We start from the raw sequence: 133937 nt of genomic DNA, 5'->3' as shown, positions 1-133937 counted from the left end.
TGTCTGCTCTGCATTCATTCACAGAGTATGCCTTGCTTGTCACACACCCAGCCTGTTCTGCCTAGCAAGCAAGCTAGCATCTAATTTGGTGACCCAGGGGGGCATGTAGCTGCCAGTCAGTGTAGTCCTCTACCACTTCTACAACATGAACATCACCCCTGTTTGTCAGAGCAGAGGTCTACAAGCTAAACACCACCATACATAATAGCAATGTATTATTACTGTCATTAACAGGGAGGCTGATGGGAGATAAGGAAAAATCCCAGAGGGAATACATGGTAATACTGCCATTCAGGGCTTAGGGATATAGGCCTACCTATGTTAAAGAATACTATCATTTATACCCTACAGGTTGTACGTACCTACAGGGGAAACAATGGGAAAGCTTAGTCCTTTGTCTAGCTTATTATCATATTTAGTGACACAGTCTTAACCTGTCCTCAGGGGGAATCAACAGTGAGTCTAGGTTGTGGAAGAGTTCAGTGCTGTCTGTAAAATATTTGTCTATTCATCCTGTTCAGTGATAGTCGTTATACTAAGGTTATAATACTTTTGTAAAGTACCTGAATCTTTGGGGCCTGAGGGATTAAGCAGTGAGTCAAAGTTATGGAAGAGTTCTGTGATATTGATAAATTGTCTGTTTATTTTGTATTCATTTAACCTGTATTTAACTAGGCAAGTCAGTTAAGAACAAATTCTTGGGCCTGTGGTCAAATTCCTGGCGCACTGGTCTAAGGCATCGCAGTGCTAGCTGTGCCACTAGAGATTCTGTGTTTGAGTCCAGGCTCTGTCGCAGACGGCCGCGACCGGGAGAGCCATGGGGCGGCGCACAATTGGCTCAGCGTCGTCCGGATTAGGGGAAGTTTGACTGCCAGGGATGTCCATGTCCCATCGCGCACTAGCAACTCCTGTGGCGGGCCAGGTGCAGTGCACGCTGACATGGTCGGCAGGTGAATGGTGTTTCGTCTGACACATTGGTGTAGCTGGCTTCCGGGTTAAGTGGGCATTGTGTCAAGAAGCAGTGCGGCTTGGTTGGGTTGTGTTTCGGAGGACGCACGGCTCTCGACCTTCGCCTCTCCTGAGTCCGTACAGCAGTTTCAAAACAAGAAAATCAAGTCACCATTTTGAGCATAGCAGAAGTTCTTTGAAAATGCGTCACAGCTTCCTTAGTTTTTGTTCAACCTTCGTTGGTGCACTGATTAGATTCCAATATCCGAAATGCATCGTTTCCACTATTGGAAATTAATACAACAAGATTGCTTTCTAAATACTCCTACCAGTACCGTGGATAGGAGTTCTGCCTGAAAGGAAGCGGTAAAGAGAGAGGAATAACTGGGTTTAAAAGTTTTCTCCAGCAGGTGCCGTTTTTTTCACTCTCCACGCGAGGAGTTTTGGTTTGGAGGTTAATGAGTGTCGAATTTGGTTAACAAAAAATGTGTGGTTTATTTTCTACATGTGGCTTATTTGATTGAATATAAATTTAGCAATGATTATGTTGTTATGAGTGTACTTTGTACCTTTGAGAAAAAACACTTTTTTCGGAGTAGTGCCTGTTGTTCACACATGCATCTGCCCACTCATTGGATAGAATGGTCCACTCTGATCTTGCCTCCTCCCGACTGCCTTCCATTTTTGAAGACATTTATTTAAATTGTTAGAGCCGCCACTTGAGTATCTGGTCTATCTGGTCTAACCTCTAGCTCATTCTGCATGTTTCCATGGAAACATTAGCAATCCGTTATCCCTTTCTGTGTTTACATACATTGCTGCACGAAGGAGAGACGTAAGTAGGTGGCAGAACATGTGGAAGTTCTTATAGAATGGCAGCAAAATAAATGTTGCTTATGAGAGAAATTCACAATACTTTTGGATTATAATCAGATTTTAAGGCTCGTTATGAATGAATGTCCTACTTAATATAATATCTGTGTCATAATCGCAAATCAACTGCATTATCCTTAAAAAAACACTTAAACTTCAACCAGTAAATGTCTCTTTGGCTAGCTTTTTTCTACAGCCTATATCAATGAGCATTTGTATTCTAGCTAACAAATGCTGCAGCCAAAATAGTTATTGTGCAAAGATCACAACCAAATATAATATTAGTAATTGTTCATGCTAGAATCAAAACATCATGGGAACCCAAAACAGTTATTTTGTTTAGAAGTAATAAAAAGCTATATTATGTTAAATGGGGGCAAATGGCGATAGCTTTCTAACTGCCGCCAAGAGTCGCGCACATCTGTGGGTGACATCAGTGTGTCGCGTACTGGAAAGGGGTCTATATGATGGATAATCTGTGGTTGTGTTTCACTATATTGGATCACTCTGCGGAGGATACACCTGTGTCACGGCTGGGGTCCGCCCCTATATATAGACCCCATGGCCGCGACACACGTTCTATTTCATTGTCTCGGCGGACGTCTGTATGGTTTGAGGAACACATTTTCTGAAGTTCGCTTGGTAAGTCACTGGTAAGTGTAATATCTTGCATGGAAGTATACTCACTCGCTGTTTGCTGTCTAGAGCAGCTGGGCACATCGCCAGCCCCTCCTCTTGAGTGCTCCACTCACTGGAGCACTCAGTTGATCTGTATCTTCCGCCCATGGTTTATCGTACTTGTGTTTCGTTAGTGTTACCCTACGACTCCGTGTGCATCCACTAGTATGTTGGCTCTTGCTGCCACAAATTTGTATTTACCTTACACAACTTGCCGACTGGCTTGTTCTATGTGTGTGTTGTGAATTGCTTTAACATGCTGCTCCCTGCGTTGGGTTCTGCTAATTACCCTGCGGGTTTTTGTCTTGTTCTTTCCCCTGCAGAGTGTAAGAGTATCAAGGTGGGCTTTCCACTACATTGAGACATTAACTTTGGAGTTCCTGAACGGAGTTACTCCATCAAATGGTGCTGTTTTTACTGCTTGGATATTCAACCAGGTAATATTGCATTTTGCATAAAACATAAAAACAAATAAATCAAATCCATTACCTGGTTGCCGTTTTTTGTCTGCCTGTTGTCCCACACGGGTCTTCGCCATTTTTTACATAGGTACTGGGTAATTATCCCTCACCGGGTTCCTATTCCTTCAAGTGAGTCATGACATAAGCTCTCCCAGGGCATCAGACCCCTGCTCCGTGGCCTTGTAGGCTGGGCTGAGCTTATGGCTTCCCTTTGTGACAGGTGTGATTTTGGCATCCCCCCTGGGGATCCGGATACCTTGTGTATGCACTGCCTGGGTTTGAGCCATGTGGAGAGGGCGGTGGAGCACCCTACTGGATGCCTGTTTTGTGTGGTGGTCTCAGAACGCCTTTGCCTGGCGCAAATGAAGGTCATGCGCGATTGGGTCGGCCAGGTTCGGCCTCAGGCGTCAGCGAGCTGTTAGTCCCACTACTGGGCCCAGTACCCCTCCAGGAAGCATGGCCGGAGCAACCGCAGGCAGAGCCCATCTGATGCAAGTCCTGGATGGGGGCAGGAGTCAGACCTCTGGGACCACCTTGAACGGAGGGTGCATGCCCTGCATTAGGAAGTTGATAGCTTTGATGGTGATGACAGCTGTTACCTGTTGGCTGTTCCTAGTGGACGATGCTGCTCCTCAGGCCCTGTGTCCAAGGCAGACAAACTGTCGCAACCTACCTGCACCCGAACGACAGTGGGGTCCTTCTCCTGCCATCGCCTCATGCTATGGGATGACAGTGGGGAGCGTGCGGTGGAGCAACAACCTGTCAACCATCACAGGGATGTGCCTGGAGGACCCAGGTGCTCGGGGCACCAGAGGAGTGGTGGGCCCCGGCAGGACCCCTGACACACCTTTCCCTGGCCTCGGCCGGTTCTCCCGGTCTCAAAGGGCAAAGTGAGAGGAGGGTATGGAGTCCGCCTGGGTGTTGTCCACAATGCTCGAGGGGTACCAACTCCAATTACGGTGCCGGCCCCCGTCCTTCAGGGGCCATCGTGTCACCACGGTGGACCACCCCCTGAAGAAAACCCTGCGGCTGGAGATCTCCTCACTCCTGGACAAGGGTGCCATCCACAGGATCGAGACATCAGAACGACTAGGTGGGTTCTACTCCCCTTATTTTGTGGTCCCCAAAAGAGACAGAGGGTTTCGACCAATTATGGACCTCCGCAACCTCAATGGGTACTTGAAGGTACTGAGGTTCCACATGCTGTCCCCAGCCCCCGTGTTGCAGGCCATTCCAGGGACCACAGGTTTGTGTTACCAAGGGCAGGTCGGCCAGCGGCTGTTGGCTACCAACTTGGAGCAGAAGGCACATCAATACACTAGAGCTCCGAGCTCTACTGCTGGCCCTGCAGCCTTTTCTTCCACATCTGAAGGGAAGACATGTCCTGGTGAGAACGGACAACACCACAGTTGGTGGCTTACATCAACCATCAGGGTGGACTGAGGTCACACCGCCTCCATCTTATGGCAAGGGAGCTCCTTCTTTGGGCTCAGGGTTGTCTAGTGTCTCTACGCGTGGCGCACATACCTGGCATCCTGAATGTGGCAGCGGATATGGTCTCGGGGGAGGGCCCGCCACCTTGGGATTGGAGCCTACATCCCCAGGTGGTGTAGCACCTGTGGTACACAGGGCACAGATGGACCCGTTTGCCTCCCTGGACAATGGACACTGCCCCCTGTGGTACTCCATGTTGGAGCCACCAAGACCTCTGGCTCATGATTGGTCAGGGCTGGAGCTTTACGCATTCCCCCCTTTTCCCCTTGATCCAGGCTGTGCTGGACAGGACCAGGATGGCGGAGCATCGTTTGCTATTGGTGGCCCCATACTGGCCCAAACGACCCTGGTTCAGCCTTCTTCTGTCACTGTTGTCTGGGAGACCTTGAACAGCACCAATGGTCCATGTTAGGACTACAGGAGGGTGTAATGTACACCATTCAGAGTGCAAGGGCACTGGCTACAACCACGGAATACCAGTTGCGCTGGCGGTTGTTCTGCTCTTGGTGCACTGGTATTGAGGTTGTGCCGGAGTAATGCGGGGTGTAGTATGTCCTCGAATACCTGCAGTCTCACTTGGATGAGGGCTTGGCAGCCTCTACACTGAGAGGGTATTTTGGCCGCTACGTCTGCCTGCCATGTGGGATGGATGGACAGGCCAGTGGGCCGCCATCCCTTGGTCTCCAGGTTTATGAAGGGGGTTCGTTGCATGCGTCCAGCTACTGTAGGACCCACTCAATGGCGGGCTAGGATCTGGATGTGGTCTTGGCAGCTTTGGCAAAGCCGCCTTTCGAAACATTGGAGTCTGCCTCCCTGAAACACCTCTCTATGAAGGTGGCTTTCTTGGTAGTGATTACTTCCATGAAGAGGATGGGTGAACTCCATGCTCTTTCTGTAAGTTCTGAGTGCTACCGGATGGTGGGAGGAGTATATTTCTCTGTCCCAACCCTTCATTCCTCCCAAAGGTTCTGTCAGGCAGGCATGACAACATCCCTTTTATCCTGTCTGCTTACGACCCCCCGGCAGTGGCGGGGGAGTCTGGGTCTCCCCCCGGCATGCTGTGCCCTGTGCGGGCACTGGCTGCCTATGTGGAGCGGACACAGTGAGAACAACAGACCAGCTCTTTGTCTGCTTTGGTGAGAGAGTCCTGGGGGCTGGGCTATCTAAGCAGAGGCTCTCTCACTGGATCGTGGACACGATTACGACAGCAAACCACCTGGCTGGCAGGCCAGTGCTGGGATCTGTGGTGGCCCATTCAACACAAGGTGTGGCTGCGTCCTTGACTCTACAGGAGTGCCCCTCTCTGATATCTCCGCTGCGGCCAGCTGAGCTTCCTCTTGCACCTTTGCTAGGTACTATCGGGTAAATGTGGCACCTCCTCTGTGGTTGGTTCAGCGGTCTTGGGCATCGCCTCCTCTTCCAGGGACAGTGCCAGAACCCCGCTTTCACATTGATGGCCTCTGTGACTCGGTCCCACACTGGGACTTCGCTGCTGGCTGGCCAAGTCCCTCTAGCACCGACTAAATCTGGTACGAGTATACCAATATCTTGGAGTGACCCAATATAGTGAAACATAATAAAGGTTACGTATGTATCACTCCAATCCTCTATGGTGCTAGAGGCGCTTCTAAAATGATGTAGAGAACGTGTGTCACGGCCATGGGGTCTATATATAGGGGCGGGCCCAAGCTGTGACAAAGGTGTACACAGGAGTAAATCTGTAAATCCTCACCTTGGATGTATCCCTCTGCCACGGAGTGATACCAATATATTGGAGTGATCCATATAGCTCACATAACCTTGGTTACATCCGTAACCTTACTTCTGCAAATCTTTGGTCCACTACCTACTGTGTTGTTTCTCCTGCCAAAGCGTCAGGGAGGGGGGTGTCCGTGCTGTAACTGCGTAACCCCACCTTGCAATTCTTTGTTTTCTTTTTCTTCTTTGGTATTATGGCGGTCTGCAAACAAATGTTAAATGTACATGCCGCCACCTACTGTATTGGATGTGTATCAGCCTACTATTCTGTAGATTGAATTCATTACACTTTGTGAAAAAATGTCCCTACCAACTAACCCAGGGTACAATAAAACCTCACCGCTATTCCACTACTTTGGCCCTATCTGATCCTACCACAAACCAGCAGCCTGGGAGGGCAGGACACTATCATTTAAAACATCATGTAACTATTTCTCAGTAAAATCTTGTACAACCAAGTATTTCTCTGCAGCTGCCACCACAACATATTTCCTCTGTGATTTCTGTTCCATTCCTGCAGTACAATTGACAACCAGTTTACACACACAACTTTTTCCACCGAATCTACACATTGCTTTGTCTCATGTCCTCCTGCACACTTCTCACATCCAGGAATCTCCCTCCTACAGACTGCTGCCACATGCCCATAAACTTGACACCTAAAACACCGTAATGGAGCCGGGACAATAGCTCTGATGGGATAACTGACACATCTTAACTTGACCTTGTCAGGCAAAGGCTCTGCACCAAAATTCAGCAGGACAGACTTAACGCAACCCCGTTATCACTCCTTTCAATGGTGCCCTGCTCCGGAGAGCAAAGCAAGTCAGAGCTCTTGTCCCTATTTGCGTGGTCTAGAGCGCCTGCTCCCTCTGGACAGAAGAAACTCTAAAAATCAACAGTCCCCAACCTCTTCTCCCACCCTCCAACTCTCTCATCAGCATCATTGAAAGGGGAGAGTTATTAGTGAAAGAAGATAGGAATCCCATTAGCCAATGAATGGAGAAAGTATAACACCTCAACATTTTCCCACCAGAGATGCTTTCATCAAATTGACATGTTGTGGATAAAAGGCTGTGCCTGATGTACTGCACACAATTTACTTTTTCACAAAAGTTTTCATGTACCAAATAAAAATCTAAAGTTCAATGTGTTTCCATCCCATTTTTAACTCTACCGATAGTTGGGTCACAAAAACTGTTGCGTTTAAAAAGCAAATATCCCTACAATGGTTTTGGCAGATGCTTATAACCAGCCGCTTGCAGATAGAGTGCAGGTAGGCTAGTCTACATGAAGAGATTATTATGGATAAGAGTGAGAATATTTTTATTTGTCAAGCGGCAGTCAAGCCTCGATTATCATGTCACCTGGATAAGACCCTCGATATTTATAGAAAATTAGCATCAAGATCACTGTGAACTGTGAAGTTCATCATTAATTATTTTATCTGTAGTCTAATAAACGGAATGGTTTCCAGAGTCTAGTGGGAGGACCACACAGTATATCATTGCGTGACTCCCAAGTTTACTTCGATATGATTATTATTATATCAATATTTGCGCATAAAGGCGTTTCCACCGACATTCATAACACATATTTTATCCACACAAAAAGATCCCACCTTGTCGACCTAACAAATTATCTGTCGGCATTTAAAATCGTAGGCCTATCGAAACTTCCTGTTGCCAACACAGCTGATCGTAATTTGTTTTATTTATACTGTGATTTTACTCACATAAAACTGTGGATGGAAACATGGTTAGTGTCTAATAGGAATGTAGTGGATGAAGTGTTTCCATGACTCATTTAGGAAAATTGCGCATGAATAAATTGCCGACAGCCTGTATGCCCTCCCACCTATCTGTTTCATGTCTCAGGTTGCCCGCGAAAGCCAGCATTGATAAAATGCAATAATTGACTAATATTTCCCATATTCTAATCATTCTAATGTGCCAATGTATCGCCATGGTCTGTGCCATGGTGAACCTTGCACTCCTGTAGATCTTAAATAATTGGATGGTGAAACTTGCATCCAGCCAACCAGAAAAGCAAGGCGAAGCAATTCAGTAATTCTTGAAAGTCAGGTCAATGCCTGTCCTGCAAAGAAACATTATTTGTATAGTTTTATTTTGGAAGCAGTAAGCATTACTATCATGTAATACGGTGTATAAAATAACCATGTACAGTGGCAAGAAAAAGTATGTTAACCCTTTGGAAATAACTAGATTTCTGCATAAATTGGTCATCAAATTTGATCTGACCTTCATCTAGGTCACAACAATAGACAAACAGTCTGCTTAAACTAATAACACACAAAGAATTAAACGTTTTCATGTCTTTATTGAACACACCGTGTAAACATTGCTGCCAAAGTAGGGTCAACAAGTCAACAACTCTGGGCACACTTTTTATCCAAATGTGAAAATGCTGCCCCCTATCAAACTATAGTTTTGACAAGCCGGTTAGGACATCTACTTTGTGCATGACACAAGTAATTTTTCCAACAATAGTTTACAGACAGATTATTTCACTTATAATTCACTGCATCACAATTCCAGTGGGTCAGAAGTTTACATGCACTAAGTTTACTGTGCCTTTAAACAGCTAGGAAATTCAGAACAATTATGCCATGGCTTTAGAAGCTTCTGATAGGCTAATTGACATAAATTGAGTCAATTGGAGGTGTACCTGTGGATGTATTTCATGGCCTACCTTCAAACTCAGTGCCTCTTTGATTGACATCATGGGAAAATCAAAAGAAATCAGCCAAGACCTCAGAAAAAGAAATTGTAGATATCCACAAGTCTGGTTCATCCTTGGGATGAACAATTTCCAAACACCTGAAGGTACCACGTTCATCTGTACAAACAATAGTACGCAAGTATAAACACCTTGGGACCACACAGCCGTCGTACCGCTCAGGAAGGAGACGCGTTCTGTCACCTAGAGATGAACGTACTTTGGTGCAAAAAGTGTAAATCAATCCCAGAACAACAGCAAAGGACCTTGTAAAGATACTGGAGGAAACAGGTACAGAAGTATCTATATCGGTCACGACTTCCACCAAAGTCGGTTCCTCTCCTTGTTCGGGTGGTGTCCGGCGGTCGGCGTCACCTGTCTTCTAGCCATCCAGATTTCAGTTTCCATTTGTTTTGTCTTGTTTTCCTACACACCTGGTTCTCTGTTCCCTCATTAAATGTTGTGTATTTAACCCTCTGTTCCCTCCCATGTCTTTGTGTGGTATTGTTTGTTGTAAGTGCTTGTGCACATACTGTAGTTACTGGTGCACGTCGGGTTTTGTACCCATGTTTGTATTTTCTTTATGCCTTTGGTTTTGATATTAAACTGCTCTGGCAATTACCTAGTTCTGCTCTCCTGCGTCTGACTTCACTGCCACCAGTGACGCACCCCTTACAATATCCACAGTAAAACGAGTCCTATATCGACATAACCTGAAAGGCTGCTCAGCAAGGAAGAAGCCATAAATCCAAAACCGGCATAAAAAAGACAGACTTCGGTTTGCAACTGCACATGGGGACAAATATCGTACTTTTTGGAGAAATGTCCTCTGGTCTGATGAAACAAAAATAGAACTGTTTGACCATAATGACCATTGTTACGTTTTTTATTAAAAAGCACGGGTTGGCAGCATCATGTCGTGGGGGTGCTTTTCTGCAGGAGGGACTGGTGCACTTCACAAAATAGATGGCATCATGAGGTAGGAAAATTATGTGGATATGTTGATGCAACATCTCAAGACATCAGTCAGGAAATTGAAGCTTGGTCGCAAATGGGTCTTCCAAGTGGACAATGACCCCATGCATACTTCCAACATTGTGGAAAATGGCTTAAGGACAACAAAGTCAAGCTATTGGAGTGGCCATCACAAAGCCCTGACCTCATCCTATAGACAATTTGTGGGCAGAACTGAAAAAAACATGTGCGAGCAAGGAGGCCTACAAACCTGCCTCAGTTACACCAGCTCTGTCAGGAGGAATGGGCCAAAATGCACCCAACTTACTGTGCGAAGCTTGTGGAAGGCTACCTGAAACGTTTGACCCAAGTCATACAATTTGAAGGCAATGCTACCAAATACCCAAATACTAATTGAGTGTATGTAAACTTCTGACCCACTGGGAATGTGATGAAAGAAATAAAAGCTTAAATATATAATTCTCTCTACTATTATTCTTAAAGTTCACATTCTTAAAATAAAGTGGTGATCCTGACTGACTTAAGACAGGGCATTTTTACTCTGATTACATGTCTGGAATTGACTCCAACTGTACATGTGTCAGTGTCTCTCTGTTTTCTCCCTACGTCCACTACGCAGCTGAGATGTCTGTGCCACTAAGCCTAGCATCACTGAGACCAGAGCACCACACTGGTCCCAGCAACCTCCTAGGGTAACAATCCATAATAAAACATTTAAAAGGCATTTATAAGGCATTTACAAACCGTTTGGTGACCATTTATTAATCATTACTCACACATTTGTAAATGTTACTTAGCTAATTACTCACACGTATAAATATTTCCTTTAAACATCCTGTGTTGTGTGCTTGTTCTTTTAGGTACAGCAGGAATGGCTACCAATGACATGCCCTTCTTTTAGTGAGAAATTACACTGGTCACTCAAAACATTTATGAAGTGTTTATAAAGAATAAATAGCACTCAGTTTAGATTATGGACTGAAAAAATACCTTACTAATGACTAATAAATGGTTTATGAGGGACCCTTAAAATAAAGTGTAACTCCAAAGTTATTATATAATGGCATTTATTAAGTGATTTTCTTCATCTAATATATGTGTTTATTCATTAACAACTATACCCGATGGGTGGTACTACATATGTCAAATTAGTGCATTTCAAGTTTTCCCCTGCCCACTTCAGATAAGTGCTTAAATAATAGTATACATATAATTCAATTGAGGAAAACAGATAGAGCCAAGGAGAGAGAGAGACTGCCAGTTCCTTAATGTTTTGGCTGTAGCCAATGGCTACATTAAATACGTCTCTGTTTTCTTCTATTGAATTCAATATACGTAATGTGTTGGTCAAAGGAAGATGCTGGGACTAGTTTACGTAGATGTGGATAGATTTCCAGCATTGTGCTTCGTCTGGGCATGCCACGCGCGTGTGCGTATCTTTCTGCCAAGAAGTGACGGGACTATCAGCGAATGAAATAAACGGGATAGGCAGGATTTACCTAATCCAACACCTGAGTTACTTGTTACTACAGCTCATAAACTCACTCACTGGGCTGAAGAGATTCAGAAACGAATAAACATTGATTAAACAATTAAAATACACAGACAGTCCCCGAATTGACCTTTATTGTAATATATGATGATTGTGTTTAGTAAAAAGCACTGTATAAATGTCTAGCAGATGGCTATTGCCTTACCTATGTGTTATAAAAGCCAATCTAACGGCTTGTTAGGCTATATTGCAAGTAGCCTAGTGTCTAAATGTTCTCCCGAATCCCCCCTTTCTTAATTAGCCTACTATAGAAGGCATTAAAAATATATTTCATACAATATAGTCTACAGCCAAAATATCAAACCTAACTGGCAGTAAGTAGTAAGCTACATCACTGGTTCTCAACTGGTTTTGCTTTGAGACCCAAATTGAACCAGGTTGTCTCAGTCGCCACAAAATTTTTGCAGCGAAAAGAATGTACAATCTGGAGAACGAATGTAATGCTATATTGATCGTAAATGTAGCAATTATGACAAGGGAACAACATTCCCACCTCCTTCATTGTTGACAATTAAATGTTGCCAATATTCTTGATGAAGAATGTTAATAAACTCACTGGCTTGGGCCCACACAATCAAACAAAATAGAGCTCTTTATTGAAAATACTGTGATTAGCCTCCCGGGTGGCGCAGCTGGCGCTGTACTGCAGCGCTGTGCCATCAGAGTCCCTGGGTTCGCGCCCAGGCTCTGTCGTAACCGACCGGGAGGTCCGTGGGGCGACGCATAATTGGCCTGGCGTCGTCCGGGTTAGGGAGGGCTTGGTCGGTAGGGATGTCCTTGTCTCATCGCGCACCAGCGTCCTGTGGCGGGCCGGGCGCAGTGCGCGCTAACCAAGGTTGCCAGGTGCACGGTCCAACCCGGGTTGGATGCGCGCTGTGTTACACAACCCAACGGTTCTTCTCTCCCGAGTCCGTGCGGGAGTTGTAGCGATGAGACAGAGATTCTACTGTTCAGAGATGTAATTTTTTAAATTAAATTATTAAAGTTTGTCGCTCAAGGAGACAAGGGAATTCTTTGCACCAGACAAAAAAGCAAGAACCTGTTCAAGAACTGCATCAAACATGAGAAGCATATTTTTTTGTTATTATGATTTTATGGTTGTCATGATGATTGTTGATCGGTTAACGATTTGTGTTGTATTGGAACCTAACATAAAAGTTAGCTTGCTAACATCAGCTAACGGCATCTTGACAGGGTTATTTGCTAGTTGCTATTATAGCTATAAATACAATGTCTGATAAGATAATTGTGAGGATAATATGTATTGAGTGACAATTGAAATGCTGTCAATAAGGCAACATAGTAGGTGGCACGACTGGCGGGGCTTAGTTAGCTAGCTATCTAACGTTAGAGTTCACGTGAATCAAGGTGAAATAAGCTATCTAACTGGAATCCACGTGGATCAATTTCAGCTAGATATCTGCCTAGAAGTGAGATCGCAAGCTCACTAACAAGCTAAATGTGACAGACCTAATGTGACTCCAAGTCAGCCTGGCTATAACTAATGTTAGCTGGCTCCTTTATCCTCCCAAATAAAATGTATTTTCAAACTATGCTAGTAGCTATCTTGGTTAGCACCCATTTGAATAACATTAATGGAGGATAGCAAGCTAGTGAGCATTAAACAACTTTCACAAACACTTGTTTCTATAGCTGACTAGGTAAACACCATTACTATCCTGCTATCTAGCTCATACATGTTAAGTCAAACTTGGTCCAGGTGTAATTACATTGATCATTGTGTCTACATTACTTGACAGCAAAGTTATTTTAGAAGATTCAGATGAAAGGGTGGTCTTCAAAAGCAGTCACAATGCCCCAGGGAAAGATGAAGAAATACAGTAGGTACAGAGGTACGTGGCAATGTTGATCATGCGAAAGCATCTGCTGCACATGATCACACTGTGTAAGTAACATCGTTGAGGCACTTGATGCAGATGTTGATCACAGTGATATCACTGGTGCTGGATATGCATGATCACACCAGTTGTATGTCAGATGTAGCCCTACATCACAATGATATAGCTGTGATAGTGAATGAAAGTGTGGCGTCAGAGGTCCATAATACTGGGGTTAATGATAATGTTTATGTCGTTGAGGACACCCCTTGTGTTCCTGAACACAACTACAGGAGGCTGCTTATGTTACCAGGTGATGTTTCCACACCTCAGCTGAGCAGAGAGGATCCAAATCCAATACCCACAAACCTACTCTCTCTATCCCAGTTTGCCCGCAAATGTTTTCCATACTTCTTTATTGGCGTGAGTGCCATTTACCATTTGTTTTCACATGCCACTTACCTGAAGCCCTCTGTGTGTTCCAGCTAACGTTGTTAATCTCATTTTATCCAATTTCACTTGTGTGTTCCAAGCCAGCCGCTGTTGATTCCTTGCCTCTACCAGAGAGCTACCTGACTGACTACAATGGACCTGGAGGCTGCTGACGTCACTAGGCAATGTTCCCACCCCTCATTTAGCCAATTTGACAAACCATGCAGTAGATCCTCAATGGTACAGTAGTTCAGCGTTTTGGTTGAATACAAAGATTCTCTTTTATATTCTACTCAACATTTGGATTGACAATGGTGCTTGTGTGCATCTAAGATGTTTTATGAGCTTTGATGAGAGGCATAACCATATGGCTTTAGAAGTGTGACACAGAAACTGTTGATAATGCTATCCATAAATCTTACAAACTAGTTTGTTGGTCTCTTTCCTACAGAAAATAATCAGACTCGTAACTCTGATTTGAACTGCCGGTTTCTGTCAAAACACCCACACAGTGATGAAAGTGACCTTGTGGAAAGCCTAGATATATCATCAGTCTTTGGGCAAATCCTGATGAGGTTAAATCATGTCCTCTGTCACTTCCATCCTGTGTCTCTACTCTACAGCACGTGGGCATAGTGGATGTATGCATGTGTTATATATTTCTAGTTGTGCAAATAAGTATCTGATTTACAATGACGTAGTCTGCTCACTAGAATTCCCATTTAATATATTTTGTCACCCAGTAACGCCTCCGACATCAGGCTGATGATATCCGTGCCCTGTTGATGGACAATATGCCCCCAGATGCAGAAAAGAGGGACCACCAGTTCGACTCATCAAACTGTCCAATCTCTGGAGGTGACAACAGACATTGCTCAATCAGCGCTTGATTTGGCTGATTTGCTAGCCAGCTGAACGGATTAACGTTTTAATGCACAAATCCTTTAGCTATTGTATTTTAACATTTTGTGTGTATTTCTTACAAGCTGGCAGGATATTGGGGGGCTGTTCTGAGGTTCAAACAGTTTCATTGTTTAATATCTGCTCATAAATATACTGAGCAATTACAAAATATAAACTCAACATGGAACAATTTCAAAGATTTTACTGAATTACAGTTCATAGAAGGAAATCAGTCAATTGAAATAAAGAAATTAGGCCCTAACCTTTGGATTTCACATGACTGGGCAGGGGCGCAGCCATGGGTGGGCCTGGGAGGGCATAGGCCCACCCACCGAGGAGCCAGTTCCAGCCAATCAGAATATGTTTTTCCCCACAAAAGGGCTTTATTATTACAGACAGAAAGTCTTGATGGTATTTGTGTAGAACAAGAAAGTAAACAAGTAGGTTGCCAGTAGAAGAAGACCAATTTATTTGACTATTTACAGATAACATTTAAGTGATAATGCCCAAGAAGCTGGGGTTTGGAGGATATTTTGGCACGGGTGTTATACAACGGGTTACTAACATATTCAAATAATGATTGACATATTTTCATGAAAAAAATATATTGTCCCGATACAAATCTAGGGTTGCTACCCAAGCCGAATGGCCGTTCGTTCGTTCTATTGGTTCAGTAGCCAGAGACGCGACCCAGTCATTCAGTATTTTTGTTCTGTATCTACATACAGGCTGGCAACATTCTTATACCTTGCTTGTTAGCTAGCCAACTAGGGCTAACTTACAGTCACATCAAACAGTGCAGCCAGAATAGTAGTTTATTAGTAGCTTTTTTAAGCTGTTTGCTAGTGACATTAATTTGGATACATCCATAACAATGAGCTAATGATGTGCGATTCTGCCTGGTGTAGAAACTGTGCTCTCTCGTCAGGACACTTGTTCAGAGGAGCTAGCCAACACAATCACTTCAGACTGAAGCTGGAAAAGACGGCAAACTAGCTGCACTTTGTTTTGTTTTCTATTGATAGTTCTTTGTATATATCCATAAACATGATGCTGATTCATAATTTCGACAGGCTGACAAAAGCTGCCTGTCTGTCTGTCTCATCCCGACTCGTTCATTACTATGGGATATTTGGAGATTGAATTTGAATATTGAAACAGTGTTGCAAATGTCGGAGAGACAGACAGCCAGGTTTATACAAATCTCTGCTGTTGAAAACTGAATGTCTAAAAGAAAATGTGAGATCATGTCTAGATGCTTTTTTAGTGGAGATCAAGTTTATAAATTCCTTGGCTGGGCTGATAGGACAGTGGATTGCGCAATCAGATGGAACAGAGTAAATAGGCATTTTAATGTCATAGATCTAGCCGGTGGTAACTTGTGGAATACACTGGCCGGAATGCGGTTTTAACCAATCAGCATTCAAGATTAGATCATGTTGTATAAATTCTAAATATTACACATAAATAGGAGCAAATTAACATATAGTTTACATCAGGATGAACAATCTTCCACTTCTGTAAGGGGTTCTTATCTTGTCGTTCTTACTCTGATGCAGCACTTGATTGTTTTTGAATAGCAGGACAGACTTAAAGTACCTTATGCTGCACTTATGTTGAAAAGACAGGTCAAAGAGATCTCTTGGCAGGGGTTAAAGGGTGGACCCCCTAATGTCACAGCAAACAGTACAGTGCATTCGGAAAGCATTCAGACCCCTGGACTTTTTCTACATCTTCTTACGTTACAGCCTTATTCTAAAATTGATTAAATAGTTATTTTTCCTCATCAATCTACACACAATAGCACATAATGACAAAGTAAAAACAGTTTCATTTTTTTTGTGTGCAAATGTATATAAATAAAAAAAAATGTGTAAGTATTCAGACCCTTTACTCAGTACTTTGTTGAAGCACCTTTGGCAGCGATTACAGCCTTCTTGGGTATGACGCTACAAGCTTGGCACACCTGTATTTGGGGAGTTTCTCCCATTTTTCTCTGCAGATCCTCTCAAGCTCTGCCAGGTTGGATCGGGAGGGTCGCTGCACAGCTATTTTCAGTTCACTCCAGAGATGTTCGATTGGGTTCAAGCCCGGGCTGGGCCACTCAAGTATATTCAGAGACTTGTCCTAAAGCTACTGATGTGTTGTCTTGGCTGTGTGCTTAGGGTTGTTGTCCTGTTGGAAGGTGAACCTACACCCCAGTCTGAGCAGGTTTTTCATCAAGGATCTCTGTACTTTGCTCCATTCATCATTCCATCGATCCTGACTAGTCTTCCCGTCCCTGCTGCTGAAAAACATACCCACAGCATGATGCTGCCACCACCATGTTTCACCATAGAGATGGTGGAATGTTTCCTCCAGACGTGACGCTTGGCATTCAGGCCAAATAGTTCAATCTTGGTTTCAGACCAGAGAATCTTGTTTCTCATGGTCGGAGTCCTTTAGGTGCCTTTTGTCAAACTCCAAGCAGGCTCTAATGTGCCTTTTACTGAGGATTGGCTTCCATCTGGCCACTCTACCATAAAGGCCTGATTGATGGAGTGCTGCAGAGATGGTTGTCCTTCTGGAAGGTTCTCCCATCGCAAGAGAGGAATTATGAAGCTCTGTCAGAGTAACCATTGGGTTCTTGGTCAGCTCCCTGACCAAGGCCCTTCTAGCCCGGATTAAAATCGTGTCAAATGTTATTTGTCACATGCGCCAAATACAACGGGTGAAATGCTAATTTACAAGTCTTAACCATAAATGCATTTTGAATTAAAATAAATAAGAATAATAAATAAAGTAACAAAAGAGCAGCAGTAAATACAATAGTAATAACAAGAGTGAGGCTATATACAGGGGGTACCAGTACAGATTATTCAGTTTAGCAAGGTGGCCAGCTCTAGGAAGAGTCTTGGTGGTTCCAAACTTCTTCCACTGTGTTCTTCGGGACCTTCAATGCTGCAGACTTTTTTTGGTACCCTTCCCCAGTTCTGTACCTCGTCCTAAACCTGTCTCGGGATCTATGGACAATTCCTTCGACCTCATGGATTGTTTTTTGCTCTGGCATGCACTGTCAACTGTGGGATCTTTTAAAAAGACAGGTGTGTGCCTTTCCAAATCATGTCCAATAAATCAAATTGAACACATATGGACTCCAATCAAGTTGTAGAAACATCTCAAGGATGTTCAATGTTAACAGGCTACACCTGAGCTCAATTTCGAGTCTCATAGCAAAGGGTCTGAATACTTATGTAAATTGTAAATTTGTTTTCTTTTTAATATATTTGGGGAAAAAAGTCTAAAAACCTGTTTTCACATTGTCATTTTAGGTATTGTGTGTCGATTAATGGGGAAAACATTTATTTAATCAATTTTAGAATAAGGCTGTAATGTAACAAAATGTGTTTAAAAAGTAAAGGGATCTGAATACTTCTGAATGCACTGTCTCTGTCATCACTCCTAATACTGGTTGGACATAACTCACAATATCAGTGGCTCTGTAAATACATAATGTTGTGAGGGTCTAATAGAATCCTTGAGTTTGTATATTATATTACTTGTATATAAAGCTTTTGTCAAATAATACAAGGCCATTTTACTGATGAATTGACTGAATCATTGGGACACCGGTTGAATTATGAACAGGCAAATCATAACTGTATAGTGGTATGTATTGTGTTGAATAGAAAATATACAACTGCTAGGTCTCCAGAGGTGCACATGTAGAGCTAGCAAGAGCATGTATGATTTAGTCCTCGATAAATTACTTACATACACAAAATTGCCTTTCATGTTTAGAGTGGTTGTGGGAACTGTGGTGCCTGCAGATTTCCCCTCCACCCAACTTGTCGCAGCCATGCTGATCGACGTTCCAAGCTACTCTGGCAGAATGCCCAAAACCTTCCTGAGTTTATGCTTGTGATGACATTGCTGCTCGTGCTCATTCTCACGCTGCTCCGGTGGAGTAGTCCCAAAATGGCAGCAGCCACGACAGCGTTTGCGAACGTGAGTAGATTACAGTGCGTTGAAAACAATGGTCGTCCATCTCCAGTTCGTTATACCTCAGTTGGCCAATGTTCCGGTTTCGAAAAATGGTTTCGACTGCTACAGTTTTGATTTGGTAGTGCAGTTTAACTGAAGCCCGGCCCAGAAAGACAATTTCCATAGACGGCCACATAGAGAAGTCAGATTTGAAAATTCCTAATAAGATACTTTAGTCATCACCTTTGTGTACAAAACATCCGTTGAATTATTCAAACAATTGTCGCTGAGATGGATTATTTTCCATCGCTCACAGGCAAAGATAGTAACATTTATAAAGGACCAACATCACATGCGCGCTAGTACACAGTGTGAGCAGCGATGACATCTAAAAACATGGCAGACAGTACCCATTACATTAGAAAAACTTTAAATAAACACATGAGTATGGTGGGCTGAATTTTCTGGACTTTACTACCTTAAATAATACTTTTAAGATCAATTGGATAAAACAATTCCTGAGAAGATCCACTTCCATGTGGAATTGTATTCCTCATCATGTCCTCTACTTTTGGTGGCCTTAACTTCATGTTGGTTTGCAATTATAATATTGACAAGGTTCCAGTGAAACCTACTGATGAAAAGCAGAACGTTTTCTTATCATGGTCCTTAATTTGTAAGCATAATTTTCTCCGCACAGATATTATATATGGAATTATCGGGACATATTGTATAAAAATACTTTTCTTTTTAGAATATTGGTTCCGAAATAATATCCTATTGGTGAGCCAACTGGTAAATGCAGAGTGTCTTTTACATAGTTGTAAAGGAATTCTTATCAATTTACAAGGTCCCTGTAACACCTAAAGATTTTGCAATTGTTTTAAACGCCATTCCCTCAAGTGTTGCTTTATTATTCAGGAACGTGTCAAGACCTGACCCTTAGAGCCTACCTTCCATTGACCCTGTTGACTCAACAGTAGGAAATATTTTCTCTTTTGGTCCATTCAACAACAGAGAGATACGAACCTTGTTTCAGCAGGATGTTGTGCCTTATTGGAATGGATCTATTGATAATATCTGTTGGAAAAAAGTTTGGATGTTGCCACACATACCTACTTGTTAACAAAATTAAGTAAGTTTACTTTAAAATTATTCATAAATATTATTCTGCCAACTACTATATGAAGAAGTTTAAGGAAAACATCAACTCAAATTGTACCTTTTGTAATGACCACCCAGAAACAGTGCTGCATCTTTTTTGGCATTGTATTCGTGTAAGAAAACTGTGGCAAGACTACAGTAGATTCATAATTGAACACATTTATGAAGATTTTACACTGTGGAGTGATGTACTGCTTGGATTCTTTACCTACGATATAAATAAGCTGAAACAATTTTATGTAATTCATTTCATCATTCTTTAGGCCAAATTTCACATGCACATATGTAAATTTACAAACAAAACACCACATTCTCTTACCTTACAAAAATAAATGTAACTGTATTTTAAGACAATTAAATACTCTACTAACACAAAAGCTGTTAGAATAATAAGTGTAGTTAGGTCCTTGTGTAATGTGATATTGTGCCCCCTAGCCCAATTGTCTTTTGTATATTATTTATATATACTTGTGTTCCCACAAAAACGAATAAGCATAGTATTAGTACATTTGGATAGAAAACACTCTGAAGTTTCTAAAACGGTTTGAATGATGTCTGTGATTATAACAGAACTCATATGGCAGGCGAAAACCTGAGAAAAATCCAACCAGGAAGTGGGAAATCTGAGGTTTGTAGTTTTTCAACTCATTGCCTATCCAATATACAGTGTCTATGGGGGCATATTGCACTTCCTAAGGCTTCCACTAGATGTCAACAGTCTTTAGAACCACCTTGTGGTGGCATGAGCTGATCACGCGCGCTCACGTGAGAGTTAGCTTGCGTTCCATTGCATTTCTAAAGACAAATTAATTCTCCGGTTGGTACATTATTGAAGATTTATGATAAAAACATCCTAAAGATTGATTCTATACTTCGTTTGACATGTTTCTACGAATATGACTTTTCTTCTGAACTTTCGCCTGGACGCCTCGTGAGTTTGGATTTGTGAACTGAACGCGCCAACAAAAGGAGGTATTTGGACATAAATGATGGACTTTATTGAACAAATCAAACATTTAATGTGGAACTGGGATTCCTGGGAGTGCATTCTGATGAAGATCATCAAAGGTAAGTGAATATTTATAGCGATATTTCTGACTTCTGTTGACTCCACAATATGGCGGATATCTGTATGGCTTGTTTTGTTGTCTGAGCGCTGTACTCAGATTATTGCATGGTTTGCTTTTTCCGTAAAGTTTTTTTGAAATCTGACACAGCGGTTGCATCAAGGAGAAGTATATCTCTAATTCTGTGCATAACACTTGTATCTTATATTAAAGTTTATGATGACTATTTCTGTAAACTGATGTGGCTCTCTGCAAATTCGCCGGATGTTTTCGAGGCACAACATTACTGAACAATAACGCGCCAATGTAAACTGAGATTTTTGGATATTAATATGAACTTTATCAAACAAAACATACATGTATTGTGTAACATGAAGTCCTATGAGTGCCATCTGATGAAGATCATCAAAGGTTAGTGATTCATTTTATCTCTATTTCTGCTTTTTGTGACTCCTCTCTTTGGCTGGAAAATAGCTGTGTGTGTTTATGTGACTAGGCTCTGACCTAACATAATCATATATTGTGCTATCGCTGTAAAGCCTTTTTGAAATCGGACACGATGGGTAGATTAACAAGAAGTTAAGCTTTAATTTGGTGTATTGCACTTGTGAATGTATGAAAGTTACATATTTCACAAAAATATTTTTGAATTTCACGCTCTGCCTTTTCAGCGGAATGTTGTCGAAGGGTTCTGCTAGCGGAACACCTAGCCATAAGAAGTTTTAATAAGAAATTTGTGGAGTGGTTGAAAAAAACGAGTTTTAATGACTCCAACATAAGTGTATGTAAACTTCCGACTTCAACTGTACTGTCAGTTTGTTGATATTTATATTATATATTTAATAGTATTCAACCCTTACTGTTAATTATGATGATGTGAGCTACTGTGGTTGAAATGCCAGGGTGTCATTTTTGTCCCAGTCTGCCCCTGCATTTAGCAAATGTTCCCACTCTTTTCTGCTGCAAAGAGAGTGGGAGAAGTGGGAGAAGCTGTATAACATAAGTCACAGCACACACAGGCAGAGAAGCAAGAGGGGAGGGGATGTGAAGGGGGAAAATGGGGAAAAAATTATGTGGGGATCGCAGCCCTGCTGCAGCAAGGCAATTTGGTGATGTGACGTCTAGTGACAAGTCAAGGAGCCAATTGCGGATCTCACTGAAAAATTGTTGGCAACACAGCATAGCCTGTCCCCATAGAAAGCAAATGTAGGCTAGGCCTATGCACGCCTATAGACAGGTTTGTTGTTTAGCCACAAAACAGACAAGTGCGTAACAATGGGGCGAAACAGACGAGGCTGGCTTAGATTGTTGACAACACGCAAACCATATTTCCTTTCCAATGTTTATTGAAAACATAAATACATTTGCACAATGAGCACTTGTCTCTCAAATACATTGTTACAGTTGTTGGTTCGCTAACGGATTTGAGCCATATTAGCATATACAGTGGGGAAAACAAGTATTTGATACACTGCCGATTTTGCAGGTTTTCCTACTTACAAAGCATGTAGAGGTCTGTAATTTTTTATCATAGGTACACTTCAATTGTGAGAGACGGAATCTAAAACAAAAATCCAGAAAATCACATTGTATGATTTTTAAGTAATTAATAACCTGCTAAATTCAAATCAAATCAAATTTTTATTTGTCACATACACATGGTTAGCAGATGTTAATGCGAGTGTAGCGAAATGCTTGTGCTTCTAGTTCCGACAATGCAGTAATAACCAACAAGTAATCTAGCTAACAATTCCAAAACTACTACCTTATAGACACAAGTGTAAGGGGATAAAGAATATGTACATAAAGATATATGAATGAGTGATGGTACAGAGCGGCATAGGCAAGATACAGTAGATGGTATTGAGTGCAGTATATACATACAGTGCCTTGCGAAAGTATTCGGCCCCCTTGAACTTTGCGACCTTTTGCCACATTTCAGGCTTCAAACATAAAGATATAAAACTGTATTTTTTTGTGAAGAATCAACAACAAGTGGGACACAATCATGAAGTGGAACGACATTTATTGGATATTTCAAACTTTTTTAACAAATCAAAAACTGAAAAATTGGGCGTGCAAAATTATTCAGCCCCTTTACTTTCAGTGCAGCAAACTCTCTCCAGAAGTTCAGTGAGGATCTCTGAATGATCCAATGTTGACCTAAATGACTAAGGATGATAAATACAATCCACCTGTGTGTAATCAAGTCTCCGTATAAATGCACCTGCACTGTGATAGTCTCAGAGGTCCGTTAAAAGCGCAGAGAGCATCATGAAGAACAAGGAACACACCAGGCAGGTCCGAGATACTGTTGTGAAGAAGTTTAAAGCCGGATTTGGATACAAAAAGATTTCCCAAGCTTTAAACATCCCAAGGAGCACTGTGCAAGCGATAATATTGAAATGGAAGGAGTATCAGACCACTGCAAATCTACCAAGACCTGGCCGTCCCTCTAAACTTTTAGCTCATACAAGGAGAAGACTGATCAGAGATGCAGCCAAGAGGCCCATGATCACTCTGGATGAACTGCAGAGATCTACAGCTGAGGTGGGAGACTCTGTCCATAGGACAACAATCAGTCGTATATTGCACAAATCTGGCCTTTATGGAAGAGTGGCAAGAAGAAAGACATTTCTTAAAGATATCCATAAAAAGTGTCGTTTAAAGTTTGCCACAAGCCACCTGGGAGACACACCAAACATGTGGAAGAAGGTGCTCTGGTCAGATGAAACCAAAATTGAACTTTTTGGCAACAATGCAAAACGTTATGTTTGGCGTAAAAGCAACACAGCTGAACACACCATCCCCACTGTCAAACATGGTGGTGGCAGCATCATGGTTTGGGCCTGCTTTTCTTCAGCAGGGACAGGGAAGATGGTTAAAATTGATGGGAAGATGGATGGAGCCAAATACAGGACCATTCTGGAAGAAAACCTGATGGAGTCTGCAAAAGACCTGAGACTGGGACGGAGATTTGTCTTCCAACAAGACAATGATCCAAAACATAAAGCAAAATCTACAATGGAATGGTTCAAAAATAAACATATCCAGGTGTTAGAATGGCCAAGTCAAAGTCCAGACCTGAATCCAATCGAGAATCTGTGGAAAGAACTGAAAACTGCTGTTCACAAATGCTCTCCATCCAACCTCACTGAGCTCGAGCTGTTTTGCAAGGAGGAAAGGGAAAAAATTTCAGTCTCTCGATGTGCAAAACTGATAGAGACATACCCCAAGCGACTTACAGCTGTAATCGCAGCAAAAGATGGTGCTACAAAGTATTAACTTAAGGGGGCTGAATCATTTTGCACGCCCAATTTTTCAGTTTTTGATTTGTTAAAAAAGTTTTAAATATCCAATAAATGTAGTTCCACTTCATGATTGTGTCCCACTTGTTGTTGATTCTTCACAAAAAAATACAGTTTTATATCTTTATGTTTGAAGCCTGAAATGTGGCAAAAGGTCGCAAAGTTCAAGGGGGCCGAATACTTTCACAAGGCACTGTATGAGATGAGTATGTAAACAAAGTGTCATAGTTAAAGTGGCTAGTGATACATGTATTACATAAAGATGCAGTAGATGATATAGAGTACAGTATATATGCATGTGAGATGAATAATGTAGGGTATGTAAACATTATATTAGGTAGCATTGTTTAAAGTGGCTAGTGATATATTTTACATCATTTCCCATCAATTCCCATTATTAAAGTGGCTGGAGTTGAGTCAGTGTGTTGGCAGCAGCCACTCAATGTTAGTGGTGGCTGTTTAACAGTCTGATGGCCTTGAGATAGAAGCTGTTTTTCAGTCTCTCGGTCCCAGCTTTGATGCACCTGTACTGACCTCGCCTTCTGGATGATAGCGGGGTGAACAGGCTGTGGCTCGGGTGGTTGTTGTCCTTGATGATCTTTATGGCCTGTGACATCGGGTGGTGTAGGTGTCCTGGAGGGCAGGTAGTTTGCCCCCGGTGATGCGTTGTGCAGACCTCACTACCCTCTGGAGAGCCTTACGGTTGTGGGCGGAGCAGTTGCCGTACCAGGCATTGATTCAGCCCGACAGGATGCTCTCGATTGTGCATCTGTAGAAGTTTGTGAGTGCTTTTGGTGACAAGCCAAATTTCTTCCGCCTCCTGAGGTTGAAGAGGCGCTGCTGCGCCTTCTTCGCGATGCTGTCTGTGTGGGTGGACCAATTCAGTTTGTCTGTGATGTGTACGCCGAGGAACTTAAAACTTACTACCCTCTCCACTACTGTTCCATCGATGTGGATAGGGGGGTGTTCCCTCTGCTGTTTCCTGAAGTCCACAATCATCTCCTTAGTTTTGTTGACGTTGAGTGTGAGGTTATTTTCCTGACACCACACTCTGAGGGCCCTCACCTCCTCCCTGTAGGCCGTCTCGTCGTTGTTGGTAATCAAGCCTACCACTGTTGTGTCGTCCGCAAACTTGATGATTGAGTTGGAGGCGTGCGTGGCCAGGCAGTCGTGGGTGAACAGGGAGTACAGGAGAGGGCTCAGAACGCACCCTTGTGGGGCCCCACATAGGTATTCCTCTTGTCCAGATGGGTTAGGGCAGTGTGCAGTGTGGTTGAGATTGCATCGTCTGTGGACCTATTTGGGCGGTAAGCAAATTGGAGTGGGTCTAGGGTGTCAGGTAGGGTGGAGGTGATATGGTCCTTGACTAGTCTCTCAAAGCACTTCATGATGACGGAAGTCGTTTAGCTCAGTTACCTTAGCTTACTTGGGAACAGGAACAATTGTGGCCCTCTTGAAGCATGTGGGAACAACAGACTGGGATAGGGATTGATTGAATATGTCCGTAAACACACCAGCCAGCTGGTCTGCGCATGCTCTGAGGGCGCGGCTGGGGATGTGAGTTTCACCAATTGGCAGTGTATCAAATACATGTTCTCCCCACTGTACGTGACATCATTTATTTTTCATAGCATGAATGGACAATGAATTATGATGAAGGTAGCTAACAACAATCTTTAGGAGGAGGGTCATTTTCTTGCACATGGTGAAATGCAATAGATAGGGCCTAGTGGATAAAGTCATGTTTCACGACGCACTGTTATAATAAGCAACACTGTGTGTGCTATCATATAATAGCTTTATTAAATGTAAAAAATAAGTTCAGTACATTCATATCCATGTGGATCTGTGCATTAGGAAGAAAGTGAACAATAAAATATTGAGATATGTCATTAGAGGAAGTGTTAAGGATGCCAAAAAGTTTGGTATTGACTTTTACCTCAATAGCCGTAATTATAATATTGTCACCATAAGTATGAGAACCTCTACAGATATACTAGGTAGTAGGCTACATTTAAAATATATAATTCTAACCAATGGGCCAAATCAATAGAATTGAAACAACAAAAGATGAGAGTTTCACCAATGGAATACAGAGTGATAAAAGTGGAGAATGCTTGTCTTTCTAAGGTTACAACTATTGCTAAAGAGCAGTGACTCCACCACAGTACTCAGATTTGCAATGGTAATAACATGACAATACAATGTATTTGATCTTAAGGCACGATTTCCATTAATATATATTTTGTTCATGACAAGTAAACAGATAATTGCACTTTTGTTCATTGGTTATAACCTACAAGTGAGGAAGGAAGGCCATTACATTTTTTGGATTTTGACACAATAGTGAAGAAACATGATAGAAGCATGTTCACATCTCTATGAATCTCATTACCTGATGAAACAAAAAGAGACACACCCTGTTCAATTTAACAGTCCTAAGTGGCAACAAAGTGACTTCGTAAGTTACCTTCATACGGTATAAAAGTGAAACTGAGAAGAGTACCAAAGCAAAATTACAAGATTAAAATTAAGTAAAGTGATTGCAGGTTGATTTACATTTTACATTATTATTAAAACTTAGATCCGTTTATTAATTTCTATCTAGTGCGAATTGTTGCTCTTCTTCCTTCACAGTTTGTGACTTCAAATAGATGCATTGTGAACAAGATGGCCGCCAAAGCTATGTATCTGAAGCCGCGATGGATTCGAGGCTGATGCTGTCTGCTTCGGAATATTCGTCGCTGTGGATTGGGATAGTCTCGATGCCAACCTTCCCCATTGCAAAGTTGATGAAGACCTGGAGGGGAATGAATGATTCAACAGGATCAGTGACTGGGTTGGTTGTTCTGACTGCTTTACATACTTTTCACAGAGAGTTCTACATGGAACCCAAAATTATTCTACCTGGATCCAAAAAGGGGACAACCAAAGAACCCTTTTAGAACCTGTTTTTCTAAGAGTGTTGGTTGTACCCTCTGTCAGTTACTCTGAATAGGTTTCAAAACCTCTTTTTGCACCTTGATTTCTGAAGTGTGAAGACATAATGGTCTTTTAAGTCTGTTAGGTCTCTCTCTCCCTCCAACAGACTCCCCCCCTCGGTTTCTCTCTCTTTCTTTTTCTCTCTCATTCTCACACCCCATCACTCACTCTCTCCATCTGCCTTTCTCTCCATGTCCCTCTCTCTCCCTTCCACCCCACACCATCCTTCCCTCACTCTTTCGGACCATCCCTCTCTCTCTCACCTCATCCAGGGTAGTCTGGCTGACAGAGAAGTGCTTGATCTGCAGAGTGGCCTTGTTAGACTCCAGCTGGTCAAAGATGTCTGCCACACCTCCAGGTGCCACAGGCACATGATACTCCACCATGGAAGAGTGCTGGTCCTGGGAGGAGGAGACATTAGGGCACATCTCAAATAATCAGGTGCCACATGTCATAAACTGTGCTGTTCTACAGTACAAAGGCAAACCGCATGAACTACATTTTTTGTTACTGCTAAATCTGACTTCAAAGTATTTTTCTATCTTGACAGACAACCATTTCTGATCAACTGGCTTGTTCTTGTGTCAGGAAATTAAATACAACATTAATCAGATAATATACCTGACCGTAACAACAGATCAAAGATTTTTGACCAAATTCATAGTTACTGCGTTTTGCCATTATAGTGCAGTGTGTGTGAATGTGCTTTGTGGGAATTTTATAGTAATGTATTTTATACTGGCACAAATCAGATTTCCCCTCTGGGGATCAGTACAGTTCATTCATTCAGTCCTCCAGACCAGACTGTCCCAGGTATCTTACCTTGAGGTACGTGCTGGGGAAGTGGCACTGCATGAAATTGGTGATGACCTCCACGTCACAGGAAGACACAGCCAGGTACATCTTCACCGTGAAGCCGCTGCCAAACCTGAGAGAAACACACATCATCACGAAGAAATGTTGACTATTTTATTACCAATCAGTTATTGTCTATTGTTCTACGACTTCAGAGAAGGCCTAAGGATTTCTAACATATTTGTTGTAGTTTTAAAATATACATTTACTTTTCATTTCTATTTAATCTTGTCAATAATATTTCAATTATATTCTAACTATATTCCTATTTTCAATTATATTCTGATTTAATCTCTTCAGTTTGTGTTGGAAAGGAAAGGGTTAACCCCGAAGAGAAAAAAATCCAATCAGAATTTTTCTTTGGTGGTCTCTAGGGACATAAATCTGCCATTAGTTAAGTCAGCCATTGGCTAGGCCCTCAGAAACCTGCCATACAACTGTATTAGGGCAGAATTTTGGAGTGACAGTGGAATCAACTAATCACATTAAGGGGTGGGACATTTTTACAAAAATGTATGGAAACTTCCGTCTTCTCGAAGGTCAATATGTCACTGCGCAATAGCGAGCAGTAGTTTTCCCACGGTCTAGATAGCTAAACTCAGCAAAAAACGAAACGTCCTCTCACCGTCAACTGCGTTTATTTTCAGCAATCTTAACAAGATTCAACAACTGAGACATAAACTGAACAATTTCCACAGACCTGACTAACAGAAATGTAATAATGTGTCCCTGAACAAAGGGGGGGTCAAAATCAAAAGTAACAGTCAGTACTGCAGTGCATCTCCTCCTCATGGACTGCACCAGATTTACCAGTTCGCTGTGAGATGTTACCCCACTCTTCCACCAAGGCATCTGCAAGTTCATGGACATTTCTGGGGGGAATGGCCCTAGCCCTCAACCTTCGATCCAATAGGTCCCAGACGTGCACAATGGGATTGAGATCCGGACTCTTCGCTGGCCGTGGCAGAACACTGACATTCCTGTCTTGCAGGAAATCACGCACAGAACGAGCAGTATGGCTGGTGGCATTGTCATGCTGGAGGGTCATGTCAGGATGAGCCAGCAGAATGGGTACCAAATGAGGGAGGAGGATATCTTCCCTGTAATACACAGAGTTGAGATTGCCTGCAATGACAACAAGTTCAGTCTGATGATGCTGTGACACACCGCCCCAGACCATGACAGACCCTCCACCTCCAAATTGATCCCACTCCAGAGTACAGGCCTCGGTGTAACGCTCATTCCTTCGACGATATACGCGAATCTGACCATCACCCCTGGTTAGACAAAACCACGACTCGTCAGTGAAGAGCACCTTTTACCAGTCCTGTCTGGTCCAGTGATGATGGGTTTGTGCCCATAGGCGACGTTGTTGCTGGTGATGTCTGGTGAGGACCTGCCTTACAACAGGCCTACAAGCCCTCAGTCCAGCCTCTCTCAGCCTATTGCGGACAGTCTGAACACTGATGGAGGGATTGTGCATTCCTGGTGTAACTCGGGCAGTTAATGTTGCCATCCTGTACCTGTTCCACAGGTGTGATGTTCGGATGTACCGATCCTGTGCAGGTGTTATTACACGCGGTCTGCCATTGCAAGGATGATCAGCTGTCCGTCCTGTCTCCTTGTAGCGCTGTCTTAGGCGTCTCACAGTATGGACATTGCAATTTATTGCCCTGGCCACATCTGCAGTCCTCATGCCTCCTTGCAGCATGCCTAAGGCACATTCACGCAGATGAGCAGGGACCCTGGGCATCTTTCTTTTGGTGTTTTTCAGAGTCAGTAGAAAGGCCTTTTTAGTGTCCTAAGTTTTCATAACTGTGACCTTAATTACCTACCGTCTGTAAGCTGTTAGTGTCTTAACGACCGTTCCACAGGTGCATGTTCATGAATTGTTTATGGTTCATTGAACAAGCATGGGAAACCGTGTTTAAACCCTTTACAATAAAGATCTGTGAAGTTATTTGGATTATTACAAATGATCTTTTAAAGACAGGGTCCTGAAAAAGGGACGTTTCTTTTTTTGCTGAGTTTAGCTTTTGTTGTAGGATAGTGTGCAGCAGCTGCAGCAGGTGTTATTGAAGAGGATGTTGTTGCTAATTTGTTAGCTTCGCCCTTTTCAAGATTAACTTTCAACAAGAAGTTAAAGACGTCCTCCAGAGATCTTTTAACTTTTACTGTTGAAAATCTGTATCCAAATTATAAATACAGCAAAGTACATACACTAAAGGGTAAAACATATATATATATTGCTAAATAGTGTTTAGACACAACTGCAAACTTCAAGGAGTAGAGTATTCGAGCAGTTAGTCTGATGAGAATCTGTGATGTCAGAAAACTGTCTCTGAGCCTGTTGGTATCAGACCTCATGTTCTGATACCGTCTGCCCGATGGTAAGGGAGTGAACAGCTTGTGGTTGGAGTGTGTGGGCTCCTTGATGATTCTTTAAGATAACTGGTTACTTTGTGTACTGAATGTGAAAAAAATGTTTTCAATGAGAAATAAGACTTGTACATTTTGACTGGGAAATGCTTAGCCTAATGGTTGGGTTTTTGTTTTATGATTGAGACCTACTGGCTTATTATGTCTGAGTGAATGTACTGCTTATTCTTTAACATCATGCTATGTGTGACTGCTGTCTTTCTATCAGCCTTAGCAATGTATTTTACAAAAAGTACAGTCACTGTCCTTACAGCATCACCAGCCTGTCACACTCACATTCTTTGATATGTCACTGTTGTCGCTTTTGGTGATAGTATGATAGCGATAGCATTAGGCTACCATAGGTTGTGTAAGCAGTTAGGTTGTTGTTGCTAGTAGCATTATCCATGCTGGAACTGTCTGTGTGAGTGGCATCCCGAAACGTGGCTCAGCCTCAGGCCTGTTTGATTCAGTTGGGTGCATTAAGTGCTGCTATGTTTCTGTTACTTCCTTGATTTTTGAGTTTGGTACAATGTGTTGGAAGATTTTTTACCCCCACCGAAGGCCTAGGTCCAATAGTCACGGTTCAACACTAATATGTGTCTACAAGCTACAGCCTAGCATACAGTTAGCCTGGTCCCAGATCTGTTTGAGTTATCATTGTGCAGTAGTTGGCTATACAACACAAACAGATCTGGGAACAAGCTAGCCTAGAGTACAGGAAACAAACGTCAGATCAGTCAGAGAACAATGGGAATAGCCTGGTCCTAGATCTGTTTGCACTGTCTTGCCAACTCCTATGGCCATTTTCATGCCAAACAATGATCATATGAGTTGGCAAGGCAGCACAAGCAGATCTGGGACCAGGCTAGGTGTACGATACAGGGAATAAATGATGAGTCAGAGAACAACAGGAATATGTGGATCCCAAATCTCCTTTGGCTGTTGTAATGCCAAACAATTACTGTTATAGGAGTTAGCAAGGCAACACAAAAAAAACCTGCAACCAGCCCAGCATAGGCTCTGGTACAGAGAACAACAGATCAGTGAGAAAACAATAGGAGGAGAGCAGCAGAGGACCAGAGGTGACTAATGACTAGCTGAGAGAGGAAGGAGAGGTGGAGGAGAGGGAAGGACGAGAGGCCACTGACCTGTTCTTGATGTGCTGCAGGGAGCCCAGACACCTGAACTGACCCTTCACCATGATGGCCAGACGGGTGCAAAGAGCCTCGCACTCCTCCATACTGGAACACACACAAACACAGTAGAAGTTAGAGGGAAAATTAACCATTATCTATCAGAATATACAACATATACTACAACAAGCACACACACATTTGAGTTTAGTTGACCGTTTTAAAACACACATAAAAAACACATACAATCACTGAGGATGCAACAAGGAAGTCAGAGACGTATTTCCATTGTTGTCCTTATGATGGGAGATTAATTATTATTATTATAAACTGGGTGGTTCAAACCCTGAACGCCGATTGGCTGAAAGCTGTGGTATATCAGACCATATACCACAGGTATGACAAAACATGTATTTTTACTTTTCTAATTACAATGGTAACCAGTTTATAATAGCAATATGTCACCTCGGGGGTTTGTGATATATGGCAAATATACCACAGCTAAGGGTTGTATCCAGGAACTCTGCATTGTGTCGTGCATAAGAACAGCCCTTTGCTGTGGTATATTGACCATATACCACACCCCCTCGGGCCTTACTGCTTAATTATATAACTCATACAGTATACTGCGTAGCTTCACAGAAACCCAGTACCTTCCCTAATTTTATGATCACTCCTGGGCTATTACTTAAAGAAACTTTCTAAAAAATGTTGTGTAAAAGACAGGCTATAGTACAGTATCTTAAAAAAAAGGTAATGCAATTGTAATGCGACATCTCAAAATAGGGCTACTATAATTATAGTCAATGAACTAATCACTGATCATAATCTTGATGTGATTGGCCTGACTGAAACATGGCTTAAGCCTGATGAATTTACTGTGTTAAATGAGGCCTCACCTCCTGGCTACACTAGTGACCATATCCCCCGTGCATCCCGCAAAGGCGGAGGTGTTGCTAACATTTACGATAGCAAATTTCAATTTACAAAAAAAAAAAAATGATGACGTTTTCGTCTTTTGAGCTTCTAGTCATGAAATCTATGTAGCCTACTCAGTCACTTTTTATAGCTACTGTTTACAGGCCTCCTGGGCCATATACAGCGTTCCTCACTGAGTTCCCTGAATTCCTATCGGACCTTGTAGTCATAGCAGATAATATTCTAATCTTTGGTGACTTTAATATTCACATGGAAAAGTCCACAGACCCACTCCAAAAGGCTTTCGGAGCCATCATCGACTCAGTGGGTTTTGTCCAACATGTCTCTGGACCCACTCACTGTCACAGTCATACGCTGGACCTAGTTCTGTCCCATGGAATAAATGTTGTGGATCTTAATATTTTTCCTCATAATCCTGGACTAACGGACCACCATTTTATTACGTTTGCAATTGCAACAAATAATCTGCTCAGACCCCAACCAAGGATCATCAAAAGTCGTGCTATAAATTCACAGACAACACAAAGATTCCTTGATGTCCTTCCAGATTCCCTCTGTCTACCCAAGGACGCCAGAGGACACAAATCAGTTAACCACCTAACTGAGGAACTCAATTTAACCTTGCGCAATACCCTAGATGCAGTTGCACCCCTAAAAACTAAAAACATTTCTCATAAGAAACTAGCTCCCTGGTACACAGAAAATACCCGATCTCTGAAGCAAGCTTCCAGAAAATTGGAACGGAAATGGCGCCACACCAAACTGGAAGTCTTCCAACTAGCTTGGAAAGACAGTACTGTGCAGTACCGAAGAGCCCTCACTGCTGCTCGATCATCCTATTTTTCTAACTTAATTGAGGAAAATAAGAACAATCCGAAATTCCTTTTTGATACTGTCGCAAAGCTAACTAAAAAGCAGCATTCCCCAAGAGAGGATGACTTTCACTTTAGCAGTGATAAATTCATGAACTTCTTTGAGGAAAATATTATAATTATTAGAAAGCAAATTACGGACTCCTCCTTAAATCTGCGTATTCCTTCAAAGCTCAGTTGTCCTGAGTCTGCACAACTCTGCCAGGACCTAGAATCAAGAGAGACGCTCAAGTGTTTTAGTACTATATCTCTTGACACAATGATGAAAATAATCATGGCCTCTAAACCTTCAAGCTGCATACTGGACCCTATTCCAACTAAACTACTGAAAGAGCTGCTTCCTGTGCTTGGCCCTCCTATGTTGAACATAATAAACGGCTCTCTATCCACCGGATGTGTACCAAACTCACTAAAAGTGGCAGTAATAAAGCCTCTCTTGAAAAAGCCAAACCTTGACCCTGAAAATATAAAAAACTATCGGCCTATATCGAATCTTCCATTCCTCTCAAAAATTTTAGAAAAGGCGCAACAACTCACTGCCTTCCTGAAGACAAACAATGTATACGAAATGCTTCAGTCTGGTTTTAGACCCCATCATAGCTCTGAGACGGCACTTGTGAAGGTGGTAAATTACATTTTAATGGCATCGGACCGAGGCTCTGCATCTGTCCTCGTGCTCCTAGACCTTAGTGCTGCTTTTGATACCATCGATCACCACATTCTTTTGGAGAGACTGGAAACCCAAATTGGTCTACACGGACAAGTTCTGGCCTGGTTTAGATCTTATCTGTCGGAAAGATATCAGTTTGTCTCTGTGAATGGTTTGTCCTCTGACAAATCAACTGTAAATTTCGGTGTTCCTCAAGGTTCCGTTTTAGGACCACTATTGTTTTCACTATATATTTTACCTCTTGGGGATGTTATTCGAAAACATAATGTTAACTTTCACTGCTATGCGGATGACACACAGCTATACATTTCAATGAAACATGGTGAAGCCCCAAAATTGCCCTTGCTAGAAGCATGTGTTTCAGACATAAGGAAGTGGATGGCTGCAAACTTTCTACTTTTAAACTCAGACAAAACAGAGATGCTTGTTCTAGGTCCCAAGAAACAAAGAGATCTTCTGTTGAATCTGACAATTAATCTTAATGGTTGTACAGTCGTCTCAAATAAAACTGTGAAGGACCTCGGCGTTACTCTGGACCCTGATCTCTCTTTTGAAGAACATATCAAGACTATTTCAAGGACAGCTTTTTTCCATCTACGTAACATTGCAAAAATCAGAAACTTTCTGTCCAAAAATGATGCAGAAAAATTAATCCATGCTTTTGTCACTTCTAGGTTAGACTACTGCAATGCTCTACTTTCCGGCTACCCGGATAAAGCACTAAATAAACTTCAGTTAGTGCTAAATACGGCTGCTAGAATCCTGACTAGAACCAAAAAATTTGATCATATTACTCCAGTGCTAGCCTCTCTACACTGGCTTCCTGTCAAAGCAAGGGCTGATTTCAAGGTTTTACTGCTAACCTACAAAGCATTACATGGGCTTGCTCCTACCTATCTCTCTGATTTGGTCCTGGTGTACATACCTACACGTACGCTACGGTCACAAGACGCAGGCCTCCTAATTGTCCCTAGAATTTCTAAGCAAACAGCTGGAGGCAGGGCTTTCCCCTATAGAGCTCAATTTTTATGGAACGGTCTGCCTACCCATGTCAGAGACGCAAACTCGGTCTCAACCTTCAAGTCTCTACTGAAGACTCATCTCTTCAGTGGGTCATATGATTGAGTGTAGTCTGGCCCAGGAGTGGGAAGGTGAACGGAAAGGCTCTGGAGCAACGAACCGCCCTTGCTGTCTCTGCCTGGCCGGTTCCCCTCTTTCCACTGGGATTCTCTGCCTCTAACCCTATTACAGGGGCTGAGTCACTGGCTTACTGGGGCTCTCTCATGCCGTCCCTGGAGGGGGTGCGTCACCTGAGTGGGTTGATTCACCGATGTGGTCATCCTGTCTGGGTTGGCGCCCCCCCCCCCCCCCCCTTGGGTTGTGCCGTGGCGGAGGTCTTTGTGGGCTATACTCAGCCTTGTCTCAGGATGGTAAGTTGGTGGTTGAAGATATCCCTCTAGTGGTGTGGGGGCTGTGCTTTGGCAAAGTGGGTGGGGTTATATCCTTCCTGTTTGGCCCTGTCCGGGGGTGTCCTCGGATGGGGCCACAGTGTCTCCGATGGGGCCACAGTGTCTCCTGACCCATCCTGTCTCAGCCTCCAGTATTTATGCTGCAGTAGTTTATGTGTCGGGGGGCTAGGGTCAGTTTGTTATATCTGGAGTACTTCTCCTGTCCTATTCGGTGTCCTGTGTGAATCTAAGTGTGCATTCTCTAATTCTCTCCTTCTCTCTTTCTTTCTCTCTCTCGGAGGACCTGAGCCCTAGGACCATGCCCCAGGAATATCTGACATGATGACTCCTTGCTGTCCCCAGTCCACCTGGCCGTGCTGCTGCTCCAATTTCAACTGTTCTGCCTTATTATTATTCGACCATGCTGGTCATTTATGAACATTTGAACATCTTGGCCATGTTCTGTTATAATCTCCACCCGGCACAGCCAGAAGAGGACTGGCCACCCCATATAGCCTGGTTCCTCTCTAGGTTTCTTCCTAGGTTTTGGCCTTTCTAGGGAGTTTTTCCTAGCCACCGTGCTTCTACACCTGCATTGCTTGCTGTTTGGTGTTTTAGGCTGGGTTTCTGTACAGCACTTTGAGATATCAGCTGATGTACGAAGGGCTATATAAATACATTTGATTTGATTTGATTAGAGGCGTTGGAGAGGTAGGGACGTTTACCTGTGAGAGGTGAGAACTACAGCACACTTCCCCTTGACTTCCTCTGAGATGATCTTCCACAGGTGACGTTTGGAGCGAGGGTCCATACCTGAGGTAGGCTCGTCCTGAGGAGAGAGGGACAGAGGAAAAGAGGAGAGAGGTGAGTTCAAGTGAGATGGAATAGGGAGGAGTGAATGCCTGGTGCTTGACCCGTGTAGTGGTCAAACTTGACTTATGTAAAGGTGAGGTAAGACACTGATGTCTGTCTGAAGATGTCCTAATATGGACACCATATACTGTATAGGACTGAGATAAGGCTTTCACCGGAGGAGCAGCAGCAATATGTTTGCTTCAGTATGAGGCCTAAGCCACAGGAAATAGGGGTGCAGAGGGTGCTGCAGCACCCCCTGAAATAAAAAATATGAATAAAAAATGTAATAAACACATTTCTGAGGATTTCCTAAAATGGACACCATAGAGGATGAGATGAGTATCTGCAACATTGTGTTAGCAGTAGGTATGATGATGTCACACTGTTAATTTGACAGATTGATGAATGGGTGTTGCTCTCGGATGGGTCCTCAGACTGCTCACCAGCAGCCTTATCTGTGTGTGTGTGTGTGTGTGTGTGTGTGTGTGTGTGTGTACACATGTCCTCACCAGCAGCAGTATATTTGGGTGTCCTATGAGTGCCAGGGCAGTGGAGAGCTTCCTACGGGTTCCACAGCTGTAACTGTCACTGATGGTGTGTCTATGGTACCCCAGCTCCAGCTTCTTCAGTAGGTAATTGACCACCTGGGAGGGGAAAACGACAAGAGAAACCAGTTTGGGTTAAAAAAGAAAAAGTCCAGTTACGTATATACCTATTATGGAGGAAAGAAGAATACATACTTTATTTTCCATTTTGTGAGAAACTGACATTTTTCTAAAGATGATTTTGGGTTAAAAACAGAGACCAGTTACGTACTGTAAAACTTCAAATGCAATCTCAAATAGCCTCCTGTACCTTTTTTGCAAGCTGAGCATCAGCACACATTTCAGCAAATAAATGTTTCAAATAAACCTGTGCCTAAATGAATTGTTTCGGAGTGAACTTCAGTGAGTACTGTAAATACTGTGCAAAAGAAGATAAAGGAAAGCAACATCATGGCCATGGATGACACAGCAGTGTGGTTGGACATGGACGGCTCAACTACGTGGGATACAAGGCTCAACGAGTCAGAGAATGATGCTTAAGTGCAAAATCGGGGGGTGTATGATAGGCAGCCTAGTCTTTGCAAGTCTGATCTGCAATTGATTAGTTATTATAATGTTTATACTGGCCATATTGGTCACAATTAACAGTGTGGTATTCTTTTGAACATTTTATTGAGAAAAACCTGTGTGCATTGAGGAAATAAATTTGCCTTGTCTCAGGATGGTAAGTTGGTGGTTGAAGATATCCCTCTAGTGGTGTGGGGGCTGTGCTTTGGCAAAGTGGGTGAGGTTATATCCTTCCTGTTTGGCCCTGTCCGGGGGTGTCCTCGGATGGGGCCACAGTGTCTCCTGACCCATCCTGTCTCAGCCTCCAGTATTTATGCTGCAGTAGTTTATGTGTCGGGGGGCTAGGGTCAGTTTGTTATATCTGGAGTACTTCTCCTGTCCTATTCGGTGTCCTGTGTGAATCTAAGTGTGCGTTCTCTAATTCTCTCCTTCTTTCTCTCTCTCGGAGGACCTGAGCCCTAGGACCATGCCCCAGGACTACCTGACATGATGACTCCTTGCTGTCCCCAGTCCATCTGGCCGTGCTGCTGCTCCAGTTTCAACTGTTCTGCCTTATTATTATTATTCGACCATGCTGGTCATTTATGAACATTTGAACATCTTGGCCATGTTCTGTTATAATCTCCACCCGGCACAGCCAGAAGAGGACTGGCCATCCCACATATGCTCTTTCTATTTCTCTTTCTTTCTCTCTCTCGGAGGACCTGAGCCCTAGGACCATGCCCCAGGAATACCTGACATGATGACTCCTTGCTGTCCCCAGTCCACCTGACTGTGCTGCTGCTCCAGTTCCAACTGTTCTGCCTTATTATTATTCGACCATGCTGGTCATTTATGAACATTTGAACATCTTGTCCATGTTCTGTTATAATCTCCACCCGGCACAGCCAGAAGAGGACTGGCCACCCCATTTAGCCTGGTTCCTATATAAAAACCTGTGTGCATTGAGGAAATAAATGCCTGGCTCAAATAGAAGCCTCTTTCTACTAAGCACTGGTTGTTTTCAGTGATTGAAGCAAATAAACTCCTGGGCTATTACTTGAAGACTTACAGATATACTGTAAACCTATTATGGAGAAATGTTAAGAAGAATAGGATACTTTACTTTTTGGTTAGAAATGTAAACGTGTCTTCTGCCTAGTTAAAGAAACCATTTTGGGTTAAAAAGCAGTTAAATACCTATTACCCAGATGAATATCTAGTTTGAATTTTCCGCCATGCATATTTAATGACATTTGGCAATCAAGGGTGGGTTTGGTTGTTTTGTGTGCTATATTACCTGTCTTCTCTACCTATGTACATTTGCAAGCTTAAACCAGTCTGAGGAAGAACATAGTCTGCTTGCAGTTTACCAATTTAAACCAAACAAGCTAGAAGCTCGAGTTGACTAATAAGAAATTGACATTGACTGAGAGCAACAACACATTGAATTGTCTGTGTGCATCAAAGACATTAACAACAGTATGCTAGACTTTTTGTTGCATTTAAAATAATCCATATTACATGCACCATAAAAACCCTAGACAGTGGAGCTGCTCTAAATGCAACTGTTTTATATTCATTCTACACTAAGGCTCCTTTACAGCAATCTTAAGCATGAGCTATTTTCCCATAGGTCGACAACATTTACACATGATTGTCTTTTGTATTCCTGGTTAATAGTCCTGAGCAAAGATATAGAACGCCTCCACACTCTTTAGGTCCTGAAAAATCTCTGGTCCGCCCCAGGTATACTTCGATTAACTTCGTATAATAAACAGCTTTATAACATGTGTTCCATGGATAAAGACACAACAAATGTGAATTTTGAATGATTATCTAGCTAAAACGTTGATAAGAAAATATCTAACAGTTAGTTCAAAAGTATGTTCGGTCTCCTAGATTGTACTAACAGTAAGTGTACTAACATTTAGTTTAAAAGTGCTATTTTATTCTCTCTTCAGGTGGCCTTTAAAACCGAGCTATAATGTTTCCCCTAAATAAATAGTGGCTAAACCATGTAAATATGAAACAACCCCATTAAGGCATTAGGCCTTGGTCTAATTACCTCAAGTTATGACTGTCTGATGAAGAGCATTACAGAGGAGGGAGGCTATATATAAACCAACCTTTCCCTGTGAATTATCTTAAGACTATAACCACTGTTGTTATGGTCATTAAAGCCATTGTTGTCTCTCTCGCTTTCTCTCCCTCCCCCCTCTACCTATTTGTGTGAATTACCTAAGACTAGCAGCCACTGTTGTTGTGGACATTAAAGCCATTTTTGTCATCACCCTGAACGGAACAGAGAATGGTAACGACGGCAGTAATGGCCAGAGCCCTTGTAAGGCTCTGGTATAATGGAGATTATGGCGAGTCATCCGCATCATTTCTGTGTCTGATTGGCTGTTTGTATCTATTGGTGACATCATTGAGGTTGTCAGAGCATATCAGTGTAATGGGGCTGATGTGTCCAAAATGAAAGGATGGAGAGGGAGGAGGGGAGAGGAGATGGAGGTTGAGCGAGCGAGAGCGTGGGGAGGAAGGGGAGAGAGAGGGTGGTAGAGGGAGCCCTTGATAGATGCTAGACATCCTCAAAAACCCACACAGTCAAAGGATGCTAGCTTTCTGCCTTTGTAAGCAGATCTGGGTCATCATGTATATGTATTATTCTCTGTAAATATGATTCAGTTTCTTTGAAAATGCTTTGAATGTGCTCACATGTGACTTGTAGCCTCTTGTGACATGTCAGATAGAAAAAAGAAAATCTAAAATCTCATTATCTTTGACTGTTCTCCGTGCAGACTTCATCAGTATTGCAGCGAGAGAGAAAACATCAGAAACACTCACTCTCCATAATAATCCTTGGAGAATGAATGCACAGATTGATTACCTTTCTGAGTGATGAATTAGGTGGAGCAGTGCCTGCGGTGAACTGTCAAACATGATCCTCTCATCATAGCATGATCTCTCTGCTAGGAAGAAAAATCCATCTGGATCCATTGATACATCCACTACAGTCTGCCTTAATTGGAAAACAGAGGTAACCAAGCTCAGCTCTGTCTAAACTACATTCAACTTTATACCAGCCCGGTGTACTGTATCTTTAAGGGTTCTTCACTAGGTTTCTCGGTCTTACTCATAGTGAGTGTGCCAGCATTTAGTACTACAATAGCTAGTGATGGAACTTTTATCCTTTCTGATTCTAAAGTCGATCTGTTGATGTTGTTCTCTGTGTTTCGATGGACAGCAAAGGACAGAAGGAGTACAGTGTCAAGCTAGATGTCAATCTTAACTTTTTTTATTTTGTTATTCTGTTATGTTGATGTTCTCCATGCTTTGATGAGAGCAAAGTAGGAAGGAGTACCTCAGTACCTAGCTAGATTTCAATATTTTATTTTCAGATTCTGAAGTTCTTCTGTTGATGTTGCTCTCCGTGCTTTGATGTAAAGCAAAGAAGAAAGGAGTACAGTACCTAGCTAGATATGGATCTTTTATTTTCAGATTTTAACGTTGTTCTGCAATGGTTCTCTGTGCTTTGGTGAAAGATAAGTATTGTTGTGGGTGTAAGGGAGGGCCATATCTTAATGGGGAGAAACACAGTTACCCAGATCCTAGGTGACATAATCCACCCTCTACACGGTCACAAAGAAAACAGTCCTCTATGGACTGTGGGAGGTCTTACCCGGTCTATCTCGCTCTTGGAGATGCCTCGGATGCGGGCATAGAAGTACATGTGCTCCTCCCCTGTCAGCAGGTCATCCAGAGCGTCCACTTGGGGACAGTAACCGATGTTGATGCCCTCGTTACGGCAGTCAATGATGTCAACCATCCTCCTGAAAGCACGTACGCAGATAGAGATTTAAAAGAGTGTAAGAGGTTAAAAGGTTCCTATGCTCTCAGGATATGGTTCTGAATAATACAGGCAGGCGACATGAGAAAAGTATACTTCACTTTTAAAAAATGTATCTCACGAGCATAATTGCAGGGGATAATCAAATGGATCATGTGCTCAAATCCATTAATGAATGGATATTTGTAAAATACAGTGCATTCAGGAAAGTATTCAGTAGCGATTACAGCCTTGTGTCTTCTTGGGTATGATGCGACAAGCTTGGCACACCTGTATTAGGGAAGTTTCTCCAATTCTTCTCTGCATATCCTCTCAAGCTCTGTCAGGTTAGATGGGGCACATCGCTGCACAGCTATTTCCAGGTCTCTCTAGAGATGTTCATTCAGGTTCAAGTCCGGGCTCTGGCTGGGCCACTCAAGGACATTCAGAGACTTGTCCCGAATCCACTCCTACGCTGTCTTGGCTGTGTGCTTAGGGTCATTGTCCTGTTGGAAGGTTAAACTTTGCCTCAGTATGAGGTTCTGAGCTCTCTGGAGCAGGTTTTCATCAAGGATCTCTCTGTACTTTTCTCTGTTCATTTTTCCCTCGATCCTGACTAGTCTTCCAGTCCCTGCCTCTGAAAAACATCCCCACAGCATGAAGCTGCCACCACCATGCTTCACCATAGGGATGGTGCCAGGTTTCCTCCATATGTGACGCTTGGTATTCAGGCCAAGTAGTTCCATCTTGGTTTCATCAGACCAGATAATCTTTTTTCTCATGGTCTGAGAGTCCTTTAGGTGCCCTTTGGCAAACTCCAAACGTGCTGTCATATGCCTTTTATTGAGGAGTATCTTCCGTCTGGCCACTCTACCGTAAAGGCCTGATTGGTGGAGTGCTTTAGAGATGGTTGTCCTTCTGGAAGGATCTTCCATCGCCACAGAGGAACTCTGGAGCTCTGTCAGAGTGACCATAGGGTTCTTGGTCACCTCCCTGACCAAGGCCCTTCTCCCCCAATTGCTCAGTTTGGCCGGCGGCCAGGTCAAGGAAGAGTCTTGGTGGTTCCAAACTTCTTCCATTTAACAGTGATGGGGCCACTGTGTTCTTGGGGACCTTCAATGCTGCAGAAATGCTTTGGTACCCTTCCTCAGATCTGTGCCTCGACACAATCCTATCTCGGAGCTCTACGGACAACTCCTTTGACCTCATGGCTTGGTTTTTGCTCTGACATGCACTGTCAACTGTGGAACCTTATTTAAACAAGTATGTGCCTTTCCAAATCATGTCCAACCAATTGAATTTACCACAGGTAGACTCCAATCAAGTTGTAGAAACATCTCAAGGATGCCAGACCCACTGGCTCCAGGTCATCTATAAGTCTATGCTAGGTTTTTGCTTTGTCATTATAGGGTATTGTGTGTAGGTTGGTGAGTAAAAACAATTATTTCATACATTTTAGAATAAGGCTGTAGCGTAACAAAATGTGGCAAGAGTGAAACGTTCTGAATACTTTCCGAGTGTACTGTATAAGGTAACGTAACACATATTACACCATAGCCTTACCCATCCCAGTCCTTGATCTGTGCTGTCCCTTCAGTAGGGCTGATGTCTCCAGTCAGCATCTTAAAAGTGGTGGTCTTCCCTGCACCGTTCACCCCCAGTAGACCAAAGCACTGCACAGCACAACCACACAACCACACTCATGTCAAGGACCAAAACAGCCGCTGTACCAAACTCAGAACGAGACTTAATTTAGACTCATCCTCAAAGACTTAACTTAAGACTTGGACTTGCCTAAAGTGACCTATTGGCAAATCTTATAGTGACTTCATAAACCTTGTAAAGTATGTGATTGCTGCAGAATCAGATGAAGCCTGAGGTTACCTCTCCAGCAGGAATGCCCACAGACAGCCTCTTGACGGCCTGGACCTTCTTGGCCAGGTGATGGTAAACCTTGGTCAGCTGGTTGACCTGCAGCAGGTCAGTAACAGCCGCTCCGCTGGTCACACGTTGGCACTCTGCCACAACATCCTCATCCTCGTCCTGGCTACCTGTCTGAGGCACTGCCTTCTTGGGGAAGATCAGGTTCCTATGGAGGAGAGGGATGGAGGGATGAGGAAGGGATAAATAAATATTTTTTATTGTCACATACAACAGATAGGTGCAATTAAATGTTTTACAGAGTCCGCCATAGTAGTACCATGCCCCTGGAGCAAATTAGGGTTAAGTGGCTTGCTCGAAGAGGGAGAAAGAATGTGAGAAAAGATGCATATGAGGGTAACAGTAACAGAAGAACTCAGCAACATATGGGGACCAGGAATTTACGCTTTTCCACCATTGACCCTCTAGCCTGATAATGACTCATATGTTCGTTGCCATGCCATAGGAGTTGGTAAGACAGCAAAAACAGATCTAGGACCAGTTTAATTGTGCCCTACATGCCCACCATGCCTCCCACATCCATATATCATCATTGCCCATTCCAATCTGCTATAGTTCTCTATCACCACAGCAGACTCACCTGACTTTACGTATGAGCCACTTGTTGAGCAGCAGACGTAGGGTGAAGCCAATGAAGCCTTGGAGGAAGAGGGAGACGAACATCCAGCCCAGCATGTCCATGGTGAAGGGGTTCTTATAGGCGTCCACTCCATACACACTGAGGATCTGAACCTGCATATCAACCCTGGCCAGCTCCATCAGGCCGTTCCCAAAACTAAACTGGGGGAAGATCAGGAACACATAGGACAGGATTCTGTACACCTCGTGTATCCTCTGTGGAAAGAGAGAAAGAGAAATAGATAGGGGGAGAGAGAGAAGGGGTGCTCAGTCCATGGGATGTCAACTAGGTAAACAAAGAATTAGTTAAATTATTTAACAATATTGACAGGAAGTTCAAAACCCCTCCAATGCTTTATCAAACATAAAGAGTAATGGACTCAGAAACCCCTTCGATATAAAAAGGCAATCAGAACAAACGTCTGAACTACATATTTTTTCAGGGTAACATCTTTTCAACATGGCTCCAGTTATAAAATGTCTCCTTCAGTCATCTCTACATTGTGCTGCTCACTTCATCATTCTCATTGAGCTGTCCCAGGAAGAAGACGATGGAGGTGGAGATGATGGTGTTGGTGCTGATGAAGAGGTTGATGCACACGTAGCTGATGAAGGCCATCTCTGCATCCTTAAAGACCCCTGACAGCAGGTACATCCAAGGGAATGTGGCAAACCTGAAAACCAGATGACAACATGACACTTGTCAGCCTTTACATTATAACATGTTATTTAATGTTCAATGCACGAGACATTTAGTCTCTCTAATAACAGACTGTTAAACATAGCAAGCTAGCACACGTGATATTTGGTTCTGGGTTATGATATTATGATTACAACTTTCAGCCTTTAACTTGCAACTAATCTCTCGTGAAAGACTCTGTGGAGGTGGTGCTTGATGTGAAGGCAGGGATTTTTACCAGAACATGTGGGTGGTTCTGTAGTGGGGAGGAGTTGAATCTGATGTTTCCACTAGCTCAGACTTCAACACTTTGGCCCCCACAACTAGATGGAATAGAGCTAGCGCTCATACATTTGTATTTTCTGGGTTCTGAGATTCACTTGCAACAGATGATGAATGCATGATTTGCTTAATCTCATTGTAATTGACTCGGTGGAATGACTATATGAAACAAGAGACCAAGCCAGAGAACTTTGCAAAATAAAGAAAAAATAAAAGAAACTTTAACTCCATTTTCAAGGAGAGTAAACACTTAAACCACAAAAGCTAAAAGAGAAGAAGATAAATGAGTTCCTTTATATATTCCCCCATGGTGAGGCCCTATCCTCTCTCTTACTCTAAATGATCTGCCTTTTTCTTTTGATTGGGGTGCCTGGGTCAAGGGAGAGTGTGTGCAGAGGGAAGTGAGTGGAAGAGAGGAGAGGGGGAGAGAGAAATAGAGGGGGGGGGGGTGAATGAGAGAGATGAGGGTGGAGGAGGAGGCTGTGGGGCAGTCAGACTGACTAAATAGGAGAGACCATCTGCTCCAAGCCAAGCTGCCACACAGAAGCAGAGAAACAAGTCCAGAGTATGTACAGTGGGGAGAACAAGTATTTGATACACTGCCGATTTTGCAGGTTTTCCTACTGTAATTTTTATCATAGGTACACTTCAACTGTGAGAGACGGAATCTAAAACAAAAATCCAGAAAATCACATTGTATGATTTTTAAGTAATTCATTTGCATTTTATTGCATGACATAAGTATTTGATACATCAGAAAAGCAGAACTTAATATTTGGTACAGAAACCTTTGTTTGCAATTACAGAGATCATACGTTTCCTGTAGTTCTTGACCAGGTTTGCACACACTGCAGCAGGGATTTTGGCCCACTCCTCCATACAGACCTTCTCCAGATCCTTCAGGTTTCGGGGCTGTCGCTGGGAAATACGGACTTTCAGCTCCCTCCAAAGATCTTCTATTGGTTGGGATGGTGTTCTTGGGGTTGTACTCATCCTTCTTCTTCCTCCAAACACGGCGAGTGGAGTTTAGACCAAAAAGCTCTATTTTTGTCTCATCAGACCACATGACCGTCTCCCATTACTCCTCATTGATCAGGTCCTGCCGTGTAGTTCTGGGCTGATCCCTCACCTTCCTCATGATCATTGATGCCCCACGAGGTGAGATCTTGCATGGAGCCCCAGACCGAGGGTGATTGACCGTCATCTTGAACTTCTTCCTTTTCTAATAATTGCGCCACCAGTTGTTGCCTTCTCACCAAGCTGCTTGCCTATTGTCCTGTAGCCCATCCCAGCCTTGTGCAGGTCTACAATTTTAACCCTGATGTCCTTACACAGCTCTCTGGTCTTGGCCATTGTGGAGAGGTTGGAGTCTGTTTGATTGAGTGTGTGGACAGGTGTCTTTTATACAGGTAACTGAGTTCAAACAGGTGCAGTTAATACAGGTAATGAGTGGAGAACAGGAGGGCTTCTTAAAGAAAAACTAACAGGTCTGTGAGAGCAGGAATTTTTACTGGTTGGTAGGTGATCAAATACTTATGTTATGCAATAAAATGCAAATGAATTACTTAAATATCATACAATGTGATTTTCTGGATTTTTGTTTTAGATTCCGTCTCTCACAGTTTAAGTGTAAATGATAAAAATTACAGACCTCTACATGCTTTGTAAGTAGGAAAACCTGCAAAATCGTCAGTGTATTAAATACTTGTTCTCCCCACTGTATAGGCAGACAGACCGGCAGACAGACAGGCTGCTGTGAAAGAGGAATCACACTGAAGTAGGTTCTGAATTGATGGAATTCTGCTTCACATTCTACCTTGCGTGAAATAGACTGGGGTCTTAAGAAGACATGTTCAGTAGCAAGCAGCCACCCATCACTTAGTGACAAGAAATGGTTTCATCCTTTGATGAAACCTCCCCACCTGCTTGAGTTGATAGTACTGGGGAGCTACTGTGTATATGGTACTCAAGGAAAGGAAGGTGTGATCTTCCAGCAACTGAGATCCTTCACCTCTGACATGGATAAGGGAACCTGTATTGTGTGTGTGTGCAGTCACTATGGTGATACCTACTCACCCAAAGTGTGTGTGTGTGTGTGTGTGTGTCTGCATGTGTTTGTCCGTCTATCTGTGTGTGTGTGTGTGTGTGTACACGTGTGTACACGTGTGTACATGTGTACTTACCCAAACATGACCAGCAGCAGACTCACAGCAGCAAGGTTCTGCCTGTCAGTAAAGGCTGGGAGCTGAAAGGCTGCTATCGTGGCAATTGAGAGAGCGACTGGGACCATGTATAAGGCCTGGAGAAACAGGAACGCTTAACACACCGTAGTACACTGGTCGCTTAAATACATCACATACATCAAACTGTAGAATCACTGGCAACTGCCTCTTTCAATAGTGGAAATCAATCAAGTTCATACCAGTCATATTCATTTAACAGCTAAACATCATCTTCTTGTAGTTTACAATCCCAAAACAAATAAAGAAAAGGTGTGGGCCGTAATGCCGTCATTGACTGTATGAAGGAAGTGCAGGATGAGCAAAATCAAGAATCTCCTGGCTAGCATTTTTAGACAATGCAGCAATGCTAGTGGAAATGTATTATATCAGTTAGCCGTGCATGGTGTTGACATAGTCCTACCATGTCGTAGAAGAAGTTGATAGCCCAGTAGAAGGGTTCTCCTATCCCAGAGATGTGCTGCAGTGTCTTGGAGCCGCTGTGGTGCTCCTGGACCTCGTAGATCGCGAAGCTAGCAGTCATAATGGAGTAGCCAGTCAGGGCACACACAGCCACCAGGATATGGACCAGACCTTGCACTCTGGGGAGACGGAGAGAGGGAGAGAGGGAGAGAAAGAGAAAGAGAAGAGAAAAAGAGAGAGAGAGAGAGGTCACTAAGCTGGGGGATCACACAGCCAAGTGTCCTCTTATAGCCAGAAGAGGATGGAGAACTGCTGATGTAAAAAGGGCTTTATAAATGCATTTGATTGATTGATTGATTGATTGATCACCAGAGCCAAGTGTCCTATGTTAATTAGTCCTCCTATGAACTGTCCTGTGCTTATTTTACAGGCCTGAAAACATTGTTAGTAGGTTTCCATGCCAGCTGAGCCAGTAATTCATTTGAAGGGTTCATTGGAGAAACTCACAACAAACAAGATTTCATTAATAATAAATGGGTCTCTCGTGAAGAGAGATGTTCCAACTCCAGCAGTGACAAGATAATAGCCACAAAGAAGAAATTACTGTTTTACCAACACCACCTGCCAGAGCTCTCCTACAATTTATGAGTCGAACCAGCTGCTTCCTGCTATTGAGACGTCTATGTGATAAAGATATTTTAAGAGGCATTGTTGAGAAGCGTCATGGTTGTCAGATTCATAGCAACTGGCTGGAGCTCTTTAAGATATTACCTACTGTGTCGTTGTCTTTGATGCCTCCCCATTCAAATTCACTCAGCTAGATTCATGCCTCCCCTTTACTTCTTTTGTTTTTGATCGAGCTCCCCTACATGATTGGTGTTCTGCCTCCCTCTTCATTTCATTTTGGCTAGGCTGCAGGAGGCAGGAGGACCACAGACAGAGGACCATGGACAAAGAGAATATGTTGGACGAGGATAGCTGGAAAATGAAAGACAATCACTGGCAGAGGAACAAAGAGACAGGCTGTAGTGTGTCCTGTAACCAGAAGCAAAGACAGTCTTATTATCACTATGACCAACAGGCCATCCCGAACCCCACTAAGGCAGATGCATGAACACCATAGTCAGGACGAGACATCATTTGGGGTCATCTTAAACACGAGTTAGGCCAAAAATGATATTAGACACCACAAATTTTAGCTAGTGATTTTTGATTTGTCATCTGAAGGAACATTTCAGATTGAAGTTAAAAGAAATACAGCAGTTGAGACTCAACTCAACAGATCTTTGATACTAATGAATGTCTTAAGGGAACCCCTTGATCAAAGCAGTGACCTTCTCCCTCAGAACAAAATGACAGGCTTTGGGCTAAAATTGGACCAGTGTGTGTGTGTGTGTGTGTGTGTGTTTAGTCTGGGGGACTGTCACACTGTATAGCCTAGTAAATTAGGTCAATTAGTAACTGTTGACAACAAATATCAGCTATTGATTGTGATTTTTAATCTGATGGAAGAGCAAACGTTAAGAGGTTAAAAAAAACCCAAGAGATCTTTGATAATGATGATGAAAGTATTGGGGAACATCTGTCCGAAAGCAGGGTTCTGTCCTCTGCTCTGTCAAGTCCTCTTAGTCTGAAAAAAACAGAGCTAACCCAGGTTGTGGGTCGGGGAATACTGTCGCGATGAATAGCCAACGACTGAGAAGAGCAATCCCAGGTCCCTAAAATAGCCTGCAGTCAGTGTTAAAAACAGCCACGGTCGGAGAAGTGGGAAGCTCTGTGAATTAATCAAACTCTGCACCACCCTAAATAGTAAATACACAGAGTCCCAAATTGCACCCTATTCCATACAAAGTGCAATATTTTTGACCAGAGCCCTATGGACCCTTTTCAAAAGTATTGTACTATATAGGGAATAGGGTGCCATTTTGCACACATACACATTATATTGGGCCTGCTGACTGTCCCTGATCAATAATGCCAGCTCAGGAAAATCCATTCATCAAATCAGATATGGGTAAATACAGCAAGTCAGATTACATTAGGACTTTAATTTAAATGTCAGGGTTAGTCTCCATATAGTCCTTGTTATCTCAGTCTAGCACTAGACTGGTTTCCTTTTGGAGATATCAACACAGTGTCACTCCCTGACCTGAGTATTCTTTGTTTTCTTTATTGTTTTGGTTAGGTCAGGGTGTGACATGGTTGATGTATGTGTTTTTGTACTGTCTAGGGGTTTTGTAGGTTTATGGGGTTGTTTACCATCTAGGTGTTTTATATGTCTATGGTTGCCTAGATTGGTTCTCAATTAGAGGCAGGTGTTCTGATTGGGAACCATATTTAGGCAGCCATCTTCTTTGGGTATTTCGTGGGTTATTGTCTATGTCTAGTTGCCTGTGTCTGCATGTTCGTAGTATAGCGGCACGTTAGTTTTTGTAGTTTGTTTAGTGTCGGTCTTCATTAAAATATATCATGTATTCAATTCACGCCTTGGTCTTCTCACTACGACGACCGTGACACACAGGTTAATGATAGTAATAAACATTGAAGTATCTTTAGGTATGTCAGGCAGACACCGGATCATCAGGCTTTGGCTCGCCAACCAAAATTGAAACAATCTCACGAGGACCAATGAAAGGCATGGTAACTCCGTTTAGCGAAAAGCGACATACTTTGTAGAGTGAACCAAGAGCAAGAAAGAAAGAGAAAGAGAGAGAAGAAGACAAGGGAGTGTGTGTACTGTGTCCTTACATGGCATCTTCTTCTTGTACTTCACCAGGATAGGGATGACTGGACACAGAGATGGCTGTATAGACACAAAAACAGACAATCAATTTAGCCACATTCATAAGATAAAACCATGACACTGCACAGATATACTGAACCAAGGATAAAACAAATGAGTCAGCCAGAGTAGCGCTAGACACAATCCCTAGATTTCACCTCCCTCTCATACCTCTCCTTCCTCCTCCTTTCTCTCCTCCCTCCTCCTCCTTCCTCTCCTTCCTCCTCCTTGGCCTGTGTGAGTCTACAGATTACATTTGAATGATTGCACTCCTTCCTCCCCTCCTCCTCTACCCTCCCCTCGGCTCGCTTATTGACTGGGCAGACAGTATATTTCAGGTGGTGCTGAAATAAGGTTGAAACGCCAGTCTGCCTGCCTCAGTCCCTGAGTACACCTCTCAACACTCCCTGATTGGTATTCAGCCTGCATAGTGATTGTAGACTGAGGAGAACACACTACTGCCCCCTGGCTCTAAACAATGGAACTGACCTTACTATGACCCAACTGTGAACACTTTCGTGCATGGATTTAACAATGGTGGAAACCCTTCAGTCAACGTTTACACAATCCACTGCTTTTAAATCTATGGCAGGAAGTGTGCAAATGCATACTTCTGGAAAAGGGTGCCAAATTGAGCCTTTCAGCTTATAGAATCCAAAAGGGGTCTCTCTCTGAAAACTATTTTCAGAGGGTGTGTGTGTTTTATTATTATAATTTATTTTATTTTATTTAATCTTTATATAACTAGGCAAGTCAGTTAAGAACAAATTCTTATTTACAATGACGGCCTACACCGACCACCCTATGGGACTCTCTCTGTGTGTGTGTGTGTGTGTGTGTGTGTGTGTGTGTGTGTGTGTGTGTGTGTGTGTGTGTGTGTGTGTCTAAATCCCTTTCAGCAGATTAGCTTGGTTTTAAAACTTGGCTCTGATACATACAATTGGATTTGAAAGTGAAAGTGATTCCAGGTAGTGTGGCTGATCATTGTGAACCCCCTGAGAAGCTAGCTTCAACACACCAAGTTTTTAATACTGTTTATCAAATTACAATTGTTATGCTATCCCTAGAGCTGGTGCATCACAATTATTCAAGGTGCATTTCCAAGCTCTGATTTGATGAATTAGCGGCGCGTGAAACAGGCTCCTGGTGTCTTTAGAGATAAAGCTGCTGTTGTTTTCTTTCACAAAAATAGGCTTCTTGCGCTGCTCACCATAATTCTGTGGGTCCTTGCCGGCTGGAAGGCTGGTACGTAGGATGAAGTTGTTGAGGCTGTTTAGGTATGCAGGCATGGTATGGTGACCCTCAGGGTTGTACCAGACCTAGAAGACAAGAAAACACACACACATGCGCACATGCATAGACACACACACACACACACACACACACACACAAAAGTTCAAGTTCAAGTAAAACTTAAAGTTTGAAGACACAAATTCATGAATATCTCGGGATTGCAGCACATGCTTCTCAACATTTATACTTCTAATTCTCTTATCTCTAATAATACACTTATCTTGAGAAGGTGTCTAAGTCTAAATCGCTAGCATCATTATCCCTCAGGGGCTATTTCAGATTCAGCCAAAACATAATTGATGCGAGTAGCTGCGATTAACAATGTTAACGACGACATTGATGGTGTAATAATCCCGTTCCATCTTGGTACAGTGCTTAGTGCTTCTGTATCATAACGGCTCCAATTAGGAAATCATGGCTAATTTAACCACTATACATCACAACAAGATAGCCTGGTCCTAGATCTGTATGCGCTGTATAGCCAACTGCTACAGTCATTATCAAGCCAAGCAAGACAGCACAAACAGATCTGGGAACAGGCAACCAACAAGAGATATACTAGGACAGAAGAGCAGTTAAGAGGGTTGTTTTCTTGGTGGGGTAAAGACAGGGTTTTATATTCTGTACATAACAGCAGGAGACTGATATAGGTACAGAAGGGTAGATACACTATAGTAACCCATAAACATATATATTCATACATATTCAGTGTTTATATATATATATATATATATATATATATATATATATATATATATATATATATATATATATATAGTTACCTTGGAGAGGGTTCGGTTTGCGGGCACCTCCAAGAGGTCCATCTGGAGACTAGTTGGGAGTGGCTCCCCGAAATCAAAGCCACCATACCTATGATGATTTGTTCATATATATAATCGATTATTATTTACATATTGTACATGTTTGCACACACACACATACATGGCAGAGCTACACCACACGTTTAGATACATGCACCACTTAGTAAAGTTGGATAATAAAGAATATGGAAAGAGGACAGTGGGGAGAGAAATCATAGCCTCCGTACCTATGATGAATTGTTCATATAGGTATCGGTTATTCATTAGAAATAAGTCATTACCCAATGTTACTGTCTTTTTAACTCTGTGATCAAGGCATGAGACTCTTTCCTGAATGAGACCAATAAAGTGAACTGAACAGAACTGAGCTGGAAGAAGATGCATAGTTCAGGATATCAGATTCCCCAGCTCCATTCATTTACTATCCAGCCACTGATCCTTTACATTTCATGTCATTGAAAGCAGTTTTTTCCTATGATTTGTTATGATAGAGAGAGAGGGATATACAGCATAGAGCATATCTAGAAACAGACACATTAGGGTATGCAGGTTGCATTGAAACTGTTTACCTGTTCCTGATGTAGTTGTTGGCTGTAGCCAGGAGATAGTTTTCAACCTTGATGCCAGTCAGGTTATAGACGATCTGGGAGGAGGGGTTCATCTTATGGGGAGGCTGGTATTGGTTATACTGACACACCTGGTTGGAGGAGCAGAAAGGAGAGTAGAGTGGGTGTAGGATACACACACGCAGGGGGGCAGACACACACACACACACACAGAACATCTGCTGATTTTTACTGGTATGTCCTTTAATGAACTCTAACCCACCTGTTGATATTTGTTACATTTGCAGGACTCAAACGGCACTGAACTGTTTCCTTTAGTTTCCCAGCTGGCAGACTTGGTGCTTCTGGTGCAGACCCTTCAAAAAGACAAAAGACAAGGTAAACCACAGGCCCGTTTTAAATGGTAAGATGACTACAATGCATACATGTACTGATTCACAAGGACACTAGCTAACCCACTCAATTTACACTTGTACATACACTCACACACATGCATAAACACCACCACAGTAACACACCAATACCAGTGTTCAATTCATATGGACAGTAAATCAGTATTTATTCTCGAGGTATAAACAGGCATGACATCACTGAGTGGTGGAGAGATATAATCAGTAGTCAGGAAGTGCCATGGCACTCAGCACTCTCCAGTGATTGTCCACAGGGCATCTCTATCTCTCTCACACACACACACACACACACACACACACACACACACACACACACACACACACACACACACACACACACACACACACACACACACACACACACACACACGCCCTGCTGCCTAGCTGCACGTCTAGCTAAATGTCTTTTTTTTTTGGCCGACAATTTTATAGTGCCTCTGAGGTCTGGTTCATGAGTGCCAACATTGATTTGAGTGCCTGCGAGGGGAAATCTATCCTATAAACACAGAGTGTTTATGGAATACCAATGATTCCTCAAACACACACACGTTCAGACACACACGCACCCACACATCAGTGGAGGCTCCCCAGAGGAGGAAGGGGACGACCACCCTCCTCAATGAATTTCATAATCTTTTAAAAAACATTTAAAAAGTTATCATTTTTAGATGAAACTATACTAAATATAATCACGTCACCAAATAATTGATTAAAACACACTGTTTTGCAATGAAGGTCTACAGTAGCCTCACAGCACTCTGTAGGGTAGCACCGTGGTGTAGCCAGAGGACAGCTAGCTTCCATCCTCCTCTAGGTTCATTGACTTCAGTACAAAACCTTGGAGGCTCATGGTTCTCACCCCCTTCCATAGACGTACAGAGTAATTATGACAATTTCCAGTGGAGGTCCTCCAACCTATCAGAGCTCTTGCAGCATGAATTGACATGTTGTCCACCCAATCAAAGAGACTCAGAGAATGACTCTCGTACTGAAAGCTTAAGCTACAGCTAGCTAGCTGGACTAATGATTACAACCTATATCAACTAGATGCAGGCAAGAGTGTGCAAGGCAGTATTGAATGTGTAACTGTCTGTCCATGTGTCACTGTCTGTCACCTCAAATTTTTATCTCGACTTGTGTACACCTACGTTGTAAACTTTCATTCATTGGCTAGGTTGTAGCAACCTCATGATGAGTATAGGGAAAATTAGAGTATCACGTAGCAGCCTAAACCTATCGATGTTACATTGAGCTGGGTGAATGGAATATGAATGACAGTCATCCAATATGCTGTAATAGAAATAAGGCCATGCTCATGAAAAAAGAAAAACCTCCTCCCTCATCTTAAATGGCACTGACCCCCACTGACCCACACACTCGAGCATGTCCAAATACACGCACACATACATACACACAGACGGCAAAGCAGAACTGCTCCAGGCGTTTAGAGACATGCACCATGTAGTAATGCTGAAGAGTACAGAGTATGGCGACAGGATAGTGGGGAGCGGGAGAAGTGGAACAAAGACAGATACTAAAAGGGAATAGATTGACAATGGCATATGAAGGAAAATAGGGTAAGAAGAGAATTCGGAAGTGCTAGATATAGACAAAGTAAGAGTGGTGGAGAGAAAGTCGCCAGACAAGTAAGAAAGTGATTATGTAGAAGTTGGTCAGGTACATACGGTTTATCAGGGCTGTTCAGACACCCATTATCAATCCCAGGGAATGACATCATAGAGTTGACCAGGTTGCTGGAATTTGGATTCTGGTTGCTGTTGACGACATAAAAACAAAAAGTTTCAGGACAAACTTATAACAGAACGCAACATTATGTCTCGTCTAATACTTTCTAGTTAGCCTGGTCCCAGATCTGTTTGTGCTGTCTAGTTTGCCAAGTCCTATGATCATTGTCATTCCATGTTTTTGAAATGTGGCATGTCACTGACCATGACAGTTGGTTATACAGCACAAACAGATCTGGGACCAGGCTATACTTTCAAGGGACTTTGAGCAAATCCTTCAGTACAGTATTAGTAAATGATCCAATTAGGACAGTGGTTTGGAAGGTAATATGAGCCCAACATCAAAAAAGGCTAATTCAATCTCATTTAACCATCAACCAAGGACAGTGAGAGGGCACACAGTGTTTGATGTGTTCCTACCTCAGCGTATCCTCTCCTTTGTATCTCTCTCCATCTCTCCTCTCCTCTCTACCTTCCCTCAGATCAAAGAACTGCTCTTCACAATCAAGACTTTGTCACTTCGACTCTCTCCTTCCTTCTCTCTATACTTTCATCTCACACCTCAGATCACATCATCATAATAATCTCTCTCTCAACATCCCACTCCCTCTATCTCTAAATCTCACTCGCTCTCTCTACCTCTCACTGCCTCCCCCCTCTACCATTTATCTGAGTCACCCTTCAAGAAACTTCTACTCTCTTACCCAAAAAACCTAACTTACAACCTGAAAATGACAAAGATGGCACAGCAATAGACAAACAGTGACCGGACGGGACTGATCTGGGACTGTACAGTGCATTCTGAAAGTATTCAGACCACTTCACTTGTTCCATATTTTGTTACATTACAGCCTTTTTCTAAAAATGTACTTATTTTTTATTCTCTCATCAATTTATACACAATAACCCATACTGACAAAGAAAAAAAAGTTTTTATAATTTTTTTGCATATTTAAAATAAATACCGAAATATTACATTTACAGAAGTATTCAGATCCTTTACTTAGTACTTTGTTGAAGATGCAGTGAATACAGCCTCGAGTCTTTTTGGGCATAACGCTCCACGCTAAGCACACCTGTATTTGGGGAGTGTGTCCCATTCTTCTCGGCAGATCCTCTCAAGCACTGTCAGGTTGGATGGGGAGCGTCACTGCACAGCTATTTTGTGAAAGATGCTGCTTGAAGAGGATGGCTGACATTTTACATTTTTAAACTTATTTTGTACATAATGTTGCTGCTACCGTCTATTATGACCGAAAATAATTTCTGGACATCAGAACAACGATTACTCACAACAAACTGGAAGAAGCTTTTTCCTTTAAAGAGTCCGATGAGAAGGATATACTGCTCTCCTGGGAACAAGCCCAAATTCCAGTCATTTGCATGAAGAAAAGATGGAGGAAATGTCACGACTTCCGCCAATGTTGGTCTCTCTCCCTGTTCGGGCGGTGTTCAGCGGTCGACGTCACCGTTCTTCTAGCCATCGCCGCTCCACCTTTCATTTTTCCATTTGTTTTGTCTTGTTTTCCACACACCTGGTTAGTATCTCCTCATGATTACTATGTGTATTTAGCCCTCTGTTCACTCATCTCTGCTCTCCTGCGCCTGACTTCCATGCACCAGCTACACCCATTGCATGACAGGAAAAGAGGAAGCAGATTGGGCTTCTGAGAATCAACCGGCAAGCGAGTAAACTCCCACTGCCTTCCGCTCTACTTGCTAACATGCAATCATTTGAAAATGAAATTGATGACCTACAATTACGATTATCTTACCAACAGGACATTAAGAACTGCAATATCTTATGTTTCATGAGTCGTGGCTGAATGACGACATGGATCATATTTACCCGGCCGGGATTTTCCATGCACTGGCAGAACAGAGATGCTAAGTCTGGTAAGACAAGGGGTGGGGGTGTGTGTCTTTTTGTCTATAACAGCTGGTGCACGATGTCTAATATTAAAGAAGTCTCGATGTATTGCTCGCCTGAGGTAGAGTACCTTATGATCAGCTGGAGACCACACTATATACCAAGAGAGTTCTCATCTACATTATTCGTAGCCGTCTATTTACCACCACAGACCGATGCTGGCAATAAGACCGCACTCAACCAACTCTATAAGGCCATAAGCAAACAAGAAAATGCTCATCCAGCAGCGGCGCTCCTAGTGGCCAGGGAATTTAATGCAGTCAAACTTAAATCCGTTTTACCAAGTTTTTACCAGCATGTCACATGTGCAACCAGGGGGGGGAAAAATCCTAGACCACCTTTATTCCACACACAGAGATGCATAAAAAGCTCTCCCTGCCCTCCATTTGGCAAATCTGACCATAATTATATCCTCCTGATTCCTGCTTACAGGCAAATACTCAAGCTGGAAGTACCAGTGACTCGCTCAATACGGAAGTGGTAAGATGACGCGGATGCTACTCTACAGAATTGTTTAGCTAGCACAGACTGGAATATATTCCGGTATTCATCCAATGGCATTGAGGAGTTCACCACATCAGTCATCGGCTTCATCAATAAGTGCATCGATGACATCGTCCCCACAGTGACTGTACAGAAACCATGAATTACAGGCAACATCCTCACTGAGCTAAAGGCTCCGGACGCTTATAAGAAATACTGCTATGCCCTCAGACGAAACATCAAACAAGCAAAGTGTCAATACAGGATTAAGATTGAATCCTACTACACCGGCTCTGATGCTCGATGGATGTGGCAGGGCTTGAAAACTATTACGGACTACAAAGGGAAACCCAGACGCGAGCTGCCCAGTGACACGAGCCTACCAGAAGAGCTAAATGCCTTTTATGCTCGCTTTCGAGGCAAGCAACAATGAAGCATGCACGAGAGCACCAGCTGTATTGGATGACTGTGTGATAACGCTCTTGGTAGCCGATGTGATCAAGACTTTTAAACAAGTCAACATTCACAAAGCCGCGGGGCCAGATGGATTACCAGGACGTGTACTCAAAGCATGGACAAACTGGCAAGTGTCTTCACTGACATTTTCAACCTCTCCCTGACTGAGTCTGTAATACCTACTTTTTAAGCAGACTACCATGGTTGTGGTGCCCAACAAAGCAAAGGTAACCTGTCTAAATGATTACCGCCCCGTAGCACTCATGTCGGTAGCCATAAAGTGCTTTGAAAGGCTGGTCATGGCTCACATCAACAGCATCCTCCCGAATTCCCTAGACCCACTCCAATTCGCATACCGCCCCAAAAGATCCACAGATGACGCAATCTCAATCACACTCCACCCTGTCCTTTCCCACCTGGACATAAGGAACACCTATGTGAGAATGCTGTTCATTGACTACAGCTCAGCGTTCATCAACATAGTGCCCACGAAGCTCATCACTAAGCTAAGGACCCTGGGACTAAACACCTCCCTCTGCAACTAGATCCTGGACTTCCTGACGGGCCGCCCACCAGGTGGTAAGGGTAGGCAACAACACATTTGCCACACTGATCCTCAACACTGGGGCCCCTCAGGGATGTGTACTTAGTCCCCTCCGGTACTCCCTGCTCACCCACGACTGCGTGGCCAAACACGACTCTGACGATGCAACAGTGGTAGGCCTGATCACCGACAATGATGAGACAGCCTATGGGGAGGAGGTCAGAGACACTGCTAGGACAACAGCCTCTCCCTCAATGGGAGCAAGGTTAAAGAGCTGATCGTGGAATACAGGAAAAAGGCGGGTCGAACAGACTCCCATTAACTTCAACGGGGCTGTAGTGGAGCGGGACGAGAGCTTCAAGTTCCTTGGTGTCTACATCACCAACGAACAATCATGGTCCAAACACACCAAGACAGTTGTGAAGAGGGCACGACAAAACCTTTTCCCGGTCAGGAGAGTGAAAAGATGTATCATGGGTCCCCAGAACCTCAAAAGGTTCTACAGCTGCACCATTGAGAGCATCCTGACCGGTTCCATCACCGCCTGGTATGGCAACTGCTCGGCATCTGACCGTAAGGCGCTACAGAGTGTAGTGCGCAAGGCCCAGTACATCACTGGGGCCAAGCTTCCTGCCATCCAGGACCTATATAGTAAGCGGTGTCAGAGGAAAGCCCATAAAATTGTCAGAGACTCCAGCTACCCTAGTCATAGACTGTTTTCTCTGCTACCGCACAGCAAGCGGTACTGGAGCACTAAGTCTAGAACCAAAAGGCTCCTTAACAGCTTCTACCTCCAGGCCATAAGACTGCTGAACAATTAATCAAATGGTCACCGGACTATTACATTGACCCCCCCCCCCCCCCCCCCCCTCATCTGTTTTGTACACTGCTGCTACTCACTGTTTATTATCTATGCATAGTCACTTGTACCCCAGCACACTGACTCGGTACCGGTACGCCCTGTATTTAACCTCATTATTGTTATGTTATTCTGTTACTTTTTATTATTTTTTACTTTTGTTTATTTCTGAAATATTTTCTTTACTCTTCTTGAACTGCACAGTTGGTTAAGAGCTTGTAAGTAAGCATTTCACGGTAAGGTCAAGACTTGTGACAAATAAATGTGCATGTGACAAATAAAGTTTGATTTGATTTTCAGGTCTCTCCAGAGATGTTAGATCGGGTTCAAGTCCGGGGTCTGGCTGGGCCACTCAAGGACATTCAAATCAAATCAAATTTTTTTTGTCACATGCACTGGATACAACATGTGTAGACTTTACCGTGAAATGCTTACTTACAAGCCCTTAACCAACAATGCAGTTCAAGAAATAGAGTTAATAAAATATTTACTAAATAAACTAACGTTTTTTTTTTTAAATCTATCAAAAGGTAATACAAGAAATGTACATAACAATCAAATCAAATCACATTTTAACGAGGCTATATACAGGGGGTGCCGGTGCTGAGTCAATGTGCGGGGGTACAGGTTTGTCGAGGTAATTTGTAAAGTGACTATGCATAGATGATAAACAGCGAGAAGCTGCAGTGTAAAAACAAAGACTTGACCTGAAGCCACTCCTGCGTTGTCTTGGGTTGTGTGTTTAGGGTCGTTGTCCTGTTGGAGGGTGAACCTTCTCCCCAGTCTGAGGTCCTGAGCGCTCTGGAGCAGGTTTTCATCAAGGATCGTTCTGTACTTTTCTCTGTTCATCTTTCCCTCGATCCTGACTAGCCTACCAGTTCCTGCTGCTGAAAAACATCCCCACAGCATGATGATTCCACCACCATGCTTCACCGTAGGGATGTGCCATGTTTCCTCCAGACACAATGCTTGGCATTTACTGAGGAGTGGCTTTCGTCTGGCCACTCTACCATAAAGGGCTGATTGGTGGAGTGCCTCAGAGATGGTTGTCCTTCTGGAAGGTTCTCCCATCTCCACAGAGGAACTCTGGAGCTATGTCAGAGTGATCATCGGGTTCTTGGTCCACTCCCTGACCAAGGCCCTTCTCCCCCGATTGCTCAGTTTTGCTGGGCGGCCAGCTCTAGGAAGAGTCTTGGTGGTTCCAAACTTCTTCCATTTAAGTATGATGGGGCCCCTGTATTCTTGGGGACCTTCACTGCTGCAGAAATGTGCCTTTCCAAATCATATCCAATCAATTTAATTTACCACAGGTGGACTCAAAATCAAGTTGTTGGAACATCTCAAGGATGATCAATGGAAACAGGATGCACCTGAGCTCAATTTCGAGTCTCGTAGCAAAGGGTCTGAATACTTATGTAAATAAGGGATTTCTGTATTTAAAAAAAAAAATGTCATTATGGGGTATTGTGTGTAGATTGATGAGAAAAAAATGTATGTAATCAATTTTCAAATAAGGCTGTAACGTAATAAAATAAAATGTGGAAAAGTGAAGGGGTCTGAATGCTTTCCCAATGCACTGTATATCAGATGTCTCAAAGAGTGCTGATCTAGGATCAGGTTCACCAGGTTCATTATGATCTATATGTCACGACTTCTACAGAAGGTAACTCCTCTCCCTGTTCGGGCGGCGCTCGGCGTCGCCAGTTTACTAGCCGCCACCGATCCCTTTTTCCTTTTCGGGTTGTTTTGTCTGTGCTCCTTTTCACACCTGGTTTCATTTGCGTTTATTTCTGTGTGTATATAGGGCACCTGTTGCCTGCCTTAGTTCGTGCGGGATTAAGCTTGTGTGTATTTGCGCTCGATTATCTTTGATGTTTATTGTTTTCACTATTACGCACGTGTAGTTAAGTTTCGGAACTGAGTTTGTTCCTCAGTTCGTTTTCACGAGTTTCTGTATTGTTTTCACTATTTAGGCACGTGTATGTAGGTGTCGGAACTGTGGTTGTTCCTCCGTGTGTTAGCACGAGATTCTGATCCTTCGAGAGCGTCGTTTTGGATTTTCGTCTGTGCCATTTTTGTATTGGTGGACTATATATACATTAAACATGCTTCTCAGAAATCCCTGCTCTCCTGCGACTGACTCCTACACCTCTCACCGAGACGCACCTTATCACACTATAACCTTAATCAGCACTTGATACATACTGCCCCTGATCTCCCATAATGCAGCAGTGCAGTGTGTCCTGTACCTGACCTGAAGAAGGAGGTCCGAGGTGGTAGAGGGTGAGTGTGTGTGTGTTTGTGTGTGTAAGTAAGCAATATGTGTCTATCAGTGTCTCTGACCTGAAGAAGGAGTACTGTGGTCCGAGGTGGTAGAGGGCAGGTGACAGCTCCATCTCTGGGAAGTGTTGCAGGTCGCTCTTGATGGAACCCAGACCCATGGCCAGGATGATGAACACGACAGGTAGAACCACCTGGGAGAAGAGACCCTTCCAGTCCCGTCTGGAGTGATGAACCCTCTTCATCAACATAGCAGTCACCTGCTGCCAGGTCAGGGCCAGGCCGTGCACCGTAGACGAGCCCGTCAGACCTACAGGACAACAAGGGTTGGTGTTATTATTAGTAGAATTAGGCACAATAACGTCTAAGTAAATATGTTTTATTCCTAGGACCAGGAGTTTTTCCTGACTTTTTATTTTTCATTAACTGAATGGGAATAACTGGCCTGTATCAAGGACCCAGAGTTCTTCCTCCTGGTAAGGTACCAGCTAGTCTAGGACGTCAAAGACCAGTGAAGTGGACGTGACTCACTGGCTTTGTCTCCGAAGATGGAGTTGTTCTGGAGGTCCTCTGGTAAGCTGTCTCTGGAGGCAGACAGGTCTGGCATGGATTCAGACACAGAATATGGCTTATCTTCTACAGGCTCTGTATCATCTTGGGTCAGCTGGAGGAACACCTGCACAGACCACAAAAAAACATAAACATGTCAATGGGTGTGAACTGTAATTGCATGTACATTATCTGAGTGTGTCTATCTCTGTATATGAAGTACACTGTATATGCATGAGTGCTGGTGTACTCTGTGAGTGCACACCACATTGATAAGCATCTGTGTATCTCTAACCTCCTCCAAGGTAGTGTCCGAGATGCCGTAGCAGCCCAGCTGTAGAAGGTCCAGGTTAGAGTCCAGGCTGGAGAGCAGGGAGCGGTAGGCCTCAGCATTGGAGGAGCTGAACGGGGGAAGGGAGTAGACCAGGTCTCCCATCTCAGCCTCCTTCAGACGAGCATCTGGCATGTAGGACTGGATGAACGTCTTGACCTCGACACCGTCAAACCTGGCCTGGGAGTCTGGGGCCTGGACCTAACAAGAGACCAGGGTGAGGAAGAAGAGGAGTGCTCATACAGTATGGCCTACATCAGGCCATTTTATTTACTATGTTTATTATGTTATTTATTTGACAGGGACAATACACATCAATTAACATTTCTACACATTTTTTTATCTGTAGTCCCTGTGTTAGTTTTAAAACTTGATATAAGCATGTACAGTAGATGTCTTTTTTTGAATGTCTTATAATAAGGCTCATAAGTACCTTCTTGGTGAGTGTGAGGTTGTATCCCTGGGCCAGCTTATCTTTGAGGTAGAAGGGGGACCCGCAGCACTTGAGGCCTCCTCTCTCCAGGAAGGCTATACGGTCGCTCAACACCTCTGCCTCGTCCAGGTGATGGGTAGACAGGATGATGGTACGGTCTGAGAGAAGGTAAAGAGAGAGGCACAAGGACACACACACACAGGCACACACAGGCAAGGATGCAAGGACGCACACACACACCCGAACATACAGATGAATGCATGCACACACACACACAACAGGAAAAGAAAAGGACAAAGGAACACCAACATACAGATAGAGATACCCCACACCCAGAGACATGTGACAAACAACAGAGACAAAAAGTATGAGCAATCCCTTTCTGAACCTTTTCAGTTTTCCCTTCCCTCCCTGAGCAGCAACTGTCAGTCACATCGACTGAGACAAACCCAACCAAGTAGCAGGCATGTCTGTGTGTGTGTGTGTGTTAAACAGCAGATTCCACACCCACATGACGGATACCGGTCCCTCTGCTCCCCCACTACAGATGCTGTGGGATCTCTTTTTCTCCACAGCTACACACACACACACAATACACACTATACTGCTATGTGCACTTGGAGAAAATCTATTTCTGCTTCATTAACTGTAGAGAGAGAGAGAAGGCGGGGGGGGGGGGGGGGGGGGGGGGGGCATTTGGGCTGTGAGACTCACCCTTCTTGTGCTTGATTACAATGTCCCAGATGGCGCGTCGGGAGCAGGGGTCGACCCCGGTGGTGGGCTCGTCCAGGACCACCAGACGAGAGCCCCCGATAAAGGCGATGGAGATGGACAGTTTCCTCTTCATTCCTCCAGACAGTGTCCCCACTCTCTTGTGTCGGTGGGCATACATGCCAGTCTCCTCCAGGATTCTAGGAAAGACAGTAGAAGGAAAAGACGTGTTACTGTATGTGGGAAACGTCAATTTGACTCAGAGCGTTTCAGTCATTTCAGTCACTACAATCTAAAAACAAATCTATGTGCTAAAGCAGTTCATCTTACATGGTTAATATGATGTAATTTAGAGATTTCTGGGGCGGATATGGATGTGATCTTGGTTCAGATTGTACTTTAGGTTGACTTGCTGTTAGACACAACAGCAGTGCGGTAAGTGACTACTCACTTGCGGACTTGCGCCTTCAGGTCATTCTGTGACCAGTGTGGTGCCTTGATCTGTCCGTATAGTAGCAGGTGCTCCTTGGTGGTCAGATGGTCAAAGTGGACATCATACTGCATGCACACACCCAGCTCCTGGCGAACGTCATCAATGTTAGTCTCCATGTCCTTCCCATACACCTCAATGGTACCAGAGGAGGGGGCGAACAAACCGGTGAGCAGAGACCTGGAAACAGAGACAATAATACATCACATAAACTCATGTTTTTCAATAGAGAAGACATTGTGAAAAAGCAATGAATAAATATATTCAGCAGGCCTAAATCCCTAACTCCAATGACATATTACAATGTGCCTAATAGATTATATCTGATTAAAGAGAAGTAGAGAACAGATAGATCATTGTCAGAACTCACATGGTTGTGGTCTTGCCAGCTCCGTTGTGTCCCAGCAGTGCAGTGACTTGTCCCTCGTAGAATTTGACATTGAGGTTCTCTATGGCTGCTCTGTCCCCATAGGTCTTAGTCAGTCCATGGAGAGCCACGCCCACAGGAAGACCTGAGATCTCCTCTTTCATATGAGAGGGGAAGCCACCCTCAACTGAGAGAGAGAGAGAGAGAGAGAGAGAGAGAGAGAGAGAGAGAGCGATATGGAGGGAGGGAGGCAGGGAGCGAGAGAGGGAGAGAGCGAGAGAGAGAGAGATCAAAACATATTATGACACAGTCACATCTCTTGATCTGTTAGCTGTTCTGCCCCTGAACAGGCAGTTAACCCACTGTTCCCAGGCCGTCATTGAAAATAAGAATTTGTTCTTAACTGACTTGCCTGGTTAAATAAAGGTAAAATAAAATAAAAAAGCTGCAGCAAGCTGCTTTAGGAAGGCTGTTGTGTTGCAGTACTGTACCTTTGCTGTCCTTCTCATTGGGAAAGGCAGAGAGGTTATTCTTCATGATGTTGGAGAAGAGCAGTCCCCTGTTGACATTCTCAGGGCCCTTGCTGCAGCAGCAGAAGAGACCAGTCCAGAATGAGGGCATCACAGGGAAGTACCAGGGTTTTGCAATGCCATACTTTCCTGATGGGCACAAAGTATATGATCAATAGAGGAAAAGCCATACATAATTTGCCATAGGGTTGGGGTCAATTCCATTTCAATTCAGTCAACTTAGGAAGTGAACTGACATGCCATGCAATTCCTCATTGCAGTCAGTTATATTGGCAATTGGAATTTCATTTCACTTCCTGAATTGACTGAATGGAAATGGAGCTGACCCCAACTGTTGAACAGTATTTGACTCTGTCTCCAGTCTAGTCTGGCTTGCTGTGTGTTTTTATTACTTGACGCTGTGTTGTGTGATTACCTGGGAAGACTATGCGAATGTAGGCTCCAATGATGAAGTAGCAAACTGAGTCGATGAGGAGAAGCCAACATAGCCAGCCGAAGGATGACGTGTCACCGGCCATGGGTGAGATATATTGGTTGCTCCACTGGATCCCTAGAGGAAGTAGAAAGTAGGAACATAAAAATGTTTCAGTTAATTTGTTAAATCGCACTCTCTCCTCGTTGCTAGTATAGAGGCTGCTTTCTCCTCATGAGTTTGTTTTTTTAAGCACCTTTGATGGCTTTGTGACACACACACACACACACACCACACATTTACGAGCGTACGCATGCACACACGTACACACACAGACACACACACACGCAGACACATGCCTAGCACGCACACACACACACACACACACAGACAGCCATCTTCCCAGCATGTCGTACCTTCTCCCTGGCTCTCATAGCGAGTGATGTATTGACTGGCATAGCTGAAACAGGTGGGGGCAAACAAACTCTGAGGGAAACAAGAGGCATAACACAGGGACATCAATAAAAAAAATGTCTGTATCAACCCCTCTATCTCTCTCTGTTACTCTTCCTTCTCTTCTCTGTTTCTAGATCGTGATCTGTCTCTCTATCTCTCTTTTCTCCCTCTCCCTCAGCCCCTTCCCTCTCTTCCTCCATCCCCCTCACCAGGGCGCTCTTGGTGGAGAACGATAGCGAACTCTCCAGTGACATCACTATGATGAATGGGAAGAAGCTGATGACGTAGATGAGGGCGCCACTCAACCCAGCGATGTTTGTCTTGTCAAAGAATGAGCTCACCAGGAAACTGATGGCCAGGATGCTGTAGAATATAAGAGAGGAGAGGAGAATATTATGTCACATTTTTCAATAGAAATTGAAAAATGCCCATTCACATACAGACATACACACACACCCAGGTTACCCTGCCACCCTGAGGTAGCCTACCTGAGTCCGTAGTCACTGAGGTAGAGGAAGAGCAGGAAGCCGTCACTGTGGGGCAGGACGCGCCCAGCCTTCAGGATGATGGTGAGGGTGATTATGGTGATGATAAGGAAGCATGCACTCTCTATGAACCAGGCGAAGAAGTGACTGATGGGATTGACCCCCATCATCTTCATGTACTGTGGAGGTCAAAAGGGAGGGGTTATGAAATCAAACAATCAGAACGCATGACTCAAATACAGTATTTAGAATTTAATGAATGAATAGAATAATTTATTAATACATTTTAATGTCTTACCACCCTTGTGATTTGCAAAATATGTGTTTGTTTGAAAGAGACATCGACAGGAAATGACATAATTGCCAGGGGAGATGGTTGGCGGCTACTATACCTCATGAAGTCTGAGCTCTCTCTCGTGAACCAGCTTCTTTACAAAGTTGGCGATGAACAGAACCCAGGCAATCATCAAGACCAGAGGGAATGCAAATGCAATGCTGTTCAGGTACCTTAGGAAGAGACATTACAGCTGTCAATCAATCAATCAATCAATGTCACAGCCTAGCTACCAGCACTGGGACTGAGAAAGAAAAACAACATTTTCACTCACTTGCTAAAAATATGGATTGCAGTCATGCATACACACAATCACTCTCAGATGAACACATCATGATGAGCATGTATATAACACACACACAAACAAAAACAGTTCCCTAGAAAAAACAATAACAACGACAATGTCCTAACCTCATGTAATTCACTCAAAGCTTTTTTCCATAATCAGAGAGGGTATACCCTGATACATGGACCTTGTCAATGTTTATAATAATACAAGTAATATTTCAAAGTGATCGTATCGGGAATAATGTGTTGTTCCCTAATAAATCAATGCACCAGAGCTGCAGGGATCACCATGTCTGCATCCCAAATGGCACCCTATTTCCTTTATAGTACACTATTTTTAACCAGGGCCCATAGGCCCATTCAGTCAAAAATAGTGCACTATATAGGGAATAGGGTGCCATTTGGGGCACAGATTATATCTCACACATGAATGGGAGGCAGCCAGGCAGGGAGAGCAGCTACGCTGCGTTTGCGAGATGAGATATCCATGTTGGCTTCAGAAGCACTCTCAGTAAGATGTAAACATAGACATTATGCTCAGCCATGATTTATGGCGAAGCGTGTACTGTATTGATGCAGGGGACATAGCTAGTAGTTTATGTGTAACTGATCGGAGGCTGGATGAGAGATGAGGTCGTTTTTTATTGTGGGTCTGCTCATCAACAGGAGGGGAGATAATGCGTGTGTGTGCATGTGCATGCTTGTGTATTTGTGTGTGTGTGTGTGTGTGTGTGTGTGTGTGTGTGTGTGTGTGTGTGTGTGTGTGTGTGTGTGTGTGTGTGTGTGTGTGTGTGTGTGTGTGTGTGTGTGTGTGTGTCTGTGAGTGTGTGTGTGTGTGTGTGTGTGTGCGCCTGCATTCACGTGTGCATGTTGGGTCTACTCACTCGTCCTTGAGGAAGCAGGGGTAAGGGAAGGCCTGTAGCTGGACGGCTGGCTCAGTGACCTGCTGTCCTGTCTGGGTCTCTGAGAGATGATGAGATAGACAGTAAAACACCACATCACATAATACGTCATCACATAACACAGAACAGTGTTGTTTTCCTCTTTTCTTAACAGCACTGATTTAGCTGACAGCTGCTTTTTGCATGAATGTTTTTACTATGACTATGATATGGGTTGTGTCTTACCTACCTTACCTACCCTTTGGAACCCTTAAAAAAAAGAGTTCCAAAAGGGTTCTTTGGCTGTCCCCATAGGACTCTTTTTAGTTCCAGATAGAACCATTTTTGGTTTCAGGTAGAACCCTTTTGAGTTCCTCGTTAAACCTTCTGTGGAAAGGGTTCTACAGTACATGGAACTCAAAAGGGTTCAACCTAGAACCAAAAAGCATTCTTCAAAGGGTTCTCCTATGGGGACAGCCGAAGAATCCTTTTAGGTTCTAGATAGGACCATTTTTAAAAAAGAGTTTACCTTGGGTAAAAGCACTGACTGTACTGTAAGTCACTCTGGATCAGAGCATCTGCTAAATCCCCAAAATGTAAATGTAAACATATCATCAACAACATAACGTTACCTATGATGGCCCTGTCGATGCTCTCCTGCAGGTATACAAAGCCTCGGTTGTAGCGCTGGGTCTTCAATGAGGAGATGTAGGGGTCCTTCACCCAGAAAGGGTTGCGGGAGCGGTCGGTCCGCATGGAGTTCTCGATGGACATGCGGATGGTGTAGTCCACCTTGGGAGGCAGCGCGGAGGAGGAGGAGCGTGAGGCGTCTCTCCGCTTCCTGTGTGAGTCGTCATCATCCTTGGGCAGCTTGAAGATGATACCTGCAGAAAGAGAAACAGGAACAGATCACAAACTGCTATTTTATTTTATTTTTGACCACTTGAATATTACATTAAGTAACTGTATTGTTACAGAGAAATGATTTAATATAGGAATCAAGACGGCTGTAGGGCAAAATGTTAAAACACAAGGCATTTATTTTGAAATATAAAGGCTAGACTAACTGGCATAGAGGTCTCTGGTCTGGGTGAGGTGTTCAGCCACGGTGTTGAGGTCCTCAGTAGAGTTGATGCCGTGGAAGCGGTCAAAGTTAATACAGGAGGACAGGTTCATCATCAGGTTGGACAGAGTGGTGATCTGGGTCACAATGTCCTTGTTTTTCTCCAGGAGGGTCGCTGTGCTAGCTAGGGGGAGAACACGGCTCTATTAGATATAATACAAATACAAATAGAAAGATAAAGAAGATCTATAGCTAATAAAGTGGATTACTATCTTAAGACAGATTAAGATATTTAAGTAGTGAGAAGTGGTCAGAGGGTCAGAGGGTCAGGAGGGAAGATGTATATTAAATACAAAGATAACATAAAACTAAAGAAAAAAATATGCACATTATAAAGAATGTATGAATTAATGAAAACATGTATTGCTCTGAAGGGAATTTGAATGTAGAAGATATGTTAAGACACATTTTATTGGAATGTCTTAATTGAAGGCCTTGATATGTTTTATATTTTACATAGAGATAACTAGAGAAGAAGGGATAAGGGTTCTCTTGTATGTACCCATTTTCCAAAGTAAGACCTTCAAATACAAAACTCACAGAAGTTCTTGAGAGTATCCTTCATCTTGCTCACATCAATGTCTGTCTGCATCTCAATGAAATTCTGAACAAAGGAATTGCCCAGGGAATTCTAGGAGGGAGAAAGAAGTTGAGTAAAATAACATCAATATACAGTTGCTGAAACTTTCAGTTGCTGAAAAAATGTTCTAGTATTTTCCTCTACTTTCCTAGATAGATGGAATGTTCACCCTATTTGCTAGAGAGTGCACTACTTTTGAGAAGAACCCTTGTCAAAAGTAGTGCACTATATAAAGAATAGGGTGCCATTTGGGACACCGCCATGGATTTCAGAAAAAAAGCAGATAGTAGCTTATATAAACCCATTGTAGCTTTGAGAATAGCTGGTTCATACCTGGAGCATTGGCAGGGTTTGATTCAGTATCTTGGCTGAGTCCATAATGTAGGAAGAGGACTGGAGCCAATCCTGGGAGTACATCTTCAGGTTGGCAAACTGCTGCAACGTGGCATTGGACTGGAAGACAATACATACAGATGGTGATACAGTGTAGTGTAGTGTGTGTGTGTGCACATGTGTGTGTGTGTGCACGTGCACACATTTGTGTGTATTCATGGTTGTGTGTGTTTGTACCTTTTCTATGATGGCCCTAGTGAGTGGTGTGTCTGGGCTGTACAGGACCTGTCCCAGCAGCATGGGCTTGAGGAAGGCCCAGGCTATGGCTCCTCCAGTGGTGTTCACCATGTCCAGGTAGAAGTTCATACAGAAAGGAGCTGGCCAGGGGAAGAGAAGGTGCAGGTTATAAGATGTGTTCTTATACATTCTTATAGGAAAATGTCCCAATTTTCAACCTCATATTAAATCATACTTAATAATAAAAAACATATATTCATAATCTTGTTGTAATGATGTAATTTCAATTAGCTTTGAACACTGGGTCTATGCTTAAACCAAATAAGCAATGTGTGCTTATGTATGTAAAATGTATGTAACGGCTAGAGCAGCCTATTTTATTTATTCTTTATTTAACTCGGCAAGTCAGTTAAGAACAAATTCTTATTTACAATGACGGCCTAGGAACAGTGGGTTAACTGCCTTGTTCAGGGGCAGAACGACAGAGATTCAGCTAGGGGATTCGATCTAGCAACCTTTTGTTTACTGGCCCAACACTCTAACCATGAGGCTACCTGCCACCCCAGGTAGCATAAAAGCCTACAACTTTTAATTCTCTAATAACTTATATCAATCAACAAATCAATCAACTAATCAACCATCTGCAAAGTGGGTTCCATACTGGCATTGCGAGGGATCTTGAACTTGTTGACCAGCTCTTCCATCCTGTGCTCCTGCTGTGTGGAGGGGTCTGTCTCAGTCATGATGGGCAGCTTGGAGATGCCAAACAGGGACATGATGCCGTGGTTACACATGGCTCTGGACACAGTGGTGAATGTAGCTCTGCTGGACATTGTTCTGGTTTTACCATGCACCATCTGGGGGTGGGAAAAGAAGGGAGTTAGGAGGGATGAATGAGAGAGAGAGAGAGAGAGAGAGAGAGAGAGAGACCCACAGCCAGACAGACCTGCATCCAGAACACAGACTGATAGCAGCAATCCTCTCAGACTCAGCCATTCACTACTATCTCAGTATGAGTATGAGTATGAATACTCCATAGAGTCTCCATAAAGAAACACAATACTACTGTTCTATCTTATTCTGTGTTTGTCTCAGTATGAGCAGAAGAAGAGAAAGAAACAGGAAGACAGAGACAGGTAAACAAACTGCTAGCTACAATCCTCACAGATTGTCGCAGCATCATGCTTCAATACTCACACTGCGGAACTCTGGGTCAGAGACCAAGTTGAGGTCTCGTATGGAGAGCATGTAGTCCTGAAGGTGGGCGATGGCAGGAAGCAGCTTGCCCATCATGTCCGTCAGGAACTTGACTATCTGCAGCACGAACCCCACTATGCTCTGCATCTCACTGGACAGCATCAGCTGTGGAGAGAAATATGGAGGGACATTAGTATCACACATTAGACAGCAGAACCCTCTGTCATTAGGACTAGGCTGTAGACAGCTGAACCCTCTGTCATTAGAACTAGGCTGTAGACAGCTGGACCCTCTGTCATTAGAACTAGGCTGTAGACAGCTGAACCCTCTGTCATTAGAACTAGGCTGTAGACAGCTGGACCCTCTGTCATTAGAACTAGGCCGTAGACAGCTGGACCCTCTGTCATTAGAACTAGGCTGTAGACAGCTGAACCCTCTGTCATTAGAACTAGGCTGTAGACAGCTGAACCCTCTGTCATTAGAACTAGGCTGTAGACAGCTGAACCCTCTGTCATTAGAACTAGGCTGTAGACAGCTGAACCCTCTGTCATTAGAACTAGGCTGTAGACAGCTGGACCCTCTGTCATTAGAACTAGGCTGTAGACAGCTGGACCCTCTGTCATTAGAACTAGGCTGTAGACAGCTGGACCCTCTGTCATTAGAACTAGGCTGTAGACAGCTGAACCCTCTGTCATTAGAACTAGGCTGTAGACAGCTGAACCCTCTGTCATTAGAACTAGGCTGTAGACAGCTGGACCCTCTGTCATTAGAACTAGGCTGTAGACAGCTGGACCCTCTGTCATTAGAACTAGGCTGTAGACAGCTGAACCCTCTGTCATTAGAACTAGGCTGTAGACAGCTGAACCCTCTGTCATTAGAACTAGGCTGTAGACAGCTGAACCCTCTGTCATTAGGACTAGGCTGTAGACAGCTGAACTCTCTGTCGTCTGAGAGCCTGTAGACATAATCCCCTTCGGTCTTACTGTCCTTAATTACATTACATGTCTACCTATCTCAGGGTTTCTTAACCCCGGTCCTGGTGATCCAAAGGGGTGCACATTTTTGTTTTTGCCCTAGCACTACACACCTAGCACTACACACCTAGCACTACAAACCTGATTCCACCAATCAACGCATCATCAAACCTTTGATTAATGGAATCAGACGTGTAGTGCTAGTGATAAAACAAAAACGTGTACCAGTTTGGGTCCCCAGACGCACATATAGTCACAGAGAATCCCGATGTGTAACCTTTACATGACCTGCCCTGACACTGAGACATAACCATTCCTTACCCTGTAGACGACACTCTCCATGTGGACGTAGCAAGCCAACAGCACTATGAAGTTGTACTGTAAAACTGCAGATGGCAGGTTACACACACACACACACATACCCTGTATATCACGTTCTCCATGTGGACGTAGCGAGCCACGATGACTACAAAGTTGTACCACTGGTTTATAGGCAGGTTGCAGAAGACCTGGAAGAGGAGCTGCTCTGTGCTATTCATCTGCAGGCTGGTTGGGTCCCTGCAGTGGTGCATGTTAGCCAGCCACGCTAGGATCTATAGAGGGGAGATAGAGATTGTGTATGGGTCAAATCACTAGATATAGTACTAGCTAGTAGCAAATTAGAAGAGTAAGAACATATGATGGAGAGAAGAGAGAGATATGTTCCACTGCAGTGGTGCATGTTAGCCAGCCAGGCTAGGATCTACAGTAGACAGAGAGGTTGAAGACTGGTCTGACTTTCATGACAACATCTAAAAATGACGATTATATGATTTCTCTCTCTTTTTGAGATAATTGTATTTGGTGTTATTGTTACACATCATATGGGCATCACAGCTGATCTGTGGCTTAGAATAAGCTGAAGTGAGCTCACCTGGAAGTTGCTGTTAGGCATGGTGGTCTCCATCAGCAGGTGGAGGATCTCAGGTGGGATGTCAGTGTAATGATGGACCTCCAGAGCAAACGCTGTCTTGTTCCTCAAGAGCTCCGACATTTTCACCACACCTAGGAAATACAATACAATAGGTGACTGCAGAGAAAATACAGGAGGTTCAACACCTTGACCACACCTGTAGGAAAAAAATGTAACAAGTGACTGAAGAGAAAATGCAGGATCTTGACCACACCTGGTAAACATAAAATATATATTTTACATTATATATTTATACGTTGGCCTCCCGAGTGGCACAGCGGTCTAAGGCACTGCACCACAGTGCTTGAGGCGTCACTAAAGATCAGGGTTTGATCCCAGGTTGTGTTGCAGCCGGCCACAACTGGGAGACCCATGAGGTGGCGCACAATTGGACCAGCGTTGTCTGGGTTAGGGGAGGGTTTGGCCGGTCACATGCACACAGACACGGTTGCAATTGTACGGTGTTTCCTCTGACACATTGGAGCGGCTGGCTTCTGGGTTAAGCGAGCATTGTGTCAAGAAGCAGCGCGGCTTGGCAGGGTCGTGTTTCAGAGGACGCATGGCTCTCGACCTTTGCCTCTACCAAGTCCGTATAGGAGTTGCAGGAATGGGACAAGACTGTAACTACCAATTGAGGAGAAAAAAGGGTAAAAAGTAGAATATATATAAATATATACATATACAGTACCAGTCAAAAGTTTGGACACACCAACTCATTCAAGGGTTTTTCTTTATTTGTACTAGTTTCTACATTGCAGAATAATAGTGAAGACATCAAAACTATGAAATAACAAATATGGAATCATGTGGTAACCAAAAAAGTGTTGAACAAATCCAAATATATTTCATATTTGAGATTCTTCAAAGTAGCCACCCTTTGCCTTGATGACAGCTTTGCACAATCTTGGCATTCTCTCAATCAGCTTCATGAGGTGTCACCTGGAATGCATTTCAATTAACAGGTGTGCTTTGTTAAAATGTAATATGTGGAATTTATTTCCTTCTTAATGTGTTTGAGCCAATCATTTGTGCTGTGACATGGTAGGGTTGGTATACAGAAGATTTGTTAAAAGACCAAGTCCATATTATGGCAAGAACAGCTCAAATAAGCAAAGAGAAGTGACAGTCCATCATTACTTTAAGACATGAAGGTCAGTCAATATTTCAAGAACTTTCTTCAAGTGCAGTCGGAAAACAATCAAGTGCTATGATGAAACTGGCTCTCATGAGTATCGCCACAGGAAAGGAAGACCCAGAGTTACCTCTGCTGCAGAGGATAAGTTCATTAGAGTTACCAGCCCAAATAAATGCTCCACAGAGTTCAAGTAGCAGACACATCTCAACATCAACTGTTCAGAGGAGACTACGTGAATCAGGTCTTCGTGGTCGAATTGCTACAAAGAAATGACTACTAAAGGACACCAATAAGAAGAAAATACTTGCTTGGGCCAAGAAACATGAGCAATGGACATTAGACTGGTGGAAATCTGCCCTTTGGTCTGATGAGTCCAAATTAGAGATTTTTGGTTCCAACCGCCGTGTCTTTGTGAGATGCAGAGTAGGTGAACGGATGATCTCTGCATGTGTGGTTCCCACCGTGAAGCAAGAAGGAGGAGGTGTGATGGTGTGGAAGTTCTATGCCATTGACACTGTCTGTGATTTATTTAGAATTCAAAGCATACTTAACCAGCATGGCTACCACAGCATTCTGCAGTGATATGCCATCCCATCTGGTTTGCGCTTAGTGAGACTATCATTTGTTTTTCAACAGAACAATGACCCAACACACCTCCAGGCTGTGTAAGGGCTATTTGACCAAGAAGGAGAGTGAAGGAGTGCTGCATCAGATGACCTGGCCTCCACAATCACCCGACCTCAACCCAATTGAAGAAGCCAACTAGTGCTCAGCATATGTAGGGAATTCCATCAACTGTTGGAAAAGCATTCCAGGTGAAGCTGGTTGAGAGAATGCCAAGCGTGTGCAAAGCTATCATCAAGGCAAAGAATCTAAAATATATTTTGATTTGTTTAACCCTTTTTTGGTTACTACATGATTCCATATGTGTTATTTCATAGTTTTGATGTCTTCTTCTACAATGTAGAAAATAGTAAAAATAAAGAAAAACCGTTGAATGAGAAGGTGTGTCCAAACTTTTGACTGGTGCTGTATATGTATGTGTTATACACTACCGTTCAAATGTTTGGGGTCACTTAGCAATGTCCTTGTTTTTGAAAGAAAAACATTTTTTGTCCATTAGAATAACATCAAAATGATCAGAAATACAGTGTTGACTTTGCTAATGTTGTAAATGACTATTGTAGCTGGAAACGGCTGTTTTTAATAGAATATCTACATAGGTGTACAGAGGCCCATTATCAGCAACCATCACTCCTGTGTTCCAATGGCACGTTGTGTTAGCTAACCCAAGTTGATCATTTTAAAAGGCTAATTGATTATTAGAAAACCCTTTTGCAATTACGTTAGCACAGCTGAAAACTGTTGTTCTGATTAAAGAAGCAATAAAACTGGCCTTCTTTAGACTAGTTGAGTATCTGGAGCCTCAGCATTTGTGGGTTCGATTACAGGCTCTAAATGGCTAGAAACAAAGAACTTTCTTCTGTAACTCGTCAGTCTATTTTTGTTCTGAGAAATGAAGGCTATTCCATGCGAAAATTTGCCAAGAGACTGAAGATCTTGTACAACGCTGTGTACTACTCACAGAACAGAACAGCGTAGACTGGCTCTAACCAGAATAGAAAGAGGAGTGGGAGGCCCCGGTTCACAACTGAGCAAGAGGACAAGTACATTAGAGTGTCTAGTTTGAGAAACAGACACCTCACAAGTCCTCAACTGGCAGCTTTATTAAATAGTGCCCGCAAAACATCAGTCTCGACGTCAACAGTGAAGAGGCGACTATGGGATGCTGGCCTTCTAGGCAGAGTTGCAAAGAAAATGCCATATCTCAGACTGGCTATAAAAATAAAAGATTAAGTTGGGCCAAAGAACACAGACACTGGACAGAGGAACTCTGCCTAATGCTCCAGATACTCAACTAGTCTAAAGAAGGCCAGTTTTATTGCTTCTTTAATCAGAACAACAGTTTTCAGCTGTGCTAACGTAATTGCAAAAAGGTTTTCTAATAATCAATTATCCTTTTAAAATTATCAACTTGAATTAGCTAACACAACGTGCCATTGGAACACAGGAGTGATGGTTGCTGATAATGGGCCTCTGTACGCCTATGTAGATGATTCTATTAAAAACCAGCCATTTCCAGCTACGATAGTCATTTACAACATTAACAAAGTCTACACTGTATTTCTGATCAATTTGATGTTATTTTAATGGACAAAATTTTTTCATTTTCTTTCAAAAACAAGGACATTGCTAAGTGACCCCAAACTTTTGAACTGTAGTGTATATTTAGGCAATTAAGGTCCGAGAGGGTGTGGTGTATGGCCAATATACCAGGGCTAAGGGCTGTTCTTATGCACAATGCAAACCCCCGAGGTACCTTATTGGGATTATAAACTGGTTACCAACGTAATTAGAGCAGTAAGTGTTTTGTCATACGTGTGGTGTATGGTCTAATATACCACTGCTGTCAGTCAATCATCATTCAGAGCTCGAACCACCCAGGTTATAATTATATTTAAAGGTGGTATATTATAAGTCATTCTAAAAGCAGTATGGGCTGCATGTTCAGAAGAGCAAAATACATTACATGAGCTTTACGCTTCATAGTATAATTAGGCAATTAGCTAACAAATGATCTAAGTGATTAGCTAATTAACCCTGAATTAATAAGCAATTAGCTCATTAATGACTTGCCTTATCGAGTGCAGTAATTGAAGTAATGGGGCAGTGGTGCCTGGAGTTGATCTAGTCTAGTGGTTAAGGCCACTGCCTCCAGCATATATTGTCCCCCCTGCCTGCATGACATCGAATCCCGGCCTCATCATCCTTCTCACCTCTGTATCTCCCTTTAATTCATCTATCTATCTCCCCTTCATCCATGCCTGTCACCGTCAAAAACAACAATAAAATCCTAATAAATAAATGTTGAAAAGTAATTGGTATACCTGGAGAGGTCATGTTGATGTTGAGGGATTTCAGGCTGCTGATGTTCAGGCCAAGCGTCTGGGTGAGTGCAGAGGTCCTGTGTCACAAACATACACAGGCACATCACACACACGCACACATGAACATTTGTCAACGATAACTTCCATTTACACAATATACCATTTAGTTTATTTATTTTTAAGTCTATATGTCCTAGAATGTCTCCATACCAGTTTATGTTGACATTGTAGGTGTTGGGGTCTCCTATGAAGGTTTCGAACAGAGCTTCAAACAGGTCAGAGCTGTCCTGAGCCAGACTCCGGGTCATTATGTGGAAGGCCTGGAGAATGGGCATGGCAGTCTCACACAGGAACCCTGGGCCAAGAGACAGAGCCTGCATCACCTGCTGGATGGAGTCCATATCCTCCAGCGCACACACCTGCAACACAAGTTACACGTTTATTTGCAATGTGTAATGAATGAATACATTGAAAATCTTGCTCAATCACAAAGCAGAACGTGCAAGATGAGTCATATGGACTGTGAAGTGTGTCAGTATAGAAGCCCAATGGTAGCAGTCAAAACACTGTAAATAAACCATGTTACTGTGTGTGTGTGTGTGTCTTGTTGTAGAACACATGTAGCTCCTCGCTGTTGCAACAAATGTCTGTGTCTACCCTAGTCTTGGTGATGTTATGGTAGTCTAGACATTATTCCAGAGAGAATAGCCTCTGTATCCCTTTCGCCCTACAGATGAAAGTTTCATGAGAAGTACTGTGTTCTAACCTTAGAGGTCAGGTAGACCAGTATGTTGCTGAAGTTTCCATCTGACCAGCTGCTGCTGAAGAGTTCAGACCCTAACTGGATGGTCTGGAGTAGGAGGTGTAGGTTCACTTTGGAGGGAGGGAGAGAGGGAGGGAGGGAGTGGGAGAGAGATAGAAAAAGGGAGAGAGAGCGCGTGGGAGGGAAAGGGAGGGCAGTAGAGATGTGTTAAGGTGACATGGTAACAGTGTCCCACAGGGCATCATTACCACCTCTATTTCAGGGTGGCTTCTCTGAACAGCAAGCAGCAAATGATGTGGGACCCTGCATACTACTGACGAGGCAAAGGGACCAACTTTCTACGTCTCAAATGGCACCCTATTCCTCACATAGTGCACTACTTAGGTCTCTGGTCAAAGCAGTGAGACCTCAAGGCGAAACATCTAATTAAAACGAGACACGAACTACGGTGAATGGTAAATATTGGTGCACTGCATTGAAAACCCAGAAGAAAAGCGAGTGACTTAACATACTCTTTGAATCATTTAGGATCTCAGGGGTACTGCAGTGGAGAAAATAATAAAAAGGGTATGATCCTCAAGCTAGGATCATACCTCTGGGAAATGAAAGGGTTGTAGATGAAGTAGCTGTGGTGCAGTTTTTCAAGTGACTATATTGCATATACAGAGATATAACCTTGTTACATGGCATTATAAAACAAGTACAGTAGCCAATTAAAATTTGGTCACAAAGCTATTATATTTGTGCGTGTGTGTGTGTGTGTGTGGGGGGGGGGAGGGGGGGGGGGGGGGTATTTAGTGATTGAATTCTTACTTGGCTAATGCGATTTAATAAGGTTTAATAAGGAGCAGAGTGTCTTTCTCTTGGAGATGTGCCATATGCCTCCTGGCTTATCTGGAGTTCTAACAAAGCTCACATTATTAAGCCTATCCTATTGCACTGCCTGGTTTCAATATGAAATATGTCCATTATATAATAATGGTGTTTGGAATATGGCTACATTTAAAACACATTGTGAGCAATGATGTATATAAACTCTGGATTGCTGATGCTATGTATTGGCCAATGAGAGGCTTTGAAGCAACCGGTCAGCCATATTGGCACTCCCCCAGAAGGAGCAGTCCTCCATAGGAATGGATGGAATCCTACAGTATTTTAATTGAATAGGAAAATATTACACGCATTTAAGTATATATTTTGATGTTGTAGTGGGGACAGTAAAATTATTCTTTAAGGAAAATGTACTGTATATATTTTCATATATTTGTTGTATGTTTCGCTCACATAATTTACCAATAAGGCACAAGAGCCAGTGCTGCATCATGAATACAGTCACAGGTAAATGGCGTTGTTTGGATCGACACGATACCAACATATTAAAATGACAATAAATTACACATTTTCATCAAAACTTTCATCAAATTTCATTCTTCCACCTCAAGATATTGTCTGGACAAAAATGTGGTTGTTAGTTATTTTGGTCATGTTGCTACAAACGCGACCCAGTTGTTAATTATTTTTCACAAAGTTTCTATGCAAAAGGACTGGTTGTCCGTTCTAAACAGAATGGTTGCTATGCAGGCTGGATAATGTTCTTGTCACTTGTCACCGACTTCAGATAACTCAGTCATGTCAATCATTGAAACTGGAATGACAGTCCACTTGCTGCATTTTCGTTTGTTTGAGTTATTTTCTATTGGTATTTACTTGGATATGTCCATGATAAAGACATTGATGTGTGATTCAACTAGCTCTACAGTATGTATGGTACTACAGAGATCGTTATTCAAAAGTGAAACATTGTTTCTGAGGTCAGACAGGCAGACAGAGAGACTTATATTAACCCCTGCTGTACGAAACTAAATGCTAGGTTGGAAGCAAGGAGAAATTATGTGCGAGTAGAGATCAATACAAGCGATGATTCGGACAGCAACATGAGCATGATATTCTTATGGAGTGATCATTTTCAGATGGAACTGTTAGCAGGCATTGGTGTGTCTATGACGGCCAATACAGCATAGCGTGGAAAGCTGCTCGTCCAATCAGTATCCAGGATCCAAACAACCAGTTTTATAATATAACTTTAAAGTATGCATTAAGGTGTCGATAATATCATAAAATTGGCAAAAACAAATGTAGACATTAAAAAAATGCATTTCTATAGCTTCCAAAATATTTTTTTTTACAATGGTGGGGTAGTGCCAAGATGGAGGCACGATGGCTTCAAAACAGCTCCCCCTGTCAGTCATCTAGTGTATATAAATCATTGATTGCACGGGATTCCGCAAGTAGGAGTTCCTAATAGGAGTTCCTAGTAGGAGTTATATAAAGGTCAAATAGAGAGGCGGAGGGAAGGTCTGACTTCTGACTTCTGTATCAGAGGACACCTGACACGTGGGGCTGTAGAAATCAAATTATGCATATGAACATTTAACAGTGTGAAGACTGCATGTATGTGAGGGTTAGTAGGAGTCTGTAGGAGTCTAGAGGAGTCGCTATGCAATTAGACACAATGTGAGTAGGAGGAGGAAAGACACCAGGGGAGTTTGTCTCTGAAAGTTAGTAGGAGAACATACAGTTAGAGGCATTTTTCCAACTAATATGGCAGCTTAATGACTTTACACATTTTGAATATTATGATAACATTGTGCCACCAGTAGTAACACCAATGATGGTAAGACTAATGAGACATTTTAGGTTGTTGAGGATATTTTCTTAAATGGAGGCCAAATATGCTCAAATCAAGGGTATGCTCAAATCAAGGGTTTGCTCAAATCAAGGGTATGCTCAAATCAAGGTTATTAACCCTTTAAAAATAATTGACTAAAGTACTATGATTAAAGATTTTGCTCACAATGTTATTTCCCTTCATTTACATTTAGTAACACCAAGTGACACTTTGGATTTAGACACACCAAATTATCAATGGAATCCTCAAATTGATGACATTCTAAAAGGGTGTGATAAGCTAATCATTGTCTTTAATATAGACACCTCCCCCGATAACAGTTTGCCACTGGAGGGAATGCTCAAGGTCCTTGTATGTCTTCGTAAAGAGTGATTTTCAAGGCGCTAACACCAATGACATATGGTATAACTGAGGGACAGAAATTATGCTAGTAAATAAAATAGGTATTTTGATAGCTTTGTTTGTTTTTAATAATCTATACAATATGATAAATACTTTTGTTCACTTTCTAGCATTCATAATAGATCGATATCTCTAAATCCCCAAAATATGTCACTATTAACTCTACACATCACTACTGGGAACAAGACAGTTTGCTTACCCTACTGTAATGTACTTTGAACAATGCATAAACATTGTATAAAAGGACTTGCATTAAGTTTTATAATTGATAAACAGCTCAATATTAACAAAAACATATATGATGTGTAACTATTTGTCATTATAAAGTGTTTTTATGGTTGCAAAGGCAAGGGACGCAAATGCTACCGCAACTCATGAACAACCCCACTACTTTTGACCAGAGCCCTATGGCCCTTGGTCAGAAGTACTACACTAAATAGGGAATAGGGTGCCATTTTGGATGTTGGCATAGTTAGAGGTATTCTAGGGTTAGAGGCTAGGATAATGGAAGAATGAAGAAAAGTAATCTTGTCCACTCAGCGGATTCCCGTCCATTAAACTAACGATGGAAACTAAATGTGATTTCTTTTGTCTTTGTAATGTCTTTCTGGAGCCAATCGGTCAGGTCTATAGTGAGACTTGTCTCCTTTATTTATCCTGCATTTAAACAACGTGAGTCCTATTGAGCAATACATCTCATTTCAAGGGAGTCCCGACTGAGCCATGAACCTCTGAACCACTAAGAGAGGAGGGGGAGGGAGTCAAGAATTGATTGATTTGTAAATGAAGAGTAAATGAAGAGTAAAGTAACTAGGCTTACCTTGTGATTCAGTGGCCAGGCCCATTGTGATATTCTTAATAAAGGGAGCATAGGGAAAGTCCTCGGGAACCCTGTTAGATATGTCTGTCAGAACCATTGACAACCTGTGGGAGTGGGCGGAAGACAAAAAAACATCATCATCAGCTGCTCCTCTCATTTCTGCAAGTAGTACTGTAAACTACAATTAGTGACATCTTTCATCATGGTTGTTATGCACATGATCCTAACAGACGAGATGATATTATTAGTAGATTATAATATTAAAGTAAATACCAAGTAACTGGAAAATACTGCTTCTGAGATGAAATAATAAGTCATCAAAGCTGAGATCTCTGAATGCTACAGCTGTGAGCACAAGCCATTGTCATGGGACAGACGGGACACTTATTCAGCTACATTAACCATTTATCTCCAAAGCAACAGCAAAACGTAGCCTGGTCCCAGACCTGTTTGTGCTTTATAGCCAACGTCTATGATCATGTTCATGCCAACGACCATAGAAGTTGGCAGGACAGGACAAACAGATATGCAATCAGTCTAAAAACAGAAAACGAACTTGTGTGTCCAGTTGGTCTCGTTCATCATTAGCAGATGTCCAGTGTTCATCTTGGCTGCAGCCAGTACCAGACGAACCACGCTGGCCTCCATGCTAGTGTTTGCCAGGCCCAGGAGACCCTGAACGTTATGGAGAAGCAGCTGGGTGATATCAGCGGTCTGGGCCAGGGGGCCTCGGCCTGACCGTAACACCTGCAACATCTTCTGGATGGCATGTTCCAGGTCTCCTAAATGGTTAACAGACACAAATATATTCATTTCTACAGTGCTAGTTTTAATGTAAGCATTCCTTCAAGGAGGAACAAGTATATATTGGTTAATTTGTTTGAATCAATACATTTAAAATGTTCAGCAAATGTTTTGCTTGATCTTAACTGTAAGTGCTCATCCATGGAGGAGATAATTATAGCTTTCCAGTCCCTGTCACAAGAGGGACCATAACCTTGTATCATAGTTCCCAGGTACAAAAGAAAAATGGAGAAACAATTACCTATGATACTGCCTGCTGTCTGCAGGCTGGGGTATGAAGACAGAGAGACCAGGAGACTCTGAACCGAGCTGGAGATGACAGCCATAGCGCCGGCTATGTCCCCAGTGGTGGTGGTGTAGTTGATAGCCATGGCGGTGATGTGCAAGACATGGAGGGAGACGTTGAAGTAGTGTTCACTGCCATCGGGCATCAGGGGTGCCACAGCCATGGCAGCCTGGTTGAGGGATGCCAACGCGGAGGGTACGTGGACGGCTGATTGGGGCATTGATAAACCTTGCCACAGGCTGGTGGACACCTGGTGATGATGATGATGATGATGTTTTTAATTGTTCAAAAATCATTGTACAAATAGCAAGCCACAAGCTCAATTGCAAGAACAATTTACAACGTAATGATGCAATATGAAACATTACAAATATGGCTAACATATTTACTGTTGACCCACTTATGTATGCATTCATAAAGCACTTATAACAGCTACAAAAGACATTATAATATCTGTCAAAGGCAGTCACAAACATTACCTGTTGTGACACTCTAAACAGGACCTGGACCGTGGCACCAGCACTGTCCCCCTGGTACCCTGTTGGGGTGTTGGTTAGGTTGAGCATGGTAAGGATAGACATGGTGACCTGCTTGGAGATCCCCAGGAAGGATGGAGGGATCTGGGCCGTGTTGGAGACCCCAGAGAGGGCAGCGAGAAGGACCGACTCCAGAGGGAGAACGTATATCCTCTGGTCCTCAGGCAGAAAGGCCACCAGGGCAAGGAAAGTCTGATTGATCATTGCCTCTTTCTCGTGAGGGCTGCTGAAGTTGTGACTTGCAGCGGAGAGGTTGAACAGGGTATGAGTGGCTAAGGCACTGTTCAGGAAGAGAGGGTGAGTGATGGACTGGATCGGCTTCCTGTCCGGAAGGGTCGTCTCACTATCGGAGGCCAGGAGATGATCCAGTGAGGCAGAGAGCATGCTTGTAGCCTTCATCATGTTCTTCATGTCCCGTGGGTGTGAAACCAGCAGTGCAAAGCCTTTCACCATCTGGCCAGAGGTGTTGAGGTACATCAGGCTGTCCGTGGGTAGGTAAGAGGTGAACACAGCAATGGTCTGGTCTAGAGCCATCATGTACGGAGCCAGACTCATGTAAGCTTCTGGTCTGGACAGAGAGCTGAGGATGTTCTGAATGATGGCATTGATCTGAGATGTAATATCAGAGACCTCTTCAAGGTTATCTGCCAGGATGTCGTTGAAGGCGGTGAGAAACTGAATGGTGATGTTGGATCCATTGTTGGGGTCACTGTAGATGATCCTTGCCACCTCAGCACTCAGCTGCCTAACCATATGCTCCACCCTCTGGGCGACCTGTAGTGGGGGATGCTGGGACAGCACCATGGCCATGTCCACCATCTTGCCCAGGCCTGCTGACAACTTCTGTATCTTGGCCAAGTCCTCCATGATCCAGGCTTCATGGACTATCTCCACGAACAGCTGGCTGTATGCCTGCCACTGTCTGGGGAGGGTGAGGTAGGAGAGGATGCCCAGGGCCACGTCGATGGGGTCGTCCAGAGGGGGGGGGACTGAGGGGCCCCATGTCATGGCTCCGGCCCTGGACATAGACCTAGAGACGTTCCCCATGGGTGGTAGTGATGGTGGTACCATGCCAATGTCCCTAGAGACCCCTTTGAGCACTACAGACAAGTCAGGGTTGCCGAAGAACATATGGGCAGTCTCCATGATGTCTGGCATGGTGGGTGGCATTGCCAGGGCCTGGAACAAGACAGGGTAGTCCAAGTAGAACAGATCAAGGAAGTCATCCATTGGCTCTTTCATTGGCTCCCTCCTCATCAATTCGCGGCGGACCCTCCTGGACACACCCTCATTGTGGTGGGGGAAGGGACTGCTCCGCCCAGTCATCTCGTCTTGTAATTGGCTCAGGTAGTAGTCCAGCGGGGCGAAGAGATCACTGGTCTGAGATACCTAAAAATTCAGAAAAAAAGGCCAGCACCTACTTGAATATGATTTGCAATTGAAGCTTTGTGTTTATTTTATTTAACTTATAATAACATCATATCTTAATTAACCACATGCATGTGTCTGGGATACCTGTCTGAGCATGGTGATGACGTGCTCTGCTAGCTCCATGGACATCTCAGAGATGGGAGGGAAGGGGACACTCATCTGTTTCAAAGTGGATAAGAAGGCCTTCACCACCTCGTACATCCTGGGCAGAGCCTGGGTTACCAGATCCAACCCGGAGGCGGTAGAGGAGCCCCACCAGCCGCTGAACTCAATAGCCTTCTCCAGGATGAGGTTTGTGGCGTTGACAGATAGGAACTGCTCCATGACGCCGTAGACCATAGGCCAGTCTCCCAGCAACTGTACACGGACCAGCTCCCTGATCATATCTTTCAGCAGCTTGTTGATCGACCCTCCGTCTGGCCTGGAGAAGATGTTCTCTGTGAATGGATGAATGGATTTCAATTTATGTCTTGTAACGTTCATGTGACCAATCGTTTATGTGATAATTAGACACAACAGTGCAAAGTTGTACCTGTGAGTATGGCCTGGATGGAGTCCTGGGTGAGATTAGACCCGGTGAGGAGCATCTCTAGGGCTTCCATCAGGAGGTGCTGGGCAGATGTGGCATTCTGCAATAGAATAGAATAGAATAGAATATTGTCCATTTGGTGAAAACTGAAATTCCATTTCTGCCTTTTCCCAACACCCCCAGACAGACACACACAGACACACACACTCTCTCTCTCTCTCTCTCTCTCTCTCACACACACACACACACACACAAACGTTGAGAGGCACAGGGGTCAGCATCCACCGGGTGCATGGAGAGCACTTCTGGGTTAAGTGATTGCCTTGATCAATGGCACAAGGGAAGAAGATGGCACATCACCTGGAGGAGCTGGCTGTAGACCATGGTGTAGTTGATAGTCATTTCCATGGCTTGGAGGTAGGGACGCATCCACAGGTCCAGGTCCTCGGTGAAGTTCATGCCTGTCAGGAGGATCTCCATGGCTTCCATGAACACATGCTGGGCGGAGGTGGAGTTCTGAAATAGAATAGAATAGTTTACGCACACACACACACACGCACACACACACATTGAGTGGAGATTGTAAGATACCTGGAGTAGATGGCTATTCTCCAGAGTGTAGTTTAGGGTCATCTCTACAGCCAGGAGGTAGGGTCTCATCCAGGGGTTGTCCATGGCCAGGGCATCCAGCTGATCCAAGGCCATCCTAAGATCCTGAGTACTGGGGAGGACAAGAGACATGGATTAGGACCAATGACTGTAAACTAATCAATTACAACAAGAATATACAGATCTGTATGTTTAAGGTTATGACTGTAAGTGAGGACAATAGGAAGCGGTTTCCAAGTTCGATGGAGAATATGTGTTCGGGAAACAGGCCCTATGTGTTAAAGACATAGATCAATTTAATGCTTTCACAGATATTGTAATTTCATACATGCAGGATAGAAATGTTACTTATGTGTCAGTGAAACTACTCTCCCATTAGTGAAATAGCAGCAAGAGATATGTTGGTGTCAGAAACAAAGAATAGAATAGCATATGGCTAAAGTTGGATAGCCTGTGGTTAAATTGAAACAGAGAATGTATTTACTGCATGCTTTCATGTACTGCAACTGCTACACTTTTCCCCTACATAAAATAATAATGAGTCAGTAATACCATTATTTCTCAATCTGGATTGAATGTAATCATAATTCATCATCATCATCATATTTTTTGGGGGGTACTTATTCATAATTTTGGGATATAATTTAGGCCGTGGTATAAGATTGTTTCTTTCTTTGGGATATTTCCATTACAGTGGTCAGTGATCTACGACTCTCGCCGTCAAACTTGGTCTACATCCCAGATGGCACCCTATTCCCTTCATAGAGCGCTATCACATTGGGCCCTGGTCAAAAGTAGTGCATTATATAGGGAATAGGGTGCCATTTGGGATGCAATTGTGATTGATTCCATGAGATATGTATAATGTGATTCTTATCAGCACTGAGTTCATTATTACAGAAAACGAAATCAATTAAAGAGGAAAAGAGACTCAGATAACTGAATAATAGTTAGACATCACTATCTGCACACACACACACACACACACACACACACACACACACACACACACACAATCTGTGTTCAGGTAAAGAGTCAAACTAAACTAATGCACATTTGATTGTTCCAAATTCTCTTATGTAATTTAGGAAGGAATCTATATTGGTTTGCCTCTGGTTTGTGCGTGTAGGTGATAAAATGACTGTGATTTGTGTCTTTATTGGTTATTTAATTCTCTCTCTAACCCTCTGAGATAAACATTTTATTCTGCCTAATGCTTTTCTCCTCGTCCTTCTCGATGTCTTGTATTTGAGCACTCCCAGGGCCCATATTCACAAAGTGTGTCAGAGAAGAAGGGCCGTTCTAGGATCAGTTTAGCCTTCCAGATCATAATGAATATGATTATATGGACAGAGTGAACCTGATCCTAGCTCAGCACTCCTACTCTGGGAAGCTTTTTGAATACAGTCATAGAAACAGCTTATAAACAGCTTATAAAGCAAACAGGGTGTGTCAATCGGGTATAACTGAGAAAGGCAGAATACACAAAAACACAAAGCAGCACCGGAGATGACTTGCACTCTTCCTCTGACTGTCAAAGTTTACCTTGTGGTGACCCAAAACAACCATTAGTGGCACATAGAATCAAAGTCATGCCAAAGTTGTGCGAAGGTTTGGTCAGGTAAGTATTTGTCACTGTTATACCCTTTTTACACTATTGTTCTGACCCAAACCTGTCCTATACTGATATTTTCATTTCACATTGTCCTTTCCAGCCACTACCATATTGTGGATCCGTAACCAGGCCAATGCAGTACAGCTCAGCTCAGTCATGTGAAAGGGGCATTAGTGTTTTGGTTGTTAACAAATATATAATAATAATATTTAGCAGACACTTTTGGGTGTCCCCAGGGGGAATTGAACCTGCAGAACTTGGGATTGCAAGTGCCATGCTATGCCAATTGAGCCACACAGGACTCACCTCTGGCTCAGTTGTAGTTGGAGAAACTGTGTGTTCCAGTGAGCCTGGTCCTCGGTGGTCATATTTAGTCCCTGTAGCTGGTATAATGTGTTGAACAGCAATGTACCAAGCTGCTCAGTAACTATGGTGCGGTTAACCTGGACCCAGTAGAATGAACGCAGAGCTGCCACCATCATAGCTGCTGTAGTGTCCACTGATACTGTCCCATGCCCCATCCCCATGCCCTGGGAAGAGAACACAACAGAAGACAACAGGCAAAGGAGCTGTGTCAGTAACGTAGCAGCAGAGTTTACTAGGTGCTACCACAGTGCCCTCTAGTGGGGAAGTTTTACAAACTGAAATCCTAGTGATGTGTGATTACTACTACTCACGGTCATGTTTGGATTGGCATAGACATAGTTGGACGCAGCATCGGCCTCCATGACTGGTAGCAGGCTGATGTTACACCACAAACCCAGGCTAGCCTCACTCAGCCCAGCCGCCTCTCTAACTGGCTCCCAGGCTTTCAGGACCTGCCTGCACTCCAAGGTCTTACTCCTATTAGCAGCCTTATGATGGGTGAAAATGAAAAACAGCAATAAGGAGGGACAGTGAATTATGATTTCTACTTAATTGGAAAATGGACTCATTCTTCTCCACAAGCAGTTCCAGTGAAGGGAAGGGCAGAAGATTCACACCGTCATCAGTGATAGTATGGTGACTTCAACATTGTCTCATACATACAATGGGGGATAAAATATCGGCCTTATTTGACTTCTTTCATTCTGGACAGTCATCAGATTCTCTCTAGGGTAAACACACAACAATACAGTATATAATATGAAGGGTAATAGAACAGACGATAAAGTAAGACGGTCAAGTGTGTCAATAAAACGTGTATGGCCTCCATATGTATGTAGAAACACTTCCTTTTATTGTATAAATATGTATGGCATGACTAAGAGTCTGGTCACATGAAAGGTGATCTATTGAGAATGAATCATAAAACTTACTAAAACTAAACTCAATGGTGTAGTTTTTCCTTGTCTCTTTTCCTTGTTGAATCATCCACAACTTGAAAGGAAGTTGGGGAAGCTGTGACCTATTCTCTTTCTATTCATCTTTTATTGTACCTTATTGTTCAAGCTTGGGCGTGGGCTGGAATCTCAGGGGGGAACTTTGTCCTGATCCACATTTACCCTTTTCACACTGTCGTACCAACTCAAACTAAACTGTGCTGGCTCTGATATTTTGTTTAAATTTGTCCTTTTCGGCATGGTTCCAGCATCTATGGTGGATGTGTAACCTGGCCAGCTCAGTACTGCTTAGTTTTGTTTGGCTGGGTTTGGCTAGGTAATGTGAAAAGACCTATTGTGATACATCTCCCTCCTGATTCTTAAGGTTGTGAAACTGTTTTAGACAACTTTTTTAGGCAATATTGACAGGTAGTGTGGCTGACAACGAGATGGGGTATGAGATACTGGGGGCAATCAGTTTTGGCAACGGTCAACTGAACATTACTTTTTTTAACTGAACACAATGATCTTGGGCCACCGTTCAGATAGCAAAGGTGAGTCTTTGCTCATTGTGTTGTCATTAAGAACATCTCTGAACCAGATTTTTAAAAAAGTATATTTGTGACCATTCCTGAGACTGTTCTCTCAGGGACAGATATCTAAACAGACAAACAATAGCCTACCCAAGTCAGGACGAACGTTTAAAACACGAGGAGCCTATTGTCTTTCAACAGCAGCATAGCTTGAGGTATTTAGTTTCCCTTCCACTGAAGCCATCAAACAGGTAAGTTCTTTAACAATTGAACATGAATTCATGAAATTGGCTCATGTTATTTATTGTGAAGAACATGACATTCCTAGTGAGCACTGAGGACATTGTGTTACCAACCACGTAACCTAGTAAATGTCACGAAGAGGGTGAAAACCAGCAGTTGTCAGTAAGGCAGAAAGAAGAAAACAGAGAGAATGCAGCCAGTGCTCTGCCCAAACCTGTATGGCAGCTTCCACAGTGAGCTCGATGGCAGGGACCATTCCCTCAGACACGTCAGCCATGTTGAAATCACTGCCATTCACAGCTTGTACCAACTCTGACATCAGGACAGCCAGTGGCTTCTGGAAACTCAATATGAATGCTGGGAAAGAGAGCGAGTGGGGGGGGGGGGGGGGGGGGGGCAGAGAGAGAGAGAGAGAGAAAGAGAGTTTTACAATGGGACACTTATGGGAACATTTGTGAACAACTAAGATAAGTATTTGCATAAATAACTTTCAATGCTAGGTTACAGTTCACTAAATCCCTAGCTTGTGTATCTAATGTACTGTATGTCTAATGTACGGAATTACTAGCAATCTGTGGTACAAAGGAAACAACAGTGCTGTCAAGGGTGTATGGAAAAAAATGTGTATGGAAAGCTGACTCTCAGTCTCACCTGTCTCAGCCTGCATATTGTTGACCAATGCTCCCATGACTTGGCTCATCACAGAAACAGCAGGGGGAACAGAGTCCCACACCGGGGTGTCCCTGAGGGTCGACAGGAGGGCCCCAATCATCCCCTCCAACCTGACAACACAGGGAAGCACTTGGTTTAGAAACTTTACAACCAACATAATATAGCTAACTTAAAACGATCACTATATACACATAACAGGCGATTATGTTGTGGCCCTCAATACTATAAAATTAAATATAATACTATACTACCAAAACAAACATGATAATGTTCTCCCCACTGACTAAAATATAATACTATACTACCAAAACAAACATGATAATGTTCTCCCCACTGACTAAAATATAATACTATACTACCCAAACAAACATGATAATGTTCTCCCCACTGACTAAAATATAATACTATACTACCCAAACAAACATGATAATGTTCTCCCCACTGACTAAAATATAATACTATACTACCCAAACAAACATGATAATGTTCTCCCCACTGACTAAAATATAATACTATACTACCCAAACAAACATGATAATGTTCTCCCCACTGACTAAAATATAATACTATACTACCAAAACAAACATGATAATGTTCTCCCCACTGACTAAAATATAATACTATACTACCCAAACAAACATGATAATGTTCTCCCCACTGACTAAAATATAATACTATACTACCCAAACAAACATGATAATGTTCTCCCCACTGACTAAAATATAATACTATACTACCAAAACAAACATGATAATGTTCTCCCCACTGACTAAAATATAATACTATACTACCCAAACAAACATGATAATGTTCTCCCCACTGACTAAAATATAATACTATACTACCCAAACAAACATGATAATGTTCTCCCCACTGACTAAAATATAATACTATACTACCCAAACAAACATGATAATGTTCTCCCCACTGACTAAAATATAATACTATACTACCCAAACAAACATGATAATGTTCTCCCCACTGACTAAAATATAATACTATACTACCAAAACAAACATGATAATGTTCTCCCCACTGACTAAAATATAATACTATACTACCAAAACAAACATGATAATGTTCTCCCCACTGACTAAAATATAATACTATACTACCAAAACAAACATGATAATGTTCTCCCCACTGACTAAAATATAATACTATACTACCAAAACAAACATGATAATGTTCTCCCCACTGACTAAAATATAATACTATACTACCCAAACAAACATGATAATGTTCTCCCCACTGACTAAAATATAATACTATACTACCCAAACAAACATGATAATGTTCTCCCCACTGACTAAAATATAATACTATACTACCCAAACAAACATGATAATGTTCTCCCCACTGACTAAAATATAATACTATACTACCAAAACAAACATGATAATGTTCTCCCCACTGACTAAAACATAATACTATACTACCCAAACAAACATGATAATGTTCTCCCCACTGACTAAAATATAATACTATACTACCCAAACAAACATGATAATGTTCTCCCCACTGACTAAAATATAATACTATACTACCAAAACAAACATGATAATGTTCTCCCCACTGACTAAAATATAATACTATACTACCAAAACAAACATGATAATGTTCTCCCCACTGACTAAAATATAATACTACCAAAACAAACATGATAATGTTCTCCCCACTGACTAAAATATAATACTATACTACCAAAACAAACATGATAATGTTCTCCCCACTGACTAAAATATAATACTATACTACCAAAACAAACATGATAATGTTCTCCCCACTGACTAAAATATAATACTACCAAAACAAACATGATAATGTTCTCCCCACTGACTAAAATATAATACTATATTTTATTTAACTAGGCAAGTCAATTAAGAGCAAATTATTATTCACAATGACAGCCTACCCCAGACAAACCTAGACGACGCTGAGCCAATTGTGTACCACCCTATGGGACTCACAATCACGGCCGGATGTGAAACAGCCTGGATTCAAACCAAGGAATGTAGTGACACCTCTTGCACTGAGATGCAGTGCGCCACTCGGGAACCCAAGCATGCTATACTATACTATCTTACTATAGTTAAAACACCATGGTAATTATCTTCCCTCTCACTATCTAACCAGATACCACTTTCTTCCTTGTACGGATGACCCCTGACCCCTGAACCTACTTATCCCAGCTGCTTTGGTTAGCCTGCTGAGTGAGGATCTGTATCAGCACAGGGAGTATGTCAGGGAGCATCTCAGGAGAAGGCAGAGGGAAATGCATGATACCCTGCTGCCCAATGATGAGGGGTAGCACAGAGTTTAGGAGACCAGTCATCTGAAAGGATACAAAAATATCACGTTGCTAGTGTTCTCCATTGGACAACTATTAGCAACAGCTCCATTTATTAAGGCATGGTTATTACACGTAATATGTGTCATTGGAAATTGCCTTCATTGTTAGTCTTCTCCAATTATGAAGTATTCAATTGTTCATTGGAAATTAGACAGAAGGAAAGATTGATTAACTGAAATTATTATTGGAATTGTCCACACCATGAGCTACTGTGACTCTTGAATGTCAGTGAGACAGCTCAATCTTTGTATTTTTTAATTTTTTATTTAACCTTCGTTTAACTAGGCAAGTCAGTAACCCATTGAGGAACAACACTGGCACATATTTTAAACTGTAAACTGGACAAACCACAAAATATACAATCTTGATATCTGCATTGGATAGCATTTTGTGCTTTGGCATGTTGTTGACGGCCTGAGGTATATGTCATACAACTGACAAGACTTCATGTATAAAGATGACTTTGCAGAACTGCCACTGTCGTAGAAGGAATTAGATTACAGATTTTTTTTACCTCTATGTAACTAGGCAAGTCAATTAAGAACAAATTCTTATTTTCAATGATGGCCTAGGAACAGTGGGTTAACTGCCTTGTTCAGTGAAAGAACAACAGCTCAGGGATTCTCAGGGATTCGAACTTGCAATCTTTTGGTTACTAGCCCAACGCTCTAACCACGAGGCTACCCAGCCAACCCATTTCACTGATAATAAACGCAAAGGTGTAATATATTATGCCTTACCTGACCAGCAATTTCTGCAAGGTTTTCAGCAGTCATATCATTACCAATGTTAGCCCATAGACTCATGTTGCTCCAAGGGCCCATGTTGCTACCTGTTGACGATAATAATGTTACAATTATGAAAAATGACAGCATATCGTTAGTTATTAACATAACAACTGTAGCCAACAATCAAACAAATTGATAGCTTCTGTTAGCTAACTTAATTGTTTTCCAAGAAGACACAGATTCTGACAGTGAGACAGATAGATGTACAGTATTTTGCCATGTTGATTTCTGGCCACTGTTAATATACAGATACAGTCATTGTTTTCCTAGAGGACACAAACTCTGACTTTGGCATGTCAATAAACTGTGCTTAAAGTGTCTGGCTGAGATCCTGGTAGGGTTATTTAATAATGAAGTGTATGGTGCCAGCAGTACTATATCACAGGCCATTAGGACAGTAGACGCACTGTCCCAAATTGCCACCTTTCCCTATATAGCGCACTACCCTATGGCCCCTGGTCAAATGTAGCGCACTACTGTATGTAGGGAATAGGGTGCCATTTGGGACATAGTCCTACAGTGATATTGAGGAGCTGTTATAGGCAACTTGCCTTGGTTTTGGCTGGAGTCCAGGATGACATGAGTGATGTTGATGATGATAGAGAGATAGACCTCGGCACTGCTGTCAGGGGCCAGGAGGCCCTGGACCATCTTCAGCTCGTTCACAATGCTGAGAGGAAAGAAAATGTCATTGTTATCGTTATGTTATCGTTTATCGTCATCAGCAGCAGCAAAAGTAGCAGCATCATTGTCATCATCTTCACTGTGAGGGGAGGGAGTAACAAAACAACCCGATGATAATATTTTTTTGTCATCATCAACAGCATCATCCTAAAAAACACTGACGTCTTCTGATTTTCAATGAGCATTTAGAATCAGTAAGGTTACATCCCGAATAGCACCATATTATCTCGGGAACTTCTTTTGACCAGGATCCACGCACAGCACTACTGCCATTTGGGACGCAACCTAAAATGCATTAATATTGACAGTCCACACACAGTACAACTCACATCTCATTCCACTTATCAGGCCCGCCCGGTCTGGAGACTGTCTCAAGGTAGGTGCTAATGAACCTGAACCCTGGCAACAGATACCCAACAGCCTCCTGGGGGACCAACAATCTAACCACACCCTCTGCCCTCCTGACAATCTCCATGGTGATGTTGAGTGACTGGGCGTTGCTCATGTTAGGTCTGAATGCCAGCTGGAGGGCATCCTGAAGAATAATCTGGACCTCTTCACCCAGTAGAATACCCTGGATCTCTGCAGTGCCATTCTGTGGTGTGAGGCCCATGGTGAAGCCACTCAGGACAGAGCTTGCAGCATCCATGAATGCCTGGATGAACTGGTCACTACCCAGACCTCCTTCCTGACTGGCCACCAACAGAACCTGAAAGGATAGGAGAGGAAAGGAGAGGAACGGAGAGGAGAAAATACAATTTAAAAAATAGAAGAAAAGGGAGAAGATAAGAGAAGAAAATAGAAGATACCAGATTTTGTGTTATAAATCCCCAAGTGGAAATGAGTTTGTTTGTCACACTACAGCCATAGGGGCTGTAATCCTAATTTAAAAGTATACATTTTCACTTTGTATCCCAATGACAGTTCAAATTCACCCCATAGTAAAATATTTACAAATACTGTCAAAACTGTAAAATTGCAAAATAAGTCTTCTGACCTCAATGGGACTACCTGTGTAAAATGAAATTACCTGGTTGAGAGCCTGGCTGTTGTGTTGGATGGCTGTGAGGTAGGCCTGTTGCTCTGGGGTGAGGAGAGAGCCAAGAGTCCTGAGAAGTTGCTGGAGGTCCAACCCAGGAGTAGTCACGTTCATCATCCCACCGCTTATGTTCCAATGCAGCATATTGGTCAGGACCTGGGTCACACGGGGCTGTCTCAGCCAATCCTGTGTCAGGTTGAGGTACTCCCTGATCTGGGTTTCGACCTCGCTTAACAAGCTGTGGTTTAGCCAGTTTACGTTCCCGAAAGAGTTCTGCAAAACCTCTTGGTAAGCAATGTTTAACTTTAACAGGTTCAGGTTTTCATTGAGTATCCTGATGACCGATTGGCCAATTTTACTCACATCTGTTCCATTGATGGGGTATTGGATACTCCTCATCAAATACTCAACCTCTTTACTAACAAAGATGGTGAATTCTGTCTGAGACAGTTGGAGAGCCAGCTGCATCTCTGCGATACGGAAGAAAGGGTCAAGGATTTCTGAGAAGGCACTAGTGCTGGTTTCATTCTCTAGCTTCCTCAGGTACCACTGTGCTATCTCCAAATACACTTTCTGTGCGTAATTTGGATCCTGCATAAGTGGATCAGTGGAATTGAGTGAGTAGACTGGAGAATGTCCAGAGGCGGTGAGTTCGATCAAACCCTCAAGCACAGTGAGTTCATTATTGATCAGGGTTTCGGCCTCATTAATCAAGCTGTAGTTTAGCCAATTGTTCCCCATAACCGCTTGGTAAGCAATGTTTAACTTGAACAGGTCCAGGTTACCCTTGAGTATTCTAATGACCGATTGGCCGATTTTACTCACGTCTGTCCCGTTGATAGGGTATTGGATACTTCTCATCAAATACTCAACTTCTTTACTAAAAAAGATAGTAAATTCAGTCTGAGAGAGTTGGAGAGCCAGCTGCATCTCTGCCATATGGAAGAAAGGGTCCAGGAGTTCTGAGAAGGTACTGGTTCTGGTCACATTCTCTAGCTTCCTCAGGTACCACTGTGCTATCTCCAAATACACTTTCTGTGCGTAATTTGGATCCTGCATAAGTGGATCAGTGGAATTGAGTGAGTAGACTGGAGAATGTCCAGATGCGGACAGTTTTATTAAACCCTCAAGGACATGGAGCTCGTTACTGATCAGCTCCACAGACTCCAGGTTGAGATGCTGTAGATTCTCTCTGATGCTGGCTATGGTATCTGTAATAGCCTCAGTTGTTGGTATGAGTGGGGTTGGGCCAGAGCTGGCGGCAAGGCCGATACTCACAGAGTGGTTGACCAGGATGGGGAGGAGGGAGATTAGCGCTGTGCAGTTGGACTGGCATCCTGGAGGTATAGGCAGAGCAAGGATAAAACCAGTGACCTTCTCACTCAGCTCCAGTGCACACTGGGCCAGGCTGATGGGATTGTTGGGCTGGGGCTCCAGGCATTGTTGCACGTTGATGACGCCCATGATGCTAGCCAGGAGAGCTGGTGCGTTGGTTGCGCCGGCCAGGGCAGCCATCTTCTCCAGCTCCCCCAGGGTAAGGTTGGATTGTAGCATAGCTTGCTGGAGAGAGGATACGTTGATGTTGGGAGTCGATGTAATCTGCTGGAGGAAGAAGGCAGTCTGGTCCACGGTCTTGAGGACAGACTCTGGCGTGACGGACTTATTGTTAGACATGTCGGTATCGTGCCAGGCGAAGAGGAGAGTAAGCAGGTTGACAGTCACTTGCATGGACTCCTGGCTTGCTATGCTGGGTTTAGCTTGGCCCCCACTGAACATGTGGTCCCCACTAGCTGCCAGGATCTGGAGCACCTGTAATAATAACAATAATAATACAAATAATAATACATTGGATTTAAAATGCCTTTTTTTTAAATGAAGGACAATGGATAGCAAAACAAATACAAAACCAACCTGTGGGACCACAGCCGTGCAGTCCTGACCTGCCGCTGTACATGACACCAAGCTCTCCATCACAGCCTGAAAGTGGCTGACCATCCCAAGGTACTGCTGTTGGAGCTGTAGAGGTAGTAGGGCCGAGAGTCTCTGTAGTAGGGTCTGTAGGGCAGCCTGATCCCCAGCCTGGCTAAGCTGCTGGACGTACAGGAGCTGAAAGAGGTCCACCACAGCCAAATGGAGGTCTGTCACCTGAGCTGTGGTGAGGTTCCCATCTGGAAGCAAGAGCTGCTCATATCTGCGTAGCTGTAGACTCGAGACCAGCAACTCCTGTAGTTGGATCACGTACCCCAGGAGAATGGGCGTTGAGTCGCCGTTAGGAGCATCCAGCACAGTCTTCAGCCGCTCCATGGCCCGCAGGATGTTGTCTGCTATGCCCGCTGAGCTCTGGTTGGTGAGAGGATTGAGCAGCTGTCTGAGGAAGGCCAGGGAGGTAGAGTTGAAAGAGCCAGAGTAGGTGATCAGAGCATCTCCCATGCTGAGAGACAGAGGCAGGGTCAGGTTTCCCTGAGCTACTGAGAGCCACTGCATCAGCAGAGCCTCCACCCTGGCCAGGTCTGGCATGTTGGCGTTCTCGACAGGGAGCCCGGTAACTAGATGCCGGGTGTCCTTGGCCACCTGAGAAATTTTCATTGACTTTATTACATATTACATATTACATATTTATTACATATTATGATATTTTTGGTTGTTTTAATTATGTTCTGAATCATTAATCATATCTACAGTTTCAAATCTACAAGACATTGATCTTGAATAAATAATACAATTGCAAAATACTATACGGTGTGGTTTCCCGGACACAGATTACATTTAGTCCTGGTCTAAAAATCATGCCCTATAAAGAATCTCCTTTGAAAATGCTTTCTAGTCCAGAACTAGGCTTAACTTCTGTCTAATGTTTTTGGCTACCTTCAGGGCAATGGCCATCACAGATGAAGCATTGGGAGCCTGGAATCCACCTCCCTGGGTCCACAGGGCTTCCAGAGGCTTCAGGCCCAGGGCCTCTAACATCTCCCCCAGGAGAGAGAGGGGCAGCTCGGAGTTGGTGCTAAACTGCTCCAGGGACATGAGGTTGGAGACCAGCGTGATGTCCTTGTTCAGGATGGTGATCAGGTTCTCCAGGAGGGCTGGGATGGAGCCGTCCCCTAGGACTAGGTCGGACCTGAGGAGCTGGGTGACCGGGCCTGTGGCAATGTTTCCATAGACAGCCTGGAGGAAAGACAAGGAGCCCTGGACATGCCTGTTGAAAAGAGAACAAAAATATTTGTTATCTCCTCACTTGGCACCAAACACATGCCTCATAATCAACTAGAAAAGGTACATTTACATCTAATAAACCACTAATCAAAATCAATAACAAATCATTTGTTTTAGTAATAATCTATTAGTCTATATGTTGTAATAATAATCTAGTCATAAAACATATGATCAATTGACAACAACAAAACAGATCAATGAGAGCGCAACACTAAGAAGTAAGTGTGAATCGGATTCATTACAATGTGAGGAACAATTAGACACAATGTGAGCAGGAGAAGGAAAGACAGATAGTCTGTGGCAGAAGTGACATTACAGTAGTTAGATAACACTTTACTTAGAGGCACGGTATGCATCCCAAATGGCACCCTATTCCCTATATAGCGCACTGCTTTTGAAAAGAGCCCAATGGGCCCTGGTCAAAAGTAGTGCACTAAGTAAGGAAAATGGTGCCATTCTGGACATGCCTAAACCATAAACTCCACACCTATGGCCAGGCTCTATCCTTCTCTGCCCTATGAGATTACTTACCTAAGTAATACAGCAGGATTAGCAGAAAACTCCTGCACCAGAGCAGCGGTGGTTGGGATAAACTGCTGCCAGGTAAACCCAGTATTGCAGATATAGGCGTATGTGGTAGAATCAACAGTACCTGTTATGATATATATTATATATTGTTTTAAAACAGATAGAGTTCATGAGTGGAACAGACAGAGCCTGCGTCCAAAATAGCACCCTATATAGTGCATTACTTCTGACCAGGGGGCTCTGGTCAAAAGAATTGCACTCTATAGCGAATAGGGTTTGGGACAAACAGTGTATCTTGTCATTATGTATCTTTGTCACAGAGCTACTGCTCAGCATTGATGACAACACCAAGACAACCAGGGCAATGAGTAGTCACGTTATCGAAATGTAAACACGTGCAATGGTGGCCATATTGCCAAAAATGCATGTAGCTTTGAGCATTGGATATGGATACTGGATATTGCTGACTATGAACATTTGCTTATTCCTCATTATAATGAGTAATCAAATTGCTAGCTCTCAGCAGCTTCTGTTCCATGGTATGATTGGCACTTAACTGATCAGTTATAACAATAAGTAAATGTCATACTGTCTATTTGTGTACTTGTGAGCTAAAACTGACCCTAACCCTCCAGGCGGTAGCTGCCTCACCTTACAAAAACAGGCTATGGTCCATACTGGCTTGGACAAGGCATATAGTACATTTGGAAAGTATTCAGACCCCTTGACTTTATCCACATTTTGTTACGTTACAGCCTTATTCTAAAATAGAAGATTTTTTTTCCCCCTATCAACATACACACAATACCCCATAATGGCAAAGCGAAAAACAGATTTTTTTGACATTTTTGCTAATTTATAATTTTTTTTTAAAGTATTCAGACCATTTGCTTTGAGACTTGACATTGAGCTCAGGGGAATCGTGCCTCTGTTGATCATCCTTGAGATGTTTCTACAACTTGATTGATCCGCCTGTAGTAAATTCAATTGATTGGACGTGATTTGGAAAGGCACACACTTGTCTATATAAGGTCCCACAGTTGACAGTGCATGTCAGAGCAAAATCCAAGCCATCAGGTCGAAGGAATTATCAGTAGAACTCTAAGACAGGATTGCGTTGAGGCACAGATCTGGAGAAGAGAGTTCCTCTGTGGAGATGGGCGAAACCTCCAGAAGGACAACCATCTCTGCAGCACTCCACCAATCAGGTCTTTATGGTAGAGTAGCTAGATGAAAGCCACTCTTCAGTAAAAGGCACATGACAGCCCGCTTGGAGTTTGCCAAAAGGCCCCTAAAGACATTCAGACTATGAGAAACAAGATTCTCTGGTCTGATGAAACCCAGATTGAACTCTTTGGCCTGAATGCCAAGTGTCACGTCTGGAGGAAACCTGGCACCATCCCTACGGTGAAGCATGGTGGTGGCAGCATCATGCTGTGGGGATGTTTTTCAGCAGCAGGGACTAGGAGACTAGTCAGGATTGAATGAAAGATTAACAGAGAAAAGTACAGAGAGAACCTTGATGAAAACCTGCTCCAGAGCGCTCAGGACCTCAGACTGGGGCGAAGGTTCACCTTCCAACAAGATAACGACTCTAAACACACAACCCAAGACAATGCAGGAGTGGCTTCGGTTCAAGTCTCTGAATGTCCTTGAGTAGCACATTCAGAGCCCGGACTTGAACCCGATCGAACATCTCTGGAGAGACCTGAAAATAGCTGTGCAGCAACGTTCCATATCCAACCTGACAGAGCTTGACAGGATCTGCAGAGAAGAATGGGAGAATCTCCCCAAATACAGGTGTGCCAAGCTTGTAGCGTCATACCCAAGAAGACACAAGGCTGTAATCACTGCCAAAGGTGCTTCAACAAAGTACTGAGTAAAGGGTCTGAATAATTAAGTAAATGTTATTTTCAGTTTTTATTGTTAATACATTTGCACATTTTTCAAAAAACAGTTTTTGCTTTGTCATTATGGGGTATTGTGTGTAGATAGATGAGGGGAATTTTTTTTTAGAATAAGGCTGTAAAGTAATAAAATGTGGAAAAAGTCAAGGGGTCTGAATACTTTCCAAATGCACTGTACGTACCTTACCTTATGTGTGCATGTGTTCTTTATGTGTTTGTTGTATTGGTGTATGCATGCCTGACTCACAATTTGGTGAAGCGGTGACATTGGGCTGGTAGTTCATTATCCAGTAGGCGATGTGGAAGTATGACTCCATAGACGGCCACATTGAGCTGTTCTGGAGGTGAGAGCCCAGAGTGATGAATGCCCCCAAACCCCTGAGAGACATAGAGAAATGGATGTTCAGTTTATACATGACAACCAACTCATAACATATACACACTTACATATCCCACTAACATATTGGATAGCAATACCTCATCTCAGCTAGGGCTGACATTTTGTCAACCGGTTATTGTTATGCAAAACACCCTGCTGGTCACAAGGTAATTGACCGTTAATTAACATAAAGGTGTTTAGCATCTCCAGGCCTCCACACATACAAGCAGGTGATGTGCCTTTGGAACATCTACATTTCAAAAGGTATTTTAAATATATTATTTATTTTAGTCAGGTCTAAAGAAACATTATGATGTGAAGAAAATGTATTTCAGATAAACAGAATATGAGTTGGCCTTTTATTGTATGCTATCTGGCTATGCTCCATGCCGTAGGCTGTAGGCTTGTTCATTTAGCAGACAATATATGTTTAAAAGTCCCGTGCCATTATTTTATATTATATGACTTTATAGTAAGAAGAATATAATTAAATATAGCTGAATAAAATAGAAAGGATTTTTTACCAGTCTGGAGGGAGTGCACATATGAAATGGCTATGCTGAGCGTAAACGTGATCATTTGAAACAGGTCCTATAAAATAGATTTAGATTTATTTGGAAAATGTTGTTGTGATTGATAAACCTTAGAATGTCTTAAAAATCAAAACATATATGGGCTGCATGACGAACTATAGGCTATTGATGATTTGAGAAAGTTGCAAAAAAAAGCTTGCGCTATGTTCATTGCCTCAAGATGCACAGCTGTTCTCTCATCAAGTGATCATATTTTCACCCATCAGATTATTCTCAATTTAATCTCATCTTCACAAATATGTCAAATTAATTTTGATTTAGAACGGCCCATTATCAAATGGGCAGGAACAGGGGGTGGGTAAAAAGACAGGGAATGGAGGCCGCAAGCTTCCCACCGTCCGTTTTTCAATGATCCCTGGTAGCCTACTTCGGTTTTATAGCAGAGCTGTGCTTAATATGAGCAGCTGGAAAAGAAATACAAGAACACTTATTTCACTTCATGCATCAACCACTGTTTGAGGTGCATGCTATTGCTGCGCAACAGTTAATATTTCGCCCACACTCTGCATGCCGTGGGCTCCCCAACCCTGTTTCTGGAGCTACCCAGTGCTTAATTTGGGAAACCAAGTGAAATCTGTTTGGGAACATCAATAGTAACACGTTTTCACAACGAAATACAGCTTCTCTGAATGTTCCAGAAAGGAATAAAGGAAAGAGAAGGAGGTGGAAACACTTGGTGGTGAGATATTCTGTATAGCTAAAGGTAATGTTCCACCCGATTAACCCTATTACTAGGCTATTCAAAATCAAATACAAATGCACTATAATTGTAGGCTACCTGTAAGCTCCCCTACACAATCAATGAACCAACAGCAACGCCTAGGGCTATTCATTCTCTCCCAGACTCATGAATAGAAATTTGGAGCATAAGCTAACCAGTCCATCCAGTATGCATAATAATACAGTACACGCTCAAAGGTGATTAGGCCTACTCCAATTTGTTTAATTTTGGAGTATAGGCTAGACCAATGATGTAGCAAGGACATCTTAAATCAGTTTTATTTGATGTTTTTCTGCCATGCATGATAAGCGGTAGGCTATGTATTGTACAATTTAGTTTTTAGGGCTCATTCTAATATGCATATGGGTGCTTTGAATTCATCATCACCTTAGAAAGTGGTATCCATTTTGTTGTGTTAAGGCTTTGAAACAACATACAAAACAACCATGTTTTCCACTCAGCTTCAACTTGTTTTTGAACTTCTTCCTTCAAACTGATCATCACAGTGAGGTGAGATTTAAAAGCTCATACTGTTTTGATGGTAAGTGTTGGATGTGATTTTCGATCGCATTTGCATTGACATCAGAGTGGTTAGAGGGACAATAGAGCCCTGAGTACCAGGTTGTTAGGGCCTGATGGTCGTTAGCAAGTTGGGAACTACCAGAGTATGTCCAGAGCGCATAAAAGGACTCAACGGTCAAGTGGAATCTCACTTTACGTCAATGCTATATTCAGTATCATTTCTGCATGTTGTATTTGCTAACGCATATTGATAGACTCAATATTTTCATGATGTCGGCTCGCCTACAGTACCAGTCAAAAGTTTGGACACACCTACTCATTCAAGGGTTTTTCTTTATTTGTACTATTTTCTACATTGTCGAATAACAGTGACGATATCAAAACTATTAAATAACACATATGGCATCATGTAGTAACCAAAAAATATATATTTTAGATGTAATATTCTTCAAAGTAACCACTCTTTGCCTTGATGACAGCTTTGCACACTTTTGGCATTCTCTTAATCTCAAATATAAAATATATTTGGTTACTACACGATTCTGTAAGTATTATTTTATAGTTTTGATGTCGTCACTATTATTCTACAATGTAGAAAATAGTAAACATAAATAAAAACCCTTGAATGAGTAGGTGAGTCCAAACTTTTGACTGGTATGGTACATACTGACAACTCCGCTTGTGGATGCAAGGATATTGTATACTCATTTATACACAAACCTTGATTATATTATCTCAAAACAGCATGGTCATCCTGTGGTTACTAAAGGTACACTGACCATGACAAATGAAAAAGAAAGAGTATACACTCATCTCTACTTGGTCAATTTATTTGACCAACGTTTCGGCCAAAGGGCCTTCATTAGTGTGTGTACACACTAACCTTGTCATGAGAATCTGTGTCCAGTCCACTGCAGTGATGTTCTCAGGGACCCAGCCCACCAGGTAGGCAACATCCAACAGATTACTGAAGTTCCTCAAGGCCACTTCACCGCTGACAAAGGAGCCAGCCAGTGCATGCCACTCAGTGAGGATCATGGGAACGGTGACATTGACGTTGGTAGTGCCCTGTACTATGTTCATAAGCTGAGTCGCCTTGGATATAGAAGGAAATTACAAAATGATCAAAGAAAGTTGAATATGTTTTAGGATATAACATAACAACAATTGCTGGCTTATACTAAAACGTCTTAATATCCCAAAAAATGTACTTAAAGTAAGTTCTCAAAATTACAGAAAATGGTTTCTGGAAAAAAATCTATAGAAGGAAAATCCATAGGCTCATATGACACATTTTCTGTTTACTGTTTACTACCAATGGTATTCTCACTAGACCATTCATCAATGTTTCTAATGTTTCTAATGTAAATGACCTACATGGTCTAAACCAGTATTGGGTCTGAGGGAGGTGTGTGTTGTTTGTATTCTGCTTTTGTGATAACCTTTTAATCTTCAGTTATTTTATCAGAACCTCATTTTCTAGGGGTGACCTAGCCAATAAGACACAACCTGTGAGAGCTGTCCAGGTACACATGACTTACCTTGTCAACCACGGGCATCCACTCAGCCAGCAGAGCGTCTGGGAGACGAGAGTTGTTCCCTGGGCAGAAGAGGGCGTTCCACAGGCTGGGGTCCATGGAGCTCAGAGAGGAGAGCCAGGACCACTGGCCCAGCAGATCTTCACACCTTACTGGTCCCTGAGATATTAGGACCTATTGGAAACCAACAAGCAATGAATAAATTAATGAATGTCACTGAGCCATTATAACCTATTGGAAACCAACAAGGAATGAATGAATGGATGGATGTCACTGAGCCATTAAAACCTATTGGAAACCAACAAGGAATGAATGAATGGATGGATGTCACTGAGAAATTAGAACCTACTGGAACCCAACAAGTAATGAATGAATGGATGGATGAATGTCACTGAGCCATTAGAACCTATTGGAAACCAACAAGTAATGAATTAATGGATGGATGAATGTCACTGAGCCATTATAACCTACTGGAACCCAACAAGTAATGAATTAATGAATACATGTATTTATTTATTAATTAATGATTGAATAAATCTATTAAATAAATAAATACATAATGATTGAATGAATGAATGTCCCTGAGCCATTAGGATCTATTGGAAACCAACAAGAACATCATATCACTGAAAATATAGGCACTGTGTATGACCCATACACAGTGCCTTCAGAAAGTATTCATCACCATTTTAGAAATGTTTGCAAATTTATTAGAAATAAAAACCTGAAACATTATATTTACATAAGTATTCAGACCCTTTACTCAGTACTTTGTTGAAGCACTTTTGGAAGCAATTACAGCCGTGAGTCTTCTTGGGTAAGACGCCACAAGCTTGGCACACCTGTATTTGGGGAGTTTCTCCCATTCTTCTCTGCATATCCTCTCAAGCTCTGTCAGGTTGGATGGGTAGCATTGTTGCACAGGTATTTTCAGGTCTCTCCAGAGATGGTTGATCGGGTTAAGGTCTTTGCCTCGATCCTGACTAGTTTTCCAGTCCCTTCCACTAATAGATATCCCCACAGCATGATGCTGCAAACCACCATGCTTCAACGTAGGGATGGTGCCAGGTTTCCTCCAGATGTGACACTTGGCATTCAGGCCAAAGAGTTCAATCTTGGTTTCATCAGACCAGAGAACCATGTTTCTCATTTTCTGAGAGAATTTAGGTGCCTTTTGGCAAACTCCAAGCGGGCTGTCATGTGCCATTTACTGAGGAGTGGCTTCTGTCTGGGCACTCTACCGTAAGGGCCTGATTGGTGGAGTGCTGCAGAGATGGTTGTCCTACTGGAAGGTTCTCCTATCTCCACAAAGGAACTCTAGAGCTGTGTCGGAGTGACCATCGGGTTCTTGGTCACCTCCCTGACCAAGGCCCTTCTCCCCCAATTGCTTAGTTTTGGCCGAGTACGGGAGTTGTAGCGATGAGACAAGATAGTAGCTACTAAAACAATTGGACACCACGAAATTGGGGAGAAAAAGGTAGCCTTTTTTCCACATGTGTTTTGTGGGTGTTGTTCGCCACACGGGGCTGTTTCGTTGATGCACGTTATTTTGTTTTGTTCCAGTGTTCTGTCGTTTTTATTAAACATTATGGACACTTACCACGCTGCATTTTTGGTCCTCGATCCTTCTCGCTACTCCTCCTCAGAATAGGAGGACGAGATCCGTTACAGATACACCCACCACAAAAGGACCAAGCAGCGTGGTAACGGGCAGCAGCAGAAGAAGCAGCGATCACTGGACTCCTAGACATGGGAGGAGATTCTGGACGGCAAGGGACCCTGGGCACAGGCTGGAGAATATCGCCGCCCCAAGGCTGAGCTGGAGGCAGCGAAAGCCGAGAAGCGGTGGTATGAGGAGGCAGCACGGCAGCGCGGCTGGAAGTCCGAGAGGCAGCCCCAAAAATGTATTGGGTGGGGGCACATGGGGAGTGTGGCGAAGGCAGGTAGGAGACCTGCGCCAACTTCCCGTGCTTACCGGAGAGAGAGAGGGACCGGGCAGGCACCGTGTTCAGCTCCTCGTATCGGCCGGGCTAGAGTGGGCATCGAGCCAGGTGCAATGAAGCCGGCTCAGCACATCTGGTCTCCAGTGCGTCTCCTCGGGCCGGTGTACATGGCACCAGCCTTACGCATGGTGTCCCCGGTTCACCAGCACTGCCCAGTGCAGGCTATTCCACCTTGCCACACTGGCCTGGCAACGGGGAGCATTCAACCAGGTAAGGTTGGGCAGGCTCGGTGCTCGAGACCTCCTGTGCACCTTCAGAGTCTGGTCTATCCGGTGCCACCTCTATGTACCAGCCCTCCGGTGACAGCCCCCCGCACCAGGCTGTCTCTCCGTCTTCTGCCTACAGGTGCTCCTGCCTCTCCAGTGCTGTCAGAGCCTCCCTCCTCTCCAGCGCTGCCAAAGTCTCCCGTCTGTCCTGAGCTGCCAGAGTCTCCCGTCTGTCCTGAGCTGCCGGAGTCTCCCATCTGTCCTGAGCTGCCGGAGTCTCCCGTCTGTCCTGAGCTGCCAGAGCCGTCAGTTAGCCAGGAGCTGCCAGAGCCGTCAGTCAGCCAGGAGCTGCCAGAGCCGACAGTCAGCCAGGAGCTGCCAGAGCCGTCAGTCAGCCAGGAGCTGCCAGAGCCGACAGTCAGCCAGGAGCTGCCAGAGCCGTCAGTCAGCCAGGAGCTGCCAGAGCCGTCAGTCAGCCAGGAGCTGCCAGAGCCGACAGTCAGCCAGGAGCTGCTAGAGCCGTCAGTCAGCCAGGAGCTGCCAGAGCCGTCAGTCAGCCAGGAGCTGCCAGAGCTGCCTGTTGTAGTATCTGGGATCTACATCTGTTTATATTAGTTACTGTGCTGTTACTAAGCAGTAATGCATTACGGCAGTGTTACCTTACTACACCTAATAGGAAATGCACATGCGCACTGGAATGCCGGGAACTGTAGAGCACGAGGGGTTTTGACTAAACGAAAACTAACTGTACTCCCGTCTCCTGCCTGGTAATTTCTCCACAACACAAATATTACAGTGGCGACGAGGTGATTAAACTACATAAACGGACATTGCTTGAAGGGAAGAATGTTGCGTGAGTAATGAAACTCAAAATAATTATGTAATTCGTCAGTTATTTTTTATTTCGCCAGTAGAGAAGGCTAAGCACTGCTAGCACTGCTAGTACAGTATTCAGGAGCTGCCAAGTAGCAAGACTATTGGAGTCCAGAATAGGGACACTGCCCTCTGGTGGTTAAATAAAAAAAACTCTCATTGAACCCATTGAAATTAGGCGATCTCAGTGGAGAAATATTGTCAAGGGGAAAAAAAGGAAGAAGGGACGTAACACGGTGTGTACATTCATACAAATGAGTGCAGTGAATGAAGTAATTGCAGAAACTTCTGAAGTGAAGAAGTAGATGAATATTCAGAAAATTAAGGAATATTAGGAAACTGAACAATTAACTGTGAAAATGGCAACCATTGGTCAAGTACCAGAGTTTGAGGCTACAAAAGAGGATTTTGATTCCTATTTGGAGCGTTTTGAGCGTTGGCTGGCTGCAAATGAAATCAAAGATGGAAAGAAAGCAGACGTATTTCTCAGTGTTTTGGGTCCAACTGAGTATGGATTGCTGAAAGGTCTCATTGAACCAATGAAAGCAGTGGAGTTGAACTATGCAGAACTGACTGAAACTCTTTCAAGGTATTTCAAGCTTAAGCCAATTCTCATTGCAGAACGTTTCAGATTTTACCAACGTCACCAGAGTCAAGGGGAAACCGTGGCTGACTACATCCTTGCTTTGAAAAGGCTGGCAAGTACATGTGAGTTTGCACGATTTCTTGATGATGCTCTCCGAGACAAGTTTGTATGTGGTCTCACAGGTGAAGCATATCACAGAAGGCTCCTGTCAGAGAAGGACCTGACCTTTAAGAAAGCCTGTGATATAGCACTTGGACTCGCCCACAGGGATACTATTGAGCTATCGGGACATGCAGAATGTCAGAAAGGTGTTCACAAGGTCAGTGATGCACGTGGTGAAAAAAGCTCACAAAAGTCACACTTTTTTCAGTCCCGTCCTCAAGGTTACACAAGAACAAAGCAGCCCACATCTCAAAGGTTTAAGCCAAGTTGCTACAGATGTGGGGGAGATAATCATCAGCACAGTGAATGTCAATTCCAAAAGGAAAAGTGCCACAATTGTGGAAAGGTTGGACATTTACAGAGAGTGTGTAAAGCCTCGAAACGCACAGCAAGAGCGCACAAAGTGTCAGACGCAGCACAAGACGAGGAAGGTACAACTGAAACAGTATTGGAACTGTTCACAGTGTACACAGCTCAACAACTAAAAGATGGAATCTATCTCAACATGGAGTTAGCGGGAAAACCAGTAAAAATGCAGCTGGACACCGGAGCGTCTGTATCCCTGGTTCCAGAGAGACTCTACAAAGAAAAACTGAAAGAGTGCCCTCTTCAGCCCGCGTCCATCCGCCTTTCTTCATACACTGGTGACACTATTCCTGTGTTAGGGCAGATCCAGGTACCAGTCCGGTATGAGGGGAAGGAGTGGACGCTACCGCTTGTCATTGTTAAAGGAGAAAAATCAGCATTGCTAGGTAGAAACTGGCTACAAAAGATCAAGTTGAACTGGGGAGAAATCTTCAGTCTGAGAAATGACAAACCAGTGAGTCAGGCTACACTCACTAACATGCTGGAGAAGCACAAAGAACTTTTCAAAGATGGCTACGGTGAAATACAAGACTTCACAGCAAAAGTCAGAGTGCAAGAAGGAACCAAGCCTATCTTTCACAAACCACGTCCAGTTCCCTATGCTCTTAAGGAAGCAGTAGAGAAGGAACTGGACCGCCTACAGAAGAATAACATAATCACGAAAGTAGCGAGGAGCGACTGGGCCGCTCCGATTGTTGTAGTCCCAAAGAAAGACAAGACCGTCAGAATATGCGGTGACTACAAGGTCACAGTAAATCGCTGCATACTACCAGAGGAATATCCACTACCAAACGCTGAAGATCTGTTTGCCACTCTAGCTGGTGGGAAGGTTTTCAGTAAGCTGGACCTGGCATTCGCTTATCAGCAACTGAAGCTGGATCCGGAGTCAGAACGGTATCTGACCATCAATACACACAAGGGGCTATTCAGATTCAATCGCTTGGCCTATGGAATCTCGACAGCTCCAGCGATATTTCAACACACAATGGATCAGATCTTGGACGGTATAGACAATGTTGTGTGCTTCATGGACGACACCCTCGTGTCAGCACCAAACATTGCAGAGCACATTGTAGTGCTGGACAAAGTGATGTCAAGACTGGAGAAATACGGAGTGAGAATGAAATGCAGCAAGTGTGAGTTCCTCCAGGACTCAGTGGAGTATCTCGGATACAAGATTGATGCACAATGCCTGCACCCAACCAACAGCAAGGTGGAAGCAATCGTAAACGCACCAGCACCCACAAATATCTCAGAGCTGAGGTCATTTTTGGGGCTCCTGAACTATTACGGAAAGTTTGTGGCAAACTTGTCCACATTGTTGCATCCGCTTCACCAACTGCTGCAGGCCGATACAAAGTGGAATTGGTCCCCACAATGCGAAGAAGCATTCAAGACATGCAAACAGCGTCTGCTAAAGAGCAAGTGGGTTGCCCACTACAACACAGAGATGAAGCTGAGACTCGCGTGTGATGCATCTCCATACGGAGTAGGAGCCGTCATCTCACATGTTCTACCGTCAGGTGAAGAACACCCTATTGCATTTGCATCAAGGACTCTGTCACCAAGTGAGAAAAATTATGCTCAAATTGAGAAGGAAGCCCTGAGCATAATATTCGGAGTAAAGAAGTTTCACAAATACCTCTACGGAAGGAAGTTCCAACTGCTGACAGATCACAAGCCTCTGTTGGCCATCCTTGGACCAAAATCAGCTATACCAACCCTTGCTGCACTTCGAATGCAACGTTGGGCTCTGATATTGTTAGCCTACGACTACGAGATTGAGTACAGACGATCCAGTGATCACGCAAATGCCGATGCACTATCAAGACTACCATGCAATAGTGACTCCGACAGTGAAGATGATAGAGCAGTCTTCCAGATCTCTCACATTGATGAACTGCCCATATCTGCTTCTGACATAGCAGAGGAAACAAGGAAAGACCCAGTGCTTTAAGTCTTGGACTTAACATTAGGCGGTTGGCCAACCTTCGTAAATGACGATAACCTTCGTCCATTCATCGACAAGAAAGACCAGTTGTCCACTGATCAAGGGTGTGTTCTGTGGGGAGTGGTGGTACCTCACAAATTCCAGAGGAGACTGCTATCTGACCTGCATGAGGGACATCCAGGGATCACTCGAATGAAAGCACTCGCTCGCAGTTATCTGTGGTGGCCTGGACTGGATCAGGACATTCAACAGCATGTAGGCCACTGCTCACCTTGTGAAGCTGTTCGCAACAAGCCTGCTGCTGCACCTCTTCATCCATGGTCCTGGGCTGCTACACCTTGGGAACGCATCCATGTGGATTACGCCGAAATTGACAAGCAACATTTCCTTGTTGTCGTCGATGTCCATTCCAAGTGGATGGAAGTGTTCCCTACTCAACTGACCACAGCTGAGAAGACCATCAATCTTCTCAGACACCTGTTTGCATCCTTTGGACTAGTCAAGGAGCTCGTACCGGACAATGGCCCCCCGTTCACGTCAAACGATTTTGAAATGTTTCTCAAGAACAACGGAGTAAGGCACATCCTGTCACCACCTTACCATCCGGCATCAAACGGAGCAGCGGAGAGAGCCGTGCAAACCTTTAAGAAGGCCTGGACTAGACTCGAGGTTCAGTCTGTGCCCATCCGCCAAAGGCTTCCCCGGTTCCTGTTTACTTACCGTAACACCCCACACACAGTAACGGAATGTACACCAGCTGAACTGTTTCTGAAACGCCAACCACGTACCCGCCTGACATTGTTAAAACCAGACTTGTCAAGCACTGTGGCAAAGCACCAGCTACAGCAGAAGAAAGCTCATGACAGACACTCAAAGACTGTCAGAGAATTCATAGAGGAATAGAGGGTGATGGTACGTGATTTCAGACACCCCAAGCGCCTGTGGAACTCAGGTGTGATCTTGCAACGCAGAGGACCTTTGACTTACCAAGTCCAAATTGGTCATCGCCAGGTCAACGTTCATGTGGTTCATCTGCTACGGTCCAACGCCCCAGCAGAGACATGCCGAGAGAACAAGAACAATAACGACCCCCAGGACTATTCTCCTGACTGTGGACGTACGGGAGAGACAGAGCCTGACCTTCCACCCAAACCTGGCCCACCACAGGAAGCCCAGGAGGAGCGGAGATATCCTATTCGACAGCGAAGGGCACCTCAAAAGCTTGACCTGTGAGTTGAGCTGGTTAAGGAGGTAACGGACAGTAAAACAAACACTTTAATATGTCCTAGATAAAAGGAAAGAAAAAGGACATTACCTGGGTTAGTTATTAGGACACAAACTTATTAGGCAAAATAATCCCCTGGATTTGTGCTGGGCTCTGAAAAATCTGCTTCAACCCAGTAGTTGAAAAATGTTTAAGAATGCATTGTTCAGATATTGGATTAGTAGTTACCTAACATATTTACCTTGTTCTCTGGGAGTTAAACACTATAGGGGAGGAGTGTAGTATCTGGGATCTACATCTGTTTATATTAGTTACTGTGCTGTTACTAAGCAGTAATGCATTACGGCAGTGTTACGTTACTACACCTAATAGGAAATGCACATGCGCACTGGAATGCCAGGAACTGTAGAGCACGAGGGGTTTTGACTAAACGAAAACTAACTGTACTCCCGTCTCCTGCCTGGTAATTTCTCCACAACACAAATATTACACCTGTCACGCCGAACACAAGTGTTCTATAGGATTGAGGTCAGGGCTTTGTAATGGCCACTCAAATAGCTTCTTTGTTGCCCTTAAGCCATTTTGCCACAACTTTGGAAGTATGCTTAGAGTCATTGTCCATTTGGAAGACCCATTTACGACCAAGCTTTAACTTCCTGACTGATGTCTTGAAATGTTGCTTCAATATATCCACATAATTTTCCTACCTCATGATGCCATCTATTTTGTGAAGTGCACCAGTCCCTCCTGCAGCAAAACACCCCCACAACATGATGCTGCCACCCCCCTGCTTCACAGTTGGGATGGTGTTCTTCGGCTTGTAAGCCTCCCCCTTTTTCCTCCAAACATAACGATGGTCATTATGGCCAAACAGATGAACGTGGTACCTTCAGGCGTTTGGAAATTGCTCCCAAGGATGAACCAGACTTGTGAAGGTCTACAATTATTTTTCTGAGGTCTTGGCTGATTTCTTTTGATTTTCCCATTATGTCAAGCAAGGAGGCACTGAGTTTGAAGGTAGGCCTTCAATTGACTCAAATTATGTAAATTAGCCTATCAGAAGCTTCTAAAGCCATGACATCATTTTCTGGAATTTTCCAAACTGTTTAAAGGCACAGTTAACTTAGTGTATGTAAACTTCTGACCCACTGGAATTGTGATACAGTGAATTATAAGTGAAATAATCTTTCTGCAAACAATTGCTGGAAAGATTACTTGTGTCATGCACAAAGTAGATGTCCTAACCGACTTGCCAAAACTAGAGTTTGGCAACCATTCCACAAAACAAATTTGTGGAATGGTTGAAAAATTAGTTTTAATGACTCCAACCTAAGTGTATGTAAACTTCCGATTTCAACTGTAAATGCATATTACAAAAACAAACACCAAGACAATGGTACTACTCTCCCAATCATTGGATTTAAATAAATGTATTAGGCTCTAATATTTTGATTTCACATGACTAGGCAGGGGCGCAGCCATGGGTGGGCCTGGGAGGGCATAGGCCCACCTACTTATTACAGACAGAAATACTTATACTTATTACAGACAAAAATGATCATGCTGTTTAATCAGATTCTTGATATGCTACACCTGTCTGGTGGATGGATTATCTTGGCAAAAGAGGAATGCTCACTAACAGGGGTGTAAACAAATTTGAGAGAAATAAGCTTTTTGTGGGTATGGAACATATCTTGGATCTTTTATTTCAGCTCATGAAACATGGAACCCAACACTTTACATGTTTTGTTTATATTTTTGTTCAGTATACTTCTGGTTGTAAACAGATTATAAGTACTTTAGTTCTTTTTATGATGTCATTTCAACCAGCTTTGCCTGCTTTTTCTAATTAAAGCCAGTCCACTCACCTTCATGATTGTCTTCACTATTGAGTCCATGACCTGTCCAGCAAAGTTGTCAGCAGCAGCCTGGTTGGACATGAGGGAGAGGAAGGTATCCTGGTAGGTATGGGCGTCCGATGACACCTTCCCCATCATCTCTGTGTGTCAGAAATAAAACACAAGGTGACCATGGTCAATTCAATTCAAAATGCTTTATTGGCACAACAGAAGTATACAGTTCCAGTTCATCTTCATTGGATACAGTATATGCAGCACTCATACAGTACTATACACAGAGTACATACCCACTAGAGTATCCAAGCCTGTCGTAGCCAGCTGCATGGAGGCATGGCCGGTGGTGAGGGCCATCTGAACGTAGTTCCAGCCAGGAATGCCCTTCAGAAGTTCCACTGCTACTGAGGACACACTCAGGAACCTGCCAAATCAGAGTTTAGATGTCACCCATGGGAGAATGGACACTATGGATATACTTTGGGCTTCTTTGCTTGGTAATATACTTTCTTATGGAGTTTATAGACTATTCTGAAGCTTCCAGGTACTAAGATCAGTTACACCTATTTCAGGTAGATTCAAATGGAAGTCCTATCATCACCGACGACTACTTTAAGTCTATTTCCAAACCTTGTTGAATGACAAATAAAATATTGAGCTGGCAATTTTAAATGTGCGGTATTTGACATGTATCTAGCACCAGAACTACACAATGAGAGAAACAAAACAATATTCACTCACAGCTCTTCCTCTATGGTCTGAGGCTGTGTGTCACTGCTACGCTGGGACCTTGTGTTGTTGGAGGAGCCGTGGCCCTCGGGGGCCACAAACAGTCCCATCAGGCTGTGGATGAGGCCTCTGGCGAAGGTAACATCCCCCGGAGCAGTGTCTTTACTCGAGGCCAGGAGGCTCTGAGGAGGGGAAACACAGCAAGCCACACAGAGGACCAATAAACCCCATTGAACCCCAATCTCCTTTGCGACCCTGTATGCACAGTATGTTTTAGACAGTTACCACTGATCATCATATAAGCCCATTAGGGATAAAACAGTCAGCCTGAAGAAATATATTATTTCTGAACCCGACAGTTCAGTGAGTGAGCACACAGATGAGCGGCGGCTTAGCTCACTGCATCTGCCCCTGACTGGTAATAAGTTTAAAGCTCTACCCCCAGCCTCGTGGCAACCTGGCAGAAAGGTGTAATTGGTCATCTCTGGGGTCCTGTTATACAGGTGGCCCTGTGAGTTCCCCCATCAGTCCCCATTGCTCCGTTATGTTGTTGTAGCTAGGATGTTACCAAGGTAACCCTTTGTTTGGTTTGCCCCTGTGTCTCTGATTGAGTGTATGCATTGAGAAGGGGGTAGAGCGAGGAAGGGAGGGACAAAGAGAGAGAGGAGGAAGAGAGATAGAGAGAAAGTGGAATTATATAATGTATTAATGTCTTTACATTTGAACAACAGAGAATAGAATAAGGGGGAAAAGGGTTTGTAATGCTATTCAGATAGGAAATGAAAGACAGCAACAGGCCCTACCCCAGACATAACATTCACTGCCTGTTTTCCTCTGTTCTCTGCTCATCTCTGTGCTGATGCCATAACACATTGCCACCTACACACACACACATACCTGTTGGGCCACCTTGTCGGCACTGATCCACCCCAGCAGCATATCCATTGTCACTCCAGTACAAGCTGCTTGGAGCTCAACACTGAGGTTTCCTGAACATATGTAGGAATGCAGGAGTGCCTTGTCCATTGTAAGTGCCACAGCCTAAAGGTTGGGGTTGGAAAGGTTCATGTTTGAGTATGCATCAGTAAAGTAATTTATACTATAATAATCCCATAATTACTTTGAACTAACATAATTTTTTAGGAGTAATTGTACATATCTCCTTCAAAGGGATAATTCGGGATTTTGGCAATGAGGCCCTTTATCTATTTCTCCAGACAATTGTTATGTCGCTGTGTCCAGTATGAAGGAAGTTAGGGGTCGTTTCTCGAGACAATGCTAACTAGCGTTAGCACAATGGCTGGAAGTCTATGGCTGGAAGTCTATGGGTATCTACTAGCATGCTAGCAGATACCCATAGACTTCAGTCATTGCGCTAATACTAGTACTGGCTCGCGAAACTACCTCTAACTTCATTCATACTGGACACAGAGACATAAAAATTGTATCCACCAGTTCATCTGACTCTAGGCAAGTAGATAAAGGGCATCATTGCCAAAATCCTGAAGTATTCCTTTAAAGGGACAATCGGGCATTCAAATAACAACAAAACAGGCACCCCGCCACTTTTTGGGGTAAATAGCTTAGGGATGGGGCTGAAGAACTCTCAAATTCATAGACTGAGTTATATTGTCCCTTTTAGAAAATTGGTGATGAGTATCACTGTTGAGTAAGAACAGGTTTTACATCCATCCTGACATCAGATAGAAGCATTCCTAGTCACTTCCTGGTACCTAGACTAATCAGATTATATTATTTAGTATGCCGTCATACAGGCTAAATATTTATTTACTGGAGGATATTCAGACACATACTGTGCTGTACTAAGAACAGATTTAGCCCAGGGAATTAAATCTTTAGCCTGGTCCCAGATATGTTTGTGCTGTCTTGCCAATGTGACATAACAATGAACATAGGAGTTGGCTAGACAGCACAAACAGATCTGGACCAGGCTAGGGAAGCTTAACTCACATTTCTAAAGCATTCAAACGGGGCCTTTGGCCAGGGAAGGGAGGTTTACCTTGTCTAGTGGTATCCTGACCTGCTGCATGAGGGAGTTGACAGCTGCTGGTGCTGAGGTATTGGGTGGCACCATGATAACATCACCAAGGGTGATGTAGACATCTGTGTAAAATCATATTTTTTGAGAAATGTCAGATAAAAGTGGCCTATCTAAAGAGGTTACTGACAAGTGAGAGCTGAAAACATGAGAGTCAACATTCCTCTGAGGGGTTTGTATTTTGATCTAGTATAAATGTTGGATGTAAGTTCACATTCTAGTTTCTTTCATAGTGTTCCCTTCCAAATCAAAAGAATGTTGTTTGATTCTGTAAGTCATGACAAATAAAAACACTACCTCTGTCCTCTTCCAATTAACCTGGCTGATTCACATAGCTGAACTTAAATGAGCTAGTTTTGTAGTTGCCAGGATTTATTCTTGCACAAATTGTTTATCCAAAAGCAACAGGTCAGAAATTCCTGATACTTGATTTAATAGTTATTAAAGCGATTGCATCTTGTTTTAACCCAGATGATAACGCCATAACATGGCGAAACAGTATTGTGCTTTGTTAGGGAGTTTCCCCTTGGGATAAAAGTTTATTGTTGTTGGCCTGCATGTGGAGTCTGAATTCAAAAATGTAAAATGCATCTGATTCCGAGCATCAGATTATATTTATGTCTTCCCAACTGAATAAATACACTGACAAATCAAAAACATGTAAATGAGTGCAGATGGACATGTGGTGCTTTAGGTAAATTAGTAATTAGAGAAAGAATAAGGATGTTAAGGAGAGAGTCATCAGAAAACAATAGAGATAGTATGATGTAAGAAAAAGGTTGGAAGTGATTTAAAGAGGGCCACAATGTAAATATACATTTTTTGTGTAATCCTCAATAATTGTATTTATGCATGTTGTCTTTTTCTACTTGTGTTTAAATAAATTGTCTAATAAACAGATCTGATTTTGTTGATTGCTTTGTTCTTGGCATAGGTACCGTACCTCTGCCATGCTTGTTCCTGATGTACTGGAGCAGGTTGATGCTTCCGACAATAGCAGGGTTCACCATGGAGACAACTGAAAGATTAGCCTCTGGGAAGTTGCTCTCGATGGCAGCTATAGTCCTACACAAGAGAGGGGAGGAGGAGAAAACATATGCCTGATAATGATTTACTCACCTAATGTAGGCTATGGTGAGCACAGACATTGAGATATCGGAGTGTGAACACATGCACGTAGCACACACACGCACAATATTGAATCATAAATTGTGCTTCCTGTGTTATACTTATGCTACAAAGTTTATTCTATTCTACTAAGCAATTTACTTTATGTTTGTATTCTTATCGTATCTTATTTCTTATTGTTGTTGCATTGGCGAGAAGGAGTCTGGAAGTAAGCATTTCGTTGGATGGTGTATAACATGTGTATGCCGTACATACGACAAATAAAACTTGAAACACACACACACACTCACACACACACATTCCAGACACCTGCAGCAAGATGAGTTTATTATGCTTATGTAATACCTTGAAGAAACTAGTTTTGACATGACTTTTGTCACGGAGAAGAAAGAGCCTGTCATTCATCATGAATAAAACACAGCTTAGGAGGTATGCATTTTTCCACCATGGTGCAAGATGACAAACCAGATTGTTGAGATAAAAAGGAATGGTAAAGTTCAGCAGTGTTTGTCGAAACTCCCTCTATAGTTCATCCTGTACTCTATAACTATCTATCTCTCGCTAAACTCACAGAACCACACTACAGGCAGAAGATTCCCCTAGGTACAGATCTAGGATCAGCTTCCCCTCTCCCAATCCTAACCTAAACCATTGGTGGGGGAATGCCAAACTGACCCCAAATCAACATCTGGGGGCAACTACACCCTACATCCAGAACCACCCAAGGTTTGAAGCTAGGGTCAGTACAGTTTAAAACTCCATCAACACTATACCCTCCATACTACAACTATCTCTCTCCTCCCAAACTCTGCCCGCTTCCTCAACAATACTATCCTCAGAGCCTGGTTCATTTCCAGGGTCCTTCCTTCTAGTTAGTTGTTTCCTTGTCGGTGTGCTTCTGCTTGCTCTTTGTGCTCTAGGCCGGGTTACTGTTAAGCACTTTGTTAGGCACTTTGTTAGGCACTTTGTTAAGCACTTTGTTGAGTACTTTGTTAAGCACTTTGTTGAGTACTTTGTTAAGCACTTTGTTAGGCACTTTGTTAAGCACTTTGTTAAGCACTTTGTTAGGCACTTTGTTAGGCACTTTGTTAGGCACTTTGTTAAGCACTTTGTTAGGCACTTTGTTAGGCACTTTGTTAAGCACTTTGTTAAGCACTTTGTTGGGCACTTTGTTAAGCACTTTGTTAGGCACTTTGTTAGGCACTTTGTTAGGCACTTTGTTAAGCACTTTGTTGAGTACTTTGTTAGGCACTTTGTTAGGCACTTTGTTAGGCACTTTGTTAAGCACTTTGTTGGGTACTTTGTTGAGCACTTTGTTAGGCACTTTGTTAAGCACTTTGTTGAGTACTTTGTTAAGCACTTTGTTAGGCACTTTGTTAAGCACTTTGTTAGGCACTTTGTTAGGCACTTTGTTAGGCACTTTGTTGAGCACTTTGTTGAGTACTTTGTTAGGCACTTTGTTAGGCACTTTGTTAGGCACTTTGTTAAGCACTTTGTTGGGTACTTTGTTGAGCACTTTGTTAGGCACTTTGTTAAGCACTTTGTTGAGTACTTTGTTAAGCACTTTGTTAGGCACTTTGTTAAGCACTTTGTTAGGCACTTTGTTAGGCACTTTGTTAGGCACTTTGTTAGGCACTTTGTTGAGCACTTTGTTGAGTACTTTGTTAGGCACTTTGTTAGGCACTTTGTTAGGCACTTTGTTAAGCACTTTGTTGGGTACTTTGTTGAGCACTTTGTTAGGCACTTTGTTAAGCACTTTGTTGAGTACTTTGTTAAGCACTTTGTTAGGCACTTTGTTAAGCACTTTGTTAGGCACTTTGTTAGGCACTTTGTTAGGCACTTTGTTAAGCACTTTGTTAGGCACTTTGTTAGGCACTTTGTTAGGCACTTTGTTAGGCACTTTGTTGAGTACTTTGTTAGGCACTTTGTTAGGCACTTTGTTAGGCACTTTGTTAAGCACTTTGTTGAGTACTTTGTTAAGCACTTTGTTAGGTACTTTGTTAAGCACTTTGTTAAGCACTTTGTTAGGCACTTTGTTAGGCACTTTGTTAGGCACTTTGTTAAGCACCTTGTTAGGCACTTTGTTAAGCACTTTGTTAGGTACTTTGTTAGGCACTTTGTTAAGCACTTTGTTAAGCACTTTGTTAGGCACTTTGTTAGGCACTTTGTTAGGTACTTTGTTGAGCACTTTGTTAGGCACTTTGTTGAGCACTTTGTTGAGCACTTTGTTAGGCACTTTGTTAAGCACTTTGTTAAGCACTTTGTTAGGCACTTTGTTAAGCACTTTGTTAAGCACTTTGTTAGGCACTTTGTTAGGCACTTTGTTGAGCACTTTGTTAAGCACTTTGTTAGGCATTTTGTTAGGCACTTTGTTAGGCACTTTGTTAAGCACTTTGTTAGGTACTTTGTTAAGCACCTTGTTAGGCACTTTGGTTAGCACTTTGGTTAGCACTTTGATAAGCACTTTGTTAGGTACTTTGGTGAGCACTTTGATAAGCACTTTGTGACAACTAATAATAGTAAATGCCATTGAGTAGAGGCTTTATCCAAAGTGACTTACTATCATGCATGCATGCATTTTCATATGGATGTCCTTAGCGGGAATCAAACCCATGATCCTGGCATTGCAAGACTTTTAAGAGGCATTCTCTACCAACTGAGCCACACGTGACCAACTGTTGATGTAAAATACATTTGATTAATACATTACCTCTTGATGTTTTGCAGAAGACTCTCCCCCTCATCCAGCACCTGATCCAGGATCTTATCGGGGGTGGTGGGCATGAGGAGACGTGGCAGGCCCAGTAGCCCCTCCCACAGCGAAGTCTCCCTCTGCAGCCTCTCAAACACCACAACTGCCGTGCCCATTGTGGTCAGGGCCTGCGCTGGGTCTTTCAGCAACAGTTCCGTCAGCACCTGAGGGAACCAGCAGCATGCTTCAACATTAAACATCAAACATGATCCATCTATCTATCTTGCCATCCTCCCAAGTCTTGTTTGTCACTGTTGGAAAAGTGAGGAAGAGGAAATTTGAGAGCACACACATACACACACCTGGTTGATGGTGAGCAGTGAGACCTCCAGCATGGTGTTGTTGGACTTGCAGAAGGTGACCAGTCCGTAGGTGAGGGGGTCGACGGAGGACATGGAGGACACGTTAAGGACCATCAGGGAGAAGGAGCACAGAGACTTCTTCAACAGGTTCACTGAATCCAGCATCACATCCAGCGCTTCCTGCTCGCTCGCACAGGGTAGAAGGATGGCACATAGGTATTTGGAATGAGGAATGAGTTACACAGAACATCATCTCAATACAAACCATTTTCTTAACATAATCACTGTCGAAAAAGGTTGTTCTGAATAACCTAAGACAATAGACTACACCCATATCACTGTTCTAACAGGCTAGAATACTCTTGTGATTGATTTATGGGTTGCCATATTTGTCCTTCTTTCCAAACATTACAGACCTACACTACATCTAACTCTGCAGGGAAATGAACACTGTATAACCCTCCACACCATAGACACTTCCAAACAAATACATCTGTAATAGAATGAGTATTTCAAAAGAGATTACTGGAGGGTAGCAATTATATTAGAAGTATTACAGTTTACTACTGTTCCACCTCAGTCATGATGATATCTAACCCAAAGGACAAAGTTAGCCATCCATGTTATCTACAATAAGAAGAGATGCCTCAGGTGTCAATATGACCCCAGACAAAAAAACTTTATTACAATAGCCTCTTTCCAAAACTGTATTCGATTTAAATACTGTCAGGCCCGGGCAGAGGTTACTTTTTTATTTTGGATACTTATACACATACATTACCAGTCAAAAGTTTGGACACATCTACTAATTGAAGGGTTTTTCTTTATTTTTTACTATTTTCTATGTTGTAGAATAATAGTGAAGACATCAAAGCCATGAAATAACACACATGGAATCATGTAGTAACCAAAAAAGTGTTAAACAAATCAAAATATATTTTATATTTGAGACTCTTCAAAGTAGCCACCCTTTGCCTTGATGACAGCTTTGCACACTCTTGGCATTCTCTCAACCAGCTTCACAAGGTCACCTGGAATGCATTTCAATTAACAGGTGTGCCTTGTTAAAAGTACATTTTTGTGTTTAATGTGTTTGAGCCAATCAGTTGTGTTGTGACAAGGTACGGTTGTTTTACAGAAGATAGCCCTATTTTGTAAAAGACCAAGTCCATATTATGTCAAGAACTGCTTAAATAAGAAAAGAGAAATGTCATTCCATCATTACTTTGAGACATGAAGGTCAGTCAATACGGAAAATTTCAAGAACTTTTAAAGTTTCTTCAAGTGCAGTTGCAAAAACCATCAAGCGCTATGATGAGGACCGCCACAGGAAGGGAAGACCCAGAGTTACCTCTGCTGCAGAGGATAAGTTCATTAGAGTTACCAGCCTCAGAAATGGTCAATTAACTGCACCTCAGATTGCAGGCCAAATAAATGCTTCACAGAGTTCAATTAACACACATCTCGACATCAACTGTTCAGAGGAGACTGTGTGAATCAGACCTTCATGGTTGAATTGCTGCAAAGAAACCACTACTAAAGGACACCATAAGAAGAAGAGACTTGCTTGGACCAAGAAACATGAGCAATGGACATTAGACTGGTGGAAATCTGCCATTTGGTCTGATGAGTCCAAATTTGAGATTTCTGGTTCCAGCCGCCATGTCTATGTGTGACGCAGAGTAGGTGAACGGATGATCTCCGCATGTGTGGCTCCCACCATGAAGCATGGAGGAGGAGGTGTGATAGTTTGGGGGTGCTTTGCTGGTGACACTGTCAGTGATTTATTTAGAATTCAAGGCACACTTAACCAGCATGGCTACCACAACATTCTGCAGCGATACGCAATCCTATCTAGTTTGCGCTTAGGGGGCTATCATATGTTTTTCAACAGGACAATGACCCAACACACCTCCAGGCTGTGTAAGGGCTATTTGCTGGATCAGATGACCTGGCCTCCACAATCACCAGACCTCAACCCAATTGAGATGGTTTGGGATGAGTTGGACCGCAGGATGAAGGAAAAGCAGCCAACAAGTGCTCAGCATATGTGGGAACTCCTTCAATACTGTTGGAAAAGTATTCCAGGTGACTACCTCATGAAGCTGGTTGAGAGAATGCCAAGAGAGGGCAAAGCTGTCATGAAGGCAAAGGGTGGCTACTTTGAAGAATCTCAAATATATTTAGATTTGTTTTAACACTTTTTTGGTTACTACATGATTCCATATGTGTTTTTGATGTTTTGATGTCTTCACTATTATTCTACAATGTACAAACTTTTGACTGGTACTGTACATGTTGATGATTTCCATCAGACGCACCTTGTCTCCCAGTAGGGTGTTGTTAAATCCCTCCATGGGAGAGTTGTACTTTGATTTATCTTGGTGGCTGGCATCTGGAAAATATGAAGGATATAGTTAATATATAAGCCAGCACGGTAACATTCAATACACCATCCTTATGTCATTGTATAAATTGTAACAAATATAAACAAGAGACATTGCCACAAAGATAGTTAACATAGGCTACAAGGGAAACAAATCAACATAGTCATATAGAGTGTAGTATTTATTAGTAGTTCATCTATATGTTTTTAGACTTTCCTATGGTTTCTCTAGCCTGAGTGCCAGTCTGTTTGTGCTATCATGTCAACTTCATGTTACTTATTGTCATGCCAAACATTGACCAAAATGCTTGGCTTGACAATGACAGCAATAGTTTTGGCAAGAGCACCAGACCATGGTTTTCTGTTACTGAGGAAGTGGACCTACTCAGAAACTTATCCCAGAGCTCCATGATCTGAGGCTGGTCAGATGTCTTGTGCAGCACAGCACGGACTCTACCACCCATCCCAATGTCCATTAGCATGGGGGTGCCATGGGGCAGCAGGGATACCCTGTTATATATGGAGAGAAGGGGAGGAGATGAGAGGAGAGAGAACATATGGTGAGAGTGGTTATGCAGGGAGAGAAGGGGTGGAGAGAGTGGACCACTTAGACTGGTCTCAGATCTGTTTGTGCTCTTTCCAACTCCATTGCGTTCATTGTCAAGCCAAACAGTCTGGCATGACAATTCAATAATGAGAGAGCAGAAACAGACAGCCACCTAAGATATTAAAATAAAAGGCAGCAGTATGTGAAAATATAAATGTACCATAAAGTAGAGTACAATGACAAGCAATAACCTTTACAAATGCATCCCATCATGCATAGCCTCTTCACAATCTTTTCACACAACCCTACACTTTGACAACAAACACCCATCAGTTACTTATGTAATAGCTGTTGTTTTTAACACAAAGAAACACTTACTGCACATGAATGGCGGTGATAATGAGGATTTATGAAAGGCTGAAGATGTGTCCAAACAAAAAGGTAGAAAATAGAAGCTATGAAGGTTGAGGCATTGTGAAAGCAATCTGTCAATCAGCCATGTAGCCAGTTACGTATTCCACCAGGTAAAGGGGAAACCAAACAGGTTCTCCTATTGTTGGCGCCCTCATGGAATGTTCTTATGCTCAACAACAATAAGTAGAATTAAGTGACAACGACAGCATGGGCTAAACATAATGATGGAGTCACTGTTGATTCCACAGAGGAACTTGAAATATGCAACACACCTAACTCTACAAAGCAAGACTTTTCCATGGTCAAACGTTCAGAAAATGACTAAAATCTATCTTACCTTAAACATCTTATTTGAAATGATATTGTTGACCAATACAAATTCAAAACTGTACTACAAAAAACGACTAATTAATGACATTCTCATTGTTGTGGACGACAGGCCATTAGCATTCAGCAGAAAAAAACGGAGAGTTAGAAAGCACCTCCCCCCAAGGTAATTTTCCATGAAGACACTAATCCCCTCCCTTGTGATGTGATGCAGTACCATCAAGGTGTCTCCCTCCTCTGTGTTGTGGGGTTGCTGATCTCCGAACTGTCTCTTTGTGTCTCTCTACTCACTAAAACTATACCAGATGATAAAATGAGCCTCAACGCAAAACGAAAATATATTTATTCCTCAGTGGCATCACAATATTGATGAATCTGAGAGGAATAATTGATGTGACACATCCACAAATTACTTAATGTATCATATATATATAATATATATAATTAATGTGTATATTCATTTGTTCAGTTCTGGTGGATGTTGAGGTTTGACTTTTGACTTTTATAACTTATATTATGACTCATGAGGCATTTCTGCTCTGAAATCAAAGACAGCCTGTTTCCTCACACTATTCCCTGACTCTATCCTTCTAGGCAGTGGAATTGCAAAATCAAAACCACAGCATCATCCAATTATGATAGATAACTTGACCACAGAAGCACAGTAGTTCAGGTTCAGGAGAATGTTGTATGAGAACGAACAGTGATAGATGAGTTGAATATCCCCCCTTACTATGCAAAGTGCTTTGAGCATCTGGAAAAGCACTATATAAAACTACAAAGTTATGTGAAGACAGAGTACCTCTTTGCATCGTGTTCTGTCCAGGATGCCCTGGTGTTTTTAGTTGGACTCTTGGAGAACAGATGAGTTGTGTTGTGGCAGGAGCTGTCTGTGTTACACATGAGGGTCTGGAGAAAGGGGAAGAAACCTGTACTGGGGAGGTTCCTCGGGGCCACATAGCCTGGGACAGACAGAGAGACACCACAATAACAGTCATTAACAGAATAACAGAATGATTTAAGTCATTTGGGTAGCACTTAACATTATAACATGGAATCGAAACATACTGTGTATATAGTTAAGACACAGTACTGTTTCTCAGTATTAATTAACTGGTATTTCATAGGAAAGTAAAAATGTGTATTTTATAGGACTTACTTACAAACAATTCAACATAGTTGGTAACTACCTGACACCAAATACTGTTGGAATATACAGGTAATAACATGGTAATAAAGTGGAAACTACTGGTAATTATTAGGCCCACTGTTTCTCACATTAATCACCTTATAATTGTTAATAATATGTTATTACTTCAAATACCCTTAACGTAGTTCACATAGTTCTGTTGCATAATTTACATTCCATCATAATACAATAACTTATATTTGTGCAATAATTTTCCAAATGGTGAAATGATTGCTAAGCAAACAAATGTCCATTATGTCTAGAGAACCTATGGAAGAAACATGAAGAAACACTGGACCTGTCTCGGAGGCCATTAATCTGGTCACTCACATGATCAAAAGGTTACACAAACATGACTAAGCAATATCAAACACATATACAGTGAACGCTAACCTGATTATTTGGATTGGTAATGAATATGGAGAAATGTAATGATCTATATTACTAAAAATACTGATCTCATCATTTGACCAGCCCATCACTAATAAAAACTGATAATACAGCAAACACTATGAGAATATGACTTGATGGAGGACATAGGACATTCCGAGCAATGAAGCACAGAAGATGGTGTCTTTCATTTCATCTAACCTCAGTAAACAATCATTCCATCCAATCTCTGGAGCACCCACACATCACCACACTGGAAACAATACAGGCCTCTGAATGATCTCTGTGGTGTCAAGTCAATTTGGGCAAGGGTCACTATCATCAACCCTCCCTGCCCTGGCATTGACAGACAAATTATACCTTGTCTGTCAACTCTACAAAGCTAAAATAATTGAGAGTGGCAAGGGGAAAATCCTATTCGATAATTACAGATGAGGGGAAAATCAATACAGTTTCATATGGGGATATTATTTTTGGGGCAATATCGCAATATTTTTTTTGCGCTAGTTGGCTGTACCTGCACCAAAACTCCAGTATTTTTCCTTCATAGCTTGTTCTCCATCTTCTTTCTGAATGGGGAGCCAATTTGTTTTCAGCACTTTTATTTCCATGACTGATCATAACTAGATTTCTCATGGCTCTCTCTTGTCCCTCTGCAGCAGACATGTGGTCAGCAATATGTTCAGAACATCGAATCACAATAAAATCACAGTATCAAATTGCAATACATATAGAATCGTGAGAATCATAAGAATCGCAATACATATTGTATCGGCAGCTAAGTATCGTGATAATATCGTATCGTGAGTTCAATGGCAATTCCCAGCCCTAACGATTATGCATCTTAAATGTAAGTTATTTTGGTTGACTATTTTTGTTGACTTAAAACTGGACAGAAACAACACAATTTACTGGTATTGCTATACGAAAGCCCATAGACCAATCATGATGGCATCTCAACTAACACAATTTGGTCACTCCTATTTGTGTTGTTAGTGTCTTTTATTTGCTGAATCACATGATGAGGAGCTTTGTGAGAGGTGAGGACCCCAGGGTCACGAGATCTCCCACGTCATATTGGCCGTCTTAACTAACTCTTTAGGGTTTTACGTCAGGGAGGGAAACATACACACAAATCTTTTCATCTGTTGTTTTCAAGGTTTGGAAAAGATATCCAGGACAAAACCTTGTGACTGAAGATGAAGCAAACACAGTAGTTAAACTCTGTCACTAAAGGAAATGTAATTTAACGCAGTAGTATAGTGACCACATACATCTGTAAAAAAAATATGGTTTATGATTAACTCAAGTGAAATCACTTTAGTTTAGTATTGACTGATTTATTCTCTAATCTCAAGGAGTAAATATTTTTTTAAATGTGTCATAGATTCACCAACAAGTTATTACGCAACGTCATAAGTCAGTGCACCTCTCTAGAAACGGTCCTTTACTTACATGAGTCTTTCATCTTAGGGGGGAACTGGGAGCGGGTGATGGCCAGGATGATGAAGATGACCAGTGGCCAAACCAGGAGGGCCACAGTCCAGCCCTGATGGACAGAATGCAAAGTTTCAGATCAAACAGTCCAGCCCTAACACACACAACACCTTACAAAAAACACAGACAATTTCTGAAGACAGTCAATGTTGCTTTCATTTGTTCATAGTTTTGTATAAATTTGTTTCAGTGCATTGACATTACAGAACATGTAATGGTGATCTAAAATGTGTGTCTTAATGTGTAATAGATCATCAGAGACTTAGAACATGAGACAATTCGTTTGGTATGACATCATTATTTATGTTCAAGATGTCACTCATGCTCCTCATATAATTATTGAAGGAATAGCTTTCACAATAAACCAGCTTGTTTTTTTACATACCGGTTGTCTAATGACACCAAGGGCATTTTTCCAAAGTAAAAGTCGCAGCTGTTGGAAAAATCCGGCCATCAGTAAAGGAAGCTGGAGGAGAAAAAGATGGGGAAAAAGGGACTTGTCAAATGATGTATATGTCATTGTTGAATACTATAAAATACAAATCATTATAATATGCTCAGTACTATAATATAATCAGTACTATTTGTACCATTATATAAAGTCATTTAGTCATTGCATTTAACAGACACTAAGGAAAAAGCCTATAGGGTTTCGTTATGTATTAATTTATCCTGAATTCTAAGATTGGAAAAGTGTGAGGTTTTGTCGTGTTATTTGAATGCATTAACATCTGAGCAAATGGCTTTAATGTAGTCTATCTACTTTGTGTCTCTGTGAATATAACATTGGTTGTAAATAGTTAGAGATGTTTTTTTTTAAGATAGAGAAACTAGACCATGACCTGAATTCCCTAATATAATTTGGCCAGATCTAGGCTAACATTGTGTTTTTATATCAATACGATCACGTTACAGATTCTCCCCACATTAGCCTGGCTATCATCATCTTTAGAACATATTCAAATTAACACAAAACATATAACACGAAAATAACATTTCAATTTCAAATAGGTTACATTTTTTCTTGATTTTTCGCGGGTAGCCTAAAGTCCTTATCGGATATTATCGACAGACTCCAACGGGGACATCGTACAAGTAAATCCTAGCAGTCGCTCTCCGTCAGTCGGAACAACTTGAAGAAAATAAAGAAAACAGGCTACTTCAATCCACAGCTTTTAGTTATTTAGTATAATATGCGGAATAATTTGTGGGCCCAGCCAACAGTTACAGTCCAAGGTGGTTGTCTGAATCCAAATTAGTTTGCCGTGATTCTTGGCTTCTGCAGGTGCTTCAAAGACAGTCATGGACTAATAATGCAGCCTAAGGGGCGGGTGTTGTAACTTGCCTGTCCTGTTTATTTGAATGTGTGTGTGTGTGTGTGTGTGCGTGCGCGTGCGCGTAAAATTCGCTCCCAAGCTAATATTATAAAATGTTATAACTATTTTAATGCAGGCTACAACATGTTGTCTATGAAGTTAATTTGCCTTCGATTTGTGTTGTGAATTCTGTTCCCCAATAGCTAATTGTGGTCTTATTAGTGAGCGGCAAGAAACAGGCAGCCCACGTTACCAAACACGTTACATAATGCAAACCACAACTTCCCACCCGGCACAAACTGGTTGAAATAGAGTTGTTTCAACGTAATTTGTCAACGTATTGTAACGTGGATCTATGTTTAAAATACACTGGATTTGTAAAAAGTAATCAACATAAACTGTTGTTTTGAGATTGAAATTTTAACCACAGGATTATTTCATTATTGTAACCCACTTTCAACATAGACAAATCTTGTATAAAATATATTGAATATGTGCTTTTGAAACAATGTCAGATTTTCAACTTTATATCCACTATCAAAACAATTAACAATAGGCTGGGCAGCACTTCCTACAGTTATGTTGACATGCAGCTATTTGGTCTCTCATCCAGGGTTTTAACCAAAACCAGGCTGCTTAGCTTTTATATTTGTCGCTCACGATTAACAATGTGCTATGTTGAGAATGATTATTAAGAAACCTCTTCATAGCTAAATATATTCACTGTTGCTTTGAAGTCATTCCAAAGAATATGTTCAACAGAGCAAATCAAATCAACGTTTATTTGTCACATGCACGGAATACAACAGGTTTCACCTTACAGTGAAATGCTTACTTACAAGCCCTGACCAAAAGTGCAATTTTTAAATAAAAAATAGGTATTAGGTAAACAATAGATAAGTAAAGAAATACAAATAAAAACAGTAAAATGACAGTGAAAATAACAGTAGTGAGGCTATATACAGGAGGTACTGGAACAGAGTCATTGTGCGGGGGCTAATTGAGGTAATATGTACATGTAGGTATAGTCCGGGTAGCCATTTGATTACCTGTTCAGGAGTCTTATGGCTTGGGGGTAAATGCTGTTGAAAAGCCCTTTGGTCCTAGACTTGGCCTTCCTCTGACACCGCCCAGTGTAGAGGTCCTGGATGGCAGGCAGCTTGGCCCCAGTGATGTACTGGGCCGTACGCACTACCCTCTGTAGTGCCTTGCGGTCGGAGGCCGAGCAGTTGCTGTCACGTCCTGACCATAGAAAGCCTTTATTTTCTATGGTGGAGTAGGTCAGGGCGTGACTGGGGGGTGTTCTAGCTTATTATTTCTATGTGTAGTCTAGTTTTTGTATGTCTATGTTGGCCTGGTATGGTTCCCAATCAGAGGCAGCTGTCTATCGTTGTCTCTGATTGGGGATCATATTTAGGTAGCCTTTTCCCACCTGTTGTTTGTGGGATCTTGTTTTTGTATTTGTCACGAATCTCGCCGAAGATGGTGCCTCTTCCTGTTCGGGCGGCGCTCGGTGGTCGTCGTCGCCGGCCTATTAGCTTGTTCTCTGTTATTTGGTTTTGGTGTATTAGTGTGATCTATATTTTTCCGGACAGTTTTAGTCCTTTGTATTTCGGACGGGTTGTTTCATGCGCCCTTGTGTTTTGCATGTCCGTGTCTCCACTGTCTTTGGAATAAAATATCCACATACGGAATTACCTGCTCTCTGCGCTTGACTCCTCCACTCACCATTCATAGAAGTCGTAACAGTGTTGTTGCTTTTGAGCACTACAAGGCTGTATGTTTGTTTGTTTGTTTCTCTTTATTGTTTTTGTTGCTGGTTCACATTCAAATAAATTATGATGAACCCAAATCACGCTGCGCCTTGGTCTACCCATTATGACGATCGTTACAGTTGCCGTACCAGGCAGTGATGCAACCAGTCAGGATGCTATCGATGTTGCAGCTGTAGAACCTTTTGAGGATCTGAGGGCCCATGCCAAATCTTTTCAGTCTTCTGAGGAAGAATAGGTTTTGTCGTGTCCTCTTCACGACTGTCTTTGTGTGTTTGGACCATTCTAGTTTGTTGGTGATGTGGACACCAAGGAACTTGAAGCTCTCAACCTGCTCCACTACAGCCCCGTCGATGAGAATGGGGGCGTGCTCGGTCCTCCTTTTCCTGTAGACCACAATCATCTCCTTTGTCTTGATTACGTTGAGGGATAGGTTGCTATTCTGGCACCACTCAGTCAGGTCTCTGACCTCCTCCCTATAGGCTGTCTCGTCGTTGTCTGTGACACTGTTGTGTCGTCTGCAAACTTAATGATGATGTTGGAGTCGTGCCTGGCTATGCAGTCGTGGGTGAACATGGAGAACAGGAGGGGACTGTGCACACACCACTGAGGGGCTTCAGTGTTGAGGATCAGCGTGGCAGATGTGTTGCTACCTACCCACACCACATGAGGGTGGCCTGTCAGGAAGTCCAGGATCCAGTTGCAGAGGGAAGTGTTAATTCCCATGATCCTTAGCTTAGTGATTAGCTTCAAGGGCATTATGGTGTTGAACGTATGTACAATCAATTATACTATTTAGGCCTAAATAGCATTTGCAAAGCCATCAACAGCTATTGTTTCAATTCAACACAGGGTTAAACTAAACATAGACAATTAATATAGGCCTATGGTTTCAAGCTTTGGATTCTTTCAATTATAATCTTCAAGTGAATCATTGATGATTACAATTGAAAGAACATCTCATCGAATACAACAATAAAAGTTAAAGAATAGGACTAAATCAAATTCATTTGATATAAACTGCATTTTAAAGTTTGATTAGATTAGATTTAGTCCTATTCTTAAACTTAGATGTTTTTTTGGTTGAGATGGAGACGTGAATACAACATACAGTACCAGTAAAAGGTTTGGACACACCGACTCATTTTCTTTATCTTTAATATTTTCTACATTGTAGAATAACAGTGAAGACATCAAAACTATTTTTATTAAACACATGGAATCATGTAGTAACCAAAAAAATGTTAAACAAATCTAAACATATTTTACATTTGAGATTCTTCAAAGTAGACACCATTTGACTTGATGACAGCTATGCACACTCTTGGCATTCTCTCAACCAGCTTCACCTGGAATGATTTTCAAACCGTTCCTACATAAGCTGAGCACTTGTTGGCTGATTTTCCTTCACTCTGCAGTCCAACTCATTCCAAACCATCTCAATTGGGTTGAGGTCAGGTGATTGTGGAGGCCAGGTCATCTGATGCAGCGCGCTGTTACTCTCCTTCTTGGTCAAATAGTCCTTACACAGCCTGGAGGTGTGTTGGTGTAAGGGACCTCTGTTAGGAAAATTATGATTAAATGACTGAACAATTCATTTGAAATGGAACTGTAACTAAGTAAACTTATACTCTGTGATTGATTCTCAATCAGGGACAACAATTGACAGCTGCCTCTGATTGAGAACCAAATTCCAACATAGAAAAACAAACATAGACTGCCCAACCAACTCACGCCCTGACCATACTAAAACAAAGATAAAATAACAGAACTATGGTCAGAACGTGACAGTTGGGTCATTATCCTGTTGAAAAACAAATTATAGTCCCACTAAGTGCAAACCAGAATGCTGCAGAATGCTGTGGTAGCCATGCTGGTCAAGTGTGCCTTGAATTTTAAATAAATCACTGACAGTGTCACCAGCAAAGCACACCCACACCATCACACCTCCTACTCCATGCTTCACGGTGGGAATCACACATGCCGAGATCATCCGTTTACCTACTCTGTGTCTCACAAAGACATGGCGGTTGGGGGAAAAAATCTCAAATTTTGACAAATTTTCACCGGTCTAATGTCTATTGCTTGTGTTTCTTTGCCCAAGCCAGTCTATTTTTCTTATTAGTGTCCTTTAGTAGTTGTTTCTTCGCAGCAATTCGACCATGAAGGCCTGATTTACGCAGTCTCTGAACAGTTGATGTTGAGATGTGTCTGTTACATTTATTTGGGCTGCAATCTGAGGTGCAGTTAACTCTAATGAACTTATTCTCTGCAGCAAAGGTAACTCTGGTTCTTCCTTTCCTTTGTCAGTCCTCATGAGAGCCAGTTTCATTATAGGGCTTGATGGTTTTTGCAACTGCATTTGAAGAAACTTTCAAAGTTCTTAAAATGTTCCAGATTGACTGACCTTCATGTCTTAAAGTAATGATGGACTGTCATTTCTCATTTCTTATTTAAGCTGTTCTTGCCATAAAATGTACTTGGTCCAGATAGGGCTATCTTCTGTATACCACCCCTACCTTGTCACAACACAAATGATTGGCTCAAACACATTAAGAAGGAAAGAAATTCCACAAATGAACTTTTAACAAGGCACACCTGTTAACTGAAATACATTCCAGGGGACTACCTCATGAAGCTGATTGAGAGAATGCCTAGATTGTGCAAAGCTGTCATCATGGCAAAGGGTGGCTACTTTTAAGAATCTCAAATATATATTTTGATTTGTTTAACACTTGTTTGATTACTACATGATTCCATATGTGCTTTTTCATAGTTTTGATGTCTTCACTATTATTCTACAATGTATAAATAGTAATACAAAAAAAATAAATACCCTTGAATGAGTTGGTGTGTCATTCATTTGTAATGTAACTATCCAAGCATTAGACATTTGGTTGCGTTGTCAACCAAACACAATTACAGTAATATTTTTGTAATACAGTAAATAGCCTAATCTCACAAACTAATTTAATAGTAGTTATTCAACCTTAAAATGAGTAACATATCCATGGCCATATTTTGAGGTTGGCCTAATGTAACTATAAACGTCTTCTTATGTAATCATATAAAGCTTTC

The 133937-nt window shown here is 42.7% G+C and overlaps 1 protein-coding gene across 1 annotated transcript; it reads right to left on the bottom strand.

Annotated features, from left to right (window-relative positions):
* Window positions 1-25912: 25912 nt before the first annotated feature.
* Window positions 25913-129065, bottom strand: abca12 (ATP-binding cassette, sub-family A (ABC1), member 12). Its single transcript, XM_021597492.2, has 82 exons — window positions 128788-129065; window positions 128157-128237; window positions 127730-127823; window positions 125498-125657; window positions 123793-123917; window positions 123343-123416; window positions 121022-121201; window positions 120678-120883; window positions 117783-117904; window positions 116801-116904; window positions 115678-115821; window positions 114793-114962; window positions 114345-114475; window positions 114067-114197; window positions 104830-105000; window positions 104172-104383; window positions 101321-101451; window positions 99170-99290; window positions 98291-98621; window positions 97337-97996; window positions 95417-97234; window positions 94716-95095; window positions 94254-94372; window positions 93655-93746; window positions 92745-92896; window positions 90541-90671; window positions 90104-90246; window positions 88490-88666; window positions 88119-88342; window positions 86180-86309; window positions 85949-86104; window positions 85592-85688; window positions 85144-85496; window positions 83572-85017; window positions 83048-83342; window positions 82559-82784; window positions 82003-82106; window positions 78095-78201; window positions 77539-77747; window positions 77329-77405; window positions 73207-73337; window positions 72716-72886; window positions 71320-71484; window positions 70784-70979; window positions 70123-70262; window positions 69886-70005; window positions 69513-69603; window positions 68917-69096; window positions 68482-68733; window positions 67853-67931; window positions 66739-66853; window positions 66350-66525; window positions 66071-66224; window positions 65822-65891; window positions 65409-65543; window positions 64955-65122; window positions 64467-64650; window positions 64058-64276; window positions 63610-63806; window positions 62896-63053; window positions 62427-62663; window positions 62114-62258; window positions 61646-61892; window positions 54971-55060; window positions 53138-53231; window positions 52879-53006; window positions 52271-52358; window positions 51406-51514; window positions 50162-50216; window positions 47415-47592; window positions 46955-47070; window positions 44325-44484; window positions 43773-44026; window positions 43136-43340; window positions 42815-42924; window positions 41105-41255; window positions 36838-36972; window positions 36199-36302; window positions 31560-31652; window positions 27958-28063; window positions 27399-27536; window positions 25913-26953 (listed from the first exon to the last, which is right to left on the bottom strand). The coding sequence occupies exons 2-82, from the start codon at window positions 128223-128225 to the stop codon at window positions 26837-26839; spliced, it is 15933 nt and encodes a 5310-aa protein (XP_021453167.2). The 5' UTR covers window positions 128226-128237; window positions 128788-129065; the 3' UTR covers window positions 25913-26836.
* Between the last annotated feature and the right edge of the window lie 4872 nt (window positions 129066-133937).

The sequence above is a fragment of the Oncorhynchus mykiss genome, chromosome 3 (assembly GCF_013265735.2).
Source record: "Oncorhynchus mykiss isolate Arlee chromosome 3, USDA_OmykA_1.1, whole genome shotgun sequence".
Taxonomy (NCBI): Eukaryota; Metazoa; Chordata; class Actinopteri; order Salmoniformes; family Salmonidae; genus Oncorhynchus; species Oncorhynchus mykiss.
The sequence above is the reverse complement of the archived record's forward strand: the minus strand, read 5'-3'. Positions and strand labels throughout refer to the sequence as shown.

Coding starts and splice junctions, on each gene's coding strand:
- abca12 (XM_021597492.2), bottom strand. CDS start 128,225: ATGGCCGGATTTTTCCAACAGCTGCGACTTTTACTTTGGAAAAATGCC. Junction 101,452..104,171: donor ACACAGATTCTCATGACAAG/GTTAGTGTGTAC, acceptor TATGTCTCTCAG/GGGTTTGGGGGCATTCATCA. Junction 51,515..52,270: donor CAAACCGAACCCTCTCCAAG/GTAACTATATAT, acceptor CTTGTCTTCTAG/GTCTGGTACAACCCTGAGGG.